The following is a 104,000-nucleotide window of genomic DNA, read 5'->3' on the forward strand; positions in this document are numbered from 1 at the left end:
ATCCATATTTGAAACCCACATTCATTTTGATCTGCACATCATCCACCGGTAAAGGGCTCCAAAATTTAATTATACACTGTGTAAAAAGACACTTCTTTCTGTTTGCTTTAAACTTGCTGCTTGATTATTTCATTAGGAACATGCAACCTTTGATATGAGAATTACTGAATAATCATTTCCCATTTCACCCCATCCATTATTTTATAGACGTGTTTTATAACCTCACCAGTTCTCATATCAGTCTGCTACGCTTGGACACTGCCTTGGAGAGTGCTCTGGTCCAACATGGTACCAACCAGCTACACTAACTATAAGGTACCAACATATAGAGGACAAGGCATGAGTTATACCCTGGCCATGTTTCTTCTTCTAGCACAGATGTAGGTTGTCCTCACTGTCTTTTCCTTTTTTTCTATTAAATCCATTTTCAGATACAGTGATCAGTATAGCTGTATTCAGGCTGTGAGTGCACTTTTTTTCTTGCAGCCAATGGAATGTTGCCTGGTTTTTTGTTTTTTTTTTTTAAACAATTAACAAATTAAACAACAGTTCAGGAATAACCCAATGAGAAAATAAACCACTTTTATTCAAATTATCAGGTGTTAATCACACTTGAAATATAAGATTATAAACAGCTCCAACTCAGGAAGGTGGATTTCTTCGTTTAACACATAGTCATTTGAAGGATACAAAAGAAATGTTTGCTTATTTATCCAAAAGCTTAAAATGAAACAATGAGCAGGTATTTTTTGCTTTTAAAAATTAAATTTAACTATTTCTTCAATAACAAAATATACTACCTATTATACAAAAAGGACATTGATTTTATTCACAGTTGACAGAGTATAGCCGCACAATCATAATATTAAAGGTGAACTGCAATGACATTTAAATTATATTATTCCTATTATTATATATTACGAGTGTTAGAGCAGCACACAAAGGCTCTGATCAGGCTCCTATTGTGTTAGGAGCTGCACATACAGAGGACAAATATTTAGTTCCTACCTCAAAATGTTACAGTCTAATCTAAAATTACCCATTAGCAGAGGATGCGTCTCAATTAAAAAATCACAAGTATGCGAAGGGATTTATCCTGTCTCTCTGTCTTATCTGATGGAGACCTGTAGATGCACAGTTACTTTTCACAGTCAACCACTGTAAAAAAGTTGTTTACAAATAAATGATTTTTCGTTGAAGCTTACCAGGTTGCAATTTAAAGATCATTCCTGCTTTCTCCTTGGCAAAATCTTCTGATTTTGCTTTCATCCCAGCAGATCAGTTGGTGATAATCCCAATAGCTATTAGGTGTTTCTGAGATTAAGGACATTTTGGAGGAGAAAATCCAGTTCTGAACTTGGATCTTGGCCACTACCTAAAAATTTTAGTGTCCTTTCAAATGAGTTATTTTTTTGCCTGCATAATGCCCCGAAGAGGTACCATGCCTAATAGTCATGTCATTATTCACATCCCAAATTTTGCTTTTTAATGTCATTGCAATTTTTAAGCAACTGTGGGTCACTTTAGGGCCATTCAGGTCTCTGTACAGGTTGCTGTCACACTGAAGATGGAAAGGTGGCCCATATACCTCTTAGGACTTCCAGGCTGGTTCCTGCTATCCTCTCTCAGTGGAAGGACAGTAGCATGTACAGTGGGCTCTCCTTCCTCTCTTTCATCCTCAGATCCCCCTCAAAGTAACCAGGAGTTTGCCCCGAATCAGTCAGGGTTTGAAAATGACTGGGTTTTGAGGATAAAAAAGCATTCACCCCTAAATCTCACGATGTGACTTGGTTTTGATCTTCAGGCTTTAGAACTGAAAACAGTCAGACTACAAAAATACATCTATTGATCACTGGATCATAAATTTCTGGACAATACAAAGTGGAACCCCTTTAATTTAAGAAAAAAAAAGGAGTTACCATCATAGCTATGAGGATTTACACAGAGGAGGACCCATTCTTCAGAAACCAAACCAAGCAGCTGTTGGGAAAGGATTTACAGCCTCTGAACATACGGTCACATGCACAAGCCATCAGTTTTGCACTAGGAAGGAGGGTTGGGTTGGGATTTGGGGGTTTTCACCCCAATTTCTTATGGTTAATAGCGCCCAGTAATTTCCAGCACTAAACAACGCGATGTTTTATTTGAAACCGAAGGCTTAGACACAAAACGGCATTGGAAAGGAAAAAGTGAGGCAGGGTGGCAGCTCAGCACACTTAAGGGAGCGTTTTGAAGCCATTTAGCAGGAGTTTATTGCTTCAGCGCAGGAGTCTTTGAGCGTTCGAGCACGACAGGGTGTGCATTGTTGTGCCAGACTCGCCCGCCTTGGGTGTGTGTGGTGTGCGGCAAGGGGCCAACGGCTGTGGTTAAACGCACCCGCACGAGAAACGCGATTTAGGCGGAACAAAGCCCACTCCTGTTGTGCCTCCCCGTGATTATAAAATAGATCTGTGTCATTATAAATAGAAAATGACTGGTGACAAAGATGCTGCTTTGACTCACGTCTGAGGCCAAGCTCTTACACTGCGGTTCCTGATGTCAGACCAATTTAGCAGCTGCGCTGCAGGCAAATGTGTCTGGTTCGGGGTTAGCCAGTCCGCATCTCATGATGGCTTAATCTCATTTTATAACAGCAGGGAATCCACTGCGGTCCTTCCAAGCAACGCTATCCGTTCACCCAAGGATGGTCCTGGATGCCTTCCGAAACACACTGTGCTCTCTGCAAGACTCGGATTGCTAAACAGAAAATTATCCTGTCGTCCACAGAGACTGCCAAACTATCTGGATCTGTGAAGTTGAGATCCTGCTTCTGCACATAAATGGTGCAGCTCTTGTTTATTCCAGTGGGAACCAAATCAAAGACTCAGTAATAGTAGTGTTGTTTCAAGAGTATAAGTTTTCCTCTTTATGTCGCCTTCCGTCCCAACACACTTTACAGCATTATTGAATTAAATAATGCTGGGAAATAAAGTGAATATATATTTATATATAGTTTCTATGTTGTACAATAAGTAATTAAAAAAAACCCAATGGAGATTAGAACTGAATCCTAAGTCCCTATTGCAATCTCTGGAGTATTCTGTTCGTTTAGTCCTAAGCATGCTCCTTAAAAAACCCTATAATCCTTCTTGCTTAAATTATTTAATCAGAATCACACTTCTATATATATTTTATACCACATTTTATTCCCAAAGCTGGGGATAACCTCTCATTTCCTGAAAGCTCTTAAAAACTTCCTTCCTTAATGAAAAAGTAGAGAAATTTGCTGTTTGCAAATTCTATGTACTTATCGCTTACTTCCAAACTAAAGTAGTTAATTTAATGAAGGGAGGGAAGTGAAAAAGAAAAAGATTAATGTGGTGCCCATAGCCATTTCCCAAATTCTTCAGAGTTTATAGACCTTGGGAGACAGGGAAAGAGCAACTTCTCAGCAGTGCAGCAGAATAAGCTGAAATGATCCTGTGAAACCCAAGTGATTCTGGGAATTAAAGGATGTTCACTCCTGTTATGGTTCTACACTGCAAACTGCTTTTAGGGCTCCCAGTAGTACCCATTAGCAATAGCCAAGCTTTTCTGTTTTAATTTAATTTAATTTAATTTCCACCAACAAATTCCACCCTGTGGTGAGAATTGACAGTATCATGTTGAGAACCATTAAAGTATATTTGGATTGTTTTTTCTCCATGTATATATATATAAAAAAAAAATTCCCCCACCCTTCTTAGCTTTCTTTAGACAAGCCACTTCATAATAAGAGTGGGGCAGACACAACGGAGGCATCGTTATACTGCGGGATACCACCATAGGGACTGTGGTTGGAGATACAGCAGAACATGCCTTGGCAGCCTGGTCTGGTCTCAGCTCCGCTCTGAACCTCCCCATGACAAACCAGGATGGAGCCTGACAGCACCAGTGGTGGCCCTCCAGTTACCACGCAGACAGAGCTGGGTTCCCTGTCCTGCTTCTGGAGTAAGACCCCATATATCACTGCTGCTTCCTTTTCTCCTTGAGTGTTTTTGTTCTCTAAGGACATCTTCACGCTTGAAACATCTTTGTGCTTATGTAGCCTTGGGTTCTACTGGGAATTCCTATCGGGAATTCCCCCACTGGGAATTCTGCCACTGGATTTCAAAGGAAAAAGAATAATAATGCTCTTCATTAATATAGGCTTTTCTGTCATGACTTTTAGGCCCCTATCCAGGCAAGCAGGCAAGCACATGTTTGACATTAAACACATGAGTAGTCTCTATTCACATGCTGCAAGCTAGAAATGCTCATTAGTGCTGGATCATGGCCCCAGCTGAGCTGCTAACACACTTCAGCGAGAGAGACGGGCTGGAGAAAAGGTGGCACTGAGACCTTTCACCTTGGTTGCACCATGGCTGACTGAGCAGCTTCGGCGTTTCCCACCCGAGCGCTGCCACTCCAACGGGTGACGGGTCGTCCATTTGGCAGCAGAGGAACGACCTGTTGAGATGTGACAGTGTCATCATTCAGAGCTGGTTAGTTGATGAGTGCAGCTCAAAATACACCACATTCAAGTGCATCCTCTGGAGTATTTTCAGCTTTAGCATCTCTCCAATAAATGGTGAAAGGGGAATGATTTGGGGTAACAGGGGAATAAGGATTGCTGCGGTCTCTGAGATGTTGCTGAGTACTGTAATGCTGCGTGGTGAGTGCCTGAGGATCTTCAGACCTTTATGTCACACTTTAAAACACGGACTGATAAAGCTTTGAAAACCAGCATTCGATGGGGTTTCTGTGCTTTGCTAGGGCTGGACTGTTGCTTGGGATGTGGGAGAAGGAAATAAAACAGATTAATGCTTTCTGCTTTCCCTGCACGTGAGCTATAAGGGGAGAGGAGGGAACTTCTGTCACCGCCTAGCACTGAGTTGGTGGGCTGTCATAGTTCAGTGCCAGTACAAACCAGCAGATCTCTCCTGACCAAGGAAATGGGAAATTTTGTGACTCAGAGGGGACATCTCTATGTATCCTGGGAAAATGGCGAGGCAAAGCCTTCTTAAACACGGTGGCTTGCTGAGCTCTGTGCTAAAAATCACAGTCCTGACTAAACAGTCTATCACTCTTGGTTGAAGCAGCCCAGATGAAAAGACACATTTCTAAAAAAAGTTTTTAATGCTGTTTTCTGAAAAAAAATCATTACCTCCTTCAACTTTTCAACAAGTATAAGTCTCACAGCTTTCCTGCCTCCTCTGGAATTACTAGGTCATTGCAGGCATCAAAATTAATGAAAAAAAATTGAAAGATTCAGCAGAAAGGGAAATTCTACTGGAAAAATATTTCTTAATATCAAAAGTAATTCAAGAATAATTAATATATTTAGCAGAATAAGAAATGCAAACTTTCTGATGCTTAAAAGAATACACATGAAGGAGAATACAAGACTTTGGGTTTTGTTTTTTTCTTTAAAACACCAATTAATTTCAAAAAGTAAGTGTTTCCATGTGCTTCTGGGGCTTTACATCGGTGGGATTTCCACTGCCTAAATTTTTGCAATACCTTGAACTCAGCTAATTAGTCAAATTCAGTCAATGCAGAAAGGGAGCTCTCTTTGCTTCTCACCTTCACTGCTGGCACAGTAGTGAGAGCAGTGCCGCAAGCCGTGGCCTTTGGATTTCATCCCACATGACAGATGGGTTACGCTAAAACACACTTCCCCATGTGCCCATCCATGAGCAAGTCTGCTACTTAGCACTGAGGAAATGACAGAATGGTTATGGCTAGCTTGGAGGTGACTTTGAGCAGGGATGAGAGAAGAGGAAAGGTGGATCAGGGTTAAAATAAAATAAATATATATTTAAAATAAATTGCTATATGCAATTCAGCTGAACTTTCTTGTAGGAAACAAAGCTGTCTAGTTTCTCTGTGATACAGACTGCCATTCCTCCATGGCACTGGCTTTTAAGCTGATGCAAACATAGAAGAAGAGCTGGTAACCTGTAGCTCTGTATTCCACACTAGTCTAACAGAAAAGAAGAGTAACTAATATATGGGATCCTCTAGCACTCCCATAGCACCGCTAATAGAAGAAAAATCAATATTAGTTCCAATATGAATGGACTGTTGGATTGACTGAAGAGGGAGCTTTGAGACAAATATCTAAGAAATGTTTGGATGAAATGGACATCTTTACAGACATTTGGTCTGCATTTCTGAAATGTAGATGATTAAATCCACATTGTTGGCTTCTTCCCCCTCTGCACTATGTCTTTCTTTACATCTTGCAAAAAATTTATGAACAAAGTTATTGTAAATCTGCAATGTCTGTCTTGTCACTTTTAGATTCTTTTTCAGAAGTGCTGCCTTGCCAATGTAGATATGCAATCCTGTATGATTAATATTTATTACTTATAATTCTAAATACAATGGAAGGTCACCAAAAATACCCTGCCTAAAGGAGTCTGGAGCCCTTTAAAATCTCACTGGTGATGGATCCTGACTCTAGAGAACTGAGCTCAAAAATTTTAGCAAAACACTTTTCTATGTAGGATTTCCAGTATTTCCTTCTTCTGACTATGGCTAAAGCCAAAAAGCACAAAGGTTGAGCAAAAGTTACAGGTCTGAAAACATGAGCTTGGATTTCAAATCCAAACAAAGGTCAAGGAATGCCTGAACCTGTCCATAATCTTGGATCAGCCTATAATAGAGCTATGAGTAAGATGCAAAGTTAGGATGCAGAATAAGACTTGAATTCACACAGAACGGGTGCGGTAGTTGAAAACTGTTTAATTTTCCTCTTATTCTTTCTCATATCCATCAGTACATTATATTGAATTTTTTTGGGAGTGTTATTAGAAAAATGAAGATATTTAAGATTTTTTTATTATTAATTAAAAGGAAGGTGCCTTGGGGATTTTCAGGTTTTATAACGAAATCCTAAAAAGATTTTAAGAACATGCAAATCATCTTACAAAAAGCTTGTTTTCTTTTTGGTATAAGCGGAACCGTTTTTAAACATATTTTTTTTAAAAACAGATGCAATTTGAAATCACTGAGATCAACTGTGTTTTGGCCCTTTTCTAGCAAAAGTAAGACATATTACAACATCTCAGAACCACATGATTCAGCAAATTGGTGAAGATTCACAGAGGCAGAAGAAATCGGGACAGACCTGAACTGGTTCACTTTGCCTGAAATCTGCTGCATGTTTGGACAATCTTCTTTAAGGAGCTAAACATAATAAGCACAGAGCAAGAACCTGCATCTGCCTCTGTGTCTTCATTCAAAGATCCACTGCAACTGTGATTAAGCAAACCCACTAATTGAAGTACAAACCTGGAAAAAGACAACTAAGAAAAATGTAGATTCTGTTGATCGGTATGCTCCTAGCCAAATCATACTGAAAGTTAAAAAGTCCCAGTGACCATTAATCAGATAGAAGACTTTTCATCAGAAATGAATTTGCAGAGCATTGCTAATACTTTTCAAAACAGACAGAGCCATCTTGACCAGCATGCTGAGTGAAAACAAAACCAGAAAGACAGATGGAAAGGACTGAGTCAATTAAAATAAATAAATAAAGAATTGCCTTAATTTAAAAAAAAAAAAAATCACAAATAATTCCAATCTCATGAAGAAATGTTTTTAACAAGCCACATGTGCTTGTGCAGACACTTCTAATCTCATTAGATTTTTCTGGCTGCTACTAGTGTTCTCTGAGCCAGCTGATTTCTCAGCAATATTTTAAAGAGTGCGAGCCTTTGCCCTCCAGTCTAGCCATTGTTAAAATAGCCCATTCTAGGGGAAGACTTGGGAGTTCATGGATTTTCTTCTAAGGTTTTGGAAAGTTCAGAACAAATTGACCATTGCATGTGAAACAATAGTCAACCACAAACTATCTTCACAGTCAACGAGTAACATTGTGCTCCCAGCTGGGTTTGTCTGAACAGTGGAATAATCACACCAAAGCAACAGGATGGCTTCAGATTGTCATCAGCATCACACGGCAGAGGCTGGCTTTCGATGCTGTCTCCCGTCTTCCAGCTGTCTGGCTGCAAACAAGCTTGCTGCGAGGTCCCCCTTGGTCACAGCTCACCAGCTTGGGGTTCCCCTCAAATCAGTGCAGCTTTCTGCAGCTCTGATCAGAAGGGGAGCCACATCGGGTTACAGCTCAGCTTTATTTTATCTTTGAAAACGATGATAAATCCCCCCAAACTGAAAATCAAGAGCAATGTGCACTGTTGTACTGTGTTTCAGGCAAAAGACCTGTCATTTTGAATTTGCTAAAGTAATGTGCAAATAATCACTAGTATAAAGCAGATCGTCTCAGGCAGAGGCTACAGATAGAAGAAAATAATCAGTTTTAGAAAACAATCCTAATTCAGAATCGTATAATCTGGATTGGTAAACCTTGGAGGAACGGGACTAAGACGTCACGCAGGGATTTCTGCTAGCATATTTGCTGAAATTTCTGTCTGGAAATGTGCCTGTCTGTTTTATCCTGCCCTCTTTGAGGCTCTCAGAGCAAACTTCTCCTGGGGTGAGATGATGAGTGCTTGAAAGTGACCCGTCTGGAGCCCAACGTGAAGAAAGCTCTTCCCCTGCCTGGAATTTGTGTGCAACAAAAACTTTCTCCTGCCTGTCCAAGTTTCCCAAGATAGCAATTATAAAAGAACTGGCAACCCTACAGTCAAGACGACAATATCCTACGTGGTTTGGTTAGCTGTGCCAATTCCCTCTACTCGCGGGAGTCAATATGCTGCCGCCATTATTGCTGCGTCTGCGTGTCTCTACCAACTAGCAGATCCACTGGGCATTTTGGCACTACGCCACTCTTCCAAGGGCGGCCTGCTCAATTGCACATTCACTCTCTTTCAAACATTCAGATCCAACAGCATCATGTAAATTTTATGCAAAGTAGCATCTGCAAGTCTGACGTATTCACTGAGGCTTCCCCCTCTTGCGCCAAGTTAAAAATAAATACTCTATAAACTCTTGGGCCTGCTAAGACAGAATATGCATTCAGAGAGTTTTTTAAATATAACTGCTAAGAGCATCTCTCCATTAGGGTCAAACTATTTTTTTTTCCCCCTCTCTCTCTCTCATATTTTGCTCCTGCCTCAAGGATCTCAATAGCACTGGGGGGAAAAGTGTCCTTGAAATAACCTGCAGAAGAATCAGTTCTATGTGTTCCTAACTCGCTTACTTGAAATTTCAGTTAATATCTGATTTTAAAAATTCCATAGAATACAGGTGGTGATATACCTCCACCATGAAACAAGAAACTAGTAAAGTAGACTTCTTTCCAATACTGATTAGAAATAATACTAGCTGAGCTAGATGTTAGGTTCAGATTTCAAAGGGTCTCCACCCCCCACACTAGAGCTGCCTTCTCTTTTCTCCAGGGAGAAGCAGATTTGTCCATGACCAATACACTTGAACAGGTGAAGTCATAGAGATGCCAACCAGATAGCATAATGATAAAATATATCTTAAGGCAACAAGGAGAAGAGTCTGTAAAAGGGGATACTGAGCCACGGCTGAGGTCAGTTATGACTTGCTGAGCCGCTTGGCCACGTCTGCGTAGGCTTGCTCAATTTCTTTGTCTGCCGCACAGGTGTTGGTGAATTCATCCCTGGCATACGCGTTCTTCAGGTACCGCCACAACCCCGTCATCTCCGTTGGGAACTCAAAGTTGCGGTATTTCTTTGCAACGATCTAAAACAAAGATAAAAGAAGGAAAAAAGCACATTGCTAGTGATGTATCTCCAGATTACTTTTTAGAGAGCTTCTTACTCTTTCTTGTCATATAATAAGTAACAAGGGAGAAAAAATATTTAGAGACTCAGAGACTTATAATAGAAAAGTCTGAAAAGTGACTGTTAGCTGTCCCCCATCTTGCAAGGATGCTACTTGACCTAAGGACATTCTAAATCAATGGCCTGGCTACTGTCACCAAATTATGACTTTTATAGTACCCGAAGTTCATTAATTTCATCATATTGGTTTTCGGTGGTTTTACCCGTCTTAAGTACATCACTTAAAGCTGAGATGCCACATAAGAGCCGATTAGCTGAATATAAAAAGCAAGATAGATTTTAGAGAAAGGCATTAGTAACAATTATATATACAATGTTTTCATAATAACTATTATATTTAACATATTTTATTTTATATATACTATTCTTAATATATATAATATATTTGGGCTGGCCAGTGGTGTCAGAGGACGTAACCACCTACAGCTGTTGCAAGGCTCTATCTGTGTTCATGCAAAGTAAAATTTCAGGGTGGTATGGGTACCATGATTGAGAAAACAAGATGGTTTAGCAGACATTAGAAACAGGAGTGTTAGGATAACCTGGGGAGAAAATGGCTATTTCAAGACTTTTTAGACTAGGAAATTGTCTATCAAGGGAAATTTTTGATTTCTAAAAACACTCAGGCCCTTATTCAGGAAAGTAGTTAAGTGCATACTTAATTTTAAGCACCTGTATAGTCCCATTGAAGTCAATGGGACTAATCTGTGCTTAAAGCTACTTGGTTGGTAAGTAGATTGCTGGATTGGGATATTTCAGTTTTCCTGTAAGAATATAGCGTACAGAATAATCCTGTGGTGACAGAATGAACTAGCTGATAGGAAGGGATGGATTAGCTGGTTTAATGAGTGCTTCCAATCTCTAATTTTTCTGACAGTATAAAATTGTTCCTGGGCATAAATTACATACATATGTGCCACAGAGTTCCCCTTTATTTTTAAAGCACATGGTAGAGCTGTTTTCCATCTCAGATTTCTTAGGACAGTCATGTTCTCAGAAATGACTTAGATTTGTTTTTATTACCAGGATCCACTTGGTATATGCAAGTCCAAATCGTGTGCTAAACTGCATTTAACTAAGCATTCTTGCCTTCAATGATGCTTCACACACACATGGGGAAGATAAAACCTGCTGGGCAACTAAAGTCAAGATTTTCACAATTTCCAGCACACATCTTCCATCGAATGAAAAAGTCTTAATAATTTACCCTTTTATTCCATCCGTAAAATGCTTTTCAGGCAATATCCTATGGCTATGCTTGTCTGAGAAAGATTTTAATTCTCTTTAGACATCTTTCATTTCATCTCAAGGAGACAGGAACCAGTAAGGGGCCACACATCCATTTTGCATTGTCTGAATCCAACGTCACCAATGAAAATGAGCCAAAAAAAGAGCTAGACCTCTGAGGATATTATCACATTTCTTACCTAGTGACTTATACACTTTTTTTCCTATTTTTTTTCTATTTTTTGCATGTGTGCAGTCAGCTTCCAGGCTCAGTTTATGTTTTGGCTCATGGAACCAAATTAGATGCATGACTTGGCCTTAATTCCTAGCTTTCTTGCTTCCAAGGTCTTGCAGGTACTTGCTTTATTCTAAAGAAACATGTAATCTGATAAATTAAATAAATGCAACATTTAGAAGTCAAGATGATGTACACCATTTGCACTATACCAGCGACCATTGTACATCTTAAATCCTGGACCTCAGCAGTGACTTTGATTTGCTGACCTCTCTGTGTGAAATACCAGCTGGAACAGATATTCCCCCAAAAGATGAACTGCTGCTCTTAAGTTACAAATGGGTGGGAACTGACTACATTTTTGACACCTCTCTTTTTAGAATAATGGGAAATAATTAATATGAAATATGCTGTTACTTGCAGTAGGGTAAAAATAGAGACCAGATACCTAGATAGTAATATTGGCTTTGCCACTAATTAGTGATGGGACAGTTTCCCCATGTACAAGATACAAAGTTGCGTAAGTTAACCTATAGGAAATACTGAGGAGCAAAAGTGTGTTTGAGACTCTGCTCTTTTGGGACTTAAGATGCCTCTGCTGAAATACATGTTGGATTTAGGTCATGGCTGTCGGAGCAGGGCACTTCATTGTCAAAAAAGGCTTCTTTGACATTCACATGACATCTTTTACCTTGACAACATGGAGTTTGGGCAGAAGGTTGCAGTCAGCAAGAGTCAGGTCATCTCCATCCAGAAACTTGCGTTTAGACACTTTCTCTTCTTCAGTGCTGTTTGCATCAATCTCCTCTGGCAGAGGGGTTCTCAGGTAGTCATCCAGCTTCTTCAGAGCCTTCACCAAGCCTCTTTCAAGGGCTTTGCCAAAAAAGCAGTGAATAAGTGAGTAGGGCACACTAAGAATTATTTAGAAACACTCATTGTCAATGGCTATGATAGTATCTAGAAAAAAAAGCCAAGAACCATTTCTTTGTTGTTAATTTGTGCTCCCGAACCTACACAATCCAATGACAAAGTACAATGGGAAAAGGGGACACAGGAAACTGTTGTGCCATGTCTTCTCCTGACTAGCAAAAAAAAAAGTCTATACACTGCTACATTATTTTTCTAAGCAACCAGGTAGGACTGTAATGAAGAGGAATTTTCCAGCATTACTTCAGCTCTAAAAAGTTGTAGTTTTACCACTTTTAAACCCCCATCAGAGTAATTAAAGGGAATAGCAATAATTCCAGAGATGCTAAGCAGATCTCTACAGAGCTGGAAGATACAGTACAACCGACATGAAAGTAATATAACAATCATTAAATACAATGCTAACAAAAGAGATGAGATAGCCACTGTTAAGATTCCCCTCAACTTAGGTGCAAATTCTCCTTTTGATAACATCTCAAATCAGGTATCATAATCAAGAAGAGACTTTGAACCTCTCACTTCAATTACTAAAGACCATGTCCCACACTGTTGCTGGCTCCAACAAATTCCAGACTTAAAATGCCACTTAGACATAATGTAGAGTATCATTTTTTTACTTAAAAATATCAACCCAGGTACAGAATTTGTGTTCTTATGCTTTACCAGAAGGATAATAGATAAACTTGATTGTAATAATGCACTTAGAGAAAGCTGAATGACTGTGCGCAGGTTTGCATGTTATTTAAACTGCAGTCTGGGGCAAAAAGGGTCTTTTGCATCTCTGTTTGAAGGTGACAAGCACGATGGGGTCCTGGCCCCTGACAAGTGCCCCAAAGTGCTAAAGCAATATAAATAAGAAACAGCAAGAATTTACAATGTGAAAAAATAACAACATGACTCATGGGCTTAGGGCCAGAATTTCAGCTGGTGAAAATTACCTGCAGTGATTTATACCTGCTGCAGATCTGGCCGGGAGTCAGCATTCAAGGCCTAATCCTGTAAAATCTCATATCTCTGAGTAACTTACGGCCATTTAACTTAGGGGAGACTACTCAACGCGTCAAGTTACTCAGTTGGTGTAGCACTACAAGGCCTATGGAGATAAATATATTTACAGAGCACAACGCAACTTTCAAAGGGCTGCGGCGATCGCCCTGTGTGGAGCAGCTTGCTGGCACAGGTAGCTCCGCTGGCTCTGCTGTCAGCCGCCCCGTGTTTTTGGCACGGAGAGAAAGTCGGCGCATACAGGGCCATTGAGAGAGCAGGAGCTGAACACCACAGAACATGATTTCTCTGCTGCCCTAACATCCATTAAACCTTGTGCCAGCGGTGGAAGTCAGATTAAGCTGCCTGATGTCTTGCTCCCACTGAAGTCTCTTGGCCGAGCACCAGGGAACCATACCAGCTCTTTTGTGGCTGACTCTTAGGCACAGTGGCAAATCCTGGCTTAATTGATTGACTGGAGAAATGACTGCGATCCAACTGAAAACACCCCAACAAACATAGCAGGGAGAGAAAGAATTTTATTTCTGAAAGCAGAGCATCTAAAGCGACTGAAGTGCTGCCATCCATAAAACAAAAGTGTTGCCATCCCTTATTTAATCAAATTGAATTTTGACACTGACAGTCTGCTGTCAGATGCTGGCAGTGGTGTCTTTAATCGCCTGCAGCTGTGCTTCGCCGCACAACTTCTACTGAAGGGTAATAACTGCACAGCATGTAATATACCCCCATGTGGCAACACTCAAAAGATTTAGCAATCTCTATTTGGTTTGACCCATAACACCTGTTGAATAGATAGTTCTCCTTCTCTTGGTGAGCCTCAGATTATATCCTCTTACAGTGAATTCATTTAGAGACAATGGAATTGAATTACTGTGATTTAATTGAATTTTACACATTCAGATTTTAGAGAACTGGCTTAACGCTGAGCATTTTCCAGTATGCCCTTCACCAAGAACATTGTTGGTTCTCGAAGTCATCTGTGCAATATTTCCAGTACCAGTACTACATTAGATGCTTCGTGCTAGCCCATGGGGTGTGTTAGGTGTGTGTACGAAGACAGGAGCATCAGGTGATATGTGTTTATGTAACTTTTCTGGAACTTATTACAATTGGGGTTTTTTTTGTGTGCTCTTATTGATATATCAAAGTGCGTCATGGCTGTCTCAAAAACAATGCCTGGAGTGAAGCCTATTTGTGACAGTGGGAAAAACATCTATCTGAATTCATACTTGGTGCTTGCGTACAACAGCTTTAGGCCAGAAATAAGCGTATGTTCAGGGTTCAACACATCTGTGACCTAATTCACAAGCTCTGCTGGAACCCACAGGATCCTGAGTTCTCCCAGTGAATTCACCACACGGTCAGGACCACCTCATATCCTGATAGTGAAGAATTGGACCACTACTTGTGACTCCAATGACCCTGTTTAATTAATCAAAACTCTTCTAATCCTAGTAAATCTCTCAGAACAGCCATGAAAATAGAAGAGTAGTGAACAAGGGAGAACTGTCTTTCTTCCAACTGAATAGTGACAGAATTTTGAAAAGCTAAGAGAATTAAGATCCTAAAATTGCCATTTCAAATAGAGTTTAGGTGGACACGGTCAGATTTTTAAAACCTGTCAAAGGTTTTCAAGGGGGTTTTTTAATCCATATGCAAATATTCATGTTGAAAATCCTAATTTCTAGGTGCCCTGTAACATTCAGTTTTATATATACAATAAGAAGTCTTAGGTTCCTTGAGAATGTGCTCAGAGAAATCTCCACTTAAAGTAGGAGGATATGTAAAAGAATCTCAAAAATACTGAAGCAAGAGGCTTCTAAGCCCCCCACATTAGAGAAAGACAAGTGTCTAATGCTGGCATAGGTCGGAGAACACACCTTATGTTTGAATTCACCAGTGACCTCACAGAAGAGAGAGGTATCAGAAGCAGGTCAGATCAGATTTTTTCCTTCTCACAAAATTTTTTGGGGAAGTGCAGTGATTTTACCAGTGGTACAGGGAGAGCATTTTCCTGGAAAGTGGAAGACTGAGTTTCAAATGCCTTTTCAACATGATGTCAGCCCAGATCTGCCAGATGAGACCCCACCTGTGGAATATCAGCTGTGTACAGCTCTCCTGTTGAATTGTTTCACTTTTGGTAAATAACTCATCATTCAGTGGATCACAACTGAAGGCTGACACCACATGTAAAAGTCAGGAAAATTCTCTCTCTCATTTTCTCTCTTATCTGATCAATATGTAAGCAGAGACCAAGAAATAACCTCCTCAGAAGCTGTAGCTTCTGAAGGTTTTGGGACTCTTGCTGCAGAAAGAGTTGTCATATTTCATATTACTGAGCAAACTCAGCGGAAGAAAGAAAGATTTCATTCTAAACCTCTCATACTGTGACTATTTTGGGAAAATCTGGACATCTCTACATGTTGTCTTCACTGAGAACATAGGGGACAGCAGGCACTCACCAGGGCAGGGTTCTCGTGAATACCAGTCACAGCACTAGACTGAATAAAGACATTTTAAAATATGTGACTAACTAAAAAGTGACTAATTCCCCATTGGTGAACCTGCTACCCAAAATGAGTTTCAGAAATGGCTAAGCAGCAAATTCCCTTGGCGACTTATCCTCTTAGTAACATCATTAAATAACTAAATAGGTCTGCTGATAACAGCTGAGGCTCCATTGCAAGTCAATCAGTGGGAATAATCTTCCCTGAAGGGAGTAAATTAAATTAATAAGTTTGAGTTAAACACCCTGATCTTCCTCTGTAGTCTCTTCTATACTTGGTTCAGGTGACTCCTAAATCAGCTGTGTGGAGAACTTCTCCTAAAGCATCTAATCTCAGCCTCGCATGGTCTTGGGAATGTCAGCGCAGAGGATTCATTATTACAAGACCAGGAGGAACTATGTCTGAGAATATGGCTCAGTTCTGCTTTTGAAATTTCTACCTCCAATTGCTTCCCCACCCTGCAGACTTTCAGTATGAACTTAGAGATCCCAAACGTGACCTCCTCTGCAAGAGGAGCCCTGTCATCAGATTTGCAACAACTGCAACATCTGCCCTTTTACTCCGCTCTTGTGAGACCCCACCTGCAGTACTGCATCCAGCTCTGGGGGCCCCAGTACAAGACAGACATGGAGCTGTTGGAGCGAGTCCAGAGGAGGCCACGAAGCTGATCAGAGGGCTGGAGCACCTCTGCTATGAGGACAGGCTGAGAGAGTTGGGGTTGTTCAGCCTGGAGAAGAGAAGGCTCCAGGGAGACCTTACAGCAGCCTTCCAGTAACTGAAGGGCCTACAGGAAAGCTGGAGAGAGACTCTTCATCAGGGCATATAGTGATGGGACAAGGGGGAATGGGTTTAAGCTAAAAGAAGGTAGATTTGGATTAGATATTGGGAAGAAATTCTTCCCTGTGAGGGTGCTGAGGCACTGGAACAGGTTGCCCGGAGAAGCTGTGGATGCCCCTGGCTCCCTGGCAGTGTTCAAGGCCAGGTTGGATGGGGCTTTGGGCAACCTGGTCTAGTGGAGGGTGTCCCTGCCCATGGCAGGGGGTTGGAACTAGATGATCTTTGAGGTCCCTTCCAGCCCAAACCATTCTGTGATTCTATGAACTCCTGGAAATCATCTTTCTGGACAGTGAAATCCAAGTGCAAAGCACCAACATCGTATTGCCTCCACAGTGATGTATTTAATATAACTTCAAATTCCAAGAAGTTCTACCTGCACATATACAGAATCCATGGTGGAACTATCTCTCTCACCCTTCACTACTCCACTCCGGGCTACTTATGCAGCCAAACGCAACATGCAGCAATCACAGTCCTGACGTGCCATCCCCCCCAGTAGTAAACAACGATATTAGTAAAAAAAAACTCACAAGCTCTTTGTGATTTTCCTTCTTCCTTCAAAACTATGCTTTTATACAACTTTACTCAAGAATCCTGAGTTAGAAGCCAGAAAAATAGCACTTTCCAACCTCAAAGCAACCACAGAACACTTAATGAATATATTACCATCTGTCAAATGCACAGGGTGAGGTTCAATTTAGCTGATGATACCTAATTCACAATGACGCTCTGTTTTCAGCAAAAGGTTACTTGATGTTGAACAATGAGATTAACAAATCCTGACACGCACAGAAATACAAATAATGTAACAAAAGTTAATAATTGGCAAAATTGTGCTCTCTGTTACACTGACATAAAAGAGGAGTAACTCCGCATTGTCAACAAGCTTTTCCATGTTTACTTCAGTTCAACCAAGAACAGACTTTGGCTCTGTTACTCAACTTTTCAAGCAAAAACTTCCTTAAACTATTAGACTGTGCAACTATTTCCAGGGCACAAAGAGAAATCCTTGTGTCTTGAAGTACTTCTTATACCCAAACTGAACAAAACGTTGGAAAATGTAATGCATGGAGCAATCCTGCAAGTCAAGGGGAGGGCTAGATGACAAAGATTCATTACTAGGTACTCAGGGTGAAATTTTGGCCATATCGAAGCCTGTGGAAGATTTGCTGTTGACTTCAATGGGGTTAGGATTTCTCCAGCAGCTTTTAAAGCCAAAAGAGACTATTACAATCAGTTAGTCTGACCTCCTAAATAATACCGGCCATAAGATTTCCAGCGTCATCGGTCATTTCCATCTCTATTTTCTGTGGGTCAAATAAGGCTGAAGCAAAATGGAAAGTAACTAGAAAGTAGTAAAAGAAAAATGGTTCGGAAAAAGTAGAACTGATTCAGACTGCCCACACCCACAGCATTTGCAGAGGTCAGACAAGGACTCTTCTTTCCCTTCCTTGAACTCCAAATATTTCCTTCCTTGTTTAATGCTGGGATGAGGAGAAATAGCAAAGCAGACAAAGCACATAAACGCCAATCTCTGTGGCCTGAAGGAGCCACTGGAAGGCAAATCATTCCATCCTAAAATAGTAGCCTAGGAAAAGCTGAATTACCATCAGAGAAGCCTCTCTCTTTTTTCTTGAGAATAGGCAGACTGACTACCTAAATTTAAAATAGCTAAAATTAGGTGAGATGACTCCTATTTTATGTGTCTGAGTGGAATCTTTTGCAGGACGAGGTTTTTACTTGATAGTTATTATGGGAAGAGCTGCAAAGCACAGAGGGCACAATAAGAGCAATAAGAACAATTGATTCTTTGGCCAAATGGAACATAAAAACTATTTGATTAACATTAAAAGAGAACAAAACTAGTTCAATTTTTTTTAAACAAACTTAAAGCAAAATAACACAAGATTTCCAAACAAACATGAAAGCAAAAAGAAAGCTGTGTTTTGGGATGGTTGGTTAAGTCATACCTAGATATTCAATCATTTTCACATCACTTTTAAAATGTTGGTAATCTTCAAAATTAACATGCCATTTTCAAATTAAAAAGAGAATAACCTTTTGTTTCAAAAAGTTTAAGGGAAAATGCTTCTACTTTTCAAAACAAGTCATTGTTCACCCAATTCAACCCACATTCGCCAATAATTCAGGTTACTCCCACCACCCATGGCATTTTTTGTCAAATAAACATTTTGTCACAAAATATTTTCTCCAAGACGAAGTAAGATATATGTGGCCCTTTTCGTAAGTGAGTACCACTGAAAGCACAGTAACAACAAGGTTGCAAAGTTATCAAATCCCAGCAACATAATGGCCTTTGTAGCCATCATCTGAAACCACCTGAGACTGACCTCGGCAGAACTGCATGTTTCTTAATTGTCAAGCCCAGGCAAGTTCAACAAACAACGATCCATGTACAAAAATGAACAACGAATCCTGCTGCTACCCTGGATCACTGATTGATGATTTTCCTTTTTACTGCTTTCTTCCACTGCCCTCCAGTAAGATTTATCCTGTAACACACGCAAATGAACTTGGTGAAATACGGAATGAGGGAAAAGGGGGAACAGTACATAAATATTCACAGTCTCACACAAACAATCTGAGATTTATTTTTCCTTTAAAAAAACAAACCACCTTTCCTGATCACTTCCAGATTCACAGAGTTTGATATTATATGAGACCCAATACTGTTTTCTGGTAGGAGAGGGAAACCAGCTAAGAAACAGCAATTTAAGGTAAGAAAATAATATCATTCTACTAGTCTGACAGTCTGATTAAAGACCAAGAATTCAAATTTTTACTCTCTTTTTTCTCCGTCCTGCTCATTTTGTTCAGGCAGGCTCAACGGAGTATTGTAACTTTAATCTGTATAGATTAATCCTTCTCACATGGAGGAGCTGTGACTGCAATATGTGCGCCACTGTATTACATATTGAACAGTTTATCTTCCCTCCCCCGCTATGATTTCAATATAACCCTTGAGATTCGAGTGCTGCCTTGATTTTTTTTTTCTGTTTAGCCATTTAAAAGTCAGGTGTCTTGTCTAAGCTGGTTATGTAGGTTCCCTCTCTGCTCAGAGGTACTAAACATCTCCAGAGGGCAATTCCTTCCAACTGCCTGAGACACTTGATTTAAACTCGGTGTGACTCATGCCACACATGCCCTTCTCGCTGCGTGAATTACAGACAGAGCCTAAAGGACTAGCTCAGACTAGACACCTAACTTACAGGGAGGTGAAGTTAGGCGAGATGAATCCTACCCTTTGAATATAATTTCACAGTTCACCTAAGTGATGTAGGATAATACCTCCTTTTTTTTTCTCTTTTTTTTTTTTTTTTTAAGTTACTTAAATATTAGGGCTTACTCCCCAAAGGGCAAGTACATTGCCAATTTGAGCATTGCAACACCCTTTCCAGGCATGTTTCTGCCTTGTAAAATCCCCAGCTCTGAGCAGCGTGTGTATTGAGAGGCAAAATGAGTGGGCAGTCACTAAGAGAGCCATTGGAAATGCAGAGAAGTATGGAGGTTGTATGCTCCCATGCATCCAGGGCATTTGGATGCCTAACTTGGCACCAAAGGGAGTTTCTGGGATGAGTCACTTCTCCTATTAAAGATGTTCAACTCTAGATAAATAATTCGATATTCACTGGAACAGAGACTTGAGCATGTTCCCACAATAAAGGTAAATGCCCATACAACCATGCTGAAAAGTTGTGATCTGTTTCTACTCACTTCATGAATCAACAAATTGTGTACACAGAAGAGAAATAGATTAGTGTCTCTTATTCCTCAACTCTACCTTCCTGGTTAGGGGTTTCTTAGGGGTTCATTTTCATCCTCCAGATTAGTCAGAGCTGGGACTTGAAAAGGGATTTTGACTCCTGATCAGGTTTCTGAGCGTACGGCAGGAGTGGGAGAAGTCACACGAACACAGGCGCACACGTGCAAACAGCCACACAACTTTGGTCCTAAGCTGCCTTTCAGATATGGTCTAAACCAGGCATAAACAGGTACATATTTTCCATGTATGTTGGCACATATGTTCTGTGTATGTCCAGTGAGAGCAATGGAGGTGCTAAACCCCCAGAGCACTTCATCCAGGACTCAGAGGAACCTGGAGCTGAAATACAGCTGTTAGATACCCAAAGCAACCTTAGGAACCCAAACACATTAAAATTCTATTGATTTAGTTATGGATCAGATTCACCTTGCCTAACTTCAGCCATGTAAGTGTTGAGTAATTAGTTCAACCTAGTTGTCCAAGTCTCCTTTATAAACAGCAATGAAAGACAGGCACTTCTAAAGGAAGTTCTCCCAGCTTTAGATCCATATTTTAAGACAATTCAAACTGCCCTTTAGAAATGGATTTCTGTGCCTCTCCGTTGATGACAAAAGAAGCCAGGATTATTGAACAACTAAGTATCACTTTTAGACAGAGTTAAATGAGATGATCTCTCCCTTATCATCCCTCTTCCCCCCCCCCCCGCCCATCTACAAACCTTTGACGATGTGGATTGATTGATTAGATCTTCATCCCAAAAGTCTGGGATATTTTGACAGATCTGTCTCAAGAGAGACTGAGACCTTGATTCCCCAGGTACCCTTTCCTAAGAGCACAATGATCCAAGGGTTTAGGATTTAGGAGACCTGATTCTCTTCTTCTCAAGCTTTTCTACATGGCCTCGTATAAATGATTTAAATTCTCTGCCTTCCGTCTTCCTATATACAAAATAAGGATAATAGCACTTTTCAGGCACAAACTTTACATTGGTAAAAGCAGTAATGCACCAGCCATGGACTTATGTTTCAGCTTAGAGGAGGACAAATAGTAAATATAACAAAAAGAAGAGGCATCTTCCTATTTCTGTGATACCATCTGTCCTACTCCCAAATTAAACCTAGTGAAACAGGTGAATCAATAATGTCTTAAAAATTAAGAAAATTAAACACATATTTTTTAATCATCTAGAAAGTTTGGGTTGATTTGTTGCTAGTTCTAGACTGAAAACTCAGGTTCAAAACTTCCTTCCCTTTTCTTATTTGGTTTTACAATGGAGGCAAGAAATAAATGTAATACTTGTAATGTTATCACGAAGAATGCAACTGGAGCACCTTCAAATGCGTTTTTTTTTAAGAAGAAACCCCAGGTGTTTAAATGACACCAAAAGAAGGGTTCATTTCCAAGTGTCTTAGAAGTCCAAGCGACCCTGAGGGCAGGAAGCAAGTGAATGTAAAACTACTGGCCTACAAGTGCCCCTGGAAGAACAGTACCTAACTTGCATTTCACAAATCATCGTAACTCTGTAGCAGCACGTAAGTGACAAGCATCATTTCTAGAGCATGTCCCTGAGGGCCTAATCCTGACCTCTGCGATGCTAGTCTTGTGCAGGTGTCCCTAAACCAACTGCAGACAAGCAGCAGCTGATTTGCATCAGAAACCTGAAAAAAACCAAACCATCAGGCCCTGCAGATAATAAAACCACATATTTATAGTATGAGATTATCATTCTGGTATCTTGATTTTTAAGATGCTGTGTGTTTACTCAGACTGTAAAGTTTTGCTTTCCTACCAAAGAACAAACAAGATGATTCTGTGAGTAACAAAGAAAAACTGCATGTTTCTGCATTAAAATAAGAGTAAAAAGTTAGCTCCTGGTAGAGAGTGCAGCTGGGCTTTAGTGACAGTGCTGTGGGGACCCCTTGTGTTCTAATATTTAAGCAGAGAAGATTGTTCCTCCACAGGCTGTTGGCGCTTGCATCTTTAACATCAATTTCTTTTGGTCCCTGGCATGTAGGGGAATAAAGTCTGCTTTTGTTTACACCAGGATAATCCCAGTTGCATGCCACCGATTTCAACTAAGTTATTGCACTTCAGCAGTGGTGGAATGAAGACACATGAGAGGGAAACACGGCAATGCCTAGCTAGCAGCACCTGAGGATGAAGTTTCAAAGCTTATTCAGTTCCCTTAGTTCACTTAGCAAATCTCAGATAGTTTTATTTTAATGTTTCCAGCATTTTCTGTCCTTTGTGTTCAAAAATTTTTACTCAGATATAAAAAAAAAAACAAACCCAAACACATGAGATGATGAGATTTACAAATGACTCACATCTTAATTCTTTTCCATTGTTTCTCTGCTTTTGAGATTTTTTGTCTCAAGCTCCATGAAATTACTTAGGGACCATTGTGATTATGCCTCAACTTAACCTCTCTGAAAGGAGCAGAATAAAAAAAAGTTATAATTATGCCTGCATGTATGAAAAATTTTCAAGTAGTAGTAGGGAGATCATATTCCCTCTGTTGCAACTGTACTGTTGCAACAAGTATTAAGAACATTTTTCACAGTTCTGGTGTCCCCAGTTAAAAAAGGCTTTGAAAATTTGAGCAAGAGGTCAAAGGAGAACAATAATACCATGCTCAAGGACTGGAAACGAGCCTCAAAATGTTAGGTTTGAAGAGTTTATTATTTGTTCAGCTTATCAGCGAGAAGGCTGAGAGGCCAACGTGCACAGATGCTCACTCATGCACAAAACATCTGGGAAGTGCAAAAGAGTTCTTCAGCCTTGCTCACAAAGATGTGAAAAGGTCTAATGGTTGGAAGTTGGACAAATTCACTTTCCACATTGCCAAACCAATGTTTAAGGAACAAACAAGGAGAGAGGGGAGGTGGACTTACTTCTTGAGGTGTTTATAATGTGACTAAGAAAAGGCAGGCTTAAATCCAGTTCTGGCAGAAACAGGAGAAACTGGGCTGGAGGGGGATAGAGTCACATGGGCAGGTCATGGCACTTTAAAATCCCCAATATCATCTTTTAGGTCTTGAAACAAGGACCGAGGTTGTATATGACTATGACCGTACCATCCTTAATGTCACAGGGAATTTACTACTAATGACTACTAGTCATTAAGACAATGACTATAATTAAATCTCATGCTTCAAGACTTAAGATGCTTGCAAAGATCACAGTATCTTTTCTCCCAGTATGCAATTAATCAGATGTGTTGTGGGGCTTATTCATGGCCGTAAGGTCATTCTCTGCTAGAGATGGGAATGGTTGGACCAATACCTTGGAGTGGTGCAGAAAGTCTTGCTGAGTAGATGCCTTCCTCACAAGTTCAAAGTCATCCTGATTCCAGGTTAAAGTCCAGGAAATATTTGTTTTTCAGCTTCGACTGGCCGAATCACCAGTGATTCACCTCCCTCTGCAGTGCACAATATGGACCAGCTATTGCCATCAGCCGGGTGCCTATCATCCAGTAAATTCCCAACCCCCCTTAGAGGCATATCACGCATCAAAGACCCTTCGGTTTCTCCTACTCTCTGCTCTGATGCAAAACAAATTGTACTCTAAAGGATGAAGTACTAACACGTTTGCTCAATGGGCAAAACTGACTGGGATGTGATTTGCAGGAGATCATAGTAAATAACCCAAAGTTACTTCTAGCCTGAAACTCTGTGAAATTCTGATTTTTTTTTCTGCAATATCAGAAGAATCAGGATACTTGGAAAAGAATTACATCTCCAGTTCCCATTTAGTCACCTTATTCCCAGCACTGTTTTGACGCTAAAGGTCAACTATTTAAGATCTGATCTAATAAAGAAAATTAGCAACACTGAATTTCAGTTAGGTCTCATTCTCCTCTTCCCTGTTATTTTATGAAGAACATTTGCATGCATAAAACAAAAAAAAAATCTGTTTTGGGAAAACAGATTCTGGGCCAATCCTTCTCCCTTTGAAGTCACCAACAGTTTTGCAAACTGACTTCCAGGAGCCAGTCACTGGGTTCTCTATCATGTGATAGCTTGCTCTACAATTGCTAAATATAAGCCTGTGAACAATCCTCTCAGGACAATAGGAAAAGCTGGGTGCTTAAATCTGGACATTTGCTCATATAAAATTTGGACAATTTACTGAGTAAGACCGTAACTTCATCTCAGTCCTTGCCGTGGGGAACATACTTCAGATGCACCAAGTACATTGCAATGAAGGGAGTTACCCACCAGTGCGAAACCATAGAGCAATGAAGTTAAAACTCAATTCGAAATAATAATGTAATTTAGGCCTCCCATTCCAGCAGCGAGGCACTTAATTCCTCCCAGGACTGCTGCCGCCAGATTGCTCTAATCCACTTCCAGCTGTGCTACTGCTCCTGTGTGCGAGCATGGGAGCTCGGCTGGGAAGCAGAACAAAGCATCCCAGTAAAGCCAGCAGCACTTGGAGGAATATTCAAACACACAGGGGAAATAATTCCCTCTTAAAGAAGAGCGTCTGCCAACTACTGTTCCCGTTGCAAGTATTTTAGTCTAGGCCTGGCCTGTGCGTATAGGCTCTGATTCAGCAAAGGCTTGAGAACATGCCTTAATTTGAGCAAATCATTAACCTCATTGACTTCAGTATATATTGTTAACTGGTTTTTAGCATTTTGCTTATTCTGTGTCTTGAACTTATACAAATATATATTCTTTCATTTTTTTTCTCTCCCTCTCTATGTTAAGCTATGGTTTCAAAGCTACTTCAGCACAGATGTGTCAGAAAACCATCTCTGCTAGTACATTAATTTATTTATTACTCCCAGAATGGCTGCATCTAAGCGTGCTGATCAGGCTTACCAAGTCCCTGCCTTGAAGGGCTTGCAGTCTGATCACATCTGGACTTACACAGAGGTTTAGTTTTATATTGTTTTCAAAGAGTATTTTTTCACATTTCCATCAGGACATATTCATATCTTAATTAGTGAGTCCTTAGAAGAAGGAAAAAACCAAAATGATAGCAAAGTTCAGAAACATTCCCCAGTAAGGTACACATTTCTGAGGTTAAGATGATGGTTTGTTATCATTTTAGGGAACTCAAAACTTCTTCCTTCCAATGACATAAAATTTCAGTTCTTAGTTTCGGCAGGTCAAAAGATATTGGTCCTTAAAGCTGTCACTGGTACCAGACAGAATATTGATGGCTCTGGGCCTCTGGCCAGCGTGATTTTGAGGAGAACTTTCAAAAAGTTATTTCTCAAACTTATTTTGCACACTGCTGTTTCTGAGCATTTTAGAATCAGTCTTTGATTACCGGGGAGAAAGCAGATAAAGCAATTTAGGACAGATGATAAATGCAACTTGCAGCACTACTTCACAAGTTAGCACACAGCTATCACCACTGGTTTAGCAGTCTTTATACGTGTGTTTTTATAAAGAGACAGAGTGGAGAACAGTTTTATTAACATATCATGAGTGAGTTATATGGGTCATCCCAAATGAATGGCAATAAAAGCTTTATATCACACTCACCAACATGTATTTGGTACTTTATGTGCCACAAATGTTGCAGAAAAGCTATTTTACATATGTTTTAAAGACTGGTTATTTTTTATATTAGGGCTGGTTTTGTAAAGCTGCCAGGCACTTCAGCTACCGCGAGCCCAACAGTACTCAGCTCAGAGGGAGCCATAAAAACTTGTTTAAAATGTTCTGAAATAGCTTTTTTGTGCTTCAAATTGCAAAAGTTAAAGTTCTGTCATCCTGATATATTCCATCACAAAGCAAGTCTTTTTTTTTTTTTAAAAAAAAACACATTTAAAAGCTATTTCTAGTCCTTCCTCGTTGCATGACAGAGAAAACTTAATATCGTTGCAGCACAGGACAAATCGTGCCTCTTGCTGGGCCTTGGACAGGTGTGGGGTTTTGTAGTGGAAAAGGGAAATTCTGCAACTAAAGAGGACGAAGGAAAAATTTTAATGGCAAGCTGATACACAGACATACACACACTAACATACATATGTATACACACCCCTGTATATTTATATGACACCTTGAAAACCTGCGCAGAAAGCGTAAAGCATTAATTAGAGCCTGATCCGAGATCCCTGTCACAGGAAACTCCCTATCGATACAAGGGCATTCAAACAGCTTTTTAACTTGCTCCGTTAAAATCAAGCGGAGCTGACCCGCAGCATCAGGACGCTCCCACCCCGGCTACGTAGCTCAGCTCGGGTGCCACGGAGGGTCTGCACCACAGAGCTGCTATTACTGTAAATATTCCCCGTAGGGGTTTGGAGCAAACTGATTTTTCTGCTTATGTCAGGAGATACTCGATGGCTTCTAGAAAGGATCGGAGCATGCCATCCAGCTACCTACACTACAGGTCTGATTCTCTTCTCAGCAGGAGTAACTCCACAGTGTAAAACTGATGTAGGCCAGTTTTAATTCCAGCCCTATATGCGTGCGTGCATATCTGCTGTATACATGCGTACTCAGCACACGAAGAGAGACATTTCCCACCTCACGCACTTAACCACAAAGTGTGATGTAGCTACTGAAAGAGGTGAATGGCTTTTAATCACATGTAAGTTAATAATTTAAATGCACTTTTATTTTTGGCCTCTTGATGTAAATCCAAACCAGACAAGCGGAGTCCTCTGGTCAGACGACTGGAAATTCCTCTGCATGAAATCATGTTGGTGGTCTCCCGGCTCAGCGCCTTCTGAAGAGCCGTACAGTGAAATATCCTTCCGTACCACTAATGAATGCGCCCACCCACACTGGAGCTGGTGCCCCCTAAGAACTCAATTCAAGAATAACTTTTTAAACTCATAAATGAAATCAAAGGGCTCATTCTATGAGCCAAAGAGCTTATAATTTTAGGCAGGATGGTTAATGGGTGGTTACTACAGGTTGTCCCCTTGGTTTGCAGTATACAGTCTCACAAGAAAAAATAATAAGCAGGATACCAAATATGTACACAGCATTCCAATTAATTAAATTTCATCCTCCTCCAATGAATACATAAACTGTTGCTACGCTGGTTACTATACAGAGTTTGAGTGACTTGCTCTGCATCAACCAAAGGAACCAAAAGTAAGCTCACAAGATCTTGGTTTACTTTCCTGTGCTCCGACAAGACCCCCCTCTAGATATTAAACAAACGTTAAGCAATCAAAAACTCTCAAAGTGACCATGAAAACTTGAGCAGGAGCATCCAGGAAATAATTTTTAAGACTACCGCCACTGAACTCTCCCAAGGACTCCTGTTCTGGTGTGAATGAGCACTTGTCATGGCAAGTACGAGGGGTGAAGCCTGGTGGCAACGGCCGGAGGACTGAATAACCCGGTTGTGCTATCAAAGCGAGACGCGCGTCTAATCCTGCGATGAGGACATGACTCCTTCAGAAAGGCCCGTTATAAAATTATCGAGTGACACGGGGGGTGGAAGGAATCAAGCCCGTTGTAATTGAACTGACTTGAAATAATAAATGCGCACACTTTCTTTAAACACAGCTTGCCACATCCTGAGGATCTGGAATCAATTCCTTCCCTTTCAAGAAGCTTAAAAGTGGTGGGACTTTGATATGGCATAAGCATGTTTGCTTCTGGGCTTACAGCCCTCGCCAGCCCATTCCAAACCTTTCAAAGTTTTTATATTATAAGACAGAAAAGTTAGGAAAACAAAGATGGAAAAAAAGAATCAGAAATTCAGGGAACTATTAAATCAGGGCAGTCTAGCTGCCAAATGCCTTTGGTAAGTAAATGAATCGTGATCAATAACACATTGCCATACAGACTTAAAGAAGAAGGTTATCACCTGCTTCTGCGCCAGGCATAAAACATAACGGTGTGTGGCTAATGAAGTATTGAATGAATCCAGAAAAAAAGTACTATTTTTCTCTGTAATGTTAAAGCATTTTACTTCAAAGTAATTTTAACTCATCCAGAAAAAACATTATTTTTTCCATGAAAATTTTGTCAAAATCAATAGGTTACTATGAAACACTTTTTTTTTGACAATAGTGCATTTGTAAGAGGAAACTGTGTTGATAGAAGGAAACCTACTTTGTTAAGGGGATGTTTCAGCCCGGATTGTAAAGCTGTTTGCTTTATATATTCACATATTTGCCAGCAGAGGGTATCACAATCTTAGAAACAAACAGCCATATGTATCATTGTGTCTATTCCTTTACATGCAAGAATTCAGACACACAGTAAACCAGGAAATTACAAATCTTGTTTTCTTCAGTAACTTTTCCTCTGTCAGAAAAAAATAACTGTTTAGCTATTTAAAGGCTACAGACTCTGTTATCAGTGCCTTCCATCCACCTCTCTCAGGATAGGAAATGTTGCAATGATACAGCCAAGTGATGGCATCACTTGAAGTCTGAAATTGTTGCATGACCCTGGCTGTAAACCCTCCTGGGAGGAACTCCAGCTTGGGCTTATCTTTGGTGTGCATTAGGTTCTCGTTAATTCTCACATCCAGTATCCTCATACTGCATAAATCTCATTAATTATCCAAACCACTTCACGCCACTTTTCTGCAACGATGTTAATAGCCACAGGGTGTAGTGAGAGCTCGTGTTACGTAGACCGCATGATCTCTGCTACACCAGTACACTACGAAGAATGATCATATATAATTACACCTAACCCACACTTCTCGCAGATAGAGATAGGCTGATGCTACAAATTCCCAGCCTGATATCCCACGCATTAATGAGTTCACCTCCCTGACTCCCAAGTTAAGAGAAAATAACTTAAACAACCTGATATTTGGTGCTTTAGCTTACTCGGTATTCAACAATCTCCTATTCCCAATCAAAAGAAATTAAAATTATTTTTATATACTGGTCTGGGTTCTCTGTTCTGTTTTTGATTTATTAACAAGTCTTTTTCTATTTGTGTATTTTGATCATGTGCATCTGATGTCCTGGTTAATGTTATCTCTGGTGTGGCTTTCCAGATTAACCCAAGCACCTGAGTCAGCTGGAACTAAGAGCCAACATAGAGGATGACTATGAGACACCTTTATTTGAGAGCTGGGGTGTATAGAAACTGCTTAAGATAACCACAAGCAGCAATCGCTGTTCTTTCTGGATCTTACCTGCTCACACAGAGACAGGGAAAGGCATATTCTCCTAAGTAATTATATTTTAATTTAAAAAATGGTTTTTTATTACTACGGAACTATATACAGCTACTTCTGCTGTTATATAGGGAGGAAAAGGCATCAGAACCTGCTTGCAAAGCAGCATCAGGGTTAGAGCACCAGATCCCTTTCTTATTGGTGTTGCAACTTTTAAAAATACCAATCAAAAAGAAAGAAGTTAATTAGGAAATACGTATACAGTGGTGCTGTCCTTTCCTTTTTGCACAGTCTTTTCACTGCTCAAGTGATCTAGCACAACTACCTTTTAATTAACTCATCTGCCATCCAAATCAGCCTTCAGAATAACTGCTGTAGGTTCAGATTAACCGGACAGGAAAGTGGGTAAAATGTCCCTGGGATAAGGGAAAAGCTATTCTTGCTCAGCCCTTGAAAACTGAAAGTCAATTACTCTGCTGAAATTGAGGTCGACTTCCCACATGGCGTAAGTCTGCACTGATAGTCCCAAGGACTCCGAGGTCCTCAGATGCTTTACTCTGCTGATAGAAAGAACATGTAGGTACTACTTATACTCCGCTCGTCTCTGCTTTGTTCTCCTTGCACTGCAGCACTCCAGCTGTAAGAAATTAAGCTAAAAGCTTTTCTCTACTTCAAAGAGGAAAGTTGAGTATCAGTATGTTCACAGATTCCAACGTGTCTGCATATCACAAGAGCATGAACCAGCGAACTAAACAGAGTGAGGACTTGCATGGAACAAAGCTTTTTGCTCTCCTGCAATTTAGCGTCTCTTTTCTCTATAACCTTGCTGTGCTCAATTGCTGTTGAGAAGGATTTTCCTTTTATTATCAAAAGTACCTAAACCAAGAGTTTGTTAGGCAGAGCTAGGGAAAGCTCCCATTAATCACACTGCAGCTAGTAAAACTGTGGAGACACGGTCACGAGCACTTTGCAGGGTTAGATTTGTTATCTCACAGTAGCGGATATCCGACCTTGAATTCCAGCTCTGGTTATGGCCAGGTGCAGACACCTCTAGTACAGCCATTTCTTACGGGTAGAGCTGCCAGCCCTTATGAATCCAGGGATTCACATATTGCAGAGTCACTGAGAAGCGACACGTTGGGATTATGCGTGTGGACAGATACCCGTAGCTCTTTTAGAATGCAAGAGGCAGCACAGCTGAATTTAAGATTTACAGTTGTGGAGCAGACCATAAGAATTCCTTGTAAATGGCCAAGATATTTTCACTGTAACATCTATTCAGTCTAACTCTTAATTTATCTTCCTTTTACAACTTCCTACAGAGGTTAGCTGAGCATCCCATTAGCATTAGACAAAAAAAATAACTTTTTAGCATCCCTGAGAAGTGAAGCACTGTAATTATTTCCTTCTGTTAACAACACAAAAATATTACAGAGCAGATTGTTATCTGACATAAATCATCATTTACCCATTTTCATCTCATGGGTCAGCCCCAGGCAATGAAATATAATCACACAGATGAAATCTGTGGCAGAGCTGGAACCTGAAAAAAAATCTAGTCTTTTCTGAATGATACAATATGAGCACGCGGTGTTTAACATGCCTTAGGTCTCTGTCTGAGAAACTAGTGATATAAGGTAAGATGTACATCAGTGAGTGACTGCAATCTTCTACTTGATCATCTTGAGGGATACGGCAGTGTAAATCCATTAACTTTCATGGAGCAACAGGAGCTCAGACTAGCTGAAGTCTTGCCTCTCTGAAGGGAAAGGAATGTGGAGAAAAGCAATTTCATTACAAGGACAATGTAGGATGTGTGTAAATATGCATGGCATCCAGCTCGGGAGAGTATTTCTTTTGACACACAAATGTGAGGAGAAGTCTGGAGGTTACAGAGTGCAATTAAATTTCTTAAAGCCATTTCTTTCATTTAATTACTTTATGTTTAATGTCTTGACATAACTCAGTTTATATGAGTAAATTAGCTATAACAGCATAACATAATCATGAGATAAGTGGGCCAAGAGTCTGATGGCCACTCCTAGCAAATTACGAAGGGTCAGGGCATGGCTTGCTCTCCTGCAGTCATTCAATGCTAAATTTTTAGTACTAGCACAGTTTTGGGTCCAGTCAACACACACTCCTCTAAGCAGTGCCTGGGCAGAGTGGAGGAGATAGCACAGGCCACCAGTCACTTCCAGTAAGCAGTATGGGATGCTGTTCTGGTGAGGGAGCTGGGCTGTATGGACAGGGCGCCATGTCACGGCAGTTGGTAACAGGGCTACTGAATGCTCTGTCGCCTGTTTTATTTACTAGCGTAGATGTAGTTAATTCAACCGTGGACATGTGAATTGAGTCCACTGAACCTGCCGTCTCAGGTTGATCAGCAATGGTACCTGATGTCATATGAACAGTATGAACAATAAAATGATGGGAGAATGGCAAAATGATTCCCTTTCTAAGCACACAAACTCCCTGGCACATTTGGTAACGATCCTACTCACCAGCATTATCCTGCTGCTTGGTATTTTTGATGTATGCAGAAAATTTGGAGAAGATATCGATTCCAGCAGTGTTTGATTCCCGGTGCCTAGCAGCCAGCGTGGGGTACCTGAAAAGGGAGAAGCAGCGTGGAGAGTAACATCTTGTTACCAGCAATATAACGATGGATTACAAATACAATTTACAAGAAGAAAGAAAAAGGCCCTGTACAAGGAGTTGCAATTAACACTGTCATTTATCTCAAAACAACAGCTTGGCAAGTCCCTCTTAATAATATCTGTGTCTGTCAAGGCAGGCATTTGGATAGTTACACAAGGATGGCTTTGTGACAAAGGTAATTGCACTGGTGATTTATGTGACCATGATCCAAGATACAGTGGCCTTAAATAAGAAAGAAGCCTACATTTCCAGAAAGGTGCAGGGGAGTTTGGCAGCCAGCAATCTCTATTATGAACGGCAGTCGTGGCTAATTCCCTACGCTGAAAATGTACTCCAGGATGTAATAGCAAGGCATGCTAGCAATAAACATAAACTTTTCAGTCTCTGAATTGTTTTTTATAGACATCTGGTGCAAAGGGATATATCGATTTGAAAGACCAACACAAACTAATGATTCCTACTGATTTCAGTGGTCTTGGACCAGAGTATAGAAAATTTAAATATCTGATCTCTCACCTTAGGACTAGCCTATAGCTGCTGATTCAGTTGGAGGTAAAACACTCCACAAGAAACTGAGTCAATTTTCATTGATTCGTAGATTTTAAGGTCCAAAACACAAGCCAACAATTTTTTTCCCCATTATCCTTGTATTAAGTCCAAAATGTTTGACTAACTAAGGCATATCTGGTGAATCTGAAGCTTTCCTTGGTAGCTTGATCCAATGGTTAATCATCCATACTGAAAAAATCTATGCCTTGTTTCTAATCTGAATTAGTTTGGTTATAACTTCCAGTCATGGGCTCTTGTCATTTCTTGACTAGAATAATGAGCACTTTTCTGCCTCCAGGGCCTCTCGTACTCTGTAATCAGTTCCCCTTCCAACCTTTCTAATACACCATACAGTTCAGAAACCTCCAGTTATTCACTGTAAAATGCTTTTTCTGGCACAGATGTTTTGTGTGGCAATTCTCGGCATCTATTCCAAGTTATTTTTAGCTTTGTAAATTGTGGACACCAGACCCTTGCAAAATTTTTCTACTATTGGTCTCCTTAATTCTGCATACAAGGGCATCCTGAAATGTGTACAGAGAAAACATTCTGCAGTTATTAGTCATACAAGTAACCTTCACACATGGAAGTCATCTCAGTGAAGCCAGCAAGTTTCATAAATAAATATTACTCCTGTAAGTAAAGATTGTAGGAGGGAGTGCTTTTTAGGAACTCCTCTTAGGACATCTTTCATTCCTAGGAAATGGAATATTGACTGAAAAAATCCCAAGTCCTTACTTTGGAGGTGCAAGAATCTCTTCCAAGAATTCCTCAATCTTGTTAACATCTGTCTTGACTTCTCCATTAAAAGTCAAGAAAGGTGGGTGGGTCCCAGGAGCCAGATTGTGTAGGTCAGCTGGCTTTCTGCAGGGAGAGAAAAAGTCATGAAATCACTAATCTTTATAGTCAGGTAGTTGCACAGATATTTATAGTTCCTACAAAATCAGTTTCCCCTCTTTTTTTTTTTTTTTTCCTCTAGCTTGTGGTTAGAAGACTTTGAAACTACCCCAAGCACCCTGTTTAATATAAAAACATTCCACAAGTGGAAAAAAAAACCCCAAATCTGAATCCCAACTATTTTGGTGTGCACCACAGACTCATTAGGCCAGATTCAAATCTGATTGAACTTGGGAGGGCCTTTCTATAGGGCAAATATTGGATCATATAACTATTTGGAATTAAACTGAACAATTTTTACCTTTTCAGGTCAACAGTGGTGACGTTGAACACAACTCCTTTGAGCCACAGGATCATGAAGAGGCGCTGGGAGAATGGGCAGTTCCCAATACTTTCTCCATCTATACCAGCCTGAGGGATAGAAAGAGAGGAAAAAAAGAGTTCCGACTCATTAGTCACCTCCCTCAGGATGGAAAAGTGGATGTTGAAATAAAAATAACTAGTTCAAAAATAACCGACAGTGCCTGTTATTTAATATAGTTTATCATCCACACAAGAACAGAGCTACTCCAGGATTCAGCCTTCATCAGGAGCTTGAGAAAGCAACCTGGTGCCTCTCTTGATGGCAGGTCTGGATAAAGGAGATGTGTCCCTTGCTGATGGTAAGCACCATCCAGGAGACTGTACATTCTTTCAATTACTTTCATCCCTATAGGACTGCCTGCTTTATGGACGCACTATAACACTCAGGACAGGTTTTCTGCTCTAAGTCAATGAACTGCAGCTTGTATCAGCTCAAGATCTGCTTCACTGTTTTACCAGCCAAAATGTGGATTTTCAGATCTAGATTTAAACCCAAGCACTCTGGACATTCACTCATTCTTGTTCACATCCAGTAAAGCAACAGCCTCAGACACAAACAACCAGATCCAGACAGAAATCTCCATCGGAATCCTTCCAAAGTTCAAGGCAGATTTCAGCCACCGCATTCACTCTGTTCCTATCACTAGTACCTAATGAGTTGCCTACAAACCACTACAAAACAATAAAAACCTGCTAGTGTTAGCATTGAGGAAACAGCCTATTTTTTCCTCTAAAAATTTATGGTCATGCAAATTCTGACTTTGAGCCATGGAGGGATACAAATAACACCAGCTGAACTGAGCCAAAGCTGCATCCAAGGACAACATCCTTCTACAATAATTATGCTTGTGGCCAAAGCTTTCAGGACGATAATGGTTTTGATAGATTTCCATTTTAATTTGTGGTACCATTGTGTTTAAAAGATTCTTATAATCCTGGTGAAGCAACCAACCTTCCGATGTTGACACACATGGGTTGCATAACTATTTTATGCACACAATGTGTGTCCAAAAAAGACTGATGAAAGAGCTAAGCAAATACATGCCATTTTCCTTTGGAGAAAAATATGATATTACTCTGTTTGTTCTCATAAATTTTATCTTATTAATATTCAAGCTGTGAGGTAGCATTTCTCTGTCTTGAAGAAGGAATCACTTCTAATTATTGCAGTTCTATGAAACATTCACAACACAACTAGAAACATTTTGAGATGTGTCCAGTTGCTATACATTCAGGCCTTGCATGTGAAATGTTTAGCGGAAAGATTTTTCTGGTGGGCGTCATGAATCTTTCTCATGTCTTGAACACAGGTTTTGGTGATTCTGGGTTTAAAAACAAATTCAAGATTCCCATCCACCAAAATATGGAGAGAGTGTGGATTCAAGACTTGAAGACAATGTGTTGTAAAGTTTAGGGCTGTGTAAAGACACAGAACAAACACTCAGAATCTAGAGGTATTTGTATATGGTGGTACAGTTTGGCTGCTTTTTTACCTGAAAAATGGATCTGCAATACGGCTGGCACATGGCATATGCAAGAGCCAGCAGATGAAGTGGGTGAAAGAGTGGTATGGCATGAGGATGAGCAAGAGAAGATGCATTTTCGCATCTGCCTGAGGTGTGAGCGGACTAGTTTTGCAAAATTCTTTTAATTAAATAGTTAGCTCTGTTCTGCACGTTTCAGGGCAAACCAATGACAATGTTACCATAAGAATACCAAGCACCACCATATTGCATGCAATAATTACTGCAAAGTCACATTTGTTGTTTTGGCTTTGGCTTGTTCAACCATTGCCAAGAACTTTTAACTTCTTACCCTTCCTGAAAAGAGGCAAATGCTATAAGAGAAAACAGCTATATGACACCAAATTTCCGCTTGGCTTTTTCACCATCTCAGTCATAATCATATCCTTCATAATGGAGTTGGCCAACTGAGTCTACAAACCATATATTACAAACCTAAAATTTGAAGAAAAACAGACTGACGACTGAATTAAAGGGCAAAAAAAGTGCAGACAGAAGGACTGACTCTCATCTTACCTTCTCTTGATTTACTTTGGCTTATAACTCCATTGAGTCTGATTCACTCTTCACCTGACTCCCTTCAAAGTGAGTGTAAAAACCTTGGTTTGTCAAGTTCTGCAAATACTTTGTGAGAGGGGTCTTGTCTCACAACAGTATGCAAAGCTCCAGCCCTCCTGCAGGTCTCCATCCTGCATGGAGGCAATCTGCATGTCCTCATCACCCACTTCTTGTGCTGCAAGTTAACAATATCACCTTTTTTCAGGAAAGAGACTCAGGGAGATCATTTCCCTGCTCTCTAATTATATATTCCCATATGAAGGTTAAGGTTTAGCCACATCTGCATCTTTTTATATTTTCTCCATCCTGCAAGGCAATCCTCAAGACCAGAGAGGATTATTGAGGGAACAAAGCAGATGAATGACAATGTAGACACAGAAGTGATGGGTCCTGTGAGGTTAAGGGATGCAGAAATCATTGGGGACAGCAAAAAGATGCAGAGTATGGAAGAAATAAGATTCACTTAAACATCAAAATTAAAATTAATTGTGGAGGTCAATTGAGGCCTCCAACAGCCCCAAATGGTCAAAATATCTTCCCGATACTTCCAAAAGAGTGGGAAACATTAATTGCTAGAGACACATTGGGAATAGACAGAGGAAATTCCAGAAATGAAAGATAAACTAAAGAAAAAATATGGTATGATCTCTGTTCAACGCTCCTGAATCTGGAAGCCAGGCTCATGATTTGGGTGGAGTCTGATTCATGGGTTTTGATCTCATGTGACTGGTATAACTGAAAACGCTACCACAAATCACAAGGCAAAGTGGTGACAGAGGAGGGAACAGAATCAAAATCTCCCCAGCAACACAATTTATCCATTAAATTCAGCTCTTTTTCTGCAGAAATTATAGGCAAGGCTCTGTCAGTTTTGTGAATCCTTTCTCATTGCTTCTAACAGCAGTCAGTAATTCAATGTTCAGCACTCAGAAAGAGCAAAACCTTAGTAGGTAATAACTTCAAAGGCTTATCAGAGTGTCTCAAGATCCCTTGTGAAGTCTATTAACTACCAGGAGGAGATGAGGAAGAACAGAGAACTTCCCAGGCTTAGTCACTCTTAGCTTCAAAGAAAAACAGCTTGCTTAAAGCACCCTGATAGTGCCTAAATACAAGTCTATTGTGTGTTTGTCCAAGGTTAAGGGCTCAGAAATGCAGGAATTAAATAATACCTTCATCAAGATCAAGACTCAAACAGTGGATGGAAAGAAAAGAACATATAATCGACAAGCTGGAGAAACACCATTTATCCCTGCTGCTATTCACAAATGAGCACAAAAGCTTTCTCACATAGCTTCCCTGAAGCACAGCAAAAGTGATCAACCACTTATAAAAAGGAGCAAGCTGGGGATATATGTGCTCTTCCTGCCAGTAATGCTGGATATTCCTGATTTAATGATTGCAACTGGGGTTAGACTTGAGGCTTTGTGGGCACTAGGATCAAGGAAACTGAGTTTTTATAGTGCGCTGTAACTCCCAAAGCTGTGAAAGGGTTTCAGAGCTGCCTTCTCCTGCAGATGAGCAGTCCCTCCTGTTCCCTATGGATAGGGACGTGACCTGAAAAGGCAAATTCCCAGAGCGACTGGGGAAGAGTAAAACAGATTGGAAGATTTGCTGGGTGAGACACTTCAGCTGATGCTCGACCCGCTGAAGTTTAACTGAGAAGCCTAAGGGAAGGTCTCCTGTGCAGGCAAGGCCAGGATGCACATCCAAAAGATGAATCTGGCCACCTTTCACTTCGGCTGAATTTGATGAGTGAATTTAGGTGTGATGAATGTGGACCCCAGCAACAGAAAAGCCTGGAATCTGTGGAGGCCTAATCGCTAGAGAATTATTTTACTCCATCTTTGAAACATCATTTTCTGCTCCCATTGCTTCACACAAACTTACTCTTATTAGTTTAGCTACTAAAAAAAAAAAAAAAAAAAAAAAAAAAAGATGCTTTTCTACTTAATCTCCAGCTGTTTAGGTATTTCACACCAACTGATGCAGGGTCCTGCCCTGGAACTTGGTATAATCACATCAGGAAACCCCACTGTGATAACAGCTGCTTGCCTCTATCTGAGCGATGGCAAGAATGAACAAGATGTTCTCCTTTATTATTTATAAGGTGCTCCTCCTTAAATACTTCAGCTATTTTTAATGAAATAATTAAACCTTAAAGATATTTGTGTGCACAAGTGGGGGAAGTACTGACACATTACCAAGGAACAAAATTAAGAGGGTTTCGGGGCAGGGGGGGAGGAAAAAAAATCTCCATGATTTTATAAGCTTGTGCCAAATATTTTTGTAAAGTAGCGGTAGCATTGAGAGCCTCCAACCACTGCACAGCACAGCTGAACAACACGAACAGGGAGCTCTTCTCAAGTTCAAGCTACTACTTTGCTATAAATGAAATAACTGGAATAAGCTTCCTTACTTGTTCCAAAAATACTCCAATTGGTACATGCACAGTGACTGCAATGCACCCAACTGTATATTATTTTAACTAACCTTAAGGGGGGAAAAAAAAGCAAGTTTCATTTCCAGTTATTCCCAAAATATAGCAGCTTTAAAGAAATATACCATCATTAATAATGACTAAGCATCTAGCTTAAAAATGGCAGTGCTGGAAAGAGTTGCATATCGGAAAGCACTGTGGTTTTTTCCAGGAAAATAATATATTTGGTTTTATCTATTCTCCTTCTTTCATTTTTCATTGCACTGAGGTCACTCTGCACAATGGTCCAGTGTTCTCTTAGACCGTGGGGTAAAGTAGGGAGATATTTTTGATGACACTAAAACACATTTCTTTTTCAAAAGGGTTTTAAGAAGTTAGCAAAAGCAGGCAGGCTAATTTACTTCAATGTTTCCCAGTAACGATTAAGGAGGGATTTGATTTCATCATCCCTACAATCAAAATCTAGACTCACATTACACATGGTTACACCCTCTCTGTTTTAAAATTGGGAAAGCTCCTGCCTTTTGACACTTACTCTCCTTACGCTCAGAACCCAAAGGGGAAGTGAAAATCCTATTCGAAATGCAAAGCAGGCCAGGAAATATCCTATTTATTGTACCATTTAAAAAAAAAAAAAAAAAAAAATCTGTCTTAGTAATTATACCACACACACAATAGCACAAATCTCCATTGTAGGGAAAAACCATTGGCTGCAACATGACATCAGGCATGCCAAGGTATTGCTTTAGTAAGGATCATTTTTTTCCAGTTTCTCGTCTCTTTTCTTTCACAACTTCTCATCCAAATGTAAAAGCCAGTAAGCTATTTGGAGTGCCACCAACGGAGAGGCAAGCTAAGAAGTGTGTATTCATAGAGCAGCACCGGTAGGTCTCAAGTAAGAAGTAAATCTTGTAGCACAAGTCCTGTGTACCACAGGACACTCTTGTTGACTGTGGCTCCGGTTCAGGAAAGCATTTAAGCATGTGCTGAAATACATCCCAATTCAGAGGAAGTATATGCTTGACTTTAAGCATGTTCTTAAGTCCTGATGATTTCAATGGGACTTAAGCATACACTTAAGTACTTTCCTGAATGGGGGCCTATAACAACAATAATAAATTTGCTGTGCGGCATTTTAACTTCATTGGACTTCTTCTGAGATTTCATTTTTTAGGAGCAACTCTTAGCAGCAGCCTTCCAAGGGAGGGCAAGATAGAGCAGGACTATATTCCTAAGCACACACACGGAAATGGACCATATGCATATATGTCAAATAGAAATAGAGCATTTGCTAGAAAGGCTGTCAGGGTAGTAACAAAACAAAAAGGAAGTGGTGAAATTCTTTAGCCAGCTCCCCAAAAGCTAGCCAAAACGTTGTCCAAACTTGGCATACGTACAGACATATATTATAGATGCACATAAGCTAAACTTGGTCTGCACTGCCGGCCAATTTGAAGGGAGCTGGCTCGTTACACTCGGTTCAAACCGGCTGAGCAGCACGTCAGTAGAGTCGAGGATCTCCAAGAAGCTGCCGTTGCACTTCTTGGATCTCCACGGCTTTGAGAGAGATGCATTTGTTCTCTTGAGACATTCAGGATTTTCAGGAGATGGAATTGCAGATTGGAGACCCTGTGGGCATCAGTAGTTAAGACATGACAAATATTTTCTTTGGGTTTGGTAAATCATTATTTTCCAACTTTTATATCCACATGAATGGCAGCATGGGCAGGAAGAGCTCACTCATAGAGGTCGGCTTCTTCCTAAGGATCCTTTCATGATGGCTTGGGATGTTTGCAGTTAAAGATCTGTTGACTCAAGCTGGTCCATGCCCCTGGTGCAGAGCAGATCCATCTGCCACATCAGCTGAGGTCCTGGTGGCAGAATAGCTACATGCATCAGCTTGTACAAGTAAGTCCTGGTTTTCCTCGAGGGCTTTGCTAGAGCCACTGGCCCCTGTATATGTTCTGCATGAAAGATGTTTTCCTTTGAAATAAACTTTGTGATGCCTGAGAACTCCCATCAGTCATGCACAGTTTGGATTTAGGAAATTACAGCCTAGTCACAGGTAGATAGACTCAGCGTGTGAAAATGATTCATGCTATTCCATCACCTCTTCTACTTTCTTAAAGAACTAAAGGCCTATGACTTGATGAGTATCAACAGAGTAGAAAAGCACAGGCTGGTCTGACACCCTGGACCAAGAAATGATTTTGTTCTCAATTGTATTTGTAGATCCCTTACTTGCCACTGCACATATTAAATTTAATGAGAAATTGATAGTAAATAATCAAAGGAAGTAGGAACTATAATGAAATTTTCTACATCAGCAATTCCTGAATTAAGGATGAGACCAAAATATTTTTTTTCGAGGAGACCATGTTCCATCATGCTTTGCTGTGAGGAATTTCTGAATACCAAATCTGGCTTTCACATGGTGATATATAGGGGAAATGCCCCTAGAAGAGAGACAGTCATTAAGTAACATCAGTAGTATCACAGAGACAAATCACATCTTTCATTTATAAGGATTCTTTCAATGTCAGCAAAATACCGGCTAAAGAATGGGTGGTAAATGCAGGCTGACGTTTTCAAAGTGGCTAGCAGTTTTAGATTCTGTGACACAATTTGAAGGCAGCTGATTTCTCAAAAGTATCAACTCTCCACCCATGGAAAATCAGGCCATGAGCCACCCAGCAGAAATAGCAGGTTTTAAAAGTCTCAGTAAGAATTTTCTAGATCTGCGTTGGGAGTATTCCTGACTGTGAACTTCTTGTCCAACTAGGCAAAAAATTAATATGAGAGTGTTGAAAAAAATATCTCCATTGGAACAACATTGTTTTGAGGACCACATTTGGTGGAGATGTGCAAAGGCTTTGGCCATGCCACTTGGGAAATACGCCTGGCGTCCTGGTCAGTGGCTCCCCCCACCGCTGTCCAGCCAGAGGATGGGCAGAGTGCTGGGACCACGCGAAGCCGTAAGAGCACAGGGTCCCCACGTGCAGAATGGCCAGGACTCACAGGGCTCCTGGCTGTCCGGCAGCCCACCCACCAGCCAAAATTACTGAGATTGTTTCAGTTTCCCTCCTCACGGATACCCACAGCTTCTGTTCAATAACACTGTGAATGTTTTAAAATGTGTGTTTTAGACTTAGAGCAACTTAGAGCAAAATCTTGAAATTCTTCAAAGCCCAAAATTGCCATTCTCATCACAGGTCTCATTAGCAGATTACGCACAAACTTCGTGTGCTTCTTGACATAGTGGATTGGAAATATATATGTTTCTTTCTTGGCTTGATGGACAAATAACGATCTTCCCTTACACCTCTTTCTGAGCTTTTTCCAACCTAATAAAGATATTGTGCTCCCATCGCTTACCAGTGTCGTGGCACAGGATCCTGTGTACCCACATTAGCCACTGGATGGAACCACAGAGAACAGCCTTTAAAAACTTTGCTTTTGGGGGGACCCATCAATAATTCGTTGTGAGTGAGACATCATAGGAACAAAAAAAAGAACTCAAGAAATTATAGATAAATAAGCTTAACATATAGAAAGATACTGGAAGAAACGATTAAACAGTAAGTTCAGAAGTATATGTGAAGATGTAAAGTTGGTAAGAAAAGACAATATAGACTTATCAGGAACAAATGACATTAAACCAAGGAAATTTTATTCTCTGACGGGGTACCCAGCACAGCGGGGAGGAAGGAAGCAGCAGGTATCTGTAAGGTTTCTGACTTAAGCTCCAGACCATATTTTCATAAACAAAGTAGGGACATGGGATCTGTATGAAATCTCTGCAAAGTGCTTGTATGAGTGGTTGAAAAAGGACTTATGGAGTAGTAATAATCAAGTTTTCTGTTAGTCTAGAAACACACAACAAATAGAGGTACCATAACAATCTACAAGACGATGAGTCATATTTAATGTTTCTGTTAGCAAAATGGAAGAAGGAATAGACAGAACCCTGCAAAACTTCCTGACAGCAACAAGCATGGAGAGGTTGCAAGCACAGTATTTCCCAGGAGAGGAACAGACTCCAAATTGGTGCTAAGAAGTTGGAACAAAGTGTCTGAAATCACTTAAATGGAATTTAGGAAAGTAAACCTCAAGGTATAAGACGTAAGAAGAACAAAATCTAATGTACAAATGCAGTACAGGGAATAGATGGTGAGGCTGTGAGATTGAAGTGAAGGAGGTTTTACGTAAATCACAAACAACCTGAATCATCAGTATATGAGTCTACAAGCAACAGCAACAAGATGATGCGATGTTCTACTGCTAAATAACAGTCCTCAAGCATGTAGAAGACTGTTGTACAAAGCGGATGATGATCCATTGTTGTTTGCACCCACAGAGGATAGGATTAAGTATTTTGCTTAATTTGCTACGATAAAGCTTGAGGCGGGGGGGTAGGGGGAGGAAATCCAGTGGAATTATAGGAATAATGAAACACAAAGCAGGCTTTCTAAGGAGGTTGTCTAATCTGCATTAGTAGAGGCTTTGAAGAAATCACACGAAAAAAAGGTTGGTAAAACTGGTCTCATTTTATTTCATCCTGCTGCTGAGCAGGGAGGGTGCATAGGATGTTTTAAACTCCTTTCCAAACATACATATTAGTGACTCTGACAAAAAAGCTGTTCTTGCTCTCAGTGCTAGAGGCTTGGTGGCACAGACTTTCGCTTTGCTCTGACCTGCACAGGATGAAGTCTGGCCCCAGTGAAGTCAACGGGAATTTTGTTCATAACTTTGACGGGACCAGAATTTCACTCACAGGTTTAATGGCCAGAAGGGACAATTATAATAATCTTTCCTGACCTTTTGCATAATACAAACCATAGATTTCAGTCAGCCTGTAGCCAACATCTTGTGGTTGAACTCGAACATATGTTTTGAAAGGCTTTTCAGGATAGACATACGCCAGACGTAGAGTGGTAGTAAAATCCCCTCTAGTGGTGTATGTTTGCATTGCAGGGTGAAGTTCTTACTCCCATGGAAGTCGACCACAAACTTCCCATTTGTAGGATTTTGCTACAGGTAGCTAACTTGCCCCATCACTTATATATGTAATTTATTATTTTTTTTTCTTATCTGTCAGTTGCATGCCTGTATGTGGGTTTAAGTGCTGGAAGGAACCTTAGTCACAGGATTTGGGGAGTCAGGCCACAGCAGTACTCAGAAAATCATCACAATTTGAGGAGAAGTCAGTAGAGATGCTCAAGCATCAGCTCCTACTTGGTTATCTTGGCTACTACGGTGTATCTCATAGGAAGAGGTAAGGACTTTGAACAAGAAAGCCACAAATCCTTTTTTAAGACAAATAAACTTGTCCTGCAACATATTCGTCCTGGATGGCTAGTCATGCTCTGCACATACGGAATGCAGCTCCTACATTTTGGAAGCTTATGCCTGTAGGGTCATATTCTGGTTTTGGCCTTTTGATGCCACAGCTATTGATGGATTATACACTTGATCTAGTTCTGCTTCTATAACAGTCAGTATTCATACAAAATATTCCACTAGCGTCTTTCTAATAAGTGATTAAAACCACAAGTGGTTTTATGGGCTCTGGAGAAAGAATCTGGAAATTAATCTGTTTTAGCTATTCACAAAGTACCAATTATAGTAATTTCAAATATTGATGATTCTATATCCTGAGAACTGATTAGATATGTAAAAAATTCATCCCCCCCAGGAAAGCTGCAGAAAATAAAATGAGAGCTAGATCATTGTCAAAAGGTGTCACAGGCAATGCAAATTACAGTCAAATTATTCCTGTTTCTAGTAGAGATCAGGTGCAAATAACGGAGTCGTTTCTCCAAAGCACGCTCTATGCAGAGCTCCAGTTCCCATTACGGTACCAGAAGCCTGCAAGCAGTTTTTGTTGTAAGAATTAAATCTGTGCACATCTGGAATCTGAACGTCTGTTAAAAATCTCTGGGTCAGGGACAGTAATCTGGTCATACAGTATATTCTGCAAATGTTGACGAATTGCAGCCAAATTTCCATGCCTCTAAGCAGCGTATCAGACTAACAAATAATAACAGCAGCCAGGTGCTGAAAGTCAATGCTGAACCTGAAATCAGAGCCCGGCCTGAATTATTTATTGAAATTCCATGACTTTATTTGCACTATTAGAAGAGTCACTTGCAGGCACTGCAAATAAAGGTCTGAATAGGGGGTGTCACCAGTGAGGGCCTCTTCCACCGCATCAGCTGACCCCAGCGCAGGCCATACTCTGTCCTCCATGGCCTCAGTTTGTATCTTGTTTAACATCGTGCAAATACTGTCCATCGGTGACTTGTATTGATTTAAGATGAAAGAGCAATCAGCAGCTCTCGGGAGGTATCCCGCAGCGGGCAGGACGTGGTCTCTCTGCCTCCTTTTGCATCTCCAAAGTTCACCGGCGCTGCAGAGGGTACGAGAGGAGCTTCGCCCCGAGACGCGATGAATGTTTATGACTTTCACTGAAAGCAGATCAAGTTGCATTGCAAAGGAGCAGCGCATCGCAGGCTCAAACTAGTCTTTGGTTTGATGTTTGCATCTCGGTGTGACTTCCCAGTGCAACCCACAGTACCGCCAGTAAACTAATTATTTATCAATACAATATGACCAGCATTTGGACCAAGCCTTACTGCCAGGAGAATACAAATGCCATGTAAACAAATTTCCTGGTTCCCAGCTACTCACACGGAAATCATTACAGAGTTTAGTGCTTAGGGGATATTTTTTCACCTTTGATATTTTCGTACCTGCCAAAATTGCTGTATTTGTTCATCTGATCATTTACACGCACATACAGTCAAATTTAGCCATTAAAGGGGGTGTTACAAGGTAGTCTTTTCTGATATAGCCATCTAGAAAGAACGGAATGTAACTCTCTGAATATTTCATTAAACGAGAAACAGAAAGTTCTGAGCCTGTAAATGTAAATACCTGCAATGAAAATGAGAGTCTAAGACCTACACACTAACAGCAAGCAAACGTTACTTGTGACTCATCTAAAAGCAAAACAACTTGCGTTTTCAATATTAGATGCTCAAAAAAAAAGCCCCAGTGATGCTTTCCAAAAGCCACTGAGAAATTTTGAATAAGTGTGTATACTAGTTGAAGTACATTTTTAGAAGTATTTTACAGTATAGACTTCTGAAACTAATGTATGACAAATGTAAATAGAAAAACCTAGGTGGATCCGTGAGTGGAGTTTGGATCACATTTCTTGTCTACTTGCCATCTCAGTGCAGGAAAATATCTTAAATCTCTGTGTCTATACTGTTTGGGCCAGTTTGAAATGCTCCACTGATGCTGCTTCACAAACTTCCCATAGGAAACTGTTCTGACAATTTTCTCAAAACATATTTTGACTTGATGCTCAGACTGAATTTCCTCTGATTTAATTTTATCCTGTTATCCAGCATAAAAAAAACCCCTTAATTAAGTTTAATTCAATGCTATTTATTAAAATAATTCTTACTTTTCTTCCCTTTTATACAAAATCTTAATTATGCCATTGTGATTTCCCTAGCACCTCTTCATTTCTTACTGTCCTGTTGCTTCTGGGATCCTTGACCATGCTCTCTATTCCCAATATTATCTTTTTTTTTTATTTATTCTCATCACTCCTGAGTTCCTCTCCAACCCAGGCCTCTCATGCTCCAAGTGGACCACTCTCCAAGTGGACCAGCAGTGACCCCAGCATGGTCATGCAGCAAACCCCTTCTCCAGTCCATCCTTTCCTATCGTGCCTGTCTCAGAAGCAATCAGTACCCTCCTCCTCCCCAAATCTCTTTTGCTCACTCTCTTACCCCAACAAAAAAATCACTTTTTTGATTTTTTTTTTTTTCATTTTACATCCCTCACCTTTCAGCCATATACTCTGTTCATTGGCTTCAGCAACCAAATTAGTGACAGCAATGCCAAAATCTGCTCCCACCTCCCATCCCTTCCCTGCCTGGCCACTCTATTTCTCTGACATTGTCACCCAGTCGCCTCATTCAAATTAAACAAATCCCATTTGATACGGTGGAAATGGAGCATGACACGGGGATCGTGCCCTGTAAATCTCCTCAACCATTTATCATTAAGTCCCACCTTCTCCTCCTCTTAAGATAGTCTCCAACCATACTCTGTAATTCACGTCTTCATTCTGTTTTTCTCTGGCTGCCTCATTTTTATGATCCTTTCCTGATCTACAACACTGCAGATCTAATCACTGTTTGGCACTCTTACAAACAAGTTCTTTCTCACAGTTTTTTCCTCTCTCGGGAAAAATCTCATCTGCACCTTCTTCCTATTGCCAATTCTACAGAAAAATGTTCAATAAAATTTGTCTCTACAATTTAACCTGAATACTCAGGCTTGGGCTGATAGGGCTGGATATTTAAAGCAGCGCAAGCGGGACATCGTACTTCCTATGCTTTGTTTGTGCTTCGGACCTAGATTTCATTCTAGATTGATTAGACAGAGATTTCATGCTATCAATCTATAATCTTTCTTGTCTTTTACACCACTTCTATATATTTTATATTTACAGTTTTGTATTTTGTATTTTATATAAATTATTATAATTTATATTTATTTTATAGTATATCTTTTATATTCTCTATGTTTATTATATTATTTATTTTATATTTTTTATTTAAAGTTCGTTGTGCAATCTGTTAAAAGGCATGGTTAATCTGCTTCCCAGTAGGGTTAATCAATTATAATTCATACCTTACCACTTTCTGGTGTTATACTCTTAGACAGGTAATTGGGTCTAACCATGGTATCTAGAGAAGGGTTGAATCTCACCCTGCTTTGTTTAAGAAGTTTCTCTGGCAGCTTTTTGTTTTATCTTATGCTCCTGTTCAGTGAAGGCAGCAGTTCCCATTTACCGTTAGCCTGAACAACTGCAATTGCAGAACGGCATTTGAACTCCATACGCCAACCACCTGCCGGAAGAAGCTTATTGGAACATCCAGGTTAATGAGGTAATTGAGAAATTGGCATTTAGCAAGAGAATTTCTAAATATTCTGTATACATTTGTGTACAGCTAGGCCCAATTCACTCAAGTACCTGAACAAGATCCTAAGAATTAGATATTTTTTCATGTTTACTTACAACTCTCTGTGAAAAAGAGGGAGTTTTTATTATTGTGAAGTGTCAAGTGCACAGCTGTTTCTTGAAAAATAACAAATATAGAGAAAATATAGGACCTTGTACTAACAAAGAAGGACTGGTTGGGGTGCCCAGTGACAGGACAAGGGGCAGCGGGCACAAACTGGAACACAGGAAGTTCCATCTCAATATGAGGAAAAACTTCTTCACTCTGAGGGTGACCAAGCACTGGAACAGGCTGCCCAGAGAGGTTGTGGACTCTCTTTCTCTGGAGAGATTCAAAACTACCTGGACACCATCCTGTGCAACCTGCTCTAGGTGATCCTGCTTTAGCAGGGGGGTTGGACTAGATGATCTCCAGAGGTCCCTTCCAACCCCTACCGTTCTGGGATTCCGTGATTCTGTGATTCTGTGAAATCTTATAAATTCACATGTCTAATGAATAGCCAAACATCAGTCAGTACAAAAACCCTCTGACTGACCAAGGGGCACAGTGTGATTACTACTAACTGCACTCACTGTGCTGGATATGGCTTTAAATTAAATAAATTTAAAATAAATATTTCAATAAATAAATGTAAATAAATAAAATATTTAAATAATTTTTTTTTTTTTTAAATAAACTCTTGGTGCCCAGTGTGTAAGAGATGTCCAGGGGCTGATTATGAAAAGCCCCTCTTGCCCATGGGAGCTGCAGCAAGGCACTGCCACACACGCAGACAGAACTGGGAGCAGTGGCCAAGGTCAGAGGAGAGAGGTGTTTCCTTCCCCTGGAGAAGAAAATCGCCTTTTCAAGGCTTGTCTCTTTGTCAGGGGAGTGGGACAGCGCTTCCTCTAAGTTCCCCTCCTGGTCACATCCTTCCCAGGCTCTCCAAGGTTGGATCTGAGTAGCTGTTTAGAATCAGCACTTTTAAAAATTATTATTATTATTCTTGCAGAATCATCTTTTTTTGAGATAAACATCAGACCATCAAGCCATCAGGCAGAGGTCCTGCTCAGCCCGGTAAGAGGATGAGGTGTCCCCATAGAGACATACCATAGGGCTGCTGGTTTCAGCATACCAGGATGGGCACGTAGATACTTCCCAATCTGAAACAAGTCTTCCTGCATGCATGTTCGACTGCTTTTATTAGACCGAATAGTGAGAAGTAAGACTTACCGGGTATTTAGAGAAATATGTACTTGGACATGAATTAAACCCCAAAAGATTACATTCATGCACTCTGAGGAGATCCTCGTGGCTCCATCTTGGATCAGGGTGAGTGCTTAATGCAGAGGAAGCAACAGATCATTTTTGAACCTCAAAAAAGACCCAGCTCTAGAACAGGCTCTAGAGTTTAACTGGAGTCAGATTTACTGACATTAAAAAGAAAACAAAACCAAAAATCTGCAGTTAGAGCACTTCAATACAAGAAAGGGCAACCCAGTAAATCAAGGCAAAAATATCGTTCCTTGCCAAACTGCATGTGCAAGTCAACAGTCAGAGGAGAAAAGAAAATTAAAATTATACAAATGCTAGTGGAATTCTGAAAAAAAAAAAAAAAAAAAGGCTTAATTATGAAGGGGTCCTCTTGGCATGTCCTGAACATTTAAAACAACAGGGCACAGATAAACAACTGAAACTGCCATTCTGAGAGAACCTATAACCTGCAAGAATGTTCTATGATTCAACCCCTCTTCATCCAGGAACAGCTTTCTAATAAATACTATAAATAAAATAAACAAACAAAACAGGTCTGCAGTTGCACACTGAATCAGCAGCAATGGCTCATCACAAAACACAGGACAGTGAAAAAATTATTTCCTCCCATGATATGCATTCGTATGTGTTTGAAGCTGCCCATTCAGCAGCTAAAAGCAAAAGGAAAGCAGTAACACAACGCGCCTGTTGACCCACACAAATTGAATCACAATCTAGAAAAACACCGGCAACAATAGCGATGAACCATCGGGGCCGGTTTCTCTGATTTCCACTTGTTTCGGACAATACACAGGTACAGACAGGCACCAGCACCCAAAAAAAATGATAGCTATATGTGGTGGGTGGCAAGGTTCAGGATGTTTATTTGGGTGTTGAAATGTTATGGGGAGGACAAGCTTGGCAACTGATATAGAGAAACACCTGCCCAACCTGAGCATTAACTCAGGATTTAGTGAGGAGTTAAACCACAATGCCTGAGTAGCTTTTACATTCGTTCGTCTACGTAAAGAGGAAAGAAGGAATGCAATTTCAGTTGGACAAGCTACTGGGCTGCACAGAGATGAAAATGAATGTTGGTGCAAATGTTTCATAGGAAATGAAGCCAGGGCACAGGGATGTGGCATGACGTAGGGTATGGCTCCATGACAGACAGAAAGGGAATTCAGCTGTTGTATCTCCCAATTTAACTCTTCCTTCATCTCGGTCACAAGGTCTGACCGTACTGACACTGCATTCAGAGCACCGGCCAAGCCAGCATCTGCTTCAGCCTTTGGAAGCTCTTCCAAAGTCTGGCCCTTGCATATCCAGACCAAGATAAGCAATTACATATTTAACCAGTACCTGAACTAATCCCATCTCATTATCACACCCAGGACACCAAGAGACATTTTAAGACATGCAAGCAGCCCCTCAACATCATTTCTATCAGACTGGCTTTGACCAAATTTGTGCTTTCTTTCAGAGACTTAGAAATCAAAGATTTCTTCTGTGTTTGAACCAAGCCCTGTTCTGGTTTGCCAAGATATCCTCCACTGCAATGCCTTCCTGGTTTGTAGATTTTATGGCTTGTTTATTCCTTTATTGACTCTAACTATACGTGTTTCATTACAGCATATCTAATCTTGATCTGAACCAGAAGAAGAAAGGGTATGACTTCTTTGGTGGTTCATTCCAACGGTTAATCACCTTTACAGTTACTATTAAGCTTATTTCTAACTTGACTATATCTGACCTTCACTATTTCTTGTTATACTTGTTACCACTCTATTAAAAAGCCCCCCTACAGATACATTTAATATTGCAGTCTAGTGATATTTGGTCCTTTACTCAAAGTGTGCCTTAAGGATGGCAATCTTAAGTATTTTTAAAGCCTTATGATTATTTTTCTCTACATCTTTTCCAATGTCATAACACATGTTAGCTTTGTGTGCATTTAAAATAGCCAGCCAAAAGATAATCTAAAACTTGACCCCTCCTGATGACTAGCAAAGGGGAAAAAAAATTTAAAAGCATCATTGTGACTAGTATAATTTATGTGGTTATTATTGGAATATTTACTGTGAATTACTCAGCAGGTGTGGCATACGAACACGGACTCAGTGGTGCTAAGTGCTGTACAAAACCCAAAAGCAAAACACAAGAGCTACACCTAAAGGGTGGAGCAGAAGACCAGAGCAGTCTTCTTGCTGGACCTTCTTGCACAAGGCCACCATTTCTCAGCTTCTGCACATGTAAAGTGCTTTGGAATTGCTCTAAAAAGGCCTTTGTATTTTTCATTTCAGGGACTGGGTTTTGCAAAGAGAATCATGTTCATCGGTGGCTGCCAAAGCATGGAGCAGCTTGCACAGCCTCCTTTGCAGAACTGGGGGTGTAAATATGCTTAATAGGTATCAGCATCCAGGAAGGTTACAGATCTTCTGTTATCACCAAGTGTTTTATTAGTAAGGTGTTGAGTTTTTTTAAAAAGCAACTGCTGAACATTTAAAACCTATGCTAAACTATCTTTTCTGAATTGCAGACATTTGTTGAGCTTAGCCGTCAAAAGTTTTTTGAGATGAGGCGTACATCTCCATGGACTAGATCATCATACTTCAAACTCCACTGCTAGCCTGCAGCAGCACATGCTCTTTGGAGGTGATTAGACCTTTTCCAAGCAGTAGAGCATTATACTTATACATCTTTATTAGCAGCACAAGTTAGAAAATTTTATATCTTCTTTGGCATCTTCATGGTTAACAGAACGGGAAACTAAAGCCATACCTAAACCAAGCAAACTTCCCCTGTGTGCAAACTTCATTCCCAGTATCATGAACAGGTATTAACATCTGAAATATTGGTGAATGGAGAACTGAGTCATGACATTTTTTCTTAGTCCAGAGGAAACCAACAAAGGCAAGAGAAACAACAAAAATAATCAGAGAATCACAGAATGGTTTGGGCTGGAAGGCACCTCAAAGATCATCTAGTTCCAACCCCCCTGCTATGGGCAGGGACACCCTCCACTAGACCAGGTTGCCCAAAGCCCCATCCAACCTGGCCTTGAACACTGCCAGGGATGGGGCAAGTCAAGAAATGTCATTTTTACATCCTGACTTGCATAAGGAAGGGAAAAAAATATTATTCCTATATATAATCTTTGAAAGTTTTAAATGTGTGAAATTCAAGTTCTATAGAATTTAAAATAAAAGAAAATCAGCTTTGGCCTTGACTACTAGGCTTTGAACATTCTTATTACATTTTGCATCAAGCACATACAGGTCAATGTCACGGGCCTCTGTCATCTGCTCTGCACACAAAATTAGTGACTATTACGAATGAAGATTTAGAAGAGCAAACAATCACTACCTGGGCAGGACCTTTTCATATTTTGATTAGAGCCGGACAGAAAAATAAATAAACAGAGCTTCCGCCTGGTGGGAGCTGTGGCTGTTGCTCTGTGCTAAGATAAAGTGCTGAAACACTGAACAGAAAATAAAAAATTTGTTGATTTGGATTTTGACACCACTTGGGGCCATTTAAACATGGCAGAACTTTGCTATGGCGTGTTACGGAACTGTACCTCGGGTGCTTCGTGTCCCAGTCTCTTTTCTAGCACATCTTCTCTTATGACACTGGAGCCACACAATTTCTGTGGTGCACCAGGGTCACCGAATCAAAGAAGAACCTGTGTTATATCATGGATGATCTACTTCAGCCACTGAACACCGCCATTAAAAAAGGATACATACAGAAGGGTAAAATCATAAACACTCGGAAAGATAAGTTATGGAATGATTATTGAGAGGGACAGAATAATACTCATTTACAAAGAATGATTTAATTTAACAGAGTCAAAGAAAATATCCTATGGACCAGTTCTACATTTACATGTGAACTTTGCAATCAAGTTGCGTAGCAAACAGCAATGACATGCTGTAAATATAATCAGTTAGAGAAAGTTTTGCCCTTAGCATTACTAGATAAAATTACCGGCTTTGGATTTTCAAAACACAACTGAATACCTTTTGAATTACTTTCATTCCACTGTAATGATTTCCAAATCTTAAGTCTAATACATCAAAATCATGCCAGGAATACATGATGCTGATTAAACACATCAGACCTACAAAAATCAAAGGTTTTTTAACTCATAGCTCCAGATGTACATATACATCACCGTTATCACACCCAGATGAGTTTTACTGCGTGTCAGCAATACAGAAGTGCAAACAAATGGGGAGAGCAAGGGGCAAGGTAGGAAAGGGAATAAGAGTCTTTTCTGGACTTTGTCAGTATTAAACTTTACTGTCTCAAACAAACCACTTGAAGCTATTTTCAAAGTACCTACTATAGCACTTTAGGTACCTGCTCTGATTTCCTAGTTCAAATAAGATTTATAGATTTGAATACAGTATGAATCCAGCACAAAACCAAACCTTTCCTTACGCCACCTGATTCTCCCTATGACTTTGACTCAGCCTTTGCTGGGAAAAAGAAATGTAATTGAAACTTTCTTTTATTCATGTATAAAACTAACACACAAACTTACAGCCCTTTAACATCTGACTCTGTTAAAAGAGTAATTTGAAAAGTCTTCTACCAGAGCTCTTAGCTGCAAAATGGAAATGTTAGTGTTTATGTTACCTCTTTGCTGGGGATTACTTTGCTGATATCTGCCAGATTCTGTAGAATTATGTGTCATACAAGAGCCAAGCAATATTCTTGCTGCAATGATCAAAACGTTATCCTAAACAATCTTTGCACAGCCTTCCATCAAAATATATTTGACATAGCCAGGTGAACTGATACTAACATTAAACTCCAGGGCAGAGGCAGATGTACTTCCTACTGTCTGTCTTGGAAAGGATCCCTGTATATTTTTGGGATGTTATGTCAAATGATCTCTGTGACATTTGCTGTTCTGGAATAGCCGCAGCAGAGCCATATATTGCCGATAAAAGTTTCCCGGGGACACTTACTGGAGCTTCACTGTCATCGCTGAACCATGACACAACAACCTGTGAGCCTGATGAGACGTGTGCTGCCAGAGATGGGAAAAGAGCTATCTGCAGCTAAACATAGAGCACCCAAAGCATATCGGTGGCCATTGCTAACTACAAGCAATAATAATTATGAATACCACCAGTTCTTCACGGTAGATTTAAAACACTGTATTTACCTGATTTGTCTCTGTGGCTCAGGAATGCCGGAATAAAGGATAGTGCTAGTAGATCTTAAACAAGATCTCAGATACATTTAAGCTGGCCTAACTCTGCTGCCGCTGAACTCAGCAGCACAAACCTCACTGGTTTTTACGGCCATGGGATATGAACCATCCTAAATGTTTCTGAAATCTTATCTATTCAAATTATGGATCTTATTTATAAAGGCATTTTAAGAAATAAAGTCTATGCATATTCAACAAAGCATTTGAATATGTTTAATTTTAATCAGATGTTTTGGTCATGATTAGCATATATTTTGATGCCATCAAGTTCAATAAAAAGCAAGTAGTCACAGTCATTTATATGTGGGAAAAAACCCCAAACCATGGCAGATAAGGGTGTCATTCAGCTTTAGCCAGAAACTAGTGATTAGATCGTGAACTTAAGCAGGAGACATAGTTGAAAATTCCTCCTTAACTTGAGATCCAGTTTCCCAATCAATCCTCAAACCATTCCAAACTAGGTTCAGGGTGGCAGGGATAGTGATTATATCCCTGCCAAGTCCTTTATAAATTTGGCCTGCCTAAACTATTCACTGCCTGCCTCTAATATTCCCACCAATGAGGCACTTGTCCTGACGCAAAACAAAATCTGCAAATGCTCGGAGAGAAAACAGACACACAGACGTACAGACTCTGGGTTGTATAACTCAGGCGAAAGCTTCTTTAAAGTATTGGTTTTCTTCATCACAAGGAAAAACAAGCAACTTATAATTTTAAAACATTTGCTAGGCAGCTATTTGTTAATTTACTGAATTATTTTCTTTGAACAAGAAAGGATTGAAGCAAAATTAGATCCTGCCAAGATGGATGTTTTTCCTTCAATTATTCTTTTTATTATTTTATTGAAAAGGCTTTATAATAAGACCAGAGAAGTAACTGTCAGTCCAGGTAGCGTTTCCCTGATTTAACTGGGTCCGCAGTGGGTTACTATTAAGTTTCTTGTTTAAACAGTGTGATTCCCATTTAGGAGGCCTGACTCTGTTCTTGTGCCCATTTTATATACATATAAACTCTACAGGCTTCAACGGACTCGCTCCTGACTTGAAAAGACCTGAGCAAGATAGGAACTGAGCCAGAATTACAATGAAACACCTGAGTTCCCCTGCATGGAGCTTATGAAACGTGTTTATAGATGTTTAAATAAAGCTTGTAAAACTGTTTCCCCCCCCAGTATACATGCTGGTGTTCAGACTACCAGTAAACCTGGTAAGTTTGGTAACCGTAATACTGACACACAAGGCCAGTGTACTGGAAGAGAAGACTTAGGCTGCTGATCGTGCACTGCCTCACCACAAGAAGTTTGGAAGAGATGTGAACTGTGGTGCCCATCATCTGCTCAGCAGCTCTGAATGGATGAAAAAGCCAAGATCCTTAATAAAGACAAGATCCAGGGTGATAGCTGTGAAGCGTCAGAGACCGCACGCACTGTACGTGTCTGCTTTCTTGGCTGTCTAAGTATCTCTTGAAATGTGAAAGGCTTGGCCAACCTCATGACCAAGGAACCAAAAAAATGTTACTGTGAGTCTTGGACCACCAGACAGGTTGAACCAGATGTTTCAGTATCATTATTCTTTCTGCTTTTCTCTCTTTATTATTTCCTCTTTACCTAGAAAGTTTAGCTGAACATAGGAATGATTTTATATGGAAGCCAAAAGCCGAGTTTGTAATATCCAGTAAAATACCCACACTTCTCCAGAAACAGAAACAAACTTTGTACCTTCCAGATCTGATTGTGCTTTCTACTCATCATTAAAATACTTCGAGGGCAGTCTATGAGTCAAATAAATTGCAGAGCTTGTATTGTTATGATGGGTTAAAAGGTTCCTGTCAAGTTGTCTCTCCCAGTTTGTAAAGCCACTATAGGTTTTGATAACCCCAAAATTCTGAAACTGAAATCAGTTTTCTTATCAGAGCGACTCTCTTACCTTAAAACCACAAAAGCCTTAATAGCAGGGAATGATTGTTTGCAACAGGAGTAATATTTTTATTTACATCTTTCTTTAAAGGAGAGGATAAGGACAGCTACACCCTCCCGAGAGCAGCGACTCCTGCGCTTTTGATGGAGCACACGAAACCCGCAGGACAACTGCTTTGTCCTGGACAGCCAGGCTCTCTGACCGACCAATTCATTCAGGGATAGTAAGTTTGGTGCCAAATCTTGCCATCACTTTCAAACGTTCTCCCAACAGACACCGAAAACTCTTCAAAATGAAATCGTTGGAGATGACAAAGGGCTCACGGGTTCCTTGCATGTGTGTTTGCTGCTCCGGGAGCTGTGAGCATAGCAGGACTAACCTCTTTTCTTTGTGATAATCCTCTAACGAGAAATGACTGCAAGGGGCCCTACAAATACTTCCATGCTGTTAGTCCTTGAATCTTACCACAGCTGGTACCGTATCCCTGAGACGTTGCAAATACACCGTCACTGTGCCTGGTTACGCACAACGCTCAGCTCCCAACGGGAGGAATGGGCTGCGAGCGTCTTCTGCCTTTACGCCTGCAGCTGGCAGGCGGGAATGTGTTCAGTGGAGGAGTCAGTGAGTGTGGAAGATCACGGCCTTTGAGAGGTCTCTCTTGCTTTGTACATTTGCAAGCACCTTCGTGTTTTCTCCAGATGGGTGCTCGGTGTGACTGTGGTTGACCTTTCAAGCAAAAGCTCTTGCACATCTGAGCTGATGAACATATCCAGAATATTAATCACTCAATACCACAGTGACTCCCTGCAGAAATTACTGTCTGCCAGCTCACTACTCTTTCTCCTACTACCATGACGATACTACCATCTTTTGGTTGTCAGAAACTTGGAATATTATATACCTTGTTATAGAGTATTTCTAAAGCAGGCAGATTATTATTTTTTTAATCAAATGTACTTTGGACCATTTGCGTGGTTTGTTTGCTTTCTAGACTGCACTCATTCTGAGCAATGCAAATAGACAGTTGTAGTCTCAAGTCTTGTTTGTATCAGGCTTTGTGTTCCATGTATACAATGTACCCCCTGCAAATTAACTTTCTAGATATTAGGCACCACTCTAATTTTAAAATGCAAGGAACGTACATCCAAACACCTGTTTCCACTGCAAACAGAAAGAAACCATAAAGGTTTTGTGATCCTCCCATATGGATTTTAATAGTCTGTACATAAAAAAGCACCATTTCAGTTCAGTCATTGTATTCAAGTATACAGGTGCAAGACTGCCGGGAAAAGCTAAATATACCTTCCATCAGGGTGTCATTTATACAGAAGCACTTTGCTTCTCCAGCACACAAAGAATTAAAATTAACCGAGTTACAACAAGCTGGGTTAAGCACAGAGCAAGCACTACCTCCCGACACTCGCTTCCCCAAAGCTGCTGCTGCCAGCGTCTTGCGCCACCGCGTATCAAGCCTTTTTCTCCAGCAGCCTCTTCCAATTCCTTGTCAAAAAAGTTTAGAGAAGGAATTGCTGCTGGAGAGTTTCAGCGTTCACCAAAGGCCTGCTTACACAAACGGCAGATCTGATGAAGGCGGCACCATCTCCCCGGCAGAGCTCAGCGCTCCTCAGCTCTGCCCGTTCTCCCTGTCAGTCCGCTCGCGTCCTGCCCCAGATTTGGCGGAGGGAGGGGGGGTTTACCCTCAATCAAGCGTCTTGCAAGAACAAACACTCGTTCACAAGAAAATATCTCACGGATCCAGGTTAGGGCACCGTTAGAGAAAGAGTAGAGTCAATGGGGATGATAACAAATCGGTGTGATAACCGCTTAACCTGTCTGTGCCGTCGCAGTCAGCTGGCCTGGGGGTGCCCAGCCTATCTGCGTCGTGCAGGAGATCGCTAACCTGCATTAGGTTACAGCACGGCTCTTCTGTTTGCAATCAGCTCTCCGCTTGGCTTTCTAAGGCTCCTGCTTGTTAAATAGAAAAAGGGAAATAGAGCAATTGTGTAACACCTTTCTTTTTTTAACCTGAGACAGAAACTGCTTTTATTAGAGATTCTATGCCTGGTGAAAAACAGCCCTTTCTGGTTTATTTGTGCTTGTGGAAGTTACAGTTTTCTCCAGGACATATCTACTGCCCTACATTTTTCTCACTGATCTCTGCATTTTCTGGCTGTGTCTTCATTCAAGGGTGCAGAGCAGAACTTTTTTCCTCAAGTGAAATATTAACGCCACAAAAATCAAATGCTGAAATCGTTCCTTGACCCCAACATCACCTGGTATTAGAACTTTCCTCAAGCGTAGTCCAGTATATTTAGATTTGCCTCTTGTTCCAGCATCTCATACTCATCCAGCAGTTGCCACCTTTCTGTTCTTCTTTCCAGCCTTAAAACAGAGCAAGTGACTTCTCCTTTCCAGATTGTCTCCTGGATCAGCCCTCCTGTTTATCTCCCCTTACTAATATCCCATTCTTTTAAATGTCATTCTCCAGACAAGTTTTCATCTGTTCACATTTCTTTTACATGCTCCTATTTTTCAACTTTGAGCTCATCTCTTGTTTGGATGTTCTCTCTTTTTTTATTTTCAACTTCTGAACAGTATAATTTAAGACTCTGGTTACATGCTTTCCTATACAACTTTTTAGACTTTTAATTAAATTAATGGCAACTTTCCAAAACATCAAGAATTGCAATTTTTCAACCTAAGTGGAAAGTCTCTAGGAAGATACCAATTAATTCTTTTGCTCCAGCTCTGCAAATTATGAGTTTTATGTGAGAATCTCTGTGCAATTCGGTAACATGTATTATGCAGGTACTCACATTACTAAAAATGTTCTTTCTGGAGTTATAAATCTTCAGGTGATGGCATGGCTCAATTGAATGCAATGCAAATTTTTTCCAGTAACTTATGGATCCGAACTTCACACACACTGAATCTGGGCTATGACCTTCACTTTAAGAGCTGATGCAGTCAAAGAAACATATATCACAAACATCCATATCAGCCTCAATAAAATAGTGTAGGCACTAAAACATATCAGTAGTTGAAGGTTTGCATTCCAGAATACGTTTCATAGAACCATAAAATGGTTTGGGTTGGAAGGGACCTCAAAGATCATCTAGTTTCTAGTCCCCTGCCATAGGCAGGGACACCCTCCACTAGACCAGATTGCCCAAAGCCCCATCCAACCTGGCCTTGAACACTTCCAGGCATGGGGCATCCACAACTTCTCTAGGCAACCTGGACAACCCTCATCATAAAGAATTTCTTCCTTATGTTCAATCTAAATCTACTCTCCTTCAGCTTAAAGCCATTCTCCCTTATCCTGTCACTCCATGCCCTTGTAAACAGTCCCTCACCATCTTTCCTGTAGGCCCCTTCAGGTATTGGAAGGCTGCTAGAAGGTCTCCCTGGAATCTTCTCTTCTCCAGGCTGAACAACCCCAACTCTCTCAGCCTGTCCTCATAGCAGAGGTGCTCCAGCCCTCTGATCAGCTTCGTGGCCTCCTCTGGACTCGCTCCAACAGCTCCATGTCTGTCTTGTACTGGGGCCCCCAGAGCTGGATGCAGTACTGCAGGTGGGGTCTCACAAGAGCGGAGTAGAGGGGCAGGATCACCTCCCTCGACCTGCTGGTCACACTGCTTTTGATGCAGCCCAGGACACGTTTGGCTTTCTGGGCTGCAAGTGCACACTGCTGGGTCATGTTGAGCTTCTCGTCCACCAACATCCCCAAGTCCTTCTCCTTCGGGCTGCTTTCAATCCATTCTCTGCCCTGCCTGTAGTTGTGCTGTATTTGTCATTTCTGATGACAGAACACCAAAAAAATCCCACTAACCTACTTTTTAGCCCACAAACACCTCCATTAAACTCACTTTGCTAGAATCAGCTTGTAGAGGAAAGGTAGCAGGATGCACGGACACATGCAGGTCTCTTTTAATATATTAAGCTCTATTGGGCAGTTATGGACCAGGAATTCTTGTAAAATCAGAAAAAGACCTTGGTGCTGGCTCAGTCAGAAAGGCTGCCCCTGAACTGACTGGTTTTGGAAGAGGTGTGAAGAGGCCATATATGCACATCATGGATGTGGTTGACATTTCAACTTACAGCCCAAAATATCCATCAGGGAGTACAAAGCAATTATACACTCTCAACTTGACAAAGGGAGAGGCTGGAATTTGCTTTCCCAATCATTCAGTACTCTGTTTGCAAAGGGCCTGATATAACTCCTACGTATTACTAATAATCGGACTGATTTACAGTGATGGTTTAGGCTCAGAGAGACTCAACACCTGCATTTTATACGGGCATAGAGGATTTCAGCCTTGATGTACATTGAGGCTTTGAAACATGCTCTGAACATCAAAAAATCTGAGCTCTTCACTGGGACAGAGTTTGCATGAAGTTTGCTATTAACAAGGTTGTAAGTATGATGGGTTTGAGCTGTGCCACTGATTTTAATGGTAAGATTTTCATAGTCCACAATGAAACAGTCTGAAATCCTACTATATAACAGGTATACTTATTTTTCTATAATTTCATTAAATCAGCTTCTGTTCTCAGTTACCCTTGTATAAAATCAGAACAGGATTTGGGCTGAGAAAACTGAGAGTAAAAACTGATTTAGTGGTTTTTTGGGTTTTTTTAAGAAAACAAAAAGTATTGCAGGAAATAATCAGAAGACCGCCAGCTGAGCTCAATCCCTTTTGTTTTACAGGCTGGTAGTGTTTCAGACCTGACAGCCTCTGCAGAGGTACCAAATCCTGGTACCCCTCAGCTCTTCATGCTCTCTTCCCAAAAATGGAGAAGGAAGTCAGGATTCTTAGTGAAAAACCTGGCAGTCTAAAGTTAGGATACAGCACATTGCAGGCAGCAGGCTAAGAATACCAGGACAAAGTCACAAGGAGAGAAATAACAATAAAATACAGGAAATCTGACTCGCCCTCTGCAAGATTACCTAATTCTAATGTCACGAAGAAGAAAGCAGTGTGAACGTGCGTGCAAGAGATAACAGGCTGTCAAAGCACCGCTCCCGCTCAGCGCCAGAAAATTAAAGTTTGATTATACAATAGAAGCCGAGCTGATCCGAGAGCCGCGCCAGTGTCCAGTTCACCGTGCAACTTACCTTCACAAAGAGCTCAATTTCAGGGTCCTTTCCTTCCCCGTTAGCAGGAACAGAGTCTGTCATTTTTCACCCCCAAGGCTACCAGCTGATCTCCTGCTATTAAGTGGCAAAAAGGGGGTTTCAACTGCACGGTAGCGGGTAGGTTTCCCTTCCGAACAGCTCTCGCAAAGCTGTTAAAATATCATTTGTAATGATGAAGCTGGAAACCAGTGGAGAAAACAAGTTTGCAGCCTAATAAATAAATAAATAATAATTTAAAAACCAAACCAAAACAAAAAAGCAGGCAGCAGAGGAGCAGTCCCTGTTACGGCTGTGTAGTTCTGCAGAGCAACAAGTGCTGCTGTGCTCTGGTACGGTATCCTCATCTGTCAGAGCTGCCGTTCTCACTGCCTGCTCAAAATAGCCCAGAGCATAAAAAAAAGAGGGTGGGGTTAACTCACAGGGGAGGAGACAAGCTCCTGGTACCTACGGCAGGATCAGTCTCTCAGCAAATAGTTCTGCTCTTCCCTGTTTCCAGCGTTTCTGTCGTTCCCTCCCGTACCCCGCGGCCGGGAGCACCAGTGACAGGGGAAGGGGAAGGTCTGCAGCAGGCTGGTTCCATTGCTTTAAGCAACAGGGATGGGTTTTTACCTTCTTTTCTGAAGGGTGTTTGTCCTGCTTCTACCTGTTCAAAATCCTAATATTGTTCTTGCTAACAATGGTAAGGAAAAAAAAAAGAGCCTAATTTCTTCACCCTGTGCGTTGGTTGCTATGTTGGGGCAAGGAGCGTGCGGGAAAGCAGAGCTTTGCCTCGGGGAAAACCCCTGTGTGGTACAGAGTGGTACAGAAGCCAAAACTGAATGCTCTTAGGTGAGAAAAGCACTTGTGGTGCCACCACTCCTGATGGATTCAGGAGCAGAGGAACAGGAATTGGCTTACGTGGAAAAACGAAGAGCTTCAGGGCCCTGGGAAAATAAAATATTTCGGTCCCATATTTCTCAGCGTGTCCCTTGGGGTGCTGGTTGTAGAGGGCGGACAGGAGGGTGATGATATGCTGGGGTGGAGCATGGAAGAGAACTCCAGGGCCTCAGCCTGCTGTTGACACACCGTCGTCATCTCTACTCCCTTCCTTCGCGCTGCATTCCTCGCATGACTCAGAGGTCACCACACAGCAGCCCTGAGCGAGAGGTGGCACACGGCAGAAAGGCCTGACACGGCTCAGAGGCATGGAGGAAGGGAGCGACGGCACGGGAGGGGAGAGCCGGAAAGGCTAAGGGGTCGGGTAGGACCTGCTCCTCATTGCCATCGTGGCCTGGAGGGACTGGCCACCGTCGTGCCCTCCTGCTCGTGGAAAGTCCTTCCCTCACCTCTGCTCCCCCTGCCCTCTGCTCCTGCTTTGGAATGGCTGTCGGCAGCTTGCACGAGCAACTTCACCTTCCCCTTCTGACAGAGAGAGGTCTTTCGGGTATGGTTTTGACACAACCAAACCCTCGCCTTTCCCGAAAGTGCTCTTAGCTGCGTACTTTCGTGATGATCTCCGATTCCCTCCCGTGACCTGTAGGCATCTGACACGGGTCGAGGGCAGTGGCAGCCACCATCTCTGTGGCTCGTGGGGTAAGCTCTACAGGGATTTCCCACAGCGGCCGTTTCGCGCGCACTCCATGAAGCACCAAAATGGTTAATCAGTAAATCTCATTATGCTGTTGCAACTGTAATTACAACATAATCAACGTTATAATTAGTGTAAAAGTGTGCTTATGGTTTTTAGGTCTAATTAGCACTCGTTCGAATAACTGGAAGGTTAACTATAAGAGAATTAAGTGTTATTACTCCTTTGATTTCAAATCTTTTACATGTAATTTTTGGACTAGGTACATTAATTACCAAACATTTATACTATAATTATTCTTAGGCCCACAGGCAAACTTCCAAGGACATGAGCTAAGTGTACTTACATGTAGCAAAAAGAATCATTGCTTTGTAATTATATATTACAGTTATAAAAGTCTGCCAAAAACATAAGTATAGGCACCATATCGCTAAAATGCATCCCTAAATAGCGTATTATCAACTACATGATTATAAACTTTTGTCTTTGGTGAAAAATTGTTTTGCTTGAGCACCTCATGTGACGCCATGATTTCCCTTTAATGAGGGCTCCTGGAAACAACGGGAAATGGGTCGTCTTGAGCGAGGTTACCTGTAGTACCTCAGTGAAAATGCTGTTTTGATATAGACAAGTGCTTTGAACAATTTATATCACAGGAGTATATATATAAATATATTTCAGCTCTGGAAGAGAAAATCCTGCCGGCTATGAGAACAGTAAGGAGGTAATACCACTAATGCTAAACCAAAATGTTTAAATAAAATCAGCATTCAAGGTATCAGCACCTATAAGACCTGATGCACGTGACCTATTTAAATGTCTATTTTCAAATGAAAAAATGCGCCCTAGAAGTGCTACTTTTTTCCACTGGTAATAAAGGCAGCCCAGGGTAACAAGCTCAGATAAAGACATTATAATGGTCAGACAAATCCTGCTGTAATTATTAAGTAAAAGAAATCTGTGGCTTTAGTGCCTGATTTCTACGCACATGTCATCTCCCACTTCAGAAGTTGTACATGCCTCGCGCTTCTGAGAGTTAAACTCTAGATGCAGCAGTTTCGGTGGAGACTTAACGCGTCAAAACATTTAAAACCTTCCTTCCCAATTACTGTCTGGGTTTAGTGGTGTATTATAATCAGTTTGCAAGACGAAGATTATTGTGCTGAGGCTCGACAAAGCAGAAGGGAAACTGTGCAATACAGAGAAAGGGAGCTAAGATGCCCTGAAGCCATCTCCATCCTGACCCAGATATGAACTACCGCAGGAATGGGCCAGACCCCATCTGGTTCAAGATGTTTCTGGGCAGCAGTGCCCTTGGAAGGTTCCTTCACCCATGAGGCACCACCTTGCACTCATCCCCTGCCCCAGGACTTGATATGGGGTGCTCAGAGGCTACAGAAGCTGTAGTGCAAATACCACACATCTGGTATTCCAGCTGTGCTTTTAGGTATCCACGGAGAGAATAAGCCAGCCCACCTCAAAAAAACTCTGATTTTCAAAAATCTCCCTGCGGAACCCCTAGAAGAGACCAAGAAAAACAGAGTCCTTGTTCTTATAAATGCTGTGGTTTTTTAAACAGATTCGGAAAGCTGGATTTCAGATAAACATTGTAGGAGGCAGTGAGTAGGAGGAAATATATATATATATATATGAGGAAATATACATATATATACACACTACTTCAGGAACCTATTCATGCATTTACTGCTTCGTTGTCATATAAAACTGACTTATCACTTACATCTGGGTGGAACCTTTTTGACTACAATGGTTATTATTGCCTCCACAGCTCTTTTTTGTATTATGAAATCAGCTCTTTCTTTAGCCAAATTAAGGGTAAGAAACTGATAAATAATTAGTACACTCTCATTTTACTGCAAAGAATGAGTTGCTTACTTTGGCCTATCATTTTCTTACAAGTCAGAAGTAGCAGAGGCTTTGAGTTACGTACAAGAACATTTGACACTGAATTATGAACTCTTCATAAGCCAAGTCATTATAGTGTGAAGCTTATGAGATATATAAATGCATATGAGCACGTCATCCCATTAATAAAAGAAGAGGACAGCTTCAGAAAAGGAACAGCCACATCTCCACACAAGACCTCTATTGTAGGTGAACTCTGACGCACTATCAGCTTTCACGAGCCTGATCCAAGCTTCACTTCAAGCAAAGATTTGTCCCGAGGGGGTGAATCAGAGGCCAAGCATCCAGAATGTAATTCTATCATGGAGTTCTCCAGCAGACCGCTAAGTTACCAAGAAGGATCAGGGCACATAGGTCATCAAATCCCCCGGTGCCCTCTTGGTGCTGCCACCCAGGTCATTCTGTGAGAGTGGGGCATTACAAGTTTTATACGACACAGGTAACGTCTTTCATGTTGTGAATAAACTTCCATTACGGACAAAGAAAAGAAGTAAAATCTTGGTGCAGCTGCAGTAAATGGTATTTAGGGTATGATTTTACCTGGGAGTTATTTAACTGCTTAGTTGCCTAAAAAAAACCCCACAACTAAGCAGCAACCAGGTGCTAAACCAGCATGACTGAATGGGTTATGGAAGTCTATCTTCAGGGGACAGTTCTGAATTACTGGTAATTTGCAACTGCATTTATTGCATGCTAGTAACTGACATGCTACTTATTTAACAAATGCAAGGAATCAATCCAATAATTTAAATTTCCTTTTGAATTACAGTGTGTCATTACCAAGTTCTTGTTTGATCTTCAGAAAAATCATAAGGGATTTGTCTCAGATCTTTGGAGTCAGACTGCACGTTCCCCTCCCCAGATGTACAAGACATGCAAGGATGTACAAAGCTCTTCTCATTAGCCTCATGCCAAGGTTGGGTGAGCAGATATTTTCCCTCAACTCCAGAGAGGTACAGTGCCCCAAAACCCAGTGGTTTGATGGAAGAACTGTGATTTTGTTCCTTCTCATAAATTGTCCCACACTTAAGGGCATGGAACAAAAGACATCAAGTGATACAACAGGTGTGCAGCCTGAATGTCCCAAGAAACAGAAGGGGATGGCAAAGCCGGGACCGGAAAACTTCACATTCCCCTTGACTGGCAAATTTTAGATAGCTTGCTCTACATCCATCCCCCAGGCATTATGAATCCATCATAGCCATGAGTTACACAGCTCTCCTTTACCTTATTATGAAAATGCATTATTTTAGCTCTAAAGGTCTCTGGATGAAACTAGGCTGTTTAATCAAATGGTAAATCACTAGAATTAGCTCAGACAGGACTTCTGCAAAGTAAGTTCTAGTCCAAAAGCATGATATTTTATTCATATATAATTATGTTTTCACATGGATGCAGTACCAAACTTTGCCGTAACATTAATAAACCTTACCAACTTCAGGAGAAAAACCCACTGCTGTTCAGTGAGAAGAGGGATTTCTTTATGGATAATTATCCCAGCGCTCGCGTTGAGACAGTCACAGCTAACCATTCACAGGGAAGTGGCACTTAAAAGGTACAAAATCATCTCCTAATGCTTCATTCACTAGAGAGGCTTCTGGAGGACAGTGGTTTATTCCTTTATTTCTTTATTTTACTATCATTCCAAAACTGTCATTTCAATTAAAAACAAAAGATACTTCCAAAAAGGACTGAGACTGCTCTGGAAAGTGATATTGTAGGGGATACAATGGATAGCATTACAGATTGTCCCAACCTGCGGGCTACATCGATAGTGTAGTTGATGAAAGGAGGAATGTAGATATCGTCAGGTCTTGCGTTTCAAAATAAATCCTCCATACTGTTAAATGCGATGAAGAAAAACCACCACCAGGTAAGTGTGATGTACCTGTTATTGTTGACTCACTACTGTCATAGAACTAAAACCACATGATTTTACTTACAAGTCTGCAATGGCATAAGTAATGCATGGCCCTGTCTGAATTTACAAGTGTACTTAGTGCAAGTCCCTATTTAAGTTATTTCTGTTCATTTCTTGGTATGCTTCTTGTCAAATTAAGTCTAAATTAATTAGTATTTAAAGCATGTACATACAAATTAGGATTAAATCCCCCCAAGCAAAAGACCAGCACACAACACACTACTCCAATCCCAATTTATGAATTATTATTTACAGAAAGTGTTCAAAATGGCATGTACAACTCATGCAGATCTCAGGCTAGGTTTCAATTCCTCCCAGTAAATAAGGCCCAAAGAACACACAATTGCTGCTGATTTTGTTGGATACATTCGTGTTTCACTCTGTTGTTTGGCAAGCAATTTGGCTGAAAGCAGAAATTACTTCCTATATTCTGATGCACAGTATTTCTAAAAGATGAAGCCTTCAACAACTCAGTTTGAAATTACTCGTGACTCAGACTAGTTCCCATGGGTTCAAATGTTGCCATCGGTGACATTTAGCTGTGCCAGATGAAGCCATAAAGTACCTGCACAGCAGGTTACGTGCGTGGATCTGCACAGCAGATCACAGGATCATACTATTTGGCTTAAGAAAAGAGCTTCTGGCTTTTGGCTCTGATAAACCCATGCTTGTTCAGTATGAAATAGCAGGGATCAACATCTTTCCATCTCTCTTTATGACAGTGAAGTTTAACCTCTGCAGACATTATGGTCTACCTCATCCATGGCAGTGCTGTACACCTGGGTTAATGCAGCTGGCTGACCCTGAGCCTTACAGTGAACTGTAGAACTCTTCCATTCCCCTTAGAAAATCACCCTCATTCATTTTTCATTTCACCTTTTGGTACGTCTGTGATAAAGTTTCCACAAAGATCGCCAGTGAACATGCTCACTTTCCTTAGTGCATCACCTCAAGCTGTTATTAAATGAACGGTGGGTTGTTTGGGGTTTTTTTCCCTTCTTTCTTCAACGTGATAGTTCAATGTCTTGAAGCACCTGATGTTGACTTGGTGATATTTCATTTTAGTTTTTCTTTGCTTGAGGACCCTTTTCACTGTAGAGATAATGCAGACAACCAGGATGAATTGGAGCAACATGGTTAGTTAATCACAGATCTGAATCCCTCTGCTGCAACTATACTTTCAAGTTAGTAGATTTTCACTGGTGACCACTATGCACAGGTTATTAGGACTTCAGAGACCACATCCCACATCCTTATGTGAAAGACGGTGGTGACAACTCTTCCAGAAGAGCTTAGCTTAAGACTGAAAGCAAATCTTCGTGTGAAATTCAGCTCTGAGCACAGTCTGAATAGCAATGGGGTCTTGTTTAAGTCTTTCAGAATTGGGCATACTGGGTAGTGTAACTAGAAAGATGTAAGATTTTTCCTCTTAAATGGAAGATTTTCCAAAGATTTTATCAACTTTTCCCAAAATCACAAAATTTTCATAGAGCACATAGCAGGTATCGCTTTTATGAGGAAGGTGTTGGCCCTTGGTCACCCACTGCAATACCTGGAAGCAACCTCATAGATCACCAAAATGTCAAAGCTCCGTCGTCTTTGCAGTCTCACTCCGATGACGTTGGTGACAACTATGATACAACTCTGGAAAATGAACTAGGTTTTCCTGGGAGAAAAAGCGCTAATGAGATATGGAAACCTTTACTCATTATTAGCAATTTCTACCCATTCCTAGCCAAGCAGCAAGTGAGAGTTGAAGCCACACTAATTCATAAATATATATATAACAGTATCTCATGATGTTGGGAGAAACCTAAATCCCCCTGCGGAGGATGGCACCAATAAGAGACTCTCAGGTTATCTCTTGGTTACACGTTAACACAGAAAATTGACTTTCAGAGAGGAAAGGCAAAGAGTTCCAAAGGGTGATGTCAGGTGTGCTGTAAGGATTGACTCCTCTCAGCTAGATGGAAGCCACTGTGTGGGAGTTTCTACCACCACTGCTCATGCTGGGTCTCCTGACCAGAAAAAGATGACTTCAGTCTACAGAGCTACCAAACCAACAGTCTCTGCAATTATCTCATTTGCCATGAGAAACGTCTCAGTTAAAAAATAAATTAAAAGGTAATTGCATGTTCATATGAAAGGGAAAATGGCTAAGCAGTTCTAAGTGACCTTTTCAGAAAATCAAGTATATCAAATCAAAACTGGAGGCAACTTAGCCAGATCATCTATCAATCTTGCAGATATTATAAACTTTGCAGTATATTATAGCCAAAGCCCTGATTGATAGAAATTAGTCTGGCCAGGGATGTCAAAGACAAGAAGAAAAGCTTTTATAGGTATGTTAGTGATAAGAGGAAGATGAGGGAAAATGTGGGTCCACTCTGGAATGAAATGGGTGAACTGGTTACCCAGGATTTGGAGAAGGCTGAGGTACTCAATGACTTCTTTGCCTCAGTCTTCACTGGCAAGTGTTTGAGCCACACTGCCCAGGTCACAGAAGGCAGGGACGGGGAGAATGCAGAACCGCCCACTGTAGGAGAAGATCAGGTTCGAGAATATCTAAGGAACCTGAAGGTGCACAAGTCCATGGGACCTGATGAGTTGCATCCACAGGTCTCGAGAGCACTGGCGGATGAAGTGGCCAGGCCACTCACCATTATATTTGAGAAGTCCTGGGAGTCTGGTGAAGTTCCCGCCGACTGGAAGAGGGGGAACATAACCGCCATTTTTAAGGAGGGTAAAAAGGAAGACCCAGGGAACTACAGGCCAGTCAGTCTCACCTCCGTGCCTGGCAAGATTATGGAGCAGACCCTCCTGGAGACTATGCTCAGGCACATGGAAAATAAGGAGGTGATTGGTGACAGCCAACACGGCTTCACTAAGGGCAAATCGTGCCTGACAAATTTGGTGGCCTTCTACGATGGGGTTACAGTATCGGTGGATAAGGGAAAGGCAACTGACGTCATCCACCTGGACTTGTGCAAGGCATTTGACACTGTTCCACATGACATCCTTGTCTCTAAATTGGACAGACACGGATTCAATGGATGGACCACACGGTGGATAAGGAATTGGCTGGATGGTCGCACTCAAAGAGTTGTGGTCAACGGCTCAATGTCCAAGTGGAGAACAGTGACGAGTGGTGTTCCTCAGGGGTCGGTACTGGGACCGGCACTGTTCCAACATCTTTGTCGGCGACATGGACAGTGGGATCGAGTGCACCCTCAGGAAGTTTGCTGACAACACCAAGCTGTGTGGTGTGGTCGACACGCTGGAGGGAAGGGATGTCATCCAGAGGGACCTGGACAGGCTGGAGAGGTGGGCCCGTGCGAACCGCATGAAGTTCAACAAGGCCAAGGGCAAGGTCCTGCACGTGGGTCAGCGCAATCCCAAGCACGACTATAGGCTGGGCAAGGAATGGATTGAAAGCAGCCCGAAGGAGAAGGACTTTGGGGTATTGATTGCTGAGAAGCTCAGCATGAGCCGGCAGCGTGTGCTTGCAGCCCAGAAAGCCAAACGTGTCCTGGGCTGCATCAAAAGCAGTGTGACCAGCAGGTTGAGGGAGGTGATCCTGCCCCTCTACTCCGCTCTTGTGAGACCCTACTTGGAGTACTGTGTCCAGCTCTGGGGGCCCCAGTACAAGACAGACATGGAGCTGTTGGAGCGAGTCCAGAGGAGGTCACAAAGACAATCAGAGGGCTGGAGCACCTCTCCTATGAGGACAGGCTGAGACAGTTGGGGTTGTTCAGCCTGAAGAAGAGAAGGCTCCGGGGAGACCTTATAGCACCTTCCAATACCTGAAGGGGCCTACAGGAAAGATGGAGAGGGACTGTTTACAAGGGCATGGAGTGATAGGACAAGGGGTAATGGGTTTAAGCTGAAGGAGGGTAGATTTAGATTACATGTTAGAAAGAAATTCTTTACTGTGAGGGTGGTGAGGCCCTGGCACAGGTTGCCCAGAGAAGCTGTGGATGCCCCTGGATCCCTGGAAATGTTCAAGGCCAGGTTGGATGGGGCTTTGGGCAACCTGGTCTAGTGGAGGGTGTCCCTGCCCATGGCAGGGGGGTTTGAACTAGATGGGCTTTGAGGTCCCTTCCAACCCAAACAATTCTATGATTCTATGATTCTATAATTATTATAAACCAGGAAAAAAAATACTATAACTAAACTGAAAGGAAATCCAGTCATGCAAATTCCATAGTGAAATGCTTCCTAAATCAAAGAGGAGGACTTAGATCAACTGGAATTAATACATGAGGGAATAGTTTACTATTGATAGGGCTGATACTGCCACCTATTTTTAAGACTTCCTAATACTTTCCCTGATTCAATTCAAATACTTTCCCTATTTTCAACTCAATGTAACTTTTGCCAGACTTTAAAAGAGGAACTCTTCAGCAGAGGTGTCTGCCACCAAAGCGCTTCAGACGTCAAAAGGCTTATCCTCCAATGCAATCAGCCACTGAAGTCACTGTTCCCCCAAAGTCTACAGTTTAAAACAAAAGACAGGCAGAGCTTGAAAAGGAAGCGAAATGCAAGGGAGTGACCTGGTTTCCCCAAAACCAACAGCAAGCCTAAGAATGGACTCCTGAACTCCTCAACGCCAGCTTAGTCAAACCATTGTCAAATAAAATGACGTTTGTTTTTCCAAGCATTCAGAATTCCATCATCGCACAGTACACTCCCTATACACATGATTTTGTGAGTATATACGCACAAGTACAACATTCTTTTACACAAAAATACAGATATTCTGCAGGCACACTTCCAAAGACATTCCACCAGCCCACCTGTCAAGCTCTCCTCGGAAAACCTGCTTGGAAAATCTGGCCTTCAGTTTGTGGGGTTTTTTTGTTTGTTTTTTTTTTTAAAGTAGAACTTGGTTAGAACTTGGTTACTTCCCCATGAGCCATGAGTCACACAGTCCAGTGTGTGTCTTTACTTGACGAGTTAATTGTTAAGTGGAATTCAGCAGCAGAATGTTCTTTGGTTGCATATTTGCAGGGACTTGGAGAACACCATCTCCTCCCTCGCTGGCAGTCGAGGAGGGAATGCCAGGGCAGCTGTGCTGCTCGCTGGGCTTTTATACCAGTGCTATTTTTAGCTGTTATCAGCCGCAGTGCGCAGGGCCAATCGTCGCCTGATGCCTGCAAGAAACTCTGCTCTAGTCCAAACTTCATTCTCTGCAATCTCACAGGGAGGAGCCAAATGACTGTGAATTTGCTGCTCTAAACTTCTGCTGTTCGTTATACGGGCTCATTAACACACGGCAAGGCATTAGCACAAAGTACACGAATAGTTAGGACCACGATGAAATTACTGACTCAACAGATAAGCACTCTGCCTACATTTGGTGAAAATAAGTAAATTTAAAGTGCCTCATAAAGTCTAATAAACTATGCAATCCTGCAGTATGATATACATATATATATAAAAAAAAAACCCAATCTGTGCGTTTTTTACAAAGGTATTCTTTTTTACGTCAGCTTGGAACTATGCACTATGTAACTAGAAACCACTTATTGCTGATTATTTACAAATCCATGTCCTCAGTGAAGGGAAGAAAGACTGGAGCTCTTCAAACTAGGTCACATGGTGTATAACAAAGTTTTTTATAGTGGACCTGTGTCCAGTGTATTTGTGCAGTATCTTTCCATAGAGTAACTTTAGGCTTTGAGAAATTGATGGTGGGGTTAGCCTGCTCAGACATAGACCTCCAGGGCCATGTTAGATGCCCTGGAGTATCCTGCCCAGCCTTCAGCAGTTGCTTTTCACAGGAACATGTAAAAGCACTCAAATCACTTCCCCAGCTGAGAAAACTGCTCTTTCTCGCATGGCACCTGGTCAGATTTATCAGGTGACCAGAGTTTCCCCATTAGTTGATTATACCACTTAATGACTGACCTCCTAGAAATTTAGACTGGATGAATTCTTCCAGACAGTCTATATTGGGGGTTTAATTCAAATAGGTTCTCTCTGAGGTTTGTGCACACACATTTCTAGCCAAAGTAAGAATTACTCCTTCTTCATATTCAACACCTATTCCAAAGTAGAAACAAAAGAAAAAAACAAGCAGTTCGGACGAGTGCTCAAGAAATTTTCTGTCTGGCAGACAATCATTAAAACATGCTTAATAAATTTTACACAGATGAATCCCCAAATCCAAACAATCTTCGAACTGCACATACAGGGTATGCATCAAAGCATCTCGAGTAATATCCTGTCTGCACTGAATCAGTGCAAAACACATATCCATTTCAGCACAGCTTACATTTTCAGCCTGAGCATGCTACTATTTGGAAATATGCCTGAAATCTCAGAGACCCACTGAGCAGACAGTATATTAACCATGATCCACATTGAAGCACTTGATTTAAAATACATGCCCTGTAGCCCTTTATGATATTCTGACAAATTTATTTTTCTTTAGTCCTCAAAATGACAAACACATAGACTGAAACATTAGATAATGAAATTAAAATATAGCAATTAATTTCTTATAGCTTCATACCTTACCTCCAAATTTATCCACGATTTCTCTATATGATAACACGTTAAATTAGTTAAGCTATCTTCATAAAGCAAAGGATGGCATTTTTGTGTTGTCCACTGAACCTCCTCTTACTTAAACAGTATGATTCTTCTCTAAAGGTTCATCACCTTTTTTTTAAAAAAAAAGTCCTGCTTTCTATTCTTATTTTTCCCAAAGAATTGAAGTATTTAAGTAGAAACATAATTTTATTAATTTAAAATGACTGAGAAAAATGTGAATTAAAGTTCTTATATGCTAAAACATCAGGCATGTGGTTTATACTTTTCGTGGATAAGCATCAGATCAGCATGCTGCAGCACTGAGCTCTTGGATAATTTTATTTTTTTTAAACAACTGGGATATGAGTGTGCAGTCTTCATTCTTAATGGGCTTTCTTGATGGCCTGTGAAAAATCCCATGATATGTGCAAGAAAGGATACCTCCCATGCCTGAATTGCGCTATGAGATAGATATAGATGTATATATAAAAGCTTAAAAAAGGACTCTTAGGTCAACAAGTCTACTCTATGAAATTCAGGATTCCTGAAGTATTTTCTACAGTACTTATCTGGAAAGTTCCTAGCTAATAGACATTAAAATTAGGAAGAATTTCTAATGACATTGTGGGGGGGGAGGAACCACTTTAAAAATTTAAATTATTTCTCCTGGTATTCCTGTTTACTGAGGACTTGCCAGTATTATTTAGACACTTCACTGACCAGGCACACGCCATTTCAGGCTAACAGAGACCATCTTGCCATGAGGGGCCACCAAAGTATCAGTGTTACAGATAAGGATGCACATATTTATAGAGCAAGTATAAACGTGGGACAAGTATAAAACACTACTTCTGGCCAGATTTTTAATCAAATGGTACAAATACATGTGAGCAGAGGTTAGAAGAGAGATCAAATACCTATATATTCAGATGCAAAGCTTCCACTCCTTCCATTTGCTTCTCAATCAGTCCTCAAGCTACAGGGATACAGTGTCGAGCTTTGGATGCCGAGATTTCCCAAAGAGCAGTAACACAGACAAGGGACCAACCCCATTCAAATACCAATTAAGGATCCAGAGAGAAGCCCTTTGAAGTTGTTGAATTTAAGATTCAGGAACCTGTGAGCACTCTTAACACCCATGGGAGAATTACGCCCTGCTGGTGCTCTGTAGGCAGACTAGGGAACCTTACAATGATGTTAGAAAAATATGATTGCTGCTGAACGGAAAACAGGTATCAGGATAAGTGAAAAACTGTGTGAGACACCAAGAAATTAATGAAGCTTTTTCTGACTGTCTCTAACATGTTTACATCAGGTCATTTCACCTCAAATAGAATGAGGTATTTACTTAAACAATCATAGGTATCTTAAACCAGGAGGTTATTAAAAGAATCTTTTTTTGCTGCTTGTTTAGTCTAGCTATAAAGGTAGAAACAATCTGAGACAGGATGCAGCTGTGGAAAAAAAAAAGGCACCTTTGTGAAAAGAAGATATGTGCAGAAGGGAATTATTCTGACGCCTGGAAGAAATGGAGACAAAAGGATCGGCTGGTTTAGTCTAAAAACATCTGAGGATGTCTAGGCCTAAACTGATTTTAAAAAGCACAAAATGAAAGGATGAATGCTAATGAACCATGGCACAAGAACAAGGATGTGTGAGCTGCACATGAGTAAATGTCATTTGGAAATTAGAGTAAGGTGTCAAACCATCAGAGCAGTGACGTTTTGAAACAGATTTCCAAAATGAATAATAATGGCCACTTAGTTTTTAGGTCAACCTTGATAAGTTTATGAATTATGTATTATATGATGAAGCTGTCTGTGACAGAAAAGGACTCTGTTTCATGTCCCAAAAGGTCACCTCCTGTCCCATGAAATTCTTTTTAGATTACCAGGGGGGAAAAAAAAAAATCATCTTGGTGAGTGTGCAAAAATTTTTACCTTTCTGTGCCTCATTTTTTATAAATATAGAAGTAGGAAAATTATGTCTTTCTCTCTGAAGATACGTTCTCAAGTTTTATTTCATGACCAGCTGTAGACTGCTTTGAGGTGACTGCATGGGGCTGTAACAGAAAATCAATTAACTCACGAATCAAAATCCTGGTTTCAAACACTGCTTCCCTGTACTGAAACCAGACCTCTGCACTAACCGATTCACTTCTCATCTATTCCTAACTGTATCATTATAGCTTCATGACGGTCACTGACATCTTACAACATAAGCAGAGATGTACCGACAGTAAAAAGTCAACCATAATTGTATTATTAATTGACATAAAAAGGATCATCTAGAGGTCTAAATATAAAATTCACACCTGCAGATAAGAAATCAATGACTAATTTTAAAGTGACATGCTGCCTCCTATTTTTTTTTCCCCAAAGACAGTGGTTTCATACAGGTTTGTAACATTTACCATTAAGCACTTGTAAGTATTAAAAAAAATTCCTACTGATACAGAAAAATATTCAGGTGTTCCTTTTCAGCCACAATCACAGTGTATGGGAGAACACTGAAAATATTTCTAATGGACCAGTAAATATAGTTGCAGAAGAGTGGAAAATACAGGGTCTTATGACCCAAAGAAACAAAGCAGATTTTCTTTTCACAATTAAAATCTTAAGCTGTGTTTGAACTGGTACCTAGAAATTATACTGTGGAGTTTGGGATCCTGCTGAGCACACCGAAGGTTAGTACTAAGATAAAATAAACCTGTTCGCCTTCTACGACAAAGTAACCTGCTTAGTTGATGTGGGGCGAGCAGTAGACATTGTCTACCTGGATTTCTCCAAGGCTTTTGATACAGTCCCCCACAGCCTCCTCCTAGAGAAACCGATGCGTTGTGGTCTCCACAAGCAGTCCATGCGGTGGGTGGGCAACTGGCTGACAGGATGCATGCAGAGGGTGGTGGTACATAGCTCCTTTTCAAACCGGCAACTGTCACAAATGGGGTCCCCCAGGGATTAATACTGGACTTGGACAGGCTGGAAGAGTGGGCTAACAAGATCCTTATGAAGATCAACAGGGGCAAGTGTAAGTCTTGCACCTGGGAAAATGTAATCCAGGAGTGCAGCACAGGCTGGGATCCACCTGGCTGGAGAGCAGCTCAGTGGAAAGGGACCTGGGGGTCCTGGTGGACAACAAGCTCAGTAAGTGAACAGTGTGCTGCAGCAGCAACGAAAGCCAACAGGATGCTGGGTCACATCAACAAGGGCATCACCAGCAGAAATAAAGAAGTCATTATCCCACTCTACTCAGTGCTTGTCAGGCCATACCTGGAATACTGTGTCAGTTTTGGTCCCTGCTATACAAAAAGATGTGGACAGGCTGGAGAAGGTCCAGAGGAGGGCCACAAAGATGATCAAAGGACTGGGAAGCCTGTTATATGAGGAAAGGCTGAGAACTGGGTTTGTTCAGCCTTGAAAAAGAAGGCTTAGGAGTGACCTCATCACCATGTTCCAGTACTTAAAGGCTGGCTACAAAGAAGATGGAGACTCCCTTTTTACAAGAAATCACATGGAAAAGATGAGGGGTAACAGGTGCAAGTTACTCCTGGGGAGATTTCAATTGCACACAAGAAGAAAATTGTTCACAATAAGAACAGTTGGCCATTCGAATAATCTCCCCAGGGAAGTGCTGGATTCCCCAACATTGGACACTTTTAAGACTCGGCTGGACAGGGTTCTGGGCCATCGTGTCTAGACCGTGCTTTTGCCAAGAGGTCCCTTCCAACCTGGTATTGTATGATTCTATGACTGAATTAAAACCTAGTAAATTCAGTTGGCTTTTCTCTTCTACTATGGTGTCTGAAATAAAAAGTAACTACAAAACAAATACAGTTGAAAGAAAAAAATACATGGGGGTTGCTGTTAAGAAAGGATAAAGGTTGACTGAAATTAAAGAAAGTGCTGGTTCTCATTCTTGGAAAGATGCTAAAATGTATCAGATGATTTTATCTGATTAAGTTAGACTGTCCAACATTGCAATGTTGATTCACTGTTGCACTTCAACTGTTGTTGAGTGTGGACACTGAAAAAAAAAAGGAAAATTAAATAGCTTAAAAAACCTAATCAATCTGGAGTTTGTTTCTAGATACTCGTTATCAGAATTAGCTGCTAATCTAATCTAGTAATCCAGACTTTGTACTTAAACTGTCACTGGTGGCATTCAGTTTATTTAACTTCAGGTGCCTATGCCATTGTATCCAGTGAAAGTTTATGGCTTGATTCAGTTGCCTAAACCTAGATACCCAGCAGCGTTTGAGAGGCTCTAGGATAGCTGAGGATATCTGTAAACATATATGAGAAAGGATCTATGGGAGACCTGTGGTCTTCTGCAGAGGCAGCTGGAGGCCAGGAGGGAAGCCCTACGGCATGTAAAGCAGCACTGGATGCCTATGATTGGAAACCTGAATCAAGCCCCTACTTGATTCAACAAATGGAGTCTACAGAACGACTAACCTCACCCTACAGCTGATGCCTACACTTGGTCACATGAATTAACACCCCACTGCGCTATTTTAGATGGCTTTTTTTTTTGCTGCAAAAGGAGCCCAGATATCCTGCAGAGATGTAGTTAACAGCTTACAGACACACGTTAAATCGGGTGAGCCAAATCCAACCCTTGATATATAAAGAAAACAAAGAGCAGAGCAGAAAAGCAGCTTTCCTCTTGCAGATTCCAAAATAACTTACATATATCATTACCAGTTGCTTTGCAGGGACTATCTATTACTTTGTGTTTGTAAAACATCAACCTCAGAAGAGCTGCTCTTTAGGTACTTCTGCAATAAACAATTAAAAATATTACAAATCCCTCTATACTGGACAGAAACCATTTAACAGCTGACAGTCCTGCTACACAGATAAGTTGTCAGAGACAGCAAAAAAAGTAATCAATCCACAAATTCAAACCTTTTCCTCTCCTAAAATGCAACAAAAGGAACTGAGATGTTACAAAAGAACACAACAAACGAGCCTAGGATAACAGTCTTATTTTCAGAACATCAAAGAGGGAGTCACAAAAAGAAAATTACAAGAAAAAGAAAGGAGAAAATAAATCCCATCTTAATTTTCCCTCAGTATGACCTACATATTTACATTGTGTTTGCTGTCGCTGCAATCACTGTGCTGTAACGATTTCCTATACAATACAGGTCCATATTTTGAAGCTGTTGCTACGTTACTTTGCTACACCCAGCCACAGTCGCCGCTGGAGCCAAAGGCTGGAGGTGGCACAGGAGTGTCAGATGAAAATTGATTCACGGACCTTTCCGGAGGCAGGAAAGGTGCACGAGCAAGGCACGGACTCAGTAGAGGTCAGAAGCAAGACCCTTTACCCTTTGTATCCAAAGGCTTAAGCAAACTGCAGTGCCCCACTGCTAAAGCACGTGTTCTGTTCATGATAGTTGGGGAAGTGGATGTTATCTGGAAGAGAACCGCCATTCGCTAATCTTTTCACACATGCACGCAGAGTAATTCAGATAAGCATAAATCAAGCTATGAAGAGACCCACAACAGTCTTCCTCCTCAGAAATAAGGTTTACATGTTAAGATTTAAGAGATAACCAGTCTACTATCCCCAACAGGGTATAGGAGGTAGACATAAACCCATGTTGTGGCTGCGTAGTACGGTGTGGAGGTATTACAGGTGTATCTCTAGTCTCTGAGTTAGTAGAGCAAAAGCATTGGTGATGGTATCCTTCACACCAGATTTATGTCGGAGCAATTCCCTCACTTCAAAACCATACTGTTTTCAGTGACAGGTGATCAGAGTCTGATCACCTCACTAAGAGAAATCTAACGCTCTTCAAGTCAAATGGCAGGCGCAAACTGTGCAATAGGACTGCGTTACAGCTGCTTGTAAACGGGCGAGTAATACATGGTTGAGACCATTACAGAAACATTTATTGGGAAAATACCAGGGCTAGAAGATGAACTTTGTAATCCTAAACAAAATGTTAAAGGATACACAAATACACTAAAATACAGCAGATAAAGTGTCCTGAGTTGGACAACTGATGAATTAAAGAGGCACTTGCTACAGAAATTTTTATTGGCATTGCCAAACACACTACCTGTACATGAAAACTGGAGCTTAAGAAATATATAAATTAACTATAGAGAGCCTGGAAAAGATCAAAAAAAACCCTAAACCAAAAAACAGCCCCAAACCCCACAACACACCAAACCACACAAAGTTTAGAAATGATGACTCAAGCTTGAAGGAAGGCTGAAGGAATTGAATTTGTTTTGTCTAGGAAAGCAAAAACTGAAGGAAATTTGATATCTGTCTTCTAATACATAAAGGACCTATCTATTAAAAAGAAAAATAGCATAATTCAAAGCAAAAGAATTTTAATAAAGGAACATTTTTGTCTCTGGAAAATAATTTTAAGCCTTGACGGAGATTAATTGGTGTATGTGTTGAATCTGCATCACTGCATCTGTAGGGATGGTCTAGATAAGACTGAGAGCTGGATGACATCTTATCACTTGATATTCCAGACTTGTATTTCTATACTTAATTGTATGTGTAAACTATCTTAAGTAAGACTATTTGCAGTGAAAAACTTCTATTCATTTCATTAAAAAGATCAAAAAAGTATCACTTTAGGATATTGGCTCCCCATTAGACATTTCTTGTTGTGCACGTTAGCTTCAGCACGTTGCATCTTGGTCTATAAATCTGCCATAGCTGGAGAATGCTAAATATAGTTCTGGGATGTTTTCCTTGCTCAGGTTACTCAGTTAACACTATTTAAAAGGTGATTTATGAATCATTTAACCTTTTTCTAAGCTTATTCATAAGACAAAAATAATATTAGCTTACTTCCATTACATTTATTGTAAAAATATTTTTAAAAGCAAAAATGTCATAAAAAGCCAAATTACTATAATTTTATGTACATATAGAGAGGTACACCTGCCATCTCACTCCAGTCAGAACTCCTTTTACTACCTGCAAACCTCAGTGGAGAAGATACGGCTTAACACCAGCCTTATGTGCTGTACTGGAGTCAGTTAAAAGACTACCCGGCTTGCATTGCTAAAAGATATTTGGATATCCAATTAGGCTTGCAAATATCTACCACCCCAATACTGCAAGTACAGTTGTTCGTAGACTATGAGTGCAGTAAGAAATCTGTGTAGTTGAAAATATGAAAAACATATTCTCGTTAATGTCGATATCCATCCCCTTATTTGAAAGCTCCTGCAGGACTTCCTACTGAACGCTACAAATGTTCATCTGTTCTGGGTATTCTTTTATTTTTCATTTGCTTCTACAAAACACTCAGTTCCACTCGGCAAAGCACCAGCTTAACCATTAACTTAAGACTGGGCGTCCATGTGGTAACACTACAATTTGATTCTGCTCTTTTCAAATAAAACATGCTAAAAATTAGCTATGTCCTGTAACTTCATGTTCTAAACCATTAATACAAATTTTTAAACAAAACTTTCTCAACAGATACCAATATGCTCCATAAAACAACAGAAAAGCCAACTTGATGGGAAGGAGCATGATTTTTGCAGTGATACAAGCAATCCATCTCACTGTCCCTGTTAAGAACGTGGTCTGTCATTCGTAAGAGTTCAGCTCAACTTCGGGAGGCAGTAGAGAGCTAGGACAGAGCTGTGCCACCAAGTTAGAGCCCTCAGACCTTCCTGACTTGGAAACAAGGGAGTGGGAAGCATCTTGCAGGGAAAAAAAAAAAACACAAAACAAAACGAAACAGAAATGTCTTTTCTTTCCCAGGTAATAACTTCAAGAAGTTTTACTAAAAGATGCAATAACCCCAATGGAAACAGCTAAAAGTTTAAGCTCTGATGTGCAGAGAAGATAAAAGCAGTATCTTTCTCAAAACAACATTCTTAAATGCTGCACTGGTATCCAGTGAAAGGACATGAGGCAACGGGCATAAATTGAGATACACGAAATTCCATTTAAACATAGGAAAACACATTTTTACCATGAGGGTAGGACACTGGAAGAGTTGCACAGAGAAGCTGTGGATTCTTCGTCTTTGGAAATACTCAAAACCTGACCAACTATCATGTTCCTATCGAAAGCTACAAATGTTCACCTACATCTGCTGTAGGTGATCCTGCTCTGAGTAAGGAGTTGGACTAGATGATCTCCAGAAGTGCCTTCCAGCACTGCAGTGATTCAACATGCACGTTCACGGTGCTAAACCTCTGCATTCAATTTGTATTGTGTGCATAACACAAGGTGTTTATTGCTCGGGGTAAAGAATTACCTTCCTTCTTTAGGATCTGTGCTCCTATGGCACAAATGTGTACAGAGAGGGTATAATCTGTAGCCAGTCTCAAGTCATCGATAATCCAGAAGGGCAATTACTTTCTTCCAAAAAGAAAATAGAGGCACAATTCTTTAAGTAACAACTCAAGCTTCAGGAAAACAAAAAGTTAAAATTTTTCAAAGAAACTCAACATTCAGAACACTGTGCACAGTGCTAAACAGGGAAATACAGCAGACAAGTGACAAGGTTGGACCTCTGAGCAATAGCTACAATTAGGTCAAGCTGTCCTACACACACAGTCACACACAGTAACATAGCCTCTATGTCGGTCATATTTCTGTTCAACTTTCAAAGGCTTTTGTTTGAAGAAATCACAATGTTATTGAAAGGGCATTAAGGTGGCTGTGACAAGCCTGGACACGCTGGATTCACACAAACATCTCCATGTTGGTACATGCTATGTTCTGCTATTATAGGTACAGGGAATTCCTTGATGAAAGCCAATTTTTTTTACCTTATGGCACACCCTGAAAGAGCCCACTGACGACACCGTTACCAAGTAATCAGTGAAAGATGAGTTAAAATGTTTTAAAGATTTCCTTGGTGTCTAATAACACAGAATGGACTACATGAAGTTAAATTTATGTTCTAGGCAGTGCACTGCAACTAAGCCAACTAGACTATAAGTTAGATACCATTTCATTTGCCCGCTTTCTCTGATTTTCTCTGCAGCGACCTCCGTCTGACACTTTTCCAGCCACTGCCAGAGATTTATTAGTGCTACAAATAAAGGAAGGAATAAATAGTGGCAGAATTGTCATTACCACTATTGCCTTATAGCAAAAGGTCCTGCTGTCACTGTTAATGTCTGCAGAAAAGAGCAAATCCAGAAGATGAGCCCAATTTCAGAGCAACACTGGCCTCAGGTGGACTAGAGACCATACGAGAAGGGAACTGTCTATGCATAACAGCCATTGACATGACTGAGAGATTTGGTTCCTACGTGCAAGAAGTGATAGCCGTCGGGTATTTAACAATTCTTGTTACATATTACTCTATGACCTTCCATTTTATAGGCTGACTTTTGCTATCTAAATAATTAAAGATAATCAAAGCTGGATTTGCAGTCTATGGAGTTAGTGCTTTATTACCTTGATACCAGAAAGAAAGAAAAGCAAAAATCCAAAAATGAAATGTCATCAATTTCTCCAGGAATAAAATGCTGCCGTAGGAGTTGAGTTCAACCACCCACAGTGCCCTGTCCATCGGGCCTCCAGCTCCTGCTGGAGGAGGATCACAGCATGGATCACCTGAAAGCCTCATGTCTCATCTTCCAGCCAGGCAAGGATGTCTTGGGGCTCCAGGACATCTCAAAGGCACTTATGTTTTGGCAAGTAAATAGAGTTCAAAGTTTGTGCGTCTCTCTAGATTAGCTGATAAGCCCCTTTATGGGATATTCAGCTACTCTGCACAACAGAAGCAAGGAAAAAAGACTTCCTCAATCCTTCTCTGTGATAGTTCTTTTCAAAATGCCCCTCTTCTCACTTTTCAGAAATCCAACCCCATCATTTCCACTTGAATGGGAGCATCTGCCCGCAATTTCATACAAGGTAATCAGCATCTCATACTAATGCAAAGGTTATAGTTTGTTCTTCCTTAAATAACCTAAATTAACCAAATGCAGACATTGCTGAAGACACTTCTCACTACGTGTGGCAACAAAACCTGTCATCCTGCTTACAAAGCACCTGTGGAACTTAGGAACAGATTCTGATAATTTTATTTATGTTGAAAAGTGACAAAGTTCACAAGACTTCTGTTGAAATAACAGTATTACACTCATGGTGTATGGTCCTATTCAAGGGAAACAAGAGCTTGAAAATTTATCTCTTATGACTTAAAAAGGAGGAACTGTCACATCTGTGTTACAACCAAATAAATATGGAGAATGATTGAATACAACAGTTTTTATGAAGGGAAGTATAGCAGTTATTTAACAACACAGGTGTTTATGGTTTAGAAATTCAAGTAATACTTTACAAGGTTAGAGAAAGTGTGCAAGTCCCCTCAGTAATCTATACCTAACTTGAAATTAATGAAAAATACATGTTAAAATTGTCACAGAAATACATTAATCTAAACATTGACAGACATAAAAGAAAGACCTCTTTCAGGGATGAGCATTTGTGGAAATTTTATTGCCATTATTTAAACTATATATTTTGTTTTCTTCATAGCATTAATAACTATCACTTTTGAGCTATTAGCTTCTAGATAGATAATGATACACAGGGATAGCCGAACTAGCTTAACTAAACCAGTTCAAGTAGTAACAGTCTAGCTGTAACAGCATGGAGATTTCACAGAATAAATTAATTACAGCAACAATTAGAATACTTTCACAATACCCAGAGTTCCACTTGCAGTGGAGAAATCCCAGGTATGTCCACACAACACCAATCTTCTCTTTCTGTGCCTTAAGATGTAAGAGGCAAGCGAATGGCTTGGCCCCCAGGAAGCAGAGTTGGGAACAAAGTGGCAGCTAACTGTATTTTACTGATTTGGAAGACACATAGGTTGATTTGAGGTTTAAATTTAGTGTATTCTTAGGAGCACACCCAAAGTCTTACCTTTACAAACAGGAAAATGTCATATTCTTCCTGAAAGTTGTCAGTTTCTCCAAAGTTATTGTTAAGGGGGAACCTGAGGGAAGTTGAAGAGTTGGAAGAAGTGCTCTGGCTCCGCCGCAACTGGAAATTCGGAGGAAAATGCATGTTTCTCTCAAACATCATGCCCTCTCTGTGTTTATCTTCCAGAGCTGGGCTCATCAGATCCATCTCCTGGTATGGGTGGTTTTCTTCAGCACCATGGTGAGATGAAGAACTATCGTCCCCATCAGCCCCATGTTGAGAGGCCACAGAATTACTACAGCTATCTTCTGAGCTCTCTTGATCACTATCCATGCTCTCTGGGATAGTAGTGATGGAAGAAGGAGATGCTGGCTCTTCGTGGACATGATCAAAAAGATTATCCCCTTTGTCTTCCTCAGAGTCTGGAATCTCATCGATATTGGTGTTGTTAACATTTTGATAAACATTGGTAAAGCCCTGATCTTCCATGACTGCTGGCTGCTGAGTTTTGCCTGCCTTCTGGTACCTTAAAAGACCACAATTAACGTAAGATGTTGACAGACAAGCGCTCTTTAGGAGGACGCAGAGTCTGCGGTATGCTTTCTGAATGCTTTGCTACACATGGCAGATCTCCAACAATCATTTACTGAGAGCTTTAAATCAACAACTACACTTCCACTGAAGTAAAAGATAGGGCTGTCTCACTTTTAACCCCTTTGTCGATCTGACTGCTGGTAACTGTATCTTAGGAGCTGTAATCACTTGTTCTTCCAGATATAGCCTGGCCAAGTATAGTGAAAAACAGCTGAAGCACCGATCAGTACTAGAAAGCTATGGTAAAAAATATGTATTCTTTCACAGGAAGTCAAAAATAGTTTTACCGGAAATCTTATGTACATTTTGTGTAAAGAGGTAGAAATGCAGACTTCACCCATTTACTTCCATTTTCAACATATAAAAGCCTAGCTTCAAGGAAAAGCATGGCAAAACTGCCTCAAAAGTACAAGCAATCATGCACAACGTTTCAGTGGTTACAACAGCATCAACAAATTATGATCATTTATAAAAAACTACAAATAAAGAAATTATGAAGTGGTATATCCAAGAGAAAAAGGCATCAAACTTGAACTCTTTCCAGTTTTGCCACCGGTTCACTTTAGGGCCTTGAACCACTCACTTCACATTTAGCAACTTCATCCTCTCATCTATAAACTAGGGCCAAAACTGTAAAAAGTCTTGTGAGCTGCCTTGGAATCTAGGAAAAGAAAGCACTGAATAAGTGTTAACTAGTATTACATATACTTAATATATCACTTACTTATAATCACATTTAGGTTATATAACTTCATGTCATAGGACATCAACCCAAGTTTCCAAAGTTGGCTTAATGCCACTTCACTTTACCAATCTAGTTAGCCACCTTGTCTATATAGTTATTCTTCTCTAAAGAACGGAGACACACACAAAACTCCACAGAACCTAAAGCAGATGAATACTTCCAGCTTCAGCATAAAATGAACTGCCCTCTTAAAGACAGATACACATTCCAGAGCATCTGAAATCAATGGAGCTGAAACTCATTACAGATACAAATCTGAATTTATCAAAGTTATAAGAACCTCAGACCTCATTGACCAAAAGACTTTCAGTCTATATGTTTACTGCATCTGGATTATGTAGATTATTATGAGAATTCTTAGAATCTAATTATATTTAACCTTTTGGGTTTGAGCCAAAAGAAAAAATAAAGGTTTTCCTCCTGATCCCATCCCTGTAACCTCCCTGAGAGGTAACTGCCACAGACAGGTTGGATTTCTAAAAGAAACACAGAAGAGATGTCAGAGAGAAAACCAGTGAGCCAATTAAAAACTTTTACAACTTCAACATTTTAAATGAATATTTTTTGCTTTTAAGAAAACACCTGCATTTCTTTACATTTTGTGGATATACAAATGTATTTCTACAAGTGTCTGTTCAACTCACTCTGAGCGTGGCCTTGATAAGCAACTCGCACTGATCTTCAACTCCTTACAAAGAGCGCTAGCAGGATTAAATATGCTGGGATCACAAAAATTCCCTCCTTAGTCATTCTGCTGGCAAATAACTTGAGGAAGGAAAGAGAACACAGACACATTCATGACGTGAAACAAAGAGCAAAGTCCAGTTGCATAGTATTAAATCAAATGACTGATTTTTTTTTTTTCATCCACAAAGAAGACATTAGCAGGATGCAGCAGCACCTGCTGGAGGGTATAAAATATCACAGGTAATATAAAGAATAAGAGCACAACGTATGAGTATTATTTCAAAATACATATATATACTTGATGTGGATTTCATTAGTCAGAAATGTGAGTTACCTAAGTTGTCCTTTCCTCTGCCCCCCTCCAAGCGCAAAGAAAAGGACCATTCAGCTCCAAGATCCAGCCTTCACTCTTGTGACAGAGTGATAAGGCTCCAGAGTAAACTTGACCACACTTAAGAATTTATCCAGGTGAAAATCAGGTGCATTTCAAATCACTTTATATGAACCCACCACTGGTTTACAACCCTTACATTTCATCTTCAGAGAAAACAGAAATAATTTTCGTGCCACAATTCAAAAGTTCGGTGATAACAAACAAGATCAAAACTGAGATACCTACATTGTGACCTGGGAGACTAGTGTCCCGGCCCACTCTCCTACGTCCTGTGCTGCTCCTTTCTTATTCCCCAGCCAAAAATGCTCTGCTCCAGCAAAGGAACAGGGCAGAGAAGCTCTGTGCATGTGCGTCCAGTGAAATGGGACTTCTCTCCTGCAGGGAAGAGAGAGGAAAGAGGTTGTATGAGGCAGAAGGACAGGAAAAGGTGTCGGCATCACTTTGTGCTCCAATTTCCTTTGGAGAACAAAGTCCTCCAAGTAACAGTCCCAGCCCACAGCCACGAGAATAGAACATTACCAAAAAAAAGAGATAACCAATTTCATCCATTCTCTAAATTCCTCTGCTCCCACATCTAGAAGGTGTTGAATTGATGTGGTAGTTATTTATAGCAATACTTTCCACTGTTAGTTCTGTAACTCAAGTTGTGTCACTTAGCGTTGCATGTACCATCCGTACCCATGTGAGCCACCTGACAACATCAGTTACTTGAATTGCAGAAATACAAATAAACCATAAACAGCAAAATTCATTGTGTCGGGTTTGCGTGGAAAGGTTTGGGGGGGGGGGGAGGGGGGGACGACACGACACACGACATGCTAAAGAGGTGGCTTCTGTGAGAAGCTGCTAGAAGCTTCCCCTGTGTCTGACAGAGCCAATGCCAGCCGGCTCCAAGACGGACCCACCGCTGGCCAAGGCCAAGCCAATCAGCGCCTCTGTGATAACATATTTAAGAAGGAGAAAAACAGTTAGGGAGCGCTTTTGCAGCTGGAGAGAGGGGTGAGAAGATGTAAGAAACTCTGCAGACACCAAGGTCAGTGAAGAAGAAGGAGGGGCAGGAGGTGCTCCAGGCACTGGAGCAAGATTCCCCTGCAGCCCGTGGTGAAGACCATGGTGAAGCAGGCTGTCCCCCTGCAGCCCATGGAGGGAGGATGAGGGGGTGTAGAGATTCCACCTGCAGCCCATGGAGGACCCCACGCCGGAGCAGGTGGAGGCACCTGAAGGAGGCTGTGACCCCGTGGGAAGCCCGTGCTGGAGCAAGCTCCTGGCAGGACCTGTGGACCCGTGGAGAGAGGAGCCCACGCCAGAGCAGGTTTGCTGGCAGGACGTGTGACCCCGTGGGGGACCCACGCTGGAGCAGTTTGCTCCTGAAGGTCTGCACCCCATGGAGGAGACTCACGTTGGAGAAGGTCATGAAGGACTGTCTCCCATGAGAGGGACCCCACGCTGGAGCGGGGGAACGATGAGAGGAGTCCTCCCCCTGAGGATGAAGAAGCGGCAGAAACACCGCGTGATGAACTGACCGTAACCCCCACTCCCCGTCCCCCTGTGCCGCTGGGGGGGGCGGAGGTTGAAGCCGGGAGTGAAGTTGAGCCCGGGAAGATGGGAGGGGTGGGGGGAGGTGTTTTAAGATTTGGTTTTATTTCTCATTCCGCTACTCTGTTTTGCTTAGTAATAGATAAGATGAATTCCCTCTCTAAGTTCAGTCTGTTTTGCTCGTGATGATAATTAGAGAATGATCTCTCCCTGTCCTTATCTCGACCCACAAGCTTTTCGTTACACCTTTTCTCCCCTGTCTAATGAAGGAGGGCAGTGATAGAGCGGCTCTGGTGGGCACCTGGCCCCCAGCCAGGGTCAACCCACCACATTCATATAAAGACAGAACGTGAGTAACAGAAGTCCTTATTTTCAAGGTTTATTTTTCACTTCATGACTGCATTTCCTTTTTTACGCTAACCTTATTCTTTTTCAAGCAAGAAATACCAGAATTAATATGACCGTAACTCCAGTTAGTATACATAAGACACAAGTGACAGTCAACCAGTAAGATCTCTTAGGTCTCATTTTTAGACACTTTGTTTATAGTAATTTTAGCTGTCTATCATTAAGCACGTAGATTAAGATAATCACTGATTCTTTCCACAGTCCAATGGACAGCAATAGGCATCTCAGATTATGTGATAAAAGAGGTTGAAAGAATTATGTCAGAAGGAGATGAAGTATATTCTGGAGATGGTCTTTATTACTGCAAAACTCAGTCATCTGAACTCCCTAAAATAGACGTCTTTTAGAGAGCAAGGTTGGAATTCACCTACGTTTAGAAGCCTACAAATGGACATCAAAACTCACATTAGGAACTTAGATAATTGCCTGGTTCACTACAGAGATACACAGAGCTCAGTTCAGTAGCCCAAACACACATGGATATTTATTGGTATTTAAGATGTTTGCTTAGATCACCTTCATTTTATCTAAAGAACAGCAACCATAGTAAGGGCCCTGACAGACTTAGAATAGTATGTTAAAATCAGACTGCTGAAGCTACTACTGAAACTTTATCTGTTCACCCTGTCACCCTAACAGAAATCAGCACTTCCAGCTTGGACTTCTTTTAAAATGTCAAGCAGAAGACCGGCTTGTAAAGAAATTCCTGCATTGCTAGAGTCAGTTATCCCCCACCTCCGGAGCGGAAGAGGAGGGTAGAAAGAAGGAGGAGTAACAAAAAGGTCAGACCCCTAAAAAGCATACCTCACCTTTTGAGGTCCTTCAGTTGCTTGCTCTAAAGTATCTTTTTCCAGTCATAAGAGAAGCAAGAAAATTGAATAGTTTAAACAAAACACTCAGAGTTCTTGGAAACCTGAAACTGAATCATGGTAAACAACGGGGTTGATGTGAGGGATCTTAGCATCCCATAGGGTCAGGCCCTTTGTTTGCACTTGAGAACACTCACTGCAAAAATCATGAATATTCCTGACAACTCAGGATGCTGGTTTTACAAAAATAACTTTTTTTTTCTTTGTAAAGCTCAAACATTTCCACCGCTTTGCAACATGCAGTTCAAGTACTTCATCAAGACTACACTGCGGGCTCTGGGCAAAAGACTGTTGATGGTTTACAGACATATTACAAGGGAGTTGCAATAAAATCATACCATTTTGTTTTCACTCCTGGTTATACTAAATACCTGGATGAAATCAACAGCAAACAAAACTTGCATCATTTCTAGCCTCATCTTTTACTTATATGATTAGCAGTGCCTTATTACTTCACAGTTCACAAACAGTAATGCTTTATTCACTACCAATTTCACGCTAAAACACATGAGGAAAAGACCTTTATCCTGCACTCAGATTTTTAAGAAGTCTCTGTGTAGGATACTTTTCTATTTTGGCTCTGTGCTCTCTACAAGAATGAGAGACTTAAGTTCCTCTACCCAGTTATTCCTACAGATATTAACACTCAAAGACCTGCATAATAGGAACAGACTGTGAAAACCAGCACCTCTTTAGAGGTCTGAGCATCTGCAGCTCCCCACAATTTTTCAAAATGGGAGGTGAGAAGGAGGAACGAGACTGTTCAGTATGGCCCTGTTCTGCTCCAGCCTTTGGATGGTCACCTTTGGACACCCAAGAAGATCACTGGAACCACGCTGCTATGAAGTGCTACCTTATGAAGGACAAGAAGTTGCATAGGTATGCTGACAATTTTATCTGTATTGTATGTGTGCATATGGCATGAGTTACTCCTCTGAAACACGTGCTTCAGCTGTTTCATATTAACTGTTGAAATGTGCAGCTATAGCAATTTCTGTATTCTATTTAACACGTAGTAAGGAAAACAAAACACAGAGAAAAAACATTCAGAAGCCAGTTTAGTAGAAGATTTTGATCATCACACCATTTCACAAAAGAGTCAGCACATCCTTGAAGCAGGCCTCCAGAAACCCATCTGCTGCTCAGCTATCACTGACCTGGATTCCACAGTCTCAAGGAGCTGGCCCATGGATTCAGGACCCCACTGTTACAATGGTGATTCACCCTCACCCACGTTGTGCTTTGCTACTGACTGCATAAAAGGCGTATTTAAAGCCAACACATCAGTAAATTTGACTCTGCAGACACTTCTCCACTGGGAGCTAGACAAACAATAGGAAATTATTTTGCACAGGACACTCAACTCTCATACTATCAACAGCTTTCAGCTGTTAAAAATACCAAGAGTAGTCATTGCCACCACATCTTTGAAAACCTGCTTTACCTGCTGCAGGGCCTAAACAATTATTCCTGATTTGGATGTTTCAAAGCCCTTTATTTGTGGTCTTCCAGTTCCTTTTATAAAACATTGTTTGTTTTGCTCTCCAACTCCATGGTTGGAAACTCCGGTAGAATACCTGAGAGCCTAAGAAATACTGACTTTTTATTTGCCCAGCTGCTCCAAGGAAAACATTTTTGTTGGCCTTTAAAATCTGGCATCGTTTCAACATCCTCGTTTACCTCTGAAACTAAGAACCCTTATAAAGTCCAGCATCCCAACCTTCAAGCTTATGTACAGTGGAGGCTCTGGTAACTGAAACAGAGAAAGCAGAGACATCACACTCTATCACCCTGTCAGGCAGCCTGAGGGATATCATTCCACAGAGTTTGAGAAACAGCATGGTTAAAAGCCCTGTTTTGTTTATAGCCTCCATATACAACCTATTCTTCAGATTAAATGGCCACTAAAAGCTTAATGTCTAATACAGTTTAACCACTGTTACTCACCTAGCCCTTTTACAGTTTTATGAAACATCTTCCTATTTTTCTTCACCTCAACGAGATAAAAATGCATCAAAATACAGTAAATGACATATTAAAAAACTACTTGTATTGGGTTCGCGTGGCAAGGTTTTGGTAGCAGGGGGCTATAGAGGTGGCTTCTGCAAGAAGCTGCTAGAAGCTTCCCCCATGTCTGACAGAGCCAATGCCAGCCGGCTCCAAGACAGACCCACCGCTGGCCAAGGCCAAGCCAATCAGCAACGGTGGTAGTGTCTCTGGGATAACATAGTTAAGAAGGGGAAAAAAGAAAAACAAAACAAACAAACAAACAAAGACCAATTTGCAGCCAGAGGAGTGAGAAGATGTGATAAGAACAACTCTGCAGACACCAAGGTCAGTGCAGAAGGAGGGGCAGGAGGTGCTCCAGGCACTGGAGCAGAGATTCCCCTGCAGCCTGTGAAGACCATGGAGAGGCAGGCTGTCCCCCTGCAGCCCATGAAGGATGATGGGGGAGCAGATGTCCACATGCAGCCCATGGAAGGCCCCATGCCAGAGCAGGTGGAGGCACCTGAAGGAGGCTGTGACCCTGTGGGAAGTCTGTGCTGGAGCAGGTTTGCTGGGAGGACCTGTGGCCCTGTGGAGAGAAGAGCCCAGGCCAGAGCAGGTTGCTGGCAGGACTTGTGACCCCGTGGGGGACCCACGCTGGAGCAGTCTGCTCCTGGAGGTCTGCACCCCGTGGAAGGAATCCACGCTGGAGCAGTTCGTGAAGAACTGCAGCCTGTGGGAAGGACTCACATTGGAGTTCATGGAGGACTGTCTGCTGTGGGAGGGACCCCACGCTGGAGCAGGGGAAGAGTGTGAGGAGTCCTCCCCCTGAGGAGGAAGGAGCAGCAGAGACAATGTATGATGAACTGACCACAACCCCCATTCCCCGTCCCCCTGTGCTGCTGGTGGGGAGGAGGAAGGGAAATTGGGAATGAAGTTGAGCCCTGGAAGAAGGGACAGGTAAGGGGAGGTGTTGTAAGATTTGGCTTTATTTCTCATTATCCTACACTGAGTTGATTGGTAATAAATTAAATTAATTTTCCTAAGTTGAGTCTGTTTTGCCCATGAAAGTAATTAGTGAACGATCTCTCCCTGTCCTTATCTTTACCCATGAGCCTTTCATTATATTTTCTCTCCCCTGTCCAGCTGAGGAGGGCAGTGATAGAGCAGCTTTGGTGGGTACCTGGCTCCAGCCAGGGTCAACCCACCACATGGCTCAGCAAAAATGATCACAGAGATCACTGTCACATGGATAAAATTGAGAGGAAAAAAAAGGAAAAATACAGGAAAATATTTCTCTTTCAATATACAGTTATTTCAACTCTAAGTAATGAAAATGTCCTGTTTTTTCTTAAGAAGGTACTTAAGTATCTGAAGTATTCATTGGCAACATCTAGTTTTCTTCCTTATAAGGAGTTGCTCCCCCTCCACAACACTGCCAACAGGAGGGTATAGTTTCCCATCTAGAAATCAAATGTTTTACTAAACCTAGCCAAACGCTGAAAATGTATTGAGGATGCCTACCCTTTATTTCCTGTAATCACTAGATTCCACTGACACAAACAAATGTGTGTAATGGTTTTCGAGCTGCAAATGCTCAATCCTACTACAGCAATAAATCTGTACAGCTTCTGGGAGGATTTAGGGCAGTCTACTGCTCAGAAGAACTGAAGTCCATGCAGACAACTGTAGGGTGAAATACAACACAGAGAGAGAGATTAAGATGAGGAAAGGCAAACATCTTGGTTGTTCAGTTTTACTTCTCTTAATGTAAGTATACACAACTCAACTATTTCACGTAGGCATAAACTGTAAATGGCACCAAGAGCTGTATTAAATACGTGATACATGTTGGCTAGCCCAGTTCAAAGTCCAGAGTTGGTATGGTATGCTGCCTTTATGATGTGTCAAATTAGAAACATTATATTAGGCTGGGCTCATGAATAGGTGAATACCGCAAATAGGTGTCAAAGCACATGGGTAAGGGTAAACAAGAGATTACTCACACCTTTTAGGACTGAATAGCTGAGTAACTATGTTGCCAAACTAGGTCAGCAAAAGCACCTCGATGCTTAAAATTTGTCTGTATCTCTGCATAAAGTTTGTAGAAGAGCTCAATCGTCATTTCATGGAATTGGCTAAAAGATTGCATCTGTTATGTGTTCTCTTGACCTCTAATTCACTCTGTGTAATAAACATTTTGAAGGAAATACAAGGAAGTAATTCATAAAGGACACTTCCCTCCTCCACAAGATCAACTGCCATGTGCATATTTACAAAGCTAAATTACTGTAACCAAAAAAAAAAAAAAAAATTAAAAAGACAAGACAAAAAGACCTTCACTTGAACTTGACATGTAACATGTGAATAGCTGCAAGAAGTCTTATCTAGCTCACCTGGAATTTTTTTTTTTTTTGGCCTCTTTTACAATCCTGTGCACTGCCACACCTGCTACATTCCATAAATCAAGGTGAATCAGAGACATGACACTTTACCCAGCCTATTGTACCACATCTTTAGAGCCATGCAGCTGGCATGCACAGGTAGCACAACCCACCAAACTCATACGTAGGTGAAAGCCATTAGAAAGAAACAAGCTCAAATCTATGCGACATTCAGAAAAAACACGCTGGCAGGATACACAGAATGACATTCAGATCCTCTGCTTAAGTCAATCATGAAGCTATAGACATGTCTTTTTCTCAGGTTTCATGATGAAATTTAAAATGGAGTGACAATTTCCGCTCTGTGCTGTTAGAGGACACTTATTTTCTCTATTTACACAGAGCTGATTTCATTGTTATTCAGCACCAGTAACTTAACAGGTTTTGCAGAATTACTAATCCTTTTGCATAATAAAAAGCAAAAGCAAGAGAGTGTAAACTATTGCCTTATGAAGTAAATCTACACCAGCAGCTAAAACAGATCTCAACCCATCATACCACACACTGCCTTCCTAAAAGCAGCACTGGTGTTCAGAGTAGTTACATTCGATACCACACACAATTTCCTGCTTGCACTCTTAAGTTCTAGGGTAAACCAGTGTCACAAGAGAGCATGAAAAGGTCATACACAGGAAAGAACATGAACAATCAACTTTCAGAGTTGCGTGGCCAAAAGGGAGCAGGAGTCACAGAGAAGAGGGGATTTGTAATCACGCGGACAACCACCATTGCCTTGCCAAGGCCGCAGCCTGGGGCTGCTGCAACACCTGCAAAGGAGGAAGGTTACAGGCATCCCAGGGAAACAGGACACCTCCCAGTAACGCACCCCGTCACAGCCTCGCCTCACCCCACGGCATCCTTCTGCAGCCACAGGAGCCAGCAAACAGCCCGTCCCCGAAGCAGGCTCTGACCCCTTACCAGCAGGCCTCACTGTCCCACCTCAGGGGCAACCCACTCTCATCCCAACCTGGGGGGGCTACCATGCCTCTCATAAAAACCTGTACTCCCCTGCAACCCACCACATCTCCCTGTGTGACAGCTGCCTCCCACAGTTCTCCTCAGCCCCACTCCCCTCAGCCTTGCTCCTCTCAGTCCCCTATGGCTCCCTACAACCCTCACCTCAGTCCCCCTCAGCCCCCCCATGGCTCCTTCAGCGCCCACCTCACCTCACCTCCCCACAGCCCTCAGTCTCCCATGGCTCGCTAAAGCTCCCCTCACCTCAACCCCCCTCAGCTCAGTTCCCTTCAGCTCCCCCTCACCTCAGCTCCCCTCAATCCACCATGGCTCCATGCAACCCACCTCACCTCATCCCCCCTCGATCTCCCGTGGCTCCCCACAACGCCCCTCACCTCATGCCCCCTCATCCCGCTATGACTCCCCACAGACACCCCAGCTTCCCCCCCCGCACCCCTGCCCATGTCTCACAGCGCGACGCCCACTCCGCTGGAGCCAATCGGAGCTTCCGCCAGCGGGTCCCCAGCCAATCGCATCCGGCGGAGGCCGGGCCCGCTGACGAGCTCCCCCCGCTACCGTGGCCCCCCCCCCCTCCAGAGCAGCGCCGCTAATGGCAGTTGGGGCCGCGCGGGCGGCGGGTGCGCAGGCGCTGTTCTCCCCCCCCCCCCCCATTCTCGTCCTACCTCCCGCCGCAGCCGGTCACCTCCAGCGCCGCGCAGGAGCGGGCCCTCACGGTGGGGTCGGGGCGGAACCGCGGCGGGCGGGGGAGGCGGTGGCGGGTGGGGAAGGGTCTCCCGCCTGGGGAGGCTGTGGTGACTGGTGCTGCCCGGGGCAGGCCCGCGGGGCCCCCCGTGTGCTCGGCCTTCGTACGAGCGAGTGGCTGCGCCTCCGCCCCCCTCGGTTTTGACGTGAGGGGAAGAAAGTATCGGTAGGCTGCGTGGGGCCGGTGGGGTGCCGGGCCGTCTGCCGCCGGAGTCCCCCCCCGCCCCGGACGAGGCCGGTCCGTTTGCTGGGTAGCCGGAGCCGGGACCCGCGGCGGTGCGGGGGGCCGGCGGTGGAGGTGCGCTGCTCCGAGGGCCGGGTGACGGCGCTGGTTTCCCCGACAGCGCTGCGGCAGCCGGACCCGGACACCGGGTTAGTTTGTACTGACAGCGCGGCATCTTGCTGTAAGCTTTCGAGGCCAGGATAACTCGTTTTGTACTGAACGGAGCAACTGCCTCGGAGGTGGAGAGGTTCAAGAGCAGAAAGGTGTAGTGCTGATGGTACTCTGTAGTTGGCTGTGATACAGCGTGTAAAAACACGAATGCTTAGCATCTTTGGAGTATTTTGAAGCTAATATTGTGGTCTTACGAAAAACTCTCGTTCTGCTTTTTAAAACACCTGACAACATGAAACGAGTGATTCTCTGCTCCATTGCTCATGTCATCTCATTTCTTTTTTTCCTCCTTTTTAAAGAGGCTGCGTGTTACAAGTCTTCTGTATTAGGAGGTGCCCTAATGCTGTTTTTGACAATGCTTTCTTCTAACGTTTTTATCTTCTAAAGAAATTTTAACTTGGTTCTGAGGGGGATGATTTCCCATGCTTTGAATTCCTCTCACTGCTAAAGCTTTGGCTAACATTAAAGCTACTTATACTTTTAAAGTAATATACTCACATTTTTAAAAAGTTTGGGGAAAAGGGTTGAGATAGGCCAGAAGATAGTACTACAGTTAGGAAGATAGCTGCTCTTCCTCCTAGAATCACCCTACTTTGTGCAAGTGAGATAAAGGAGAAGTTTGCTGGAATGGAGTTCTTCTTGAGAAGTAAATACGTTATCTAACAATATTGCAGAAGGTTTTGTGAAACATGAAGCTTCACTTCCTCTTTCTTAAAAGGCTTCTAGAATAATTCTGGACCTTCCTGATCAAAGTGCTCCTGTCATACGTAATAAGTTGGGGGGGGGGGAAGCTTACAAATCATAGCTTGCATTCATAATAATAATGAATTCCTTGATGAGAAATACTTGCCTCATAGCTGAGGTTACTAATGATTTAATTTTTTTTTTTTAGAGAGAAAGAAATATGATATGTAAATAACAGATTTAAATGCTGTTATGGTAGACATTCAACAGCTTAGAAGGAAAACAGAAGTAGAAGTTACTCCTGGTAGTTCCATGTATAGAGTAAGCAATGTTGAAAGGTTCAAAAGTTTTCCACCAACTCGAGAGGGTGGAAACTGTGGAAAAGGAAAGGTGGATGAAGAAGAAAAATCATAATTACAGTAGAAAACAAACTTCTGGTCTGAACACTGATGTGTAAATAGGATTCAGAGCTGCACAGGACTCTTAAATGTGGGGGCAGAATTGTTCAGGTGCCTGTGCTTGAACGTAAGAAAGAATACTGGTCATGTGTCTTGGAATGCAGAATTGTAATAAGACACACAGGAACAATGGAATAATTGCTTAAAAGAGAGAAAACAATTCTTCATTTAGTCTGGAATGAAAAAAACTCACCTCATTGCACGTTTGTTTTAATGTATGAGAAACTATGACAATATATGAGAAACTTCTTTAGTCAGTATGGAAATATACCGTGGACTTCAGTGGTTGTTTACATCAGTTGTTTTGCAGTTAACCTCTATAAGGAAGATGCACATAATGTATAGCTAGTTAAACTGGTTCCAGTACAATTATTTTGAGTTACATGTCTTATCTTTTAAAATTTTTCAGGTGCATCTGATTACCTGCTGGAAACACTTTGAAATATCAACAATGAACTCAATGTTAACATTATTTTTTTCTGGAATAGTTGCCTGTTGTGCTCACTCTACTGGTGATTCGGTGTCCAGGTTACTCCTCGTGTCTTTTGATGGCTTCAGGGCTGATTACTTGGAAACCTATAAACTTCCTCACCTTCGGGAGTTCATTGAGGATGGTGTGCTTGTAAAACAAGTTAAGAATGCTTTTATCACCAAGACTTTCCCAAACCATTATACCATAGTGACAGGTTTATATGAAGAAAGCCATGGCATCGTGGCTAATGACATGTACGATGCAGATGCCAAGAAAAAGTTTTCACAATTCAATGATTCAGATCCCTTCTGGTGGAATGAGGCAGTTCCAATTTGGGTAACAAATCAACAGCAGGGAAAAGGAGCAAGTGCTGCTGCAATGTGGCCTGGTACTGATGTAAAAATTAACAATATGACCCCTCAGTTCTTTATGAAGTATAACTTTTCGGTGACGTTTGAGGAGAGAGTGGAGAAAATTGTTGCATGGCTGAACAGCTCTGATCCAGTAGTCAGTTTTGCTACGTTATACTGGGAAGAACCGGATGCCAGTGGGCACAAGTATGGACCGGATGACACCAAGAACATGCGCAAAGTATTAGAAGAAGTGGATAATCATATTGGTTTCCTTACTAATAAATTGAAGGCATTAGGTTTGTGGGACACTATTAATATCATAGTAACCAGCGATCATGGAATGGCCTCCTGTTCTGCAAAGAAGCTGATTATCCTTGATGACTGTATTGGTCGCAATAACTACACTCTGATAGACAAGAGTCCAGTTGCTGCAGTGCTGCCAAGGCAGAGTACGTTTGGTTTAAGTCATACACTGAGAATTAAATCTTGTTTATCTTACTACTAAAAAGTACACACTATGGTAGACTATTCACATCTTTTGCAAAAGCAGCGTAGTTCATATTACAGGACTTTGACATAATTTAATTAATAAGCTAAAGAATGTTTGTTTGCTTAGGAATTACTTTGTTTTGGTGATCAGTGGGCCAAGGAGAGTTTCTTGTCAAGTTGCTGTGGTTGGTAAAGATGGTCCTGCTACTGCTTGTTGAGAAAATAGATACTCACTTGGTATGCCTACTCTCTTGTTGCTCACTTAGTCTATAGGGTTGTAATTCACAGTGAGCATGAAATAAACCCTCACGTTTATTCAGAATAAAAAATGTCATTATCTAAACTTCCAAGTAAAAATCTAAACCCAACTTTGATCACTTTACCGCTTCTGTTTCTCTGAATGAAACTTCAGTTTTCATACTGTGAATTCAATTTTTGTATCTTGGAGTAGTTACTAACAGGCATGTCTTAAATCATGACGCTGCTGGTCTCAGTTTCCACAACTGTGGCCAGACTGAAGCAATTCTAATGAACAAAGTGATTTATACAGTCACAAAATTTAATACTTACTCCTTTGGATAAAAGGACTGACTACTTTGGCATGTGATTGCTTTCTCTTGATTCCTCTGCTTGAATTTTGCTGTCCTCCCTTGCAAGCCCAGAGGGTGGGTTGAATTGTAGGTCCAAAACTATCAGCCGTGAGGTGCCTGACTTCAAATGAGAGCAAATTGTGAAATTCACTTTGATACATGTAGCGTTTCATTAGGGTTGTGAAAAAATCCTTTTCTATGTGACTCTTAAAAAATAATTGTTTTCCAAAAAATGGATCTTGGGTTTAATGACAGTAATTGCAGTAAACAGGACATAATTTCCAGCTGTTTCACATGCAGTTTTTTTTTCTTGGCAGACAAGAGAGATGTGTATAACTTACTGAAAAAATGCCACAGTCACATGAAAGTGTATCTCAAAGAAGAAATTCCAGACAGATTTCATTATCGTCATAATAAGAGAATTCAACCCATAATTCTGGTTGCAGATGAAGGTTGGACAATTGTACAAAATGAATCTCTTTCAAAATGTAAGTGTGTTTTCTTCATTTGTGCTCTTGGCTTATATTGGTAAACTGTCTTGGCTTTATTCCAGCTGTCTGTAGTACAGTCCTAGTTTAACGAGTGGAGTCCTGGCACTGCGCATCTTTAGGAACAGCTCAGCATTTTTTAGAACATTCTCAGCCTGAGCCTGGAGTGTTTGAAAGGATGAGGAAGAGATGGGGGATATTCCGTTGGCTAAAACACTTTGTCATGTTCAACTTAATAGCCTGAGGTACACTTGTAAGAGTTATTTTAGGCAAGATAGCAGTCTGTCTCAAGGTTCCACCAGAGTGTGGTTTTTAACTTTTTGTATATAGTATATATAGAGGAGAGCATAAATTGAGGAATGCAAGACACAACATATAATGTTGCAGTACATGTAGTAGGAAATAAAAATAAAGGGGAAGAAAAAATAATAGGAACACAACAGTAATGGTGAAAGAAGCCAGAGTTCTTCCTGTTAGGGGCATCACATAGCATGTTTTAAAGACAAAAAAAACCAAAACAGATGCTACTTCACACAGTGCATTGCTAAGCTATGCACTTTTTTCCTGTTAGATGCTATGAATGTCAAATTACATATATACATACATATACGCACACATATATACATATATCTGGGTGTTTCACATGCAGGTTGTTTAGGGTTTTTTGGCAGACAAGAGGTGTGTATAAATTACTGAAAAAATGCAACAGTCTCATGAAAGTATATCTCAAAAGTAGAAATTCCAGATGGATTTCATTATTGTCATAGTAAGAGAATTCAACCCATAATTCTGATTGCAGATGAAGGCTGCGCGTTTTTTTATATGTCTATAAAAATATGTATCTGTGTGTGTTCAGAAAGTGACTGGACAAATTCTTGAAAGAAAAATCCATTGATAGAAATTAAATACAAAGGTACCAACTTCCAGGAAGTCTGTGGGCAGCTAACAGCTCGAGGCTGGTTGGTATGTCAGGGCTAACGCTGCTGAATACTTCGCAGAGGAGCTGTTACAACTGCTGTCAGACACAGGATGCTGGGTGGTGTAAACTCCTGGTTTCATCCAGTTTGGCTGTTGTTGCTGTCTGCCCTTTGCGTATTTAAGTTCAAATTTTCTCATTATTTCTACAAAAGTACTGCTTATAATATAAGGCTTTTGTTTTAGTTTTCCCACCGATTTGTTACAGTCATCTTCAAATTGACAACACTTAGCACACACTCTCTAATAGAGGTCTCTTGTTTATGGTTAAGTTGAATTTCACGCACCTAAAAATAGTTTATAAGTATGTATTTAGAAGTAACAGCGTTTTACTGGTTGAAGTGAATCACTTTTCATAACAATGTTGCTAGCCGAGGGTTCCCAAAAGCAGGCAGGGGAGGTTATAGGCTAAAAGGCTATTTCAGTGTTTCTTGTGCTAAGTGGACAAGTGGTAGCATCGATTGGCAAGAGTGCCAGTACCTACACCGTGTCTAGCAGTGTTAGTACACACCAGCCCTCCCACTTCAGAGGGGAAAGATAGGGAACTTCATTGGAGAGGGGATTTGGAACAGCTGTGTTCAAAACAAGCAAGTAGTAGAAGGAAAAAAATGCAATCGAGAAATGTAGGACTGTATTAAAACAAACAAGCAAGATGTGGAGCAGTAGTATCTTTGTGGTAACAACAATAATGGTGAAAAACATTAAAAGGGAGTATTGGAAGTTTATTGAAGTGGTGACTGTCACCTTATCAACAGAAATCTTTAATTTCACATCAGAAACATCAATGAAGCTGCCCAGGAAACAGTTCTGGTGACAGATTCGTTAAACTGTTACTAAGAAATGAACTCAAAACTTAGTACAGTATTTGAGTAACTGCATTTATGTGTGCTATGAGAAATTTTTGGCATCTTGGACAGATTTTTCAGGCATGTTATTAGGACTATGGCTAGGTTTTAGCTGTACATATTCCACCAAAAATGACAGTGAGTATTTCTTAAAAACCTACCAAATGTCCCAATACTGGTGACCTTGTAGCCACAAATGTTTTGTTGTATTCCTGTCACAGGCATCATGATCCTTGGACTGTTTGGGGTTTTTTTTTTTTGTTTTTTTGGGTTTGTTTTGTGGGGTGTTGTTTGTTTGTTTTGACTGTTTGGATATCCCTTCACCTGAAGCACCTAATCTGATAAGCATGATTTGAGGGTAATTAATATGCTAGAACTGAACACTATCAAGGGAAAAGTGCTTGGCTTTTAAGAAGTAATTAAAGTATCTGCTTTGAAAGGGGGAGATACCTTTCAAAAATCTGAGAAGTACAAATTTGCATTCCAGCTACGGACTTGTGGAGTGGCAACATCCTTTTCAACTCAAGCATGAGGAGTGGGAAGGGGAAAACTGAAAATGTTGATGACCAAAAGGGAAAGAGATAATGGGAGTGGGAACCATGGCTGAAGACCAGTATGGGAAAAGACTTCTGGGGATTGGGGAAGAGGGAAGGAACTCTGGGTCCCTTGAGTGTTTGATCCAACAGCTGCTTTATGTTCTGCATTAGTTTTTGGTTAAAATATATGCCGCCTTGGGGTGGGGGAGAGATAGGGAGGGGAATAGAATCATAGAATCAGTATGGGATACTAGTGTTTAATTAAGGACAAATTAAGATCACAGAATGGTTTGGGCTGGAAGGGACCTCAAAGCCGATCTAGTTCCACCCCCTGGCCCTGGGCAGGGACACCCTCCACTAGACCAGGTTGCCCAAAGCCCCATCCAACCTGGCCTTGAACACTGCCAGGGATCCAGGGGTGTCTACAGCTTCTCTGGGCAACCTGTGCCAGTGCCTCACCACCCTCACAGGGAAGAATTTCTTCCTAATTTCTAATCTAAATCTACCCTCTTTTAGTTTAAATCCATTACCCCCCATCCTATCACTCCATGCCCTTGTAAACAGTCCCCCTCCATAATACTCAATACACAAACAGAAACTGTGATGTTAACTCTTAACTTTGCGTTTCTCCAGTAGGTGACCATGGCTATGACAACGCTCTCCCAAGCATGCATCCGTTCCTGGCTGCTCACGGGCCTGCTTTTCATCGGGGTTACAAGCAGAGCACAATGAACAACGTTGATATTTACCCAATGATGTGCCACATCCTGGGACTGACACCACAGCCGCACAATGGCACTTTCAGTAACACCAAGTGCTTGCTCGCTGACCAGTGGTGCATAAATCTTCCAGAAGCTATTGGGATTGTAATTGGGGCTTTTATGATACTGACTACTTTCACCTGCATTATAATAATCTCAAAGAATAAAGTAGTTCCCCAACGGCCATTTTCCCGACTTCAGTTACAATCTGATGATGATGATCCTTTAATCGGATAGCATGTAGGGAGCCTTGCCTTGTTTGCTAAATAGTGATTTCAGGAAAAGAGATTGAACTTGCACTGGATGGCATTCTTTGATGCACTTTAACAGTATCTGTGTAAAATACTGTACAGCCAGATCTCGCTAACTTGTTTGTGTGTGCTACCTGACTAGTAGTCCTATAAAAATAGTTTCAGAACAAAATGGTGAATGGGTGGCTTTCTGCTGGAAGAGATGCTTAACATAATAAGGAAGCTTAGGTTTTCATTCAAGCCTTTGAACACTTTCAAAATGAAATTCCAGAGTATGAACTAGCCAGGACAGACTAAGTGAATTAACATTTGTAAATGGTATTTTTTTTTTTTTGTACTAAATTTAAATTAATGTTGACTTCTTTTAGGGTTCTTCTACCTGTATTGGAAAGAAGATCTTTTTTATGAGAGTTTGAAGTTAATTCTATTTGGACAGTATATTCCGATTTGTTCTTAATTTGGGGACAGAGGGTGTAGAGAACATCCAATACTTCTATTTCCACCACAGAAGCCAGCAATATGCCAAGAAACTGGTGAGAAGGAAAATGGAAGTCAGTGAGGAAGGAATTGGTGCATCTCACTTCTATTCTGAGCAATAAAGCATGCAGTTCAGCAGTTATAACACTGGGCAGACGGCTCTGACATTTCTAGATATGTGTCTGACTTTTTGTTCCACAGTTCCTGCACTTGGAGAGTTGGGGTGGTACTATTTGCTTGTCTTGAGAATGTTGATTTAATCTGAGAATCCTTGGATTACCCAGTTTCTTGGGCTGTAGTAGTAAAACTACTGCTATTAAACCCTGTGAGAAGTTTTCAGGTGTTTATGTAATACCAGTGGTTCTGTCCTGTGTGCCAGCTGGTAATTATCTTCTGAAGCTTGTCATGTGTTAAAAAGGAACAACTGACAATCTGACATGCAATCATCAAGCAAGGATTCCAAACTTTTATTTTAAACCCTGGAAACTTAAAGGGAAAAGTTGATTTTCTTTTTGAGATAGGATCTGTTCTCTGTAGTGTCTAAGTTGTATAGATGCAAAGTTCTGAAGACCAGTGCTACTGCTTCGCTTAATTGAAACTCTTGATTCCTTGTTAATGGTCAAGTCTAGTAACTTGCCATAAAAAAAAATTAATTTGATTTAGAAGGCCTTAGTGGTACCTTATCTTTTAGTGAGGAAAGAATGTGAGGTTAAATTGTTAATGCTAACCCAAAAAGAGAACTACAGTTACAAAGTCATTTTCCTACAAGGTTGATGGTTTTAAGAACTGATAATTGGAAGTGAAGAGAGCCGAGGTACCTGGTAGCATGCAATGTGATTTCTTGTTCACAAGCTTAAATTCAATGCAATTAGCCACGGACTGCCTTTTAGTGATCTAAGTGGGAGGAAGTACGGACTTTGGAGAGAAGGGTTACTTTTAACTGCCCACTGAAAAAAATACATTTAAAAATGAGTTTTTAAAATGATCTGTGGAAGTTTTATGAATTTGTATCTTCCTCTCTGAGGATTCTGTTGTACTGATTAAAAACACAATACAAAAAATTAACCTGTTCTGGTTTGGTTTGGTTCC

General features: G+C 41.1%; 2 protein-coding genes across 6 annotated transcripts; one reads left to right on the forward strand and one right to left on the reverse strand.

Annotated features, from left to right (window-relative positions):
- Nucleotides 1–6,727: 6,727 nt before the first annotated feature.
- Nucleotides 6,728–84,388, reverse strand: CLIC5 (chloride intracellular channel 5). Of its 2 annotated transcripts, none has more exons than XM_075750458.1 (6): nucleotides 83,760–84,388; nucleotides 33,776–33,885; nucleotides 33,316–33,441; nucleotides 31,872–31,978; nucleotides 11,933–12,114; nucleotides 6,728–9,678 (listed from the first exon to the last, which is right to left on the reverse strand). In XM_075750458.1, the coding sequence occupies exons 1-6, from the start codon at nucleotides 84,246–84,248 to the stop codon at nucleotides 9,511–9,513; spliced, it is 1,182 nt and encodes a 393-aa protein (XP_075606573.1). In that variant the 5' UTR covers nucleotides 84,249–84,388; the 3' UTR covers nucleotides 6,728–9,510. The 2 variants fall into 2 exon arrangements, with proteins under 2 accessions (XP_075606573.1, XP_075606574.1); XM_075750459.1 differs by lacking the exon at nucleotides 83,760–84,388 and adding an exon at nucleotides 60,898–61,288.
- Nucleotides 84,389–94,965: 10,577 nt separating this feature from the next.
- Nucleotides 94,966–103,646, forward strand: ENPP4 (ectonucleotide pyrophosphatase/phosphodiesterase 4). Of its 4 annotated transcripts, none has more exons than XM_075750454.1 (4): nucleotides 94,966–95,110; nucleotides 97,084–97,948; nucleotides 98,896–99,066; nucleotides 102,056–103,646. In XM_075750454.1, the coding sequence occupies exons 2-4, from the start codon at nucleotides 97,126–97,128 to the stop codon at nucleotides 102,418–102,420; spliced, it is 1,359 nt and encodes a 452-aa protein (XP_075606569.1). In that variant the 5' UTR covers nucleotides 94,966–95,110; nucleotides 97,084–97,125; the 3' UTR covers nucleotides 102,421–103,646. The 4 variants fall into 4 exon arrangements, with proteins under 4 accessions (XP_075606569.1, XP_075606572.1, XP_075606570.1 ...); XM_075750457.1 differs by having other exon boundaries at nucleotides 102,059–103,646; XM_075750455.1 differs by having other exon boundaries at nucleotides 94,989–95,510.
- The last annotated feature ends 354 nt before the right edge of the window (nucleotides 103,647–104,000 follow it).

Source organism: Balearica regulorum, chromosome 3, assembly GCF_011004875.1.
Source record: "Balearica regulorum gibbericeps isolate bBalReg1 chromosome 3, bBalReg1.pri, whole genome shotgun sequence".
Classification (NCBI taxonomy): Eukaryota; Metazoa; Chordata; class Aves; order Gruiformes; family Gruidae; genus Balearica; species Balearica regulorum.

Coding starts and splice junctions, on each gene's coding strand:
- ENPP4 (XM_075750454.1), top strand. CDS start 97,126: ATGAACTCAATGTTAACATTATTTTTTTCTGGAATAGTTGCCTGTTGT. Junction 97,949..98,895: donor TGCAGTGCTGCCAAGGCAGA/GTACGTTTGGTT, acceptor TTTTCTTGGCAG/ACAAGAGAGATGTGTATAAC. Junction 99,067..102,055: donor AAATGAATCTCTTTCAAAAT/GTAAGTGTGTTT, acceptor GCGTTTCTCCAG/TAGGTGACCATGGCTATGAC.
- CLIC5 (XM_075750458.1), bottom strand. CDS start 84,248: ATGGAAGATCAGGGCTTTACCAATGTTTATCAAAATGTTAACAACACC. Junction 33,886..83,759: donor ACATTTTCCTGTTTGTAAAG/GTAAGACTTTGG, acceptor TCTATCCCTCAG/GCTGGTATAGATGGAGAAAG. Junction 33,442..33,775: donor ACCACTGTTGACCTGAAAAG/GTAAAAATTGTT, acceptor CTCTCCCTGCAG/AAAGCCAGCTGACCTACACA.